This window comes from Urocampus carinirostris, chromosome 2 (genome assembly GCF_059441175.1).
Source record: "Urocampus carinirostris isolate Australia breed hairy pipefish chromosome 2, RoL_Ucar_1.0, whole genome shotgun sequence".
In the NCBI taxonomy this organism is placed as follows: domain Eukaryota; kingdom Metazoa; phylum Chordata; class Actinopteri; order Syngnathiformes; family Syngnathidae; genus Urocampus; species Urocampus carinirostris.
Genome location: NC_142350.1, coordinates 5,445,365 through 5,589,543, shown reverse-complemented (window position 1 = coordinate 5,589,543; position 144,179 = coordinate 5,445,365). Strand labels below are relative to the sequence as shown.

Below are 144,179 nucleotides of genomic sequence, written 5' to 3'. Positions count from 1 at the left end.
GTTATTTTTATATCAAAATCCACCGCTCGAGCTGTAATATTTTTGGCGATTACATATTTACATTTGGCAGGATACGCCGTTACGAGTTATGATTGGCTGAAGTAAGAAAAGAACTGCAATACAATTGGCTGTTTTATGTAGTTGACCTCTAAACCGGAAAAAAATATGCTGTACTGTAGTCTTTTTGTCCATAGCGGATACAATTGGAAAAAATATATACATTTTGAAATTGTTGACGTCATATTTTATGAAATCAACCCTGAGTTTTATAAATAAAACACATTCATTTGGTGTGCTTAATATTATTGTGTTGTAAAAACCTGTTGAAACAATAGTGTATGGATATTCAATATAGTTTACAAGTCGGTCATTAAAAACAAACAAACAAATAATTATACACATTGCAAGAATCTTAACTTCCTGTACTTTATCAAAACCCCTCCTCTTACGACTCGACCGATCATGGGGTTGGTTTACTTCCGGGCCACCACAAAGACACTTTACGGTGGCGCCGGACATTCGGTGGGGATAAAAGAGTTAAAGTCTGCGTATATTCACGTTTTTTCTCTTCTTGTCCTCTTTTTAGCGACCTTGGGCTCGTTCAACCTTGGGCATCAAATCTGGAACCGATGGGCGATTTTTTTTTATGTCAAGATAATGCCATCGTTAGCTTTCCTTGTGATTTATAACCACAGTTCTGCAGATTTATGCTAACCATTAATGTTATACCGACGTTAAAGTGAAGTGTTTGTCCATCAAAACATTTGGCTATGGAGACTGTTGGGAACTACTCACTTTGTGGAAAACCAGCTGTAATTGAAGCTAATTTGAGTAAGTCCAAAGACCTTTACGCACACGAAAATTACATTTAAATTGATATTATAACTTATAATGCATATGTTTTATAGAAGATGATTATTACTGGAAGCTTGTGGCAGATTTTGTTGGGCCTCAGACGGGAGAAGGCTTGCACCTGGACAGAGAACTCTGCAAAAACAGACTTCTGATCCAAAGTGGACTCATGAGGGAGGAGAACCACTTTGCTTGGATCGCTTTAGTCGATTGGCTGAAAAGGGTTTTCCCGGCATACCACTCGGCTGATTTTCGCTGCTTGATCGAAAGAGGCATTGCCACCACTTTGAGTTTAACTGGCGAGGCGCGACAGTCATTTCTTGACTCTTACGTGAACTTTAATTTTGTGGGCCCTATATGTGACAGCATTGGCGTGGAACGAGACCACCTTTTAAAAATGAAAGACTTCTCGCAGCAGGCACAGTCCATCGAGGTCACCAACGGGTTGATCATTGAGCTCAACAGATTTGTGGCCAGGGAGAGAGTTTCCCCCATCAATTTGGTCACCTGGTTAAGGAACTTCAGCCCGGATTATTGCCAGGATGGAAAAATCCAAAAAGCTTACAAAGATTTGAAGGTTAAGATCAAGAAGTTGAAGATGTGCTATCACAATTCTCAAACTCGAAGTCACAGGCGGAATTTTATGATGGAGAATTGGCTTCAAAGTCCATTTGAGCTCCTAGACCACAACAAAAGGCTTGTCAAGAAGCACTTGCAGCCGTCTCCACAGGAAAAAGTGTTGTTCAAGGACGAAAATGACGATTGTGAAATCTCGCCCGAGAACCATTCTTTGCTGGTCTACAGTGGGGCCAAAAATGAAGCGTCCAGTGAAGCCATTGACTCCATAGATGAAATAATGCCTTCCCTCATAGAAGTGGCCATGTTGTCTGTTCGGAAGCTGTCGAGCATCCACCGTGGCCAAACCAGTAAGTGCAAGAAGATCTCTTGGGATCTGTTTCAAAATCAGTACACTCTCACGTGTAAAAAACACCCCTCTTTGGTTGACTTTGAGACAATGATCAACTCTGTCAGCGAGGAGGTCTCATTAGCCCCACCGTTGGTTTTCCTACACCACAACGCAACATTTTTAGTGGATGTTCATGACAAGATCGAGCAGCAGATAGTACAGTTTGAGAACGAGATTATTCAATCGCGAGGGGAAAAGCTGGGCCGGGACGGGAATCCCCTTTTTAAGAACGTAGTCAACCTTAGGGAAAGCGCCACCTCCCGATTTATCCACATGACCAGGGATATGCTGACCCCAGACCAGGGAGCGCTTCTGAATTACAAGAGGCACTGGTTGGCCTTCTGCAAAGAGAAGAACAACCCCTCCCAGCTCATTAGGAAGTCGCCAAGACTGTTTGACAGCTACTTTGAGACGGCCACCGGCCTCATGCACCATCACAATGAGGTAGCGCTTTTTTTCTCTGACATGCTGGCCCTCACTAATGACAAGTGCCCCAACATCCTCCTGGAGAGTGTGGTGGCAGACTCGAGCGACTCTGTCATCCAGAGCATCATGTGTGTGCTAGCCCTCATCTATTGCAAAATCGTGGGGCCCTATTGGCAGCTTTTGAAGAGTGGGGGCGAGTACTCGCTCTTCAGTCAGTACCTGCTTTGCCTTTATCAGAAGTTGCTGGAATGGGCAAAGGACCCATCCTCGATGATGGTGGCCGAAAAGGTCAACAATGTCTTCTTGCAACTGGCAACGCATGATAAAACCTACGCTGGTGTGTATGACTATTGCGATGACTTGCACACCAACAGGGACCTTATCAGGGTGTGCCTAAGGAGGATGACCCGGGTGATTGTCGGCATCGCTGAGGAGCACCTGGTAGATTTTCTACCTGGTGGAAATTTTTCAAAGGTACCATCACCTGTATTGAACTTGAAGCTGCTGAAGTGCAAGTTTGTTTCCTTAATGGTCAATTACCCCTCCGCCCAGCCTCCAGCTCAAAGCAACCAAGAAATTACCACCTCAGATAGCTCAGAAGATTCCACGTCGTCCGACTCTGAAGTCAGTGCCGGTGCAGTTTGGGTAAAAAGCCACGGGAAGGAAAGGGAAAAGGAGAAGCCAAAGCGTCCGATCATCAAAGCTGCTTATTCTGAGTGCAACGACGTTGATTACGTCAAGGCCACCGTGGAGAAAAACGGGGGGCCTTGCCGCACCCAGCCGGATGTGGACAAGATGCTGCTTCGCCTGGCAGACGAAGACCGGCAGACGCGGCATGAGGCCGTCCGCTGCGAGATTCTCTACCAGAAAATGGTGCTGCACAACTCAGACCCCATTCTTAATGCTGCCTTCCGCAGCACCACCGACATGTCTATGAAGCTCAAACTGGCGCTGCCTCGCCTCAAGCCGGGATACTCTATTGTTTTAGCCCCTAGGAAGACCGTGGCTAAGCACATGCGGCCCAATACGGAGGACACTTTGAGTAGCCAAACCAGACTAGGAGGAAACCAACAAGTGTAATATCACCTAAAGAACTTTTTTTTTTACAAAGAATATAGGATCGATGATGCCTCTCTTTTTATTTACTTGAATATGTATTTCCAACGCAATTTTTTTTCTCCTTTTGAGAATGTATTCTTAGCACAAGTGACAAATAAACTGATCAAGACTGTTAGAGCAGAAAACAATAAACATCTGTTGGATATTGCATAATCATTTGGAGTAGAGGCTGTTTTTTGGGGCTTATTGACTCATTTGAGGGTCACATTAATCTCTTGCTGTGTCATGGTTTACTTATTGCGGTTTCAATATATTGAGGGTTTTTTATCGTGCATTTGTTCTGCAGCAGACAACACACAGCAAATGCTATCACGGGCGGTGCATGTGTGTTGGGTGGCCGTGACTGGGTGTATGCTGTCAATCAAACTGCCGGGGTGTCCACCCACCAAAACAATCTTCAAAGCACAGATACAGCTAGTGTTTTGGCAGCGTTTTTAATTGAAAATTGATAAATGAAATCAATCTCTGAGCAAAGAAATTCCAATCACCAGCAGGTTCTCCGTGGATTGTTGTTGGGTCCAGGAAGAGGCTAAGGCCTGTGTTGGGAGAGGAAAAAATAGCTGTGATGCAGCTTCGGCATACTGCTATGGTTAGGCTACGTAACAAGGCACGCCTACCAAGTCTGTGTCTCAACAATGCCATATCCATTACCCAATGATGATCTGGAGTAACAACTTGTGGGAAACTGCTACATTCGTGACTTATTTTAATCATCACGGCGACCTGGCTCAACTAATAATCTCTGATGCTAGCATTCAGCTAGCTGGCCGCTCTATACATCGCTTTCTTACTCTAAAAGGAAAAGCCCTCAAATTTTGTTTTACTATTGTATGATGACCATAAATATGATTAATTCATTCATCTGCAATTCTGTGTCCCAAGTTTTTATATATATATATATATATATATATATATATATAAAATAAAGGGCAGCACGGCGGCGCAGTGGTTGGCGCGTGTGCGACACAGTTTTAAGGTCTTGGGAACCTCCTGTGTGTGTTCAAATCCAGCAACCGGACTTCCTGTGCGGAGTTTGTATGTTCTCCCTGTGCTTGCGTGGGTTTCCTCCGGGCACTCCAGTTTCCTCCCACATTCCAAAGACATGCATTTCAAGTGGATTGGCCGGTCCAAATTGTCCCTAGGTGTGAATGAGCGAGCGAGTTGTCTGTCCCTGTTTGCCCTGCGATTGGCTGGCAACCAGGGTGTCCCATGCCCACTGCCTGATGATTGCTGGGATGGGCTCCAGCACCTTTGCGACCCTACTGAGGATAAGTGGTGCAGCTAATGAGATATATATATATATATATATATATATATATATGTTGTTATTTTGTTAGGTGTAGACATATATACATGTATAATATGTATAATCACTGATATCTATGAAGTAAGTAAGTGTTTCTTCTTGGCGGGTTTTGACCATCGCTTTACTTTTTTGGAACGTTATACCTGCGAAAAACAAGGGCTTACGGCATTTTCTTAAGAAGCTGTTTTTCGAAATCATGTTATCTGTATTATTAGAATTTTATTAATATCCCTCAACCAAAAAGTGATGTCCACTCATGTTTATTTGGGACCCTGGATGTGTCATTTGATCGAGATTAAAGATGAAAAGGGAACAAAACGAGTTGTCAGGGTAAAAAGACGAACGCACCGTATCCACGGGTGAGACCAATTGTGATGATAATAATAATAATAATAATAATAATAATTTCCTTGTATTGTCATTCTGAGTAACAATGTACACAGAACGAAATGTCGATTGCACCTGACCCGTTGTAGCGAGCCGATGCAGCCGCAGCCAACATGCATTCATGCTCTCAATACGTTGGATACAATTTGTTTAAAGTAAAAAGTTGAGGAAACAATGACTACTTTATATTTTTTCAGTCATTTTTTACTGTCATCTTGTAGTTTTTTTTTTTTTACTGAAACGATTTACCGTGTATATTAAGTGGAGTTACAAACGCGTCGTCTCAGGAAAAAAAAATTACGAAGAGCACTCAAACGCGTCTCAGGAGGCGGGACCACCCCCTTGGCAAGCATCCACCATTGCTTCATTTCGGAACCGGCGTGGGGACCGCACACCAACGGACAACAACTCGAACCTGTCGCCGATTTCTCTTTGGGTTCCTCTACCGGAGTCTGTGGCATCATGTCTGCGAGCTGCTGGAGCAGCAATGCGGCGACACACGGCCTGATAGCGCTCTTCGCTATGGGCTCGTGGATTTCCGTCAACAGTTTGTGGGTCGAACTCCCAGTCGTCGTCAGCGTTCTGCCCGAAGGTCAGTGGCCGGTTCTTGGCCTTCGGTCCTCGGCCAGGCTCGAGACTGCTCCGCTGTGTTATTTTTTATGGATAAGTCAGCAATACAACCTATTTAGCTAGATACTAATTAGCTAGCTACCTTACGGCACGAACGCATTTGTATTGGAATTACACAAAAATACTGCATAAAGTATTAAATATTTTAAATAATACTCACTGATACCATAATTTCAATTTTGACTTGCATACCAAATAAAACTTTTCTAGTATATCTTAAATGCAATCAACGTACAGCTGTGTAACATAATGGATTGGATCATGTGCCGTGGCGTCACAGCTAGGTTTTATCGAATGTTACGTGATTTACTCATATTCATACTGTATTTATATTGCCGCTTAATATCAGTTTTTAGCCTGGTAAATACACACACACACACACACATATATATACTTTACATGAATTAGTTGGTGTTTGAAATAAACTTATTTTACTGACGCGAAAATATTACCTTAAATATGTGGTAACTATCAACCGAAAGACGTGTGTTTTTATTGCACGCCCCAAATCAAACAAATTCTAGTTTTTTTATACACTGTGTTCAATTTACCGTCAACTGTGTAATCATGTGCTGTGACGTCACAGCTAACAGTAGTCTGAATTGATTGCATGTTACGTGACATTTATGTAAAGATGTTAACTGCCTCATTACAATTTTTCGGCTGATCAAATGTAGATGTTTGGTGCATTAATCCCCTTTCATTCATATTTTACACGAATTTGCAGATTTCGAAAGCCGTTTTATCAAAATGTAAAACTATTGGCTAAAATGTCATTAAAATATTTGATTTAATTGTTTCTATCAAGGATGTTTACTTAACATCACGTTTGGACATCTCAGAGAAATATGTTTAAATCCACAGCAATGAAACCTTATAAACTTAATATTTAAGAAACCGAAATATAATTATATTCCCGTCATTGTCATTGATTATGACATAGTGAAAACAAAAGCTACAAAAATAATACAAGGGACTCAAAGTGACCAAACTGCATAATTTTTCTTATTTTTTGCCTAGCCTTTTTCAAAGAAAAAAAAATATAGTGAAAATAAATAAACAAAATTAATAAAAGGAAGGAAAAAGGGGTAAAAAGAAAAACTAGAAACAAAAGGAAAGTAAGTCACCATAAAACAGTGTAATGTAAAAATAGTTCAATGACATTTAGTCATCAACACAGCCCAGAAGATTATTGGCTGCCCTCTCCCCTGTCATTGCAGTCTGAATGACATCAGCAGCAAGATTGTACAAAAATTATAATAAAGAAATAAAATATGAACATCAATGTTTCTATACATTGGCAAAATATTTTCCAGTTTTATGTGCTTGTTTAGCTTGCTAGTTTTTAAGTGTTTATTTTAAGGGACCTGTCGTGTCTGGCAGAGGGCAGAAAGCCGTAGTGATGGTGTCTGGGATGAGAGGAGTCTGCAATTGTTTTGTAAGCAATGTCCTCTAGACTGGGAAGAAAGCAGCGAGTGATTTTTTTTTCTTTGTCTGTGTCGATGACTCTGGAAGGTAGTGCTTGTAGATTGACCCAAGTTGTATATACCCCAGAATACAATGCAATGAAACTAATTAAATGACAATAATGACATTTCCTTCAGACCATGATTTTCTGGACTGTGTTGGTGACTCAGTTGATTCTGTTAGTCTAGTCATATTTATTTGAATAGCCCTTAATCATAATAAGTCTCCAAGGTCTGTACAGGCTACAGACTACCATTACACCATCACCCTGATCTGAAACCTACATAAGGACAAATAAAAACTCAGAAATCTCAGTATGAGGAAAATGAAGAAAGCTTGAGAATGAGCCCCACATAAGGTAATCCCCCTTTCAGGATGACTGCTGCAATTGATGTTGCAAGGGCATCAACAGACAATACAGACATCAAAATGAAATCTGGGTATTTACAGAATGTCCTGCTGACCGCTTCCCGTTCCAAAATCTTGATCAATGTAGCAGGCGTACGTCAGGTCCGAGTGCTCGTACAATGACTCATAATGCATGCACCTTGCACCAACCAGGCTCATCCTTCTCCCTCAGGGACAAGAATGCTGTCATAGTTTTAAAAGCTTTCGCTCAAGTTAAGTCCTTGTTATTTTAGGTTCTTCCTGAGTGCCATTATTGTAATTATTATTTTCATAGGACGCTAAAAAGCCTTTTTGTGTCATCCCTCCAGGTTGGAATTTGCCAGCTTACCTCTCAGTCCTCATTGCGTTCGGCAACATCGGCGCAGTGGCCGTGACTGTCACCCACCATAGCGCACCAGGCTGCCTCAATGAGCGCGTGGTCATCCACTTGATCCAGGCGCTGGCTGTGCTAGCGTCGGCGCTGCTAGCAGTTTTCTGGGCGCACACCTCTGTGGTGGCGGGGAGGCTGCACTCGCTTCCCTTCTTGCTCCTTACTTTCGTGATGTCGCTTGTTTGCTGCACTTCAAACGTCACCTTCCTGCCCTTCATGTTCCGCTACCCGCCGCAATACATACGCACTTTCTTTGTGGGGCAGGGCCTGAGTGCCTTGTTCCCGTGCGTGGTGGCGCTCGGGCAAGGCGTGGGGCAGCTAGAGTGCCCAGTCGTCAACGGGACGGTCCAACCACATTACCTAAAGGAGAACTTCCCGGCGCAGAATTTTTTCTGGTTCTTGTTTGTCATGTTGTCGGTTTCCGCGCTGAGCTTTTTTGCTTTGACGCACCGTCCCACGGCATCCAAAGAAACGGCCCTGCCACATCCTGATGACTTACGGGGTTCATATGAAAGTATTAAAAGTATGAAACTATTGATATTTAACTGATATATTTACTGGAGACCCATGAGATACAAACTGAATCCTTCCGAGGTGCGGAATTAAATGTAAAATTGCATGGAAACCTATGGTAATACATTCTGCACCTCAGATAAAAAAAAACAAAATAAAAAAACGGTATATGATAAGTACTAATTTGTAATATGAGTGTAATAACATTATAACTGAATATACATGTAAAGGAAAAGTTAAATGTTATTGACCTTTGGTATGACACGAGCTGGTGCAGAGTTAGCGGGTGGATGCAGAGAGGGGATGAGACTGATTAAAATTGAAATTGATCCTAAAACTTCCACATGGGAGGATTGTCATGCCCTTAGATTATTTCCTTGTTTCAATCGCCCCCTTAATCATAATAGTCCCAAATTTCGATCAGCAATGGTAATGCAACTTTGCTAGGGTAGCAATTTGTGTGCTTTCTTCGTATTTAGCGTCACTACAAGCCTTATAGCGTATAAATACTCTACAAAAAAATCCATTATTGTATCGCACTAACTCTAAAAAGTCTTTAATAAGCACATGAATGGAATAGAATTGTCTTTATTGTCAAATATCAACATTGTTAAACATTTTATGCAACAAAATTAGTCATGGCACTCTCGGGTATAACGTAATAAATACTTAAAAGAGCAAAAAGATAAGATTATAAGAATAAATGGGCAAAACAAAATTCACAACGTTATTAGAAAATTGGCCTAGATTATTATATGCAATGAAAAATAAAATAAATATTCAATGTTTACGTTTTTGGGGCGATCATAATCTTTGTTTCATGGTTGTGACGTTTTTGCTTCTCTTCACATTACTTCAGCTTGTATCCCATGGTTTTACTGTACAGTACTCTGTATTTTTCCGGAAATCTTTTTGCGCTTAAAATGTTTTCTCGACTTTGTTGGATCCCCAGACGCATCAAATGAGAATGGCGAACAAACGCACGCGCTTCCAAATGGCAGATCCCCGTCGTCCCAGGAGGAAGTCTGCCTGGAGGAGGCATCGCCACCTACTGGGACGTTTTGGACACCGCACAACATCTACCTCCTTGCACTGCTCGCTGTTTCAAACGCGCTTACCAACGGCGTGCTGCCGTCCGTCCAGAGCTTCACCTGCTTGCCGTACAGCAACATGGCCTTCCACCTGTCCGTGGTGCTCGGCAACATCGCCAATCCCTTGGCCTGCTTCCTCGCCATGTTTGTCATCCTGAGGTCAGACGTGCTATTAAGATGGTTTTAAAATGAACACATATGCAAAAATTCTAGGATGAGATTAATTTATTGGATGCTTAATAATATGTAATATTTTTCCCCAATCTTGGCACTAAGCTAACTTTTACCTGTCATCTTGCAGGTCTCCTGTGCGTCTTGGTGTCTTGTCCCTTGCAGGTGGAGTCTTTGCGGCTTATCTCTTGGCTCTTGCTGCACGCAGTCCTTGTCCCCCTCTGCAGGGAAAAACTGCCGGTGTGGTTTTAGTGGTGAGAGCCTGCCCTGTGTTAAATCCTCCTGAGTTACTTCACATACTGTTAGAAAAATACAGACTTTAGTAATTAATTCTAAAATCCGTATCAAGGACAATACTTATTGTTTTTACTTTGAGCAAACTTTTTTTTTTTTAAGTATCTGATACTACATGGCAGCACTGTGACGTGATTTAAAGTAAACCAACTTCTGTTACCTTTTAATGGTTTTACTTAAAAACCTTAAGAATTTAACTTATTTTATAGTTGGAGTGAGCCATTGTTATAACATGATTCACTATTCATGGTCTCGCTACTTCATCAGTGGATTTTGAACTTGCAAGAACAACTTCAGAGAAAAAAAATCAAACCTGCTTTTAAAAGTCCTCCCCTGAAGTTTTTATTTTTATTAAATCCCTTAGGTTACAAAAGCAGATCCACGCTCAAGGGTGTGAATATCAAATAACTGCAACATGATTGGCCGATAGTGACAATTATGTTAAAGATACAGACAAAGCAAAACAATTAACAAAATGCGAAGTACAATAGTCAAAATGGTGATCTGGCATCCTATGCAATCTGTTTTGCAGGGTTTTTTTCCTCTGGTGACAATGTACAGTAGAGTATTTAATTGTAAAAAAAAAAAAAAAAACTTCACTGATTTTGTAACCACATGATAAACAAGGGCTCACTGTTCTTCAGTGTTTAATTTTCTCATTCCCTTGTCAAACAGCGTCCTCTAGTGTTCAAACTTTGATACTACTCAACTAAAAGGCCTTTGAAGGTTTAAGTCCTACAAGATTGTATTACCAGTAGGAACCAGTCATCTTTAGTGTATTTCCTGTACTATAAGGCGGGCCCCCAATAATAGTCTTATGCCATTTAATTTTTAAATATATGGAACACTGGACTATGAGACCCATGAAATTGAAAGTTGAGAGCTACCGAATTTATTTGTGTATAACTGGTGTGCATTATACACTCTTGCGGTATATAAGGTGCCCCCTGAATATTTAACGTGGTAGTAACGTAGTAAACGCATGGTAAAAACATAGTTATAACATGATATGGTGTTATCTTCTAAATAAAACTGAAGGAGAAATAAGAATGAAATTATCATAGGCAGATTGTTGGCCACAGGTACCAGTATCATCTGAATAATCTAAAAGGGGATTATTCTCCTAAATCATGGTAAGCAATGGTAGAGATGAACATGCATCCCCTCCAAGGGGTGGATGAGGTGTCAAATGCAAGCCTATATACAAAGAGTGAGTGCAAACTAGTCAGTGAGGATGAGGCGTGATCAATTGGTTCCCCCCGTCTGATTGAGGGCAGGGCGCCATAATTGTGTCATAATGATATAACATCTAATGCCTTTTTGTAGGTCTAATAGTAAGATGTCAGGGCTCACCGCTGCGACCAAGGTTGGATTCCAGTCACATATAATTCTTGAAGATTATGGTCAGCAATGTTCTTCGATTGATCAATTAATGGACAGATAAACACACGTGTATAAATACTGCATATATTCCAATCATATCCACTATATCTTGCAGTATAGTTGCACCGGGTTTTAAGGGGCCGTTTCAAATTTCTGTCTAATTTGGGGTTTTTGGGTGCGCCTTATAATCTGGATAATACGGCATTTGCTTAATAAATATATGGAGGTGTAAAATTCAGTTTTGACAATGTTCCTGTGCCCCCCTGGCTTGCAGGTAGCCTCCTGGATCATGTTCACAGGCCTCCTCTCCTATTTGAAAGTGGTGATCGGCACTCTCCTGCACGAGGCGGGCCACGCCGGCCTGCTGTGGTGTGGCATCGCCATCCAAGCTGGTTCGTTAGTGGGCGCCCTAGCCATGTTCCCGCTGGTCAATGTCTACAACGTCTTTCAGAGGGGGCTGGACTGCACTGACCAGTGCCTTTGAAACCAGATAAGAACTTTTTAAATCTATTTTTTATAACGGTACAAACTGCTCTCACAGAAGAGTTCTAAACTAGTTGATGACAGTGGGCGCTTTGTTTTGCCATTCGCTGGCCGAAGGGATGTGCCCGAAAAATACAAGAAGCGGACCTCACGCGTGTTTACAGCTGGGCCATGTGAGGGTTTTTTTCCCCCTCAGGGACACAATCTCACAACTCGTCAACTGCTTCATAATCCTCTTTAAGGAATTCTTGTTTTACAAAAATAGTCTGCTTCGTTTTGCTGCCTTAATGTTTTTCAAGGAATTTCATCTTTTTAAATTGATTATCTTTGATTGTAATAATTGTTTGTGGACTAAACAGCAGCTAGTTAGCTCAAAATGATTTTTTTTTAACACAATAACCAACCCCGGGGAGCAAAAGTCTCAAATCAATGAGATACTTGTTTGCCGATGTCAACACAAATAGCAAATCTAACCTCCTGTGATTGATGCATTTTTTTGTTGTTGCCTTTCTCGTCAATCGGACGCTTGTTTGCTTTCAAATGTGCCTATATGTTTTGGTCTTTTGCGTTCACATATTATTGAAAAAAAAATCTACACATCCCTATTTAAATGACACATTCTGTCCTCATTGTAAGCTCTGAGTGAAAATTGGCTTACATTTTAGGATGTCAAAGAAAAAAGTCAAATTCTTCTCGTAGGGTTGTCCAATTATTGGGTACGAGTAGGATTTGGTCAACCGATGGTAATATGTTTGGTCGAAAATCAACTAGTCTCATAGAGTTAGCTCATAAATGTGGCATTGAAACAGGGGTGTGCAGAATTTTTATGTCCTGGAAAAGTGGAATGTTCCTAATTTTAGTTGTTTTATTACGATATACATTTTTGCATATTGATGAATATTAAGATTAAAGACCTAGTTTCAAGGTCACAGGATTTAAAAACAGTTTTCATTGTGGATGAAAATTTGGATTACTGTAATTCCTTGTTTATTGTGGTTAATGGGGACCAGAACCCCCTGCGATATGAAAAAATCCGTAGAGTATCCCCCTGATTTTGAAGGTGCATTTTGCTTGCCCCTGCTTGAAAAAAATAGTTGACTAGGGAAAATGGATTGCGACCAAATGGGTGCTATTCTCTTTAAACGGAAAGAATTTGTAAAAAAACAGCTGCCACACATAACAAAAATTTACTTTCTTGGCCCTCGCTCTTTTTGCATAATGTGTGTGTGTGTGTGTGTAGGTCATTGGTATATTCCACTTTTTTTGTGATACAATGAATTTTGAAGACAGTCTGTCTTTGTCTTACTGAGCTCTGACGCCACGTGAAGCACCCAAGCAAGCCAGCCCCGTATTAGTTTACATATTAACTACCGTAAATTCCGGACTATAAGCCGCTACTTTTTTTCCTAACTTTAAACCCTGCGGCTTATTCAGTGATGCGGCCAATTTATGTAATTTTTCTAACGGCCGCCAGCGGCGCTCGAGTGTTGCTACCATTAACTGCCCTGTCACAGGCACCGTTTGGGATGAAAGCTATATTCAGATTCAGATTTACTTTATTGTCATTCGTGTACACGTGTATACAGAACGAAATGTCGATACATCTGACCCGCACAGTTTCTTTGAACGTCAGCCGGGATAGATAAGATTAACCATGTCTTCGTCAGAATTTTAGCGCAGCAGTTCGTCATCTCACGGTTCGATGCCACTTACAGTTGTTAAATGGTCCAGTTTATTGTCCAGAGAGCGAACGTTGGAGAGGAAAATGGATGGGAGAGACGTTTTGCAGGGTTTAGCCTAGCTGCTAGCCCGGCCCGACAACCTCGCTTCCTCGTCCGGCGGTCACGCCGCTGTCTTGCCACTCTATTATTATTATCTTTCTTTGTAAATATGTGTAACCCATGTATAATATGTATTTGCAACTATATATTTTTGTAATGTATTTATTTGTATTTATTTTAGACACTTATTGTGATATGTTTTGCACGGGTGAATGAAAAATGAGGGGCGGAACAAACGCGGGGTGCCGAGTTTAAGTGGGGACCGCTAAAGGTAAGGGACAGACAAGGAAAGAAGAGGGGGTAAAAAGTTGGTTAAAGAAAAAGGAGTTGCGTGAGTAAATGTGTTCATCTGATATATTTTTCCCACCCTTACCTTTGGAAATATACACTTTTTTCCTTGGATTACTTTTAACGGGACCTGGACTCTGCAGGTCTGCATCAAACCTTAAGAACCGGTATCATTTTCCGTTCATTTTGCCCGCTGTGATTTTTGGACTGTGGACTTTAATGAAGGACTTGTAGTTTCAATCGCGGGACTTGAAGTCGGGTTTGGGTTAATTTTGTGTTTGTGTTACATGTTTAAATGTGGGCGCATGCGGCTTGTATACAGGTGCGGCTTGTGTACAAAATCGGTTTTCTCCTTATAATGTGGTGGGTGCGGCTTATAATCAGGTGCGCTCTATAGTCCGGAATTTACGGTAGTCAACAAGGTTTTAAGTGTTTTAAGCCAAGTTCTGTCGCTGATGGGTATGGCAATGGTACAACAGATGGCGAGCAGCGAAGATGGGGCTAACTGGTAAAAATAACACACAAATAACTAACCAGCCGGGACACGCCAGGCTAGCCGGGACCGATCGGCGGAAAAACGAAAGGTTGGCTGGACAAAAACATGCAGTTAGCAGCCAGGATAACCGCATACCAACAGCAAAAAACTACCATGGCATCAAACACGAACCCAACTGAAAGAAAAAAAAAACAATGAGCATGGCAGGCAAGCCAGCTAGCCGACTGCTAACAGGGCTAAACCCCCAAATAAATGCACTCTGCCTGTCCTTGCTCTCAGAAATGGTTAACTGGGAATAATGAATTTTGTGTTAATTTTAGGCGGGCCAGAACAGCACGCGCTACACACTTAAGTGCTATCCGTAGCAATATGGAATTAAGGATTACAGTATTAGACATTTAATATGACTAAAAGTGTAAATAAACACATGTACTCCAAACAACGCTGTTATTTGAGAGCAGTCAAAAAAATCCAATCTTGTTGCGGTAATCTGTTTTTGTTTTAAGAAATCTCAAATGTAACGACCCCGGAGCACTATCTTCTCGTACGACCTCGTCGTCTCGTGCAGATAACCAAGTGTCTCCCTCCAAACCCGAGGTCGACGAGCTCAATGAGGCCAGTCAAAAAGCTAGCGCTCGTAGGCAAAAAAAACATGTGATTCGCGGATGTGCATTTTTTCCTTCAAACAATGCATACAGCAAAAGGGAAGGATAAAACGGCACGTGTCACGGCTGGATGAGCTCGAACACATACGAGCACGCCCACTCTCCGACGGGGGTTTTAATCCTGAACTTTGGGCTCCAGTCAGTCGCTGCCCTCACTCCATCCCAACAACTGGTGAGTACGACTCTTAGTTCTATATGAAGAAAAGTGTAGCTAGTGCTGAGAAGGTTAGTGTGGCTCATTTTTGTGTTGTTCACCCCCTATTGTTCATAGTTGTGTATATGAAATCAAGTATCTTTTTAATTTTTTAAATTGCTGCCTCACTAATTGTGCTAACTGTACTATAGTTAATCATGTTTTTAAAAGCAAATTGTGTGTTCGCAAGAGCACCTGTCCCTCGATAGGGGTAAAAAAAATAAAACGGGGGGGAGGCAAGAATGTTCTGAGTTCTGATCGGCTCTGTTTTGTAATGCCTTAATCATAATAAGCAACGAGTTCAGTCTTTGTTTTGACGTCCCCCTAACTGCCCAGGAACGTGCACGCCTGTGTTTTTTCTTGTAATGATCTCCGGATAAAAACTGTTACCGTTTCATTGCAGGATCAGGCAAAGGAGTAAAGATTAACCAATACGACGCTTGTCTGCTGCAGGTGTGACGTATTAAATCATGTTTTTTGTTTTTAAGTGACTCGTAAGCAGTAGTGTGCTGAAATTGTAGCGAACTAGATGACCCATGTCTTAAGGTCTCGTATACAAATTTGGTGCAATTAATTTGGTATACTGAGATTTCCTAGTTCCTCGAACAGGGGTTACCAACTTGGGGCCCGTGAGCACCAGGTAGCTCCCTAGGAACATCTGAGTAGCTCATGGATCATTTCTGAAAATACCTCACCATTGATGCCATATGAAAACAATTTAAGATAATAGTAGTCTCGAACTAGTCAGACCAGGTGAATTAAAATTAGATATTCCACAAGTAAGCAGAAATTTACTCTTAGCTGAACCCGTGCCACAATTTAGACCTGATTAGATCACCTCCAAAGTTTAGTCAAGTGTTCACCAACATGCTGCCTGCAGGGCCCCCTGAGAACACTTGAATAGCCCTTGGACCTAAAACAAGCTCACCGGTGATGGGTCATTGTGATTTTCTAGGAAATGGAAACCATTGACAATGATCAGTGTCTTTAAATACATGATCAATTCTTAAAGAAAACAAACTAGATTTATATATGTAAATCACTCTGTGCCCTTTAGTGGTTGACTTAGCCTATTTTAACCCGACTTCTAATAATTACCGTATTTTTCTGAATTTGAGACGCACCCAAAAACTTCCAGAAATTAAAAAGTGTGCCTTAGTCAGTAGTGTGCACCTTATTGGAAAAAAATAAGGTATCTAAAATTGGATACTCATCATGACAAGGACATGCTACTACATATGACAAACAATTATGAATGAATTAGTTTCAGTGATTTTTTTTTATTGAGTAACCTGGTAATATGCAGTAATAACATGGTAACAACACAAGTTATTTTATGAATTCATTTTGATGGTGGCCCTCCGTGCTAATCGGAAACAGAAAAGTAGCTCTTGGCTTTGAAAAAGTTGGTGATCCCTGTCCTACAAATTTAAATATTAACAACTGGGTTGGAGAACACTGTTCCTGTGCTACTGAATACTATGAATCTTATGTATTTACTCGGCGGGTTTAAGACAGATTACTAAATATGCATTTCCTATGAAAGTACACACTTGAAATAACATAGTAGCAACATGTTAACGACGCACTAATGATGCAGTGGCCATGTATTAACAACACAGTGATAATAACGTAGCAAAGTCGTAGTATTAGTATTGTAGTGGCAACTAGTAGTGTAGTAATAAAGCAATGGGAATAATGTAGTAGTGGAAAATGTTGAAGCCGCAACGTAGTAGTATTAGAAAGAGCATTGTAGCAGCAGTAACGTAATAACACAATAAGTTATATTAAAATGTATTTCAAACTGTTAGCCCTTTTTGCTATTTTGTAGCAAAAAAAGTGGCCCTCTGCTTACAAAAGGTTGGTGACCAAAGTCCTAGACATACTGGACTGTCTCAGAAAATTAGAATATTGTGATAAAGTTCTTTATTTTCTGTAATGCAATTAAAAAAACAAAAATGTCATACATTCTGGATTCATTACACATCAACTGAACTATTTCAAGCCTTTTATTATTTGAATATTGCTGATTTTGGCTTACAGCTGAAAAAAACTCAAAAATCCTATTTCAAAATATTAGAATACTTCCTCAGACCAAGTAAAAAAAAATAATTTTATAACAGCAAAACTAAATCAAACATTTGAAAATGTCCATTGATGCACTCAGTACTTGGTTGGGAATCCTTTTGCACGGATTACTGCATCAATCCGGCGTGGAATGGAGGCAATCAGCCTGTGGCATTGCTGAGGTGTTATTGATGCCCAGGATGCTTCGATAGCGGCCTTCAGCTCATTTGCATTTGTAGGTCTGGTGTCTCATCTTCTTCTTAACTATACCCCACAAATTCTCGATGGGGTTCAGGTCAGGAGAATTAGCAGGCCAATCAAGGACAGTGATGCCATGGTCAGTGCACCAGTTACTGGTGGTTTTGGCACTGTGGGCAGGTGCCAGATCATGCTGGGAAATGAAATACTCATCTCCATAGAGCTTTTCAGCAGACGGAAGCATGTAGTGCTCTAAAATCTCTTGGTACACAGTTGCATTTACTCTGGACTTGATGAAACACAGTGGACCAACACCAGCAGCTGACATGGCTCCCCAAACAATTGCTGACTGTGGGAACCTTACACTGGATTTCAAGCAACTTGGATTTTGCTCTTCTCCAGCCTTTCTCCAGACTCTGGCGCCTTGACTTCCAAATGAAATGCAAAACTTGCTTTCGTCTGAAAAGAGGACTTTGGACCACTCTGCAACTGTCCAGTGCTTCTTCTCCATAGCCCAAGTCAGACGCTTCTTCCGTTGTCTTGAGTTCAGAAGTGGCTTGACCATGGGAATACGGCTATTGTAGCCCATTTCCCGGACACGTCTGTGAACTGTGGCTTTTGATACCTGGACTCCAGCTTCAGCGCACTGTCTTTGAAGCTCCCTCAAATTCTGGAAGCGGCTCTTCTTCACAATTTTGTTAAGGCTGCGGTCATCTCTCTTGGTTGTGAAGCGTTTCCGGCCACATTTTTCCCTTCCAACAGACTTTTTGTGGATATGCTTTGAAACTGCACTCTGTGAACAGCCTGCTCTTTGAGAAATTTCTTTTTGTGTCTTACCCTCCTGATGGAGGGTATCAATGATGGTCCTCTGGACAGCAGTCAGATCAGCAGTGATTTAGTTTACTGAACCAAGCTGAGTGTTTTTAAGGCTCAGGAAACCCTCGCAAGGTGTTTCGAGTTAATTAGATGATTCAGGTGATTAGTTGAATAGCCTACTTGTATACTTTTTCATGATATTCTAATATTTTGAGATGGGATTTTTGAGTTTTCTTAAGCTGTAAGCCAAATTCAGCAATATTCAAATAATAAAAGGCTTGAAATAGTTCAGTTGATGTGTAATGAATCCAGAATGTTTTTTTAATTGCATTACAGAAAATAAAGAACTTTATCACAATATTCTAATTTTCTGAGACAGTCCAGTATAAGTATTACCAGCTGGGGTGAAGAACCCTGTTCCTTGATGTTTTCCCTCATATGACATGGCTGTAGATTATTACCAAGCTCTCTAGACATCCGACGGGGGCTCTCGTGGACCAGGGTTTCCCCCATGATTTTAAATCCTGCCTAACCCTGACCTTACCTTCTAGGAAACGCTCTCCGCAATGTCTGCTCTCACTCACCTGCTGGCGTGCCTCTTCGGCACGGGATCCTGGGTGTCCATAAATGGTTTGTGGGTGGAGCTCCCCTTGCTGGTCCCCCAGATCCCCGAGGGCTGGTTCCTGCCATCCTACCTATCTGTTCTCATCCAGATGGCCAACGTGGGCCCCCTCTTTGTCACCCTCATGCACCGCTTCCACCCCGGCGCCCTCAGTGAGACCACGATGGTCTACGTCATTGTGGCGCTGGGGACCTTAGCCAGTTTTCTGTTGGGGTTTTTTTGGAAGGAGACGGCGGTGGTGGCGGGTGCACCGCGCAGCGTGGCGCTCCTCGCGCTTACTTTTTTCCTGGCAGTGGTGGACTGTACCTCCTCCGTGACGTTCCTTCCTTTTATGATGCACCTCAAACCTCAGTACCTCACAACCTATTACATTGGGGAAGGTTTGAGTGGTTTGGTGCCCGCTGTGGTGGCGCTGGTGCAGGGGGTAGGGGTGGCCCACTGTGTGAATGCTACCCAGGACCCAAACGCCACCCACCCCACCTTTAAAGCTGTTTACCAACCAGCCAACTTCTCACCTGAGGCCTTTTTCTTCTTTCTGAGCGCCATGATGTTAGTCTGTCTGGTAGCTTTTGTCCTGCTCAACCATCACCCGGGCGTCGCCAGGGAGAAAACCAAACGCACCTACGCTAATAAGGAAACCAATTGGGTGGAGAAGAGCCCCATGATGGAGCCGTGGAAAGCCGACCAACAGAAGAGCAGTTTTGGGGTGGGGACTTACACCTGGCCACAGGTGGTTTATATCTTCGGCATTCTGGCTTGGACCAACGCTCTGACAAACGTGGTGCTTCCATCAGTGCAGTCGTACTCGTGCATGCCGTACGGGAACCGTGCTTACCATCTGTCGGCCACCATGTCGTCACTGGCCAACCCTTTGGCGTGCTTCGTCGCCATGTTTTTCCCCATCAGGTATGTGGCACCACATTTGCAGAAGGCAATTGATGCTTTTTGGGCCCAGAAAGATCACATTTCTTCTCAGTCACCAAAAGGGCCTTAACTATGTTTTGAAGGGTTAAATTAATGATTTCATTATTGTTAAAGCTCCACTCACATATGGTGAGGAATGTACAAAATCTAGCACATAACAGGCCACACTCCCTCTCAACAATATAACGCGTGTACAATGCAGCCAAGAGCTATTGTCAGACTAACGTTGGAGATTTTAGCGTTCAAAATAACTTGACATTTCTCTCCAGCAAAGTGACAATATGTTGCCTCAAATACTATCTTACCTAAGAACAGATATAGACATCCTTTTTAACTTTATCCATGTTGAGTTGGTGCAGTGGACGACCACAAAGCTTTCTCTAAAGGAGCCACTTGCCTTAATTTAAAAGTGACTTTGGATAGGATTAAAAAATGCACACATAACCCAGCTTCTCAGGATACCTCGTATCATATATTTGCATGTACCCCATGCACACTGAACATTTTAAAGCTCAGAATGTTAAAAAAAAAACTACAATGCATTTCTGTGGTCAAAGGAACTCATTGTGTATTGGGTTTGCTACGCGCCCAGTGATTGGCTCATCATGTATGAGGGCAGGGGTTAGCCATAGATTAGATTTTATGGAATTAGCCGTTTGCTGTTACGGAATTACCTGTTGCCATTTTGGAATTTTCTGTCAGCTATTACAGAACTGTCAGCTAGTGTGGAGCTAGCTATTCACTATCAGCTAATATGGAATTAGCTGACTGCTAATATGAAATTAAAACCCTTTATTGGCCATTATGGAATTAGCTGTTAACTAGTATGAAAGTAACCTATTTGCTATTGGCCATTAGGGATTTAGCTGTTAGCTATTATGCAATTAACTATTATGTATTATGTAATTGGTTCTATTTTGTTTGCTATTATTGAAATAGCTGTCACGTAAAATTGTATTGGCTTTTAGCTAGTATGGAATTAGCTATTGGGTGGTGTGGGATTATCTATTTGCTGTCGGATGGTATGGAATTAACTAATTCAATATTATGGAATTGGCTTTTAGCTAGTATGGAATTAGCTGTCTGCTAATATGGAATAAGCTGTACTCTATTAGCTACTATGGAATTGGCTGTCATCTTGTATGGATTTTGTTTAACTGGTATGGAATTCACTGTCAGTTAGTATGGAATTTGTTATTTGCTATTAACTGCCAGCTACTTGTAGTATAAAATTAGCTATTCGCAATTAGCTACTATGGAAACGGCTATTTGCTGTTAGCTATTATCGATTGAGCTTTTAGCTAGTAATGAATTAGCTTTTTGCTGCATTCCCATTTAAATAAACTTCACCTTATTAAGAAATATAATTCATATTAAAGTAGCATTTTAACTTCTATTTTTTATGTAAATATTTTTTGTGGTCTTGGAGTTTTTTTTTTTTAATTCCTGTTTTTCTATCTTTAGTTTTTATGTGCGCAAAACCAAGAGTAATGGAAATGCCCTCGTTGTGAAATTCCCTAAATATTTTGTGTGTTCAAGTGACTGTTTACAGATTTTTTGGAATACATTTGTGAACATATTCTTTTTTTCCCAGGTCCTTGTGGCTCATGGGGACCCTCACAGTTTTGGGAAGTGGCACAGGGGCGTTCATTATGAGCATGGCCGCTCTCAGCCCTTGTCCGCTATTGGTCAACAACGTCTGGGGTGGTGTGGTCATGGTGATTCCATTAAAATAAGTTCCTTAATTCATTATAATTAAAAATAACTCAATTATTCCCACTCCACAGGTGGTATCTTGGATCGTCTTTGTCCTCACTCTCTCCTACGTCAAGGTGATCATTGGCGTGATCCTGCGCGACGAGGGCCACAGCGCCCTCGTGTGGTGTGGGGCGGTAGTGCAGTCAGGCTCCCTGTTAGGGGCCGTGACCATGTTCCCAATGGTGAGCGTGTACAACATTTTTGTGTCGGGGGACCCTTGCAACACGAGGTGCCCCTGAAGGTTTGTTTTGTTGCATTTGTATTTGTTTACATGCAAATCGATTTTAGAACGAGAAAACATGTAAATTACCTTATTTTGCGGACTTTAAAGCGCACCTAAAATCCCCAATTTGGCCTGAAATTTGAAACGCGCCTTATAACTCTGTGCACCTCTATATACGGCAGGATACAGAGGATGGGATTGGAATTGTATAATTATCGGTACGCGTTACGATATTCTACCATGATGATGCAATTATTGATCAATCAATACATGTAAATATTGTTTGAAATTGAAATCGAACCTGAATAGTGGTGGTAGGAGCACCGACATTTTACCACTAGACCACACTGATACAGATGATATTTGACCTTGTGTCATTATCACTATTTTTACTCACGGTTACAGAAACACTGATTTGCATTGGTTAAACAGTCCCCCAACTTCTTCCCCAACAAATGTCAAAGAATGGAGAAAACAGAAGGTCTTTCAACATAATACAGTTTCTTTTACGTATGTATAAATTTAAACTTAATATTTTACTGTGCTTTTTCCTTCTTCTTTTAACATACAAACAACACGAATAAAAAAAAATAAAAAATAAAGGAAAAAACCCCATAAATAAAACATTTTGGTGTTGTGCAACATCTTCCATGCCCGAGTCATTATTCAAAGTCCAGTCTTCATAGTTCAATAGTGATGTCCCAATTTCTCCTGCAATCTATCCATTTTCCCCATTTGTCCATGAATTGGGTCTCCTGTGTTCTTATTTGAAATGTTATCCTTTCCACAGTGCACACCCACTGCTCTACGGTTGAGGGCTCTTGTTTATACCATAATCTTGTTATTACTTTTTTCTAGCTGTTAGAAGAAATATTACAGAAAAAAGATGAATACCTGGTAAAAATCATTTTAACATAGTCTACATTTTAAACTGACGCACAGGTGAAGAAGTGGAGTGTGTGTTTAACCTTTCAGACTGCACTATGCCAATCAGTGTTTCTGGTACCATGAGTAAAAATAGTCCGATAACGAGATAACCTCAATTGTCGTTTCTTACGTCATCTTTACAATGGTAGGCTAGTGGTAAAGTGTTGGTGCTTTCACCATCACTACTCTGTTTGGATTCTTGTTGCATATCATGTTTTGCCACATTGGTCAGCAACACTTATCAACTGATCTATAAAGAGCTCAAGAGTTTTGCACAAATACTTACATTAGCTCTTACTGTAGTCTTAATTTCATGCGCCTTAATAGTTGGTTTATGAAAACGTATGACAAAGGACTGATTTTTAGGGGTGCGCCTTTATAGTGCGCAGCAAAGTACGGTCTTTTTTCTTTTTTTTAATGACTCATTTACATGTCAGAATTAGTGAGAACGAGGAGGACTGTTTAGTATTTTTCCGTAAACATTTTAGTATTTTGTTTTCTAATGTAAATAGTTCTACATATTTTACAGTGAATGCTTTGTTTGTGAAGACTGCCAAATAATGACAAAATATTTTAATAAAATTTGACAATAAAAGTATTGTGAATTACGTTCGTCTTTATTGTCATTAATAACAACAAAGTGTACATTGTTTACAACCAGTTTAGGGATAAAGATGCCAATATAAGATAAAAAGGACTAAGGGAGGAAATGCAAGTACAGTATATTTTCTTTTTTTAATTTATAACAATTGAATGAAATATGTCCATCACACCAACATTTTTCTATAAGTGCTCCTCTTTCTTACCAAGTTGTTGTCGTCAGACTTTTTGAGTGAACATAAACTTGGAGGACTCAAACTATTTGGGAGGTCGCTGGTTCGCGCTTCGGCTGAGTCATACCTAAGACTTATAACATTGGTAAAAATGGCGGCGCCCTCTGTTGGCTGCGGCTGCATCGGCTCGCTACAACGGGTCAGGTGTATCGACATTTCGTTCTGTGTACATTGTTACAAAGAATGACAATACAAAGGAAATTATTATTATTATTATTATTTGACCATATAGAGTAAACTCAACATTTTTAAAAGCATGTTTGAAGAAGATGTCTGTTATACTTTTTTTTTGTTTTGAATTTTTTTTTAATATACAATGGATTATTTTGGCTAATTGAACCGAAAGCATTTAATTATATAAACACGTGACAATAAACTTCCATAAACGACTATACATATTTTCTATTGGTCTAAAATAAGTCGAAATAAATGACTCGATTTAGACGTCGAAATGACAATGCAACCATTTGTTGGTACCATTGTATACGTGCAGGTGTATTTTGTTCTGTGGGGTTCCATTGGTGCCAAAATGTCACATTATGACGCTTAATTTGTTGATTTCATGCTGGTTATTAGTGTTGTATGTGGTTGCTGTGCATATGTCAAGTGTCAACGCTCGTGTTGAAATCATCTGCCATGGTATATGTTCACAAATATGAGGTTCCATTAATGGCCAAATCTGCTAATGTGTGTCGTTGGTGTTCGTGTCGTTGCTGTGTGCATATGTCAAGTCTCACTCCCCGTAGTCACTAATAGAACCTCATACTTGTGTAGGTTACATTTGCACATATCCGACAGCTGACATAAACGCAAGCAACAACACTTGACATACACACAGCAACGACATGCCACACTGAAGGATTCCGCATGACATTGTCAAAACTACATATCCACAGAATTTGGACACTAATGGAAGTTGTTAATCGTGCACACATACAACGGCAACTGACATTGACATGAACAATGACACGTTGATGCACGCATCAATTCCTGTCACATGCAACGGCGACATGTCATTGGGCGCATATAGTATTTAGGCTGTTATGTAACCCCATAGTACACATGCACAATTACAACGGCAGCTGACCTCGACATGGACGACAACACATAACCCGCACGCTGCAGAAACAGTAAGAAACTGCATGACTACACATTGGCAAAATTTGGGCACTGATAGAACCCCAAACTCGTGGAAGTTACATTTGTATAACGACAGCTGACAAAAGCACAAGTAATGACACTTGACATAGCACACAAGAAGTTACATCACATGCGCAGATGACATGTCATTGGGCAACAATTTTGTCATTAATAAATTGATACCATATCCACATGTCATGTCACAGGCAAAGATAACATGTCTTTGGATGCATAGAATGAACTTTGGCTTTAATTGAACCTCATATTGCATGTAGAGTATAAATATACAACGGCAGCAGGCATTGACACGAGCAATGACACGCGGCATGTCTTGTTACATGTGCAAATGACCTGTCATTGATCATATGCCACAATATTGGCACTAATGGAACCCCATACTACGTGTTGCCGAAGCACGTAAACGACGGCAGCTAACATTGACACTTATCAGGCATAAATGATATGTCATAGTGCACGTAGACAGAATTTCGGCACAAATTTTCAATAAATGAGAGCACCAATTCAGCCGAGCGTGACTCGAAGCGCTCAATGATGCGTGTACAGGTAAAGCGCCGGGTGCACCAAACTAGCAATAGACAAAAGGGTGATACAAAGCGGCGTCATGACGCATTTGCTGAATCGCGGCGTCATCTTGACGTGCATCATGCAAGCCACAGGGATGTAGCACAGCAATGTCACGCAGCTCGTTGTGGCCACCGTAAAAAAGCCCGCCTCTTCGCTGCGTTAGGCCCTGCCCCTCCTGGCCCCGCCCTTCTGAGGGCGTTCGCTACAGCGCTGCTGCAACGCCACAGCAGCAACATCATTAGCAACATAAAAAAAAATGGGGCGTTTTTCCGGGCGTCCTTCACCAATTTGTCCGTGGCGTCCTCGCTCACGACCGAAAGGATGGCAGAGGGCACCGATATCAACCACACGGCGCTGGCGCCAAACTCGCGGAAACGGTAGCGCGCTAGGTCACCGTAGGCGGTAGGGCGAACCACGGCTACGTAGCGCTCCACGCAGATGAGGCACAGGCTCATGGGGCCTCCCGTTTGGGCGTAGACCAGGAGGAACATGAGAAGGTTTTCGGGCACCGGGGTCAGGGTCAGAAGGTAGACAAGGTGGGCGGCGGACATGGTGTACTGAAGGGCGTGGAAGAGCGCCAGATTGACGTTGAGGACGTCCAGGCGGCTACGTTGGGTCTTGAAAGTGTGCCAAATGAGAAGGACCGCCAAAGGGGGGCCAACCAAAACCGTTATGGCGTCGTTCAGGTACATGAAGACCTTTTGGACCGGGAGGAGTTTGCAGGTTGCGTTGGGGGACTCCATGGAAACGCCCACTCCGCAAGATTTTGTTAACTGCATCGGACCAAAAGGTAGTTTCTTTTATTTTGACCGCTCGTTTCGTGACTTCCTCTTTGAGCCTGAAGTTTTATTTCGAAGGAATACCATTCATCCATTTCGTCATGTGCATTTTTTCCAACAATTTGAAATAGTTTGCTAACAAAGCTCACGTGAACAACCATGAAAAATGAGTTCAATTTTGACTGCTCTTTTTTTGACTTCCTTTTTGGGACTGGTATTTCTTCAAATTAAAACTTCCGTCATGGACAATTATCCAACAGGTCGCAGATTTTGCTGACAAAGTTCATGCTAAGAAAAAATGTCTTTCATTTTGACAACTCATTTTGTGACTTCCTGTTTGAGCTAGGTTTTTTTTTAAAGTAATGAGGGAAAGATAGACTGAGGGTGAAAACAGAAAAGTGAAATGAGATGCTGAGACTATAGATACAGTTAAAATGATTCTGTTTTAATTAAGTTCCCGATTCAACAATGTTTTATTTGGAAGGAATTTCGAAAGCAAAAACCCGAGGTAAGATCAAAATATTGTAACAGGATGTCAAAACTGTAGATATAGTTAAAAAAACATTACATTTCTTTCATTTCTGACTGCTCTTGTTGTTACTTCCTCTCTGAGGCAAAACTTTTAATTTAAAATAGTACAGAAATTAAGAACGAAACCGTGAAACAAAAGGTCCAGACTTCAGACAAAGTAAACCAAGTTCTCGACTTCTCGTTTGCTAATTGACAGCCCATTTTGTGACTTCGAAAAAAATAAAACGTTGCTGGAACTGAAAAGAACCCAAGCTAAATTAAATATTGTAACAAGGTGCCAAAACTGTAGATATTGTAAAACATATTACATTTCTTTAATATTGACGGCTCTTATAACTTCCTCTCTGAGGCATACCCTTTATTTTGAAGTCATACGGAAATGAAGAACCTAACGTAAGACGGAAAACCTAAACGAAATATCCAGACCGAAGATAAACAAAAATCCTCAGCTACTTCTTTGCTAAATGACAGCTTATTTTGTGACTTCTTGTTTGAGCCCGACTTTTTATTTTAAGAAATACAATTCATTTCCTTTTGTGCATTTATTCAACGAGTTGCAAGAGCTCGTAAACAACCGTGAAATGTTAGTTTTGACTGTTCTTTTTGTGACTTTCTGTTTCAGGCAAAACGTTTTATTTGTAAGGAATACGGAAATGAAGAACGCATTGTAAAAAGGAATACATGAAACGAGATGCCAAGAGGTAAGATACAGAAGATGTCTTCTTTAATTTTGTCAGCTCAATTTATCACTGCCTGTTTTAATTTGAAGGAAGACCTTCATCCGTTTCATCATGTGCATTTGGTGATAAACCTAGGCGCTCAGAAATGTGAAAGGTTTGACGGCTCGTTTTTGAGACTATTCTTTGAAATAATTCATCCAACAGGTTACAAGATTTTGATGACAAAGCTCATGCTAACAAACTTAAAACGGATAAAAAGCCATTTTCTTTTTGACGGGACATTTTGTGACCTCTTGTTTGACCCTGTTAGAGGAAATACGGAAATGTAGAACCCAAGGTGAAATTTGAAAAAGCGGAACGAGATGCCTAGGCTTAAGAAAAGGTTGGAAAAAAAAGATTTTCTTTAATTATGACAGCTATTGTAACTTCCGCTTTGACACTTATTTTGAAAGAATATGGAAATGCAAACCAAAGGTAAAATAAAATATTAAAAAAAGCGGAACGTGATGCCCAGGTTAATATAAGGTAAAAAAAAAAGTTTCTTTAATTTTGACAGCTTTTGTAACTTCCGCTTTGACACTATTTTATCTTGAAAGAATAAGAAAATGAAGAACCCAAAGTAAAATTGAAAAAAAAAGTTTAAATGTTTAAAGCTAATGTAACTTCCTCTCTGTTACATTTTATTTTGAAAGAATACGAAAATGCAGAACCCGAGGTAAATACGAGATTTCAGTTACAGTCAAAAACAACAAAAACGCGTAGTCGTCTTTTATTAATTTCTCTATAAGTCATAAACAAAAATGTAAATAGTATTTTTTTCAAGCAAAAAAAAATTTGAGTAAGTAATCCTTTTGGGAAAGTACGAGTATCATGATGAGATATTTGCCTTTTCTCATGTTTAAGCATTATATAGTTAATAAAGTATATATGATAGTTACTTCCTATGAAATTAAAACCCTGCTAGAATTCCTATAAAAAATTTATTCTGTGCCTGAAATTTAAAAATAAAAAGTTTTTAATTCCCATTTTGGGTTATGAATGAAGTGCTGTGCGTTTGCTCTTACCAGGTGCTGTTTGTGGTGGTCCAAATGAACGAATGTGAACGCCTCATTTCCCTAAAGGAGCCAAAACAGGTGCACTGCTAAAATAACACATTTTAATAATATTGTGTGCGCGGGATCCAATAGAGGCACTTTTTATTTTCTGGGTGGGGAGCGGGGCAAAACTGCTATAGAATCTAATAAATATTTTAAGAGTAATCCGGTACGGTTAGAAGTGACCTATTGACAAAGATGAAGTAACCATAATATTGCAGTAATATGACTTGATAACTTTTGGACCACTCAAATACCAAATATTCTAATAAGACAAAATTCACATAAATAAAATGACTATATTTTAATTAAACCAAAAAATGACGCTGTTTTGTTACACGTTCACCATTTTGGGACCCAATGTGAATCGCTTTTTTTCGTCTCATATTTTCGGGAAAAACGAGTAAATGCAGGGATCAGAATGGAGATTTTCATTTTCAGCTGAAATAGCCAGGGTCCAGGAATAAAGCAGGGCGGAAAGCTTGAGCAACAATGCGGCCAATTTTTCTAACGGCCGCCAGGGTGCGCCAGAGCAATAAAGGAAAGAGTGAGACAGTCGGATTTTGAATTTGTTTGCTACGCAAGAGAAAAAGTGAAAAGTCGGAATGCCTTTGGGGTTCAAAAACAGCGGAAATCCGCGGATCCGCGGAAAATTCTCATCTCATCTCATTAGCCGTACCGCTTATCCTCATCAGGGTCGCGGGGGGGCTGGAGCCCATCCCAGTCTTCTCCGGGCAGTGGGCAGGGGATACCCTGAACTGGTTGCCAGCCAATCGCAGGGCACACAGGGACAGACAACTCATTCGCTCATTCACACCTAGGGACAATTTGGCCCGGCCAATTCACCTGAAATGCATGTCTTTGGAATGTGGGAGGAAACCGGAGTGCCCGGAGGAAACCCACGCAAGCACGGGGAGAACATACAAACTCCGCACAGAAAGTCTGGAGCTGGATTTGAACCCACGACAGGTTCCCATGACATGAACTGTGCTGCACAAGCGCTAACCACTGCGCCGCCGTGCTTAGCGGAAAATTCTGATCCCTGTAAATGTTTTACGTTTAGTTCTTATTTATTATAACTCGAGTCATAAATGATTAAAGCTGACTTTTGAAAAAGAAAGATGTATTATCCGTCTGTAAACTGTGGACGTCTAAGCTATTCTTGTAATGTACATAAACCACGAGTGTCGCTGATCTACGGTGCGGAAGCGAATGTGAGTTTTGCGTTTTCGGAAAAAAAAACAAATAAAATAGTTATATTCTCACAAATATAGGTCGGAACTGAGTAAAAACATGTTTTAGAATAAAAAACCTATCGTAAGCATGTGTCAGTAGAGAATCCTATAGTTTTTGTAATGTACACAGATGGCCACACGATGTCCCTGTTGTAACATGTTCTACAAATGCTTCATGAATTTGAGTCGCCTTTTCTTGCGTTTTTTGGAGAAAACGAATTGGACATGTATAAGTTAGAATTATAAAAAAACAATTTTATAACTTAAAACGAGTAAAGTATTTTTTGTAAAATAATAAATCATATCGGCAGCACGGCGGCGCAGTGGTTAGCGCTTGTGCGGCACAGTTCATGTCATGGGAACCTGTTGTGGGTTCAAATCCAGCTCCAGACTTCCTGTGCGGAGTTTGTATGTTCTCCCCGTGCTTGCGTGGGTTTCCTCCGGGCACTCCGGTTTCCTCCCACGTTCCAAAAACATGCATTTCAGGTGAATTGGCCGGTCCAAATTGTCCCTAGGTGTGAATGAGCGAATGAGTTGTCTGTCCCTGTGTGCCCTGCGATTGGCTGGCAACCAGTTCAAGGTGTCCCCTGCCCACTGCCCGGAGATGGCTGGGATGGGCTCCAGCCCCCCCGCGACCCTGATGAGGATAAGCGGTACGGCTGATGAGATGAGATGAGATGAGATAAATCATATCTAATATAACTTAGGCTGTAAACGTCCTGGCTTATTTTTGTAGTTTAAACAAGTAACCCCAGGATGTCACTGTAGTCCCACGTTCTTCGTCTGCAAGGCTTCTACTTGCAGAGTTTTGCATTCTGTGTTTTTTTTAAACATTTTGTTTGCAAATTTTGATCTTTGATCCCTTCCCTTTATATTTACACGAGCTTAATTCGTTCCAGGACTGTGCTCGTAGCTCGAATTGCTTGCGTAACTAACGAATTTCCCGATATGTAATAATGAAAGAAAAAAGTCTGTTCCATCCCACCAAAAACATCTAAGTAAACCCTTAATGGCTGTAAAACACATCACCCAGATCACTAAAAATACGTACAAATAGTAATTAAACATAAAAAAAAAATCCTGTAATATTTTAAATAAAGTGTAAGTGTATTCTAATCATATACCTAGATTTTTCTTCGTATTTAGAGGTGCTCGTATAAAGAGGTACTACTGTACATTTTTATTGGTAGACAAAAAAAATCCTAGCAGTATTGATAAAACAGAAGTTTTCTATAAAAAGTTTTTTATTGCATTGAACAAATTGTTGCCATGTCCACATAAAAAAGACAAAATAGGTCCTCCTCCAATAAAAACATGTATTCTAACAAGAATGTATCTGTAAACTTTAAGACTCATACATAAAAGAAAAAGTATGCTAACACGCTGCGTGATAAACAAGGATACAAAAAGCACATGCAAGCAGAATAAATATTAAAAAACATTACAATGGATTTACTACAACTTTTGCTTCTTTGGTCTTTTTTTGCAGCAATTTTAAGTCAAGCTTTGCTGGATTTGAGATGATTTGTTCTTTGGAGATATTCAGATTGTCTAAATGTATACAAAATATGTTAAAAACTGTACAAGTAAGTGCGTAAAAGCAAAAAAATACCACCGCTCGAATGCTTAGTTAAAAAAACGCTTAAAATGGATATTTAGAAATGTATAACTCATTTACAAATTGGGATATCAAAGATAAATTCCTCCAGGTTGTGAATAATGACTTCAAAAGTATTTACTTGTTTAAGGCACTTCTTCGGCACCGGACACTTGACAAAAGTGCAGCACAGGATTAAGACTGAATGAAGCTTGGTCCTTCTTTGGGTCCAGAATAGACTTTAACGGGGAAGGGACTCCTACGCGTGGCTGTGGACCGAGATGCTGGACAAGTCGTTCCTGATGATTTCGTTAACTGCAAGGTAAAACACAAATGCAGACTCGTATCATTTTTTGCTTCGGTATTCAAACGGAAAGTCAGGACGCGGCAGTCTTTGCTACTCTAGACCGATTGGCTAGCATTTCGAGAGATATCGTCAATCCGACAACACCTCTTGTAATTTATTTCTGATAATGATGAATCTCAAGAACAGGGTTGGGCAATTATTTGTAGGCAGGAATATACATGCTTTATTTGTTTTTAATATGATTGGTATCATCAAGTTGGTTTTAAAACGCTCACAATCAAAGCAAAATAATATTAGGATCCTGTTTTAACCACCAAATTTGATATTTAGTTTTGTAGTCTGATTTTTCCACAGTATTTTTTTCATCAGTCACAAGGTTACAATCAACAGCTTTGATAAACATTTTTTAAAATTAGTAGTACTTTATTTACTATTGTATATATATTGACATTATATTCTCACCATTTTTGTTTGGTGGGATGGATGGAAGAGCGGTAAAAGTTTCTACTACCCAAGTAACCTTTGTCGAAACTGGTTCTAACAAGATTGATACCATATTGCTCAAGGCCTCGACTGGCTACAAAACCTAGTACAACTAAAATAAAGAAATGGTATAATGATGACTAAATAGAAACAGTGCCCCATTTTAAGATATTAGGAACCAGTTAAAAGGAATCCCATTACTTCCAATGGGAAAAAATGTTTCAGTATTTGAGCAATTGAACACCAATCAAAACTACTGCTTTACATGTTAGACAATAGCTTTTCTCCCCTCAAACACATACATTTTTTAAAAGTCCTATTATTTCAAATTCAAACAACAAAAAAGTGACTCAAGACGTAAACAATTGTGCACGGATAAACCCAGGATTCGTACACCTTTTTAATGGCCAAATTAAAGCGCATTTTAATTGACCAATTTCTGCACTACCATTCAAAGAAGAAACAAAACATTATTATTTGGTCGCTATCATTATTATAATTGATCCTGCCAACATAATGCTGTATCTAATGTGGGTGCTAAGATTGTTTATCTTTCTTCATTTAATATGTGGTCTATCAACTGAGACTGCAGAAAAACGTGCCAACAATTTCTAGCATTTACAATCACGTTTCAAACCTTAAAAACACAACATTATAGTTCAAGGATTTCAAGCACCCGTACAAACACTGTAAACCGCTCCAATGATTGCATTGGCTTTCCGTTTTGGTAAGTTTCCCACTTCCGGTTTTAAACAAGCACATGTTTTGCGTTTCAAAGTGGCCTGTGAGATAAAATGTACAGTTTTCTAATGTCAAAATGTTGGCATGTATGGAATGCTGAAGTATCACTCTACATAATTTTAGCGGACTCAATAATATTCTGGCTAATGTAAATTGCAACAACATTTTTATAAAGATGTACATTAGAATTATTCATAAACTTAGAGACTAACCTACATGCTGTTGTCCTAATTTTTTCCCAATATCGAAATTGGAAAGAAAATGGCGCGCTACCAAGCTTGAGGTTTTCCATCAAACCTGGTGTGACAGCTTGTTAAAGTATAAAGCGGCCCTCGCCTCTGCAAAATCGGCCTACCTTTCGAAGGTGATTGCGTCTCAAAAGAACAATCCCAAAGTCCTTTTTGACACTGCAGCATCGCTTACAAGGCAACAGACTATCGCAGATAGTTCGACGCACTCTGCTCATGACTTAATGGTCTTCTTTACTAAGAAGATTCAATGCATACAGGAAGAAATTGCTAAAGACATTAATAATACCACACATATTAAAGGGCTGAAATCTACAGATGCACGACAGGGTGGCTGTCCAGGGAAATTGTCCAGCTTTAATGAACTGTCACTTGATGATCTCAAACAGGTGGTGAATGCGGCCAAACCGACAACTTGCCAGTTCGACCCGCTCCCAGGTTCACATATTAAAAGTCTTTTTGGCCTCCTTAGACCTTCAGTTCTAAATATTATAAACATATCACTCTCCTCAGGTGTAGTTCCAGCAGTTTTTAAGTCCGCCGTTATTAAACCCACACTGAAACGACCCAACCTTGATCCAGAAATGTTAATTATAGACCTGTGTCAAACCTACCTTTCCTTTCTAAAGTACTTGAAAAAGTAGTGGCACAGCAGCTGAATGATTTCATATCCAAGAATAACCTTTTTGAATCTATGCAATCAGGATTCAGGGCTAACCACTCTACTGAGACAGCTCTGATCAAGGTAACAAATGATCTCCTACTGGCAATGGATTCTAGCGCTTCATCACTTTTGCTGCTGCTGGATCTTAGTGCTGCTTTTGACACAGTGCACCACAATTTCCTACTAGAACGGTTGGAAAAATGGATTGGTCTCTCAGGAACCGTCCTCTCATGGTTCAGATCCTACCTCTCAGATAGGACGCACTGTGTTAAATATGGTGAAATGACATCTGAGCCCTTTAATGTTACCTGTGGTGTTCCGCAGGGTTCAGTGCTTGGCCCCCTTCTTTTCAGCATTTACATGCTTCCATCAGGTGATATTATTCGCAAGTACAATATCAGCTTCCACTGCTACGCAGACGACACTCAACTATATCTTCCGTTGGAGGAATCTCCCACACTAAACTGTGGAAATTTGGAGGCCTGCCTCATTGAGATAAAAGAGTGGATGTCACTCAATTTCTTGCGTCCTAACTCTGAAAAGACCGAAATGTTACTCATTGGTCCATCTAAATGCCGTGACTTATTCTCCGAAGCCCACGATCTGAGAGTGCCGGTCTTCTGGTGATCCCAAGAGCAAAGAAGTGTTCTGCTGGTTCGAGAGCGTTCTCTATCAGGGCCCCGGTGCTGTGGAATGCTCTTCCCCCTGAGATCCGATCTGCAACCTCAGTGGAAATGTTTAAATCTAAGCTTAAAACTCACTTCTACTCCATAGCATATGAATAACCTACTCTTCTCGTCGGCTGAAAAATAGTCTGTGTAATATAGTGTAATAATCTGTGAAGCCCTTTGAGACTCTTCGTGATTTAGGGCTACACAAATAAAAATGACTTGACTTGACTTCATTGTAAAGCACTGAGTTTAGAGTGACGCCTGGAGAAAATACTTTGAGAATGTTACTTGTCATTCACAGTGTGGCAAAAACATCGCCTAACGGCAAATAACTTGTTTCTGAAATATATTTTCGCCATGTAAAGCGCAAACCAAGCATTTAAAAGCGTGTTGAATAGAAAGTCGACTACATGTTTACTTCCTAGTGGGAAGACCCCCATTGAGTGACAAAGTTCCTGGCTGAAAAGGAACCCTCTCAATTTCATAGAATGTTTAATGCAAAATACACTCACTTCATTACAAATTTAGCATTTGAAAAGTGAAAATAGCAACTCCAACAACACTTAGATTTTTTTTTTTTTAACGTTTTTTTGAATGCATAGTAGTCTGTTTTGCTGTGAGTAAATAGGTGCCACCTTAAGTTTGTATGGTTTGTCGGCCGCTGTTTTGTTTTTGATTTTTTTTTTAAATAATATCATTTTATTTTTTTCTAGCATAGGAACTCTCAAACAATGATGGAGGGCCTCAATTGCAACCCCCAACTCCCTCTCAAAGTTTACAACTAGAGTCCAGACCGCAAACCGCGAGATGTTCTTGGCCCCCCTGCCCGGTTATTTCGAGACGTTCGCGTGCACTCAGAAAGTTTAAAACGACCAAAGAAGAAAAGTTGGAAGGTAGATGTTATGATTTCCGGTTATTATTAAATACAACACATGTAAGGAAGATTGATAAATACGACCTTTTAAAATAAATACTAAAAGCAGAAGTAAAATTTTAATAAATATTTAAAATACAGGGTGGGGGGAACTCTCCAAAAATACATTCATAATACACTATGTAAAATATCCGGATTGCTAAATAACATTTTAGTTGTTATATTGATACATTCTATTCATAAGAAAACAAAAAGATCAAGAATGAAAAAGCTCTACATTGATAAAAAAAAACCTTTTGTAAACTCTTGCACCATAATACATGAAATGACAAAATAAACTACTGCGGTGCATAATGTAATAAATTTAATTCATAAAAAGCAAAACATATTCTATATTAAAAACAAATAGTTATGTAAAATATGAGTTCATTATTATATCATTAATTTTTCATTTCCTTGATAAACCAAGAAACACTTCAAAAAAATCTTCAAAATCAAAAGCAAACCTTTATGAATTAATAATGTGTTATGTGAAATGAATAACAAATATTTCAGTCATTAAATGATTGTTAAACAGAAAAAAAACATTCGACTAATATTGTGTTAACGTTTTTCATCTAAGAATAAAATGGTACAAAATCTTGCTTTTCAGTTTGTTGATGAGGGGTTAACATCTGTTTTCAACATTAAACGGACGTGCTGTGTGCCCTTTCTCTACGCTATTTTTACCGTAAGAAGCTGTTCGCTCACCCTACGCCAAACACGATTCAGACTTTCCGTAAGTTGACACCCGCGATCGGACAGCGCACAAAGACGGATGGCGGAGGGGAATTGGACGCAAGGCTCAAAAAACGTCCCGCCGCGTCCATCCGTCAAACTCTGTCCGCAACTTTCCGCGCGATTGTTCATCAAACGCTGACACGATCAGACCTTATCGTTTCAGACCAGCGCGAGCTCCCCCTTGTGGTTTATAAAAGTATAACTTAATTTTTGAAACAAGGCCTAAAAAAATACTTCCCTATCCATAATCCTAACTTAATATATAAATAACCCTAACCCCTCACTTAATCTCAACTTCTTTGGCCTACCTCGCCAACTCAAATTTGTTGAACTCTCTCCGTTAAACCTATCTCTTTAACCCAAATTCGCTAACGCCATGCTTTTCACCCCCTATCAGGTGGGTACTATTCAGTTATATACAAGTGTTTCTATACATATATATTTTCAAATAGAAATTAAATATTCAATGCACATATTGATATTCACATGTCTTATTTTGGAAAAGTCATTTATCCTGCAAGCTATTTTGGTACTAAGATTTCTTTTGTGACCAACATCATGCTTCAAAGCCACTCTGCAGTTTTTATAGAGTAGGTTCTCCAACTGTAAAAATGTCACGGTTACAAGACATAGCTAACCCTAAAAGAAAAAAGAAACGATAAGCGAAATAACACCCGTGCGTGCCCGGCATCTGTCTTTCAACTTAACTGTCCCATTCCAGAGGCGAAAGTTTACAGCGGGGCCTGAGGCTTTGGTGACGTGCAGCGGAAGCGATCAATTAGGGTCTCAAACTTGATGTCAAAATTTGACTCACCATCATCTAGGTACATCTGGTCTAGTTCCTGCGGTTCCACCTTGATGCTGACCCCCACCCCCGGGGGGCTGCCGTGGTCTCTCCGCGCTCTGCCCCTTCTCTCCGGCTCCTCTGGGGTTGAGGGCTGGGGATGGAAACGGCCTGGGGTCTCCTGGATGATGGACGCATGGGGAAAAGGCAGAGGAGGCGAGGTCAGGTTGTGCAGTTTGGGGCTGCCGGTTGGGGTGGAGGCAGGGGACGGGGGCAATCTTTGCTGGTTGTACACCGGGTAGAACGACCCTGGGTGCCCCGGCAGGGGGGCTTCGTAGTCGTCCCGGGGCTCGGTCTTGATGGTCTGGACTGGGAGGAGAGACGGAGGTGAGTCAGCAGGTTTGGATTTGAGTGGGCTTGTGGCTAGGAGACCCAAACAAACACTTTATCAACGGGAACTTGTGTCCGATGACTCACGGACTAGCTCCAGAACAGACGTTTATTTTCTTTGGATCCCCCCAACGTCCAGTTTGCACGAGGAACAAAGACCGGATACAACAATTTTTGCTTTGAAACAGCAAAAAACAGTAGACCCCAGGATTCAGCATCCCCCGCCCTTGCAACATTTTCACCTTACGGTATGGAATGATTTTTCTTTACGTCATTTTCCCCACAATACCACATCAAATACAAATGATTTAGCATGGCCAAATTAACACTTGGTGACGCCGCTAAGCTGTCGATCTGCTATTGGGTTTCTTCACATCATGCAAATATGCCACTGGCTGAAGTACTTCCCACAATACCTTTCCCTTAATTCAGTTCAGAATCTTTGCAGGTGAGCTACACAATGCTGTATCTTATTTTACTGTTTTCATTCATAATGAGTGCAAGGGTAGCAGTAATGCCAAAGGTAGAAGCAAATACATGATAAGCATGGAAATGAACCATGCGATTATAAAGAAATACAAAGAAGGCACACAAATAGCTATCCTCCTGAAGTGATGCCAAAGAGAAGCAAGAAGATGATTAATGTTTAATCTCGGCAGGTTTACTGTAGTCAACTGTAAACCTCTGTAAAGGACATTGATATCCAACCATTTGAGCTACATTTGCATAGCCAAACTGTGGCAAGTTTCGACTTGGATTTACCTGTGTCAGGGACGTAAGTGAATCGCTGGCATTGGCTTCGTTTCCGCTTGCCGTTGCAGACGTAGAAGTTGACCTGCGCTGGCGCGGAAAGGCGCTGGTCGCGGTACGGTGGGATTTCAACCAGAAGTGAGTCCTGGAAGACAAAAAACATCACCTATGTCCCTAAAATTGTCTAGGAAATGACACAAATACTTGTCAGTAACACACAAAAAAGTCTCAGACTCAAGCGTGGAATTGGGCCATGGCAAGAAACGGGAGACAATTACAGATGGTCATCAACAACTCCCAAATATCATGAGCTGCTCCTTGCCCAGTTTGGAAGTCAATTCCATGACCCACTAGTTGAACCTCAAGCCCAAAAATGGACACTGACAAATTGAGTTTATCTCAATTATGACTCATCCAGATGTGATGGATGCCATTTTGAAGACCTAAATCAGGACCAATGAGACTGAGGCGGTGAGGTATTTTCTGGTATCCAAGTGCTTTGTATATGAAAGTTTGTGTGTTCAAAAGGCCCGGAACAGGTGCAGCACTTCACACAAAAACAGTCCGTAATACCTCCTCCCCTCCCACATCTCAAAAGCACTCCTACTCTCTCAGCGCACTGCTCCAGTGTCTCCGCTAAACAAGAAAAAGGACTGGCAACAATCTGCTAACTGGATTTTTTACGGTGCGGATGTAAACACAGGAGGGGTTGTGCTCTTGAACGAATCTGAGGAATTTGAAATAAAATGATCAAGTAGGTTACCTGTTTACACTCTAACTGGTTTGTTTACCTAATAATTGGCTGATAACTTGTATGCAGTTTTACACGGTTATATTCAACAGTTAGGGGTATGGTTGGGGATAAGGGGTGGGGGGAAGGGTCCTGGATAAGGGTTAATATTTGGGGGAAAGACCAAGGATTATTGTTTGGGTTTGGGGCTAGGGTTACTGATAAGGTAGGGTTAAGGGTTAAGATTTGGCGGTAGGGTTAGCGGTTGAGTCAAGTGTTAAGTTTGGGGGGTACAGTTAGGGGCAATAGGGTAGGGCAAAAGTTACGCGTAATGTTTTAGGGTAAAGAGAGTTAGGGCTAGGAATATGGCTAGGGTCTGGAGAAATGGTTAGTTAGGGGTGTGGCCAAGGTTAACGCTACGGTTTGGGGTTAATAAGGGTAAGGTTAGTGTTAAAGGTAAGATTAGGGTTGGGTGCGAAGGGTAGGATTAAGGGTTTGAGGATTTGGGATTTACATATCCTAGATTGCACACTAGTAGAATAACAAAATCTGAGGCAGGAAGCAAGCCAGACAAATGACTCATTTTCTAAATTTACTCATAAATCTGGCATCATCTGGACAACTAAAACCAAACTAGGGTACATGTGTATTCCAAGCCGCTGATGACGTGTCCGAGGTCAGCACAATCAGGTCAGGAGCAGGGAAGCCCGCCCACGTAAAGCCCATTGACTTACATGCTTGGAGGCGTCCCTGTCCACTTTGGCCTCCGTCTCCCAGACGTGATGCCCGTCTGCAATATAGAGACAAAATACGCATGAGAAAAACACAAGCAGGCCAGCGTCATCCGTTACATCACTGATGGGGAAAGCAGCCGCCGACGTCACACAGTCTCTCATCCCTGAGGACAGGGAAATCTGATGCTCCCCCACATCAAAAAAAAGCCCAGAGTCATTCCAAGGAGATGAGCGACATGTCGTGCGTGGAATCCCGACAGCATATGGAGAACTCGTTGGCTTGCCGCGTCTGGAAAGTCGGCTGCAGCTGCACCTAACTCTTTTAACAGTTTTTCAAAGTCTGCTTTGAAGGGTATGTCCTGTTCATTATCCTAGACTTTTAGTTGTGTGTTTATGTTAGATCCATAATGTAGCATTATGCTAACTTCAGAACATTTAGTGGTTGGATCGAGACATACGAGGGAGTCAAAGGTGCTACTTGAAGACGTTAGGAAAGCCGAGCGCATTCCCGGCAAGTTCCGACCACAAAGTGGACTTCCAGCTGCCTGTGACCTCACTCATTAAGCATCTACTTCTCAGACCCCCCCGGACGCCAACTGGCGGATGGTCTCTATGTCAGAACGCCTCTTCGTCTCGTTTTTGTTCCCTCGCAGGGAAGCCAACTGTGGACTGATGCCAACAGATCAATTTACTGTCAAGGAAGTTGGTATAGGTTAGATCATGGACTGGATGCGGACTATTTATCTGTAGTCTGGACGAGCTTCTACTGAATTCTATTTCTTGCAACTCTCAGACTCTCACTCAGAAATAAATCACGAGTTAGTTCTGATTTTAAAGTCAAAGCCAACACTCTGAATGTTTTCGATAAGCATCCCTTCTTATCCCAGTTTATCCTGCGATTAGAGTCCTTAATAATGTCGTTGTCCTTCAGACGAGGCAAAGACCAGCTCATAATTTCCTGGGTTGTGTTAATGACACTCTGTAAGGTATTCTCCACTGTGGTTCTCTAGAAGGACACCAAAAGCTTCTCTCCCAGGTGTTTTTTCCTGAGAATTCTCAGGAAATTGGGCCACAAAAACCTCAAATCTAATCTACATAAACCTCCCTTTATTTCCCAGTTGATCCTATGATTCCAAACCCCGACCTAACTACAACAAAAAACAGGCCGGGTTGATGGGCTGATCCGCACTGGTACTTTTTAAGTCCTGATCCCTCAAAAGTCTTTCCAAAAGTGCCCTTCAGAGTTATTATACATAACAAAATCCTCCTACAAAATCAAATAAACCTACCAAAAAGCAAAACTCTGATCCTCACTTGTACCTTTAAGCCCTGACCCCTGCACCAAACGTCTTCTACAAAGTATTTTTAGCATTTTAAGATTCCACGAGAACAAAATCCTACGACACAAAAAAAATAAAAATCCCACTCAAGGCTATCACAAAACTGGAGATGGTGGACTCAGCACAAGTCTCAATGTTGACCCGGGTCTTACCTTTGGACCATGAGGAAATTTCTTGTATGTTCCTTAACCGCATAAACATTGTCGAAACGATCCTTGGAGGAGGTAATGAAAGACGGCGCCATTGGAAGAGAGCTTGTGTATATATTTGTCTGCATTACAGTTGGATTGATGATGAGCAGGTACCGAACGTGACGGGAGGAAAGCACTTGAACTTCTGTGCATGTTTCCTTTGGACCTTACCCCATTGTGGTCTTAAAACCAAAAGACATACAACTGTGTGCTTCCTTTGTTCTGGGTTCAAAGTTAAATCCTTGACAATACAATAATCACATTTCAGGAAACCTCACTAGGGACAAAGTCCGGTAAGTTTTGTTTCGCTGGGACTGTCCAATAAATCAAAGGACACGTTTAATAACCGCAGACCTGAGTCAGTTACCACAAAATCTTCCGGAGCAAGGGGACAACATCTGCTGGGTCTGTCCCCCCCTTCTTTTCACCAGAGCACAATGTGGTTCTTAGCTTCCGCCGGCCCACCGTGTTGGCTTCCCTCCAACATTATCCCAAGTTTTCCCCAAATAAACCCGCTGCACTGCTACGAGTTAAATTTGGATGAAGACCATGCATACAAGTGTCATGATAGCTTAAAAGCACTCGAACTGGTCCTTGTTCTGACTTATCAAGTCTGGGTAGATGTCCATTGTAGACTGTACTCAAGTGGCAGGGCGGTAAGGTGCAGTAAACACAAACACATGAGCTCAAAGGTGAGTCTTGTATTTGCACCACAGGAACAACAGAACAAAATTCCTCAGAAATTCTGGACCCCTCAATCTCTAACCCTGTAAAACCTTTAACAATCCTTACCCAAACCCATTCATCCTTTCTCTTAAGGGGTTGGGTTGCAGGGTTTAAGAGCCTCAAACTGGTAGCCCAGACCTCCCGACCCCCAGCACCTTCGTACAGCTAATCCAAGGAGATCCAGAGGGGTTCCAAGGCCACCCTTGAGATATGGTATTTCCAGTGTGTGTCCTTGGTCAGTCCTGGAGCCTCCTGACAGTAGGACATGCACGGAACAGAGTCCGCAAGGCGTCTTTAACAGATGCCAGGCCACCTCAATTGGCTTTTCACCCTACCTTTAAGGGAGAGCCCAGACACCTTGCAGAGAAAACACATTTCCAGGATCTTGTTCTTTAAGTCAGGACGGACTGTTTGTAACCATACGTAAGGAGTAGGAATGTTGACTGACTGGTAAATGGAGAGCTTTTCTTTTCGGCCCAGCTCCTTCACCCTGATGGGGTCTGATCAAACGTTCGGATCACTCAAACGCTACACCGGAATTTGTATATCTCCTATGAAATGACGCCTTATTTTCCATTTGTAGCTAACGCTAACTCCTTCCCCCCACAAAATCTCTGCCTTCAATTATACAATAGCTTCTCTTCCCAATTCTACCCAGATTCCCAAAGGGTCCATAAGTCTCCACCAGACCCTACGAAGCCTGAACGGCTTCCAACCCAGTTCCACAAGACCTCAACTCCAAAATGATGTTTAAGTGAAGTTTCAGGCGCTAGCAATACCGCTGAACGGACCACCGCGATCGACTCAAACTGCTTTAGCTTGCGGGGCAACAATTTCCGGTCACCTTTGACGGGGTGGCGGCTAAGGATAATAAAACCAGGGCATAAGTTTGAGCCCCTAAAAAGACGAGCAGGGATGTGTTTGCTAACAGCAAGCTAACGTTTGGTGATTAGACAGTTCAATATGACATGTAAACAAATACAGAAACTCAAGCTCATGTTTTGATTAACTCCGAACTACAGACTGTTAAAGTAATCCCCAACAGTTCTTAGCAGCTAGCAATACTTAAAAAACAAGCTTTATATGGTAATCCCATAATCTCCTGTTTTTCTCTTGAATTATTTTTTTTTTTTAAGCGACCTAACAAATCCCGCAACGCCTCCGACGGAACCAGGCACCGTACGAGAAATCCCGAAAAGGGAGCAATTTCCCAAATGGGGCCACTTATCGGGTTTGAAATTGCAAAAAAAAAAAAAAAAACGCCTTGGTGGAGGTCGCTTTTGATTACTAGTCGGAGCTGGGGGATGCTATCGCAGTTATTTGTCAGCGTTAGCAGGTGTGGATGAGCAGGTGCAAGAATAACAGGATTAGCTAGCTAAGATTAGAGACGGGCATGCGGCAACAGTCTTGATTAACGTCACTTTGATACAGAATTATTGTGACTAAATGAATCACCAGGAGTATAATAAAACACTTGCACTAAAGGCTTCAAATACTAGTTGGAAACTAAGTACTCAAATTTGGGGTGAAGGATTCAATCTCGCAGTTTTAGTAAAAGGGTTTGGAATCATGGTTAGGGTTTCAAATTAAGTCTTTGAAAAATGGTTAGGTAATATTTGAGGAACAAAGTAACCCAGGGTTGTCAAACTCATTTTAGCTTGGTGGCCACATGGTAGAAAAAAAACTTACGGGGCGGGGGACTAGTAGATTAAAGAGAGAACGAGTGAGAAAACAAGAGAGGGAATGAGTAAGAAAGAGGAAAAAATTGAGAGAGCGCAGGTGAGAAAGAAAGAAAGAGACATAGAAAAAGAGAGACAGTGATAAGAAAAGAATGAGAGTAAAACAGAGAAAGAAGGCAAAAGAGAAAAAGACAGCGATAGAGTGAGACAAGAAGAGTGAAAAGAGAGAGAGAGCTAAAGAGTCAGAAAACATGAAAAGGAGAGATTAAAAAGAAAAGTAATATAGCTCCAGTTGCTTTAAGAGTGGCGCCTGGCTTTGTCGACATCAAGTGCACACATTCCAAACTGCCGCTGATTTTTCTCTTGTGCTTCTCTGCGTGTGGTCTCACGGGCCAAATTGAAAACCTTGTGCGCCACATGGTTGACAAAAGTGAAGTAACCCAAGTTCAGGTTTTTAATCTTGGTTAAGGTTTTATATTCCTGAAAATAAAATAAGGATTTAGCCGATGCTAGCATCTCAAATTCGTACATGGCTATGAGTTTTTACGATACATTTGTTGTTGCTAAGTTAATACATATATAATAAATACATTATTTTTTAAAAGGGATTAAATTTAGAGATTTATTCCCCATGGGTATACAAACCCTTTTTGGTGCATCCCTAAATTCATTCAGTACCAGACTTTTTTTGTTTTACGATGTTGACATTTTTTTTCGATTGCAAAAACAAACAAAAAAAATCTTACCCCTTTGTCAGAAAATGGCGTTTATTTTAATTTGTTTCCTAGCTAAATTATACCATCATATAATGATTTTACCCCATTGTCAAAAAATGTCAGTTATTTTATTTTCATGTCATTTTTACTTCAATTTATAACAAGATAAATAGGAACATGTTAGTTATTTTCAGTCAGTTAGCTTTAGCATTAACTTAGAATTTGCCATATAGCTATGGGATGCAATGAATGCCATTAATTTCAAAATGAATGTTGACGTTGCTCAATTAATCACACTGAGAATTATTGAGTGGTAATGAAAGTAAGCAATGAATCTTTGATCAAGAGATTTTTGTTTATGGCTATGTAGTTGCTTATCATTTTTGGCAGTTTGCTCAATAAACAGAAATAATACAATTATTAGTATTGTTTTTTATAAATGGGGGAAAAATACATATACATTATAGTTTGTTAAATTAGATGATGAAATCAGTTATTAACTAGTGGGATTAACACCAATGACTTAAGAGCAGTCTTGTTAGCATTAGCCTAACATTTGGTATACGGATGCAACAGAGGTTATTGATATCAAGATTAAATTGTTGTTACTAAAATGAATCATACCTAGAGTTAACAAGTGATTTTTTTAAGACATGGAATGTAATAACTATAAAAATGCCAACCATTTTAGCCATTTTGTTTAATACAAAAAAGTGTTAAAAACATTTTTTTTTAAATGAGGAAAAATACATCTAAAAGTTAGAGTGGATCATGTTTAAATTATAAATTCATTTATTAGCTAGCGGCAATGACGGGGGAACGGTCTCGTCAGCATTAGCTTAATATCTGGTATGCAGTAGAAGTTATTGTTATCACAATTCATTGATGTAAAGCAGCGTAATGAGATGTGATCATTTGAGACGGGAAATGTAATGGCTAAAATGCTAACCGGTTTGTTTTATACACAGAAACATTTTTCAAAAGAAGAAAATAGGTCTGAAAGTTATAGTTAGTACTTATATATTCAATATTTGATATAATTCTACTAACTATTTATTGGAATTTCTGTTGTCACACACTCCCTCACTCACACATTTGTTTATCATCAGAGTGGAAAAGCAGCTGAGATGATTGGAAAAGCAAACAATTGTGAGTTTCTGCGTGTCGGCAGCCCGTCTAGGCGGGGGCAACCCGACCCGAGGGGAAACTGTGAGCGAGCGAGGCACGTGGGAACGTCCGGCGAGGAAAATCCTCGGGCATGATATAACCAGAGAATACGGCGCCGTCACGTGGAGGGGACACGATTTGGACGGCACCGTGGAAGGACGGAAAAGTGGGGAGGCCGGACCGTTTCCGAGGGAAATCCTCGTGGAGGACCGCGAGAGACCAGGTCGGATACAGGTTTGCCTCGTTTTGTAGTCTTCTTAGCGGATTCAAGTTAAGGCTTCTAGAAAAGGTTGGTCAGTGTTTAAGGGGCTGGGATTTTGAGTAACACCAGACATGGAGCCATGATTAAAAATCCTAACAAAGGCTTAAAGCTCTTGTTATAAACTGTGACTTAAAGACAGGCTAAGGTTTCCAATCTCTAGGCTTTCAAATGAAGGTCTCTCTTTAAAGGGTTGGTCAGTGTTTGAAGGGTAGATTGATGAACACTGCTGTTATATCACACCGACATGGATCCAGAATTAAAAACCTGAACCAAATTTGAAACCCATATTGGAAACTATAAACAAAAGACCAGGTTAGGGTTTTGAATTGTAAGTGTTTCAAATTAAGGTTTCTAGAAAGAGTTGGTCAAAACAAGGTTTAAAATCCGGTTAAGGAAGTCAAGTCATCCCAGACATAGGTGCAGAGTTAAAAACCTGAACCATGTTCTAAATCCCTCATTAGAACTGAAACACAGGGTAAGGTTTCAAATAGTTAGGGTTTTAAATTAAGGTTTCCAGAAAACGATTTGAGGGACAATGATTTGTGTGCAAAACCCGAACCAAGGCTCGAAACCCTCATTAGAAGCTTTAACCAAAAGATAGTATAGTAAAGGTTTTGATTGGTTAAAGTGTAAAATGAAAGTTTCTAGAAAGGGTTGATCAGTGGTTGAGGGACAAAGATGTTAAATGATTCCCAACATAAAACACTCGTTAAAAACCATGAACCACGGACAGGGTTACGGCTTTCAAATGAATGTTTCGGCCAGTGTTTGAGGGACTAAGTACGGTTTCAAATCCATCCAACGATGTTAGGTATTTTGAGATACTGACACACCCCCTCAAGACCCTTATCTTTGCTTATTTGAAAAAAAGACCATCTTGAAAATGACAATTAAGACTTCTACGAAATGCCAATTGAGGTATGAGAACCACAATTTCAAACTCAGACTTAAATCCCCAATAAAAGTAAACACCAATATCAACTTTAAACTAAGTTTAAAATGTAATCTGACACCTTTGTGTTTAATTCTTTAGTACAAGATGCTAGTCTTGTCTTCAAAACCACATTTGAAAGTCATAATTCTTTGGATTTCATCAATGATTCAAAACTATTAAAAATGCAATGTTGAAACCCTAACCTTATCTTGATGTTGGTTTCTAATGAGGGGTTTAATTATGATTAATAAATATCTCGGATTACTTAATATCCCTAATCAGGTTTGAAACCCTATCCTGTCACTTACTAAACACTGACCAACCTTTTCTAGATACTTTAATTTGAAAACCTAATCATGATTCAAACAACTTCAAGGTTAAAACCTCAACATTACTTCTGGCTTACAGTTTCTAAAGTTTTAAGCCTTGGTTTTTAATGGATGGATGTATAGGGTAGGGTTTGAAAGGAAGGTTTCAGGACCAGACCATTTCAGAGCAGATATAAACATTCCTGGGTAAGACTTTCAGATAAGGTTTTCAAATCTATGTCATTGTTTTATCATTTCAATTAGGATTTCAAGAAAAAACCTTTCCATACAAGTATAGGGTTTTAAGGCTTTACATAAAAGTTTCGCATAAAAGTTTCAAAATCCATGATAGGGCTCTCAAATAAGTTTCAAGCTGCTATTGGGGTTTCCAATTTACCCTTTGTAACCGAACAGACGTCGGGGCTCTCAAATGAGGGTGTCAAGCTGCTATTAGGGTTCCAAATTTGACCTTTGTAACCGAAACACATCCTGTTATGACATTTTTGACACTAAGGAGCATGGAATGGCAAGAACTGGGGAAGCCCTTTCCTTCCTCGCCCCCGCTGGAACAATGAAAAGGCTTCCCTTGTTTTTGGAAGCACACGTGCCCACCGCAAAGCCCCCTCCCCCCAAACGCCACGTTTCTACCGCCCTGAGACCAATCAAGAAAATTTGCAACCCGAACTCCGCCTCCTCCTCGTCCTCCTCCGAAGCCGCCATGGAAACTCGTGCAAATGTTAAAAATACATTAATGTGCACCACATGTGGCACTCTGGCAAGGAGGAGAAAGAATCTGGAGGGGAGGCAGGGAATCCTGGGGTTTCTCCAAAGGAGACACACGCAAAGTCACTCTCTCATGCACACACACACACACACACACACACGCTCGCTCTCTCATAAACACACACATGCGAGCTCACCTTGAGCCTTCTCCACGAACACCACCTTGGAGTCGGCCTGGAAGTTGTGGCCTTCCAGTTTCATGGTTTGGCCACCGGGGGCAGCGCCACTCTCCAGGCTCTGTTTGTCGACCAGGGGAAGCTCTTGGGCTGACCTTTGCGCTGTATGCGAGAAAGAAGGCTAACACAAGTTGCATACCAAAATGAACTGAAGAGGAAAGGCTGATACCATCTCACTTACGAAAATGATTTATTTTTGCTCTTGTTACACATGTTTACACACTGGTTAAATGCTCTCACAACATTATTAGTTAGATGTTCTGATATTAATGTGACGTTCTTTCTTTTCTTTTTTTGTGTGAGAGCCTTTTAGTGCTGTTGGACTAGTCTTACATTAGTAGTAAGATATTCTCATATTATATCAATGCATAAGAGTGATATTGTTTCAGTTGTGTCTGCAAGCCTTTTAACAGGGTTGCAATATTCTCACACACACTAGTGAAATGCTCTCACACATATCAAGACATCCTCATAGCAGAGTAACGTTTCATTTGTGTTTGTGTGTTAAAGATATGTATCAGTCTTTTAGCACTGTTGGATTATTCTCAGGCACACACTAATGAAATGCTCTCACACATAATTAGTTAGACTTTCGCATATTACAGCAGAGTGAGAATTTTTATCTGGGCTTTTTTTGTTTCAGTTGTGTGTTGAAAGCTTATTAAAAATGTTACATTATTCCCTCACCCACAATAGTGACATTTTCTCATAGTTTGGCAAAACTCTCATAATAATGCAATAAATTGTTTTACATTTAATGAATTGTGTGTGTGAGTTTCATTTGTGTGCAGAACATTTCAGAAGTGCGTCACTATTATAACAAGGACTAATGAAATGCTCTCCCACGTTTTAATAATACGATCATATTACAGTACTGTAATGGATAAGAATGTTGCATGTGAGAACCTTTTTGTAGTCTGAGTGGGCTGTGTGTGAGTTGTATTATTCTGACACAGCAGTGAAATGTACATGAAGACACTCATTACAGCACTGTAATGTATAAAAGTATTGTATGTTTTAGAAGTGTCTCAGTAAATGCTTGAGTAACGTGTGAGTGCTAATTTGAGAGCATTTCAACAGTGTGTAAAAGTGCATCGGCAGGTACGTGAGAGCATTAAGAAGTTTTTCAGTAGTTTGTGTGCGAGTGTTCCATTTGTTGGCACGGGAACATTTGTGTGAGTCTAAAAAGTTTCAAGGTATTTTCAGCTGGGCATTTGAAAGCAGTTTTTGAGTGTTAAAATATGGATGTGGTCCATTTTATCAGCGTAAGAGAGCATGTTAGTAGTTTTGGGAGAGTCTGCTATCACAAGTTCTCCACTGGGCTCCGAAAATCCAGACCAAAGCTTGGCGGCAAACGAATGTTTGCTCCTAAATATTTACTCCAAAAATATTTTCCCTCTGTGTGACTTCAACTCCTCTTTTCTTTATACCTTTTTACTCCCGCACTCTCTCATTTTTTCTCTCTCATGTAATTTCTTGCCTGAAAGAGAGAGTTACCTTCTATAGGACTGGTTTCAAGTTTGGGGTTAGGGCTTCAAGACAGCTTTACGGTTTAAAGAACAGGGCCAAGGTTTTCAAGAGCTGTCTTTAAATCTGTGTTAGATAGATAGATAGATAGATAGATACTTTATTCATCCCCGAAGGGAAATTCACTTTTCCAGCAGCATCCCTGAGCTGAGAACAATCGAAAATAACATGGGAGCTGTTAGTATGAGAGAATAAGGTATCAAAGAATGAGAGAGGGGGTGTCACTCACAGCACTCAATTGGGTTGGACGCAGCTTGCAAGGATACCGTTCTGCCGCCTGGTTGCCCGATGTGGACCCTGAAGACCATTCGGACCCGAGTGTTTTTACGCCCAATGTCTGTCTCGCCCTTGCGAAGCTCGATATCGGAATTGCGAAGCTTCAGGATGCCCGCACAGTCGATCCTAGAAGAATTACGGCATCAAAAATCAGGTTCAAACAAGAATTTGAGTTTTGAGCGTTGGGTAAATGTTCTAATCAAGGGTATCTGTTTTAAATTGGAGTTTTAGCATAAAATGAGGGTCTAAAGAGTATTCCAAGTTTAAAAAAAAACAACCTTATGGATTAGGGTTTCAAGATTTAGTGATGGATTTTAAAATATTAGTTTTAAACTAGGCTTTCTAAATTGAGGTTTCAAGCAAAAGTTGTCACATCGCATAAACTCAAACTTTTCAAAAAGGACAAAATATCTATATTGTGGTTTCAAAACAGCTAATCATTTAATATAGCCTTTTCGGTCAGGTTTTAGGGCCGAGGTGGGGTTTCGAGTTCCTAACTAAAATTTTAAGTAAAAGCATTTATACTTGGATAGGCTCAAATATTTTAAAGAGGATGAAGGATCTCGATAAGGGATTTCATACAGTGGTATAATACAGTATAGCTCTTCTATTAAGGGTTTAAAGGTAGGGTTAGGGTTTTAAGTAGTGCCGTGAACAGTTAAAGGTTTCATATTTGATCATGCTTTAAGAAAGAAATTTAAAAATGCTTTTACTCAAAGTAGGTGAAACTTTAATTTCAACAACAAAGGTTAAGGTTTCAAGTTTCAAAATTAAGGTTTCAAGAAGTTCCGTCAACAGATAAAGGTTTGAAGCTTTAACGACATGCTTTAAGTTAAAAACTGCTTTAACTCAATGTAGGTAAAGCTTTAGTTTTAACGCCAAAAGTTAGGGTTTCTAGAGCGGGAGAGCAGGTTTCATGTTGGACTTTTTCAATTAAGGTTTTAAAGCGGTGTCACACTTTAAGTTAAAAATGTACAACTGTGTTATTTGAAGTAGTTATAGATTTAATTCAGACAGCATAATTTAGGGTTTCAAAAAGGGTTAGATTTCAAATTTTTAAATGTAGGTTTTAGGTAGTGCTGTCAACAGTAAAAGGCCAAGCATTTAGGCAACATGCTTCAAGATAGAGATGTACATCCATGTTGATTTAAATCTGTTAAAGCTTAATTCAGACACAATTGCCTTGGGTTTTAAGACATGGCCAGGGTTTCAAGTACCTTTCGGAACAGGGTTTTTGGTAGTGCCATCAAATTTTATAGCTAGGAAAATTTTCACAATATGTTTGAGTAGAAGAAGTTTTAATTTTAATGACAAAATATAGGGTTTCAACACGGAGTTAAGGTTTCAAGTCACTTTCTAAATAAGGTTAAAGGTAGTACCAATAAAAGTGAAGCATTAAAGCTGGAGTTAAAGATGGGAAACTGATTTAATTCAAAGTAGTTAGAGCTTTAATTTTAGTGACAAAAGGTAGGGTTTAAAGATGATGATTGGATAAACCGCGGTTGAGTTTGTAACCGGAAATTATGGATTCAAATACGATTTTCAAGAGTCTCAATACAGGTTTTAGATTAATTTAGGGCTTCTAATGAAAGTTTTTGACACGCGGTTGATTTTCTGTGGGGATTTGGAATCCATGGTAAGGTTTTTACAGTAGCCGGAGGCAGAGTCGTCATCCGATTGCGCTGAAAGGGCTGACAAAGCGTTGCTGCCTCGAATTTGCTACCCGAGAGCCCATAAAACACAACGGCAGCGTGAGGGCTGCGGGCTACCCCGTGCAGAGTTTTATGACGGAAATGACTGAAAGATATATTTTTTATTATTTAAAGCCGTACTCGACTATACTCATATAATGTAGAGTACATTAAATCACATTAAAGTTGGTATGTCCTGTGATGATTTGTGAGTGACAAGGTAGGGAAGAAAAATATCTATTCAGAATAATATATGTAATAAGAAATAGAATTATTTTTTTTAAGTTATGATACATAAGTAGAAATAGAAAATGTATAAATACTAATAGTTAAAAATAAGCATAAATACACAAAATGTAAAAATGAAAAATCATCATTTAAAATGTTCCTTTATAAATCATTGGTTGTTCGGATCAGCAATTTTAGTTAAATATGTCCAATGGAAGACAAACACAGTGACATCTGAGAAGTGAAATGAAGTTCATAGGATTTACAGAAAAAGTGCAATACTTGCTTCAACAAAAGTAGGCAGGTGCATACATTTGGGCACCCAAACAGAAAAATGACATCAATATTTAGTATATCCTCCTTTTGCAGAAATAACCTCCTCTAAAAACTTCCAATGAGGGTCTGGATTCTGGTTGAAGGTATTTTCAACCATTCTTCTTGACAAAACATCGCCACTTCAGTCAGGTTTGATGGTTTCCGAGCATGGACAGCCCGCTTTAAATGACACCAAAGATTTTCAATAATATTCAGATCTGGGGACTGAGATGGCCATTTCAGAACATTGTACTTGTTCCTCAGCATGAATGCCTTAGTAGAATTTAAGCAGTGTTTGGGGTTGTTGTCTTGTTGAAGTATCCAGGCAGGTCTGTTAATTTACTCTCCCATACAGCATCTTCTCGTGCAAAGTGCGCTGAATAGTTGAACAATGCGCAGTGACACCATCCGCAGCAAGATCATGTTGTAGGTCTTCCGAGCTGGTCTGTGGGTTGAGTTTGACTGTTTTCACCATCCTTCGCCTCTGCTTTTCTGAGATTTTTCTTGGGCTGAAACTCCGGACCTTAACTAGAACTGTGCCTGTGGAATTCCATTTCCCCACTATGTTACTCACAGTGGAAATTGACAGCTGAAATCTCCGAGCTAGCTTTTTGTATCCGTCCCCTAAACCACGATGTTGAACAATCTTTATTTTCAGGTCATTTGACAGTTGTTCTGAGGCTCCCATGTTGCCACTCTTCAGAGAAGATGCAAAGAGGATAACAACTTGCAACTGGCCGCCTTAAATACCCTTTCTCTTGATTGGCTTCACCTGTGTATGTAGGTCAAGGGTCAATGAGCTTACCAAACAAATTTTGTGTTTGAATAATTAGTGCCAAAGGTACTCAAATCCATAAAACAACAAGGGTGCCCCAATTTATGCACCTGCTTACTTTTGTTTAAGTAATTATTGCACACTTTCTTTAAATCCTATGAAATTAATTTCACTTTTCAGATAATACTGTGTTTGTCTGCTATATGATATATTTAACTCTAATTGCTGATCCAAGCAACCAATGATTTATAAAGGAAAATCTTGAAAATGATCAGGGGTGCCCAAACTTTTGCTTATGACTGTAATTATATACGAAGACAAAAGTGGATACCTAAAAATAAAAAGATAAAACTAAATCAGCAGAATTAAAAAGATTGATAAAAACGTAAAAGGGCTATACAAATAAACATTACTCGACTTGACTATTTAAAAAAAATAAAATAACATATAAGAAAATTTCCCTTGATAGGGTCAGTATTGCGTATTATATATATATATATATATATATATATATATATATATATATATATACTGGACTGTCTCAGAAAATTAGAATATTGTGATAAAGTTCTTTATTTTCTATAATGCAATTAAAAAAAAAATGTCATAACTTCTGGATTCATTACACATCAACTGAATTATTTGAATATTGCTGAATTTGGCTTACAGCTTAAGAAAACTCAAAAATCCTATCTCAAAATATTAGAATATCATGAAAAAGTATACAAGTAGGCTATTCAACTAATCACCTGAATCATCTAATTAACTCGAAACACCTTGCGAGGGTTTCCTGAGCCTTAAAAACACTCAGCTTGGTTCAGTAAACTAAATCACAACTATGGGGAAGACTGCTGATCTGTCTGCTGTCCAGAGGACCATCATTGATACCCTCCTGATGGAGGGTAAGACACAAAAAGAAATTTCTCAAAGAGCAGGCTGTTCACAGAGTGCAGTTTCAAAGCATATCCACAAAAAGTCTGTTGGAAGGGAAAAATGTGGCCGGAAACGCTGCACAACCAAGAGAGATGACCGCAGCCTTAACAAAATTGTGAAGAAGAGCCGCTTCCAGAATTTGAGGGAGCTTCAAAGACAGTGGGCTGAAGCTGGAGTCCAGGTATCAAAAGCCACAGTTCACAGACGTGTCCGGGAAATGGGCTACAATAGCCGTATTCCCATGGTCAAGCCACTTCTGAACTCAAGACAACGGAAGAAGCGTCTGACTTGGGCTATGGAGAAGAAGCACTGGACAGTTGCATAGTGGTCCAAAGTCCTCTTTTCAGACGAAAGCAAGTTTTGCATTTCATTTGGAAGTCAAGGCGCAAGAGTCTGGAGAAAGGCTGGAGAGGAGCAAAATCCAAGTTGCTTGAAATCCAGTGTGAAGTTCCCACAGTCAGCAATGGTTTGGGGAGCCATGTCAGCTGCTGGTGTTGGTCCACTGTGTTTCATCAAGTCCAGAGTAAATGCAACTGTGTACCAAGAGATTTTAGAGCACTATATGCTTCCATCTGCTGAAAAGCTCTATGGAGATGAGGATTTCATTTTCCAGCATGATCTGGCACCTGCCCACAGTGCCAAAACCACCAATAACTGGTGCACTGACCACGGCATCACTGTCCTTGATTGGCCTGCTAATTCCCCTGACCTGAACCCCATCGAGAATTTGTGGGGTATAGTTAAGAAGAAGATGAAAGACACCAGACCTACAAATGCAAATGAGCTGAAGGCCGCTATCGAAGCATCCTGGGCAATGCCACAGGCTGATTGCCTCCATGCCCCGCCGGATTGATGCAGTAATCCGTGCAAAAGGATTCCCAACCAAGTACTGAGTGCATCAATGGACATTTTCAAATGTTTGATTTAGTTTTGCTGTTATAAAATTATTTTTTGACTTGGTCTGAGGAAATATTCTAATATTTTGAGATAGGATTTTTGAGTTTTTTTCAGCTGTAAGCCAAAATCTGCAATATTCAAATAATAAAAGGCTTGAAATAGTTCAGTTGATGTGTAATGAATCCAGAATGTATGACATTTTTGTTTTTTTAATTGCATTACAGAAAATAAAGAACTTTATCACAATATTCTAATTTTCTAAGACAGTCCAGTATATATATATATATATATATATATATATATATATATATATATATATATATATATATATATATATACAGTGAAGAAAATTAAGTATTTGAACACCCTGCTATTTTGCTATTTCTCCCACTTAGTAATCATGGAGGGGTCTGAAATTTTCATCGTAGGTGCAAGTTCACTGTGGGAGAGCTAAAGTAAAAACAAAAATCCAGAAATCACAATGCATGATTTTTTTAACGATTTACTTGTGTGATACAGCTGCAAATAAGTATTTGAACACCTGAGAAAATTAATGTTAATATTTGGTACAGTAGCCTTTGTTTGCTATTAAAGAGGTCAAACGTTTCCTGTAGTCTTTCACCAGGTTTGCACACACTGCAGGATGGATCTCGGCCCACTCCTCCACACAGATCTTCTCTAAATTAGTCAGGTTTCTGGGTTGTCACTGACAAACACGGAGTTTGAGCTCCCTTCAAGGATTTTCGATTGGGTTCAGAACTGGAGACTGGCTGGGCCATGCTACAACCTTGATATGCTTCCTACAGAGCTACCCCTTGGTTTTCCTGGCAGTGTGCTTCGGGTCGTTGTCGTGTTGGAGACCCAGCCACGACCCATCTTCAATGGTTTGACTGAGGGAAGGAGGTTGTTCCCCAAAATTTCTCAGTACACGGCCCCGGTCATCCACTTGTCCTGTCCCATGTGCATAAAAACACCCCCAAAGCATGATACTACCACCCCATGATTCACGTTAGGATGGTGTTCTTCGGATTGTACTCTTCATTCTTCTTCCTCCAAACAAGCTTAGTGAAATTATGACCAAAAAGTTCCATTTTGGTCTCATCTGTCCACAAAACTTTCTCCCTCGACTCCTCTGTATCATCCAAATGGTCATATGCAAAATTAAAACGGGCCTTGACATGTGCTGGTTTAGGCAGGGGAACCTTTCGTGCCATAAATGATTTCAAATCATGACGTACTAGTGTATCACTACCTAGATAACCTTGGAAACGGTGGTCCCAGCTCTTTTCAGGTCATTGAAAGACTCCTGTAGTTCCAGGCTGTTTCCTCACCTTTCTTAGAATCATTGAGACCCCACCGGGTTATATCTTGCATGGGGTTCCACTCCGATTGAGATTGACCATCATGTTTAGCTTCTTCCATTTCCTAATGATTGCTCCAACAGTGGACCTTTTTTCACCAAGTTGCTTGGCAACTGCTCTATGGCCCTTTCCAGCCTTGCGGAGGTGTACAATTTTGTCTCTGGTGTCTTTTGACAGCTCTTTGGTCTTTGCCATGTTACAAGTTAAAGTCTTACTGATTGTATGGGGTGGACAGGTGTCTTTATGCGGCTAACAACGTCAAACAAGTGCATCTGACTCAGGATGATACATTGAGTGCAGGTGAACTTCTAATGGACGGACTAACAGGTCTTTCAGGGTCAGAATTCTAGATGATACAAAAGCGTTCAAATACTTATTTGTAGCTGTATCACACAAATAAATTGTTAAAAAATCATGCATTGTGATTTCTAGATTTTTCTTTTTAGTTTATCTTTCTCACAGTGGACATGCAACTACAATGAAAATTTCAGACCCCTCCATGATTTCTAAGAACAAGAGAAATAGCAAAATAGCGAGGTGTTCAAATATTTTCTTAACTGTACACACACTATATATATATAAATAAACAAATATTTTCTTAAAATCACCCCAAAAGAAATTCAACAGAATTAAATATATTGACCAAAAAAAAGTCATAACAAGAAGAAAACAAATAACATACAATGCTATTTCCCTAGCATTGGTACTGACATGGCCCTCATGTTGTTGTCAGGCAAGAGGGGGATCTCCAGCACTTTGGTGTTGTTGTTGCAGACGGCCTCGTGACTTGGCGTGGAAACCGTCTTGCCCGTGATGCGATGCACTTGGTAGAAGGCGTGAGGGCGCAAAAGACGCTCATCAGCCGTGCCGATGAAAAGCTGCAGCGTCAGGGGGTCCTTCGACGCGTAGCCGTGCAGCTGAGGATAGAACAAAACATGAGGGAAATACTCTCACACATCATTAGGAAGACCTTCTCGGTTAATCGCAGAGTGACTATTTCATTTGCACTTCTGCATTTCATTTGTCTGTTGCAGCCTTTTAGAAAAGTTGCAATATACTCACACACTAGTGAAATGATCTCACACAGGATATTGGCAGAGGTTAGAGGACTGGGTAGGCATCTCTGGTCCTGCCCTGAAATGGTTCCAGTCCTACATCGAGGACAGGAAGTATTTTGTTCAGATCGAAGACTATGTGTCAGACCAATTGCCAGTGACCTGTGGGGTCCCCCAGGGGTTCATACTGGGACACCTCTTGTTCAATCTTTACACGCTGCCCGTGGGCCAGTTAATACGCAGTAATAACGTGTCTTACCATAACTATGCAGATGATACTCAGATTTACATCTCGCTGACAGCAGGTGAACATGGGCCCGTGAACTCACTCTGTCACTGCCTCCAACAGATCACTGTGTGGATTCAAAACAACTCTCTCCAACTAAACTCAGACAAGACTGAAGTCATTGTCTCTGGCCCACAAAAACCCAGAGAAAGTGTCATCAGTCATCCAGAATCTCTTCGTTTAAAAGCTAAAAATCAGGTTAGAAGTCTCGGGGTAATAATTGACTCAGACCTAAACTTTAACAGCCACATTAAATCCATAACATCATCAGCCTTTTACCATCTCAAAACATTACCAGAATCAAAGGTTTACTGTATAAACCAGACTTAGAGAAACTTATTCATGCTTTTACCTCTAGCAGGTTAGACTACTGTACCGGCCTTCTGACTGGACTTTCTAAACGAGCTGTAAGACAGCTGCAGAACATCCAGAACGCTGCAGAACCAGGAAGTACGACCATATTAGTCCTGTGCTCAGGTCTCTGCACTGACTTCCTGTTGCTCAGAGAATATACTTTAAAACAGCTCTGCTGGTGTATAAGTCTCTTCATGGTCTAGCACCAAAGTACATTTGTGACATGTTGGTCCCATATGAACCATCTCGGACCCTGAGAACCTCAGGGACAGACCTTCTGCTGGTGCCCAGAGCCAGGACTAAACAGGGTGAAGCTGCGTTTCAGTTCCATGCAGCTAAACTCTGGAATAGTCTTCCTGATGACGTCAGACAGGCGTCTACTCTGACAGTGTTTAAGTCCAGGCTGAAAACAGCTCTGTTCAACTGTGCATTCAACTGAAAGGGTTCTATTTGCACTCTTCAACAGGATGGCGGCGCGCTCGAGTGCAGCGGCTTCACGTGAAAAATAATGGCAGGAATCCAGCACCACTCATCATAAAAGGAGACTGAGTAGAGAGAGTCCACTCCTTCAAATTTCTGGGTGTGCACATCTCTGACAACCTCTCCTGGTCTGCAAACACCAGAGCGGTGGTAGGGAAGGCCCAGCAGCGACTGCATTTCCTGAGAGTGTTTAGGAACAATCATCTGAAACAGCAGCTGCAGGTGTCCTTTTACAAAGCCACAGTGGAGAGCATTCTAACGTACTGCATTACGGTGTGGTATGCTGGGTGCACAGCAGCAGACAGGAAAACGCTCCAGAGGGTCATCAAAACAGCCCAGAAAATCGTCCGTTGCTCTCTGCCCAGTCTGGAGGACATTGCCTGCTCTCGCTACCTCAGCCGAGCAGAAAACATCATCAAGGACTTTTCTCACCCCGGCCACCACCTCTTCGACCTGCTGCCTTCCGGCAAGCGCTGCAGGTCACACAAAACAAAAACAAACAGACTCGAAAACAGTTTCTTCCCCAGAGCCGTTACCACCCTTAACACACACCACACAAAAAAACTGAAACTCTTGCAAAATCACTACCTCATACGAACGTAAAATGGTACTCATGTCTATGTTTCTTGCACAATGTTGACTGCACTATGTTTACTGCTCACCTTGCACAATGTTGACTATTTTTTTGCACTATGATGACTATTTTTGCACCAAACGTATATTGCACAAACCCTTACGATACCAAACTGTATTTAACATCCTACATGCCGACATTTCTTGTGTAAATAGTGTGTAAATTATAACTATAACCTTATCTTCTCTGTTCCTTTATCTTCTTGTTTTTTTTACCTTACTGTGAATGTGTGAAACTGGAGTGTCATGCCCAATTTTGTTGTCACAATATGTTAACCCATTTTGTAACAATGACAATAAAGGTATATTCTATTCTATTCTATTCACTTTTACTTTATTTTAATTCATTGATTTTATTATGTTTTATCTGTGGTTTTAATGCATTTTAAAAAACACATTTTGCATTTTCAATGTCTTTTCTTCTATGTTTTAACTGTAATTGTGTGTTTTTAACCTCTCTTTGCCATTTCTGTAAAGCACTTTGAATTGCCTTGTGTATGAATTGTGCTATACAAATAAACTTGCCATGCCTATTGCACACTTTGCAATACAGCACTGTCATGTAGAAGAGTGTTGTGTGTGAGAGTCACTTAGATTACACCTTCTCATGTGTGAGTTCTATGCATAAGACGTATCAGCAGTGTGAGAGACTTTAAACAGTGTGTAAAAGTGATTGTAAAGTGTGAGTCAGAACTTTTGAGAAGTGTGTCATTATACTCGCACACACTAGTGAAATGCTCTCACACGTTATTAGTAAGATCTTCTCGTATTATAGCAGTGACATAGTTTCAGTTGAGCTTGTGTGTTTCAGTTGTGAGTGTGTGAGCCTTTTTAAGAGTGTTGCATTATTCACACACACACACACACACACACTACTGAAATACTCTCACATACTATTAGTAAGACTATCTCATTTTCTAGCAGAACAGGGGCCCCCTAACATTGTCGCATCTCAGATATTTATCGCAGAAAAGCAACATGTTGCTGCTACTGCTCGACTAAAACACTTCCAGACCTTAATCCATCCCCTAAACCGCAAGAACCCCCCTCTCGCAGAGACCACCTAAAACTCACACACACGACAGGCACAGAGCCTGAACCAACAACGTCTCTGGCCAGGAAATTATACAAAGATATTCTATTGCATATTCTTTTTATTATTGATTTATTTATTTAACTATTATGGTAGCAAATGATTGTAAATTTTTGCCCACATATTTTACATTCAGGGATTTAGTTCCGTTTAGTTTGCAATTTTTGCAGCATTGCTATCTGTAGACAAATGTACATTAGCTAGCTGTAAGAATTAATGCTAGCTAAATGCTTGCTATATTTCTCAAAATGCTTGCTAGCTGTACCATCAGGGGAGTCTGTTTGATTTGCAATTTTATAGCCATCGAAATAAAAACATGTAGTCAATAGTTGTAAAACTGAATGCTAGCTTAATGCTGGCTAGCTCTTAACTAGCTTTAAGTGAAATGCTTACTAGCTGTACAATCAGGCTATTTAGTTCTGTTTAGTATGCAATTGTATATCCTTGCTAGCTTAAAAAAATACTCGTTAAAAGCTTGCTGGCTTTCAGAGTTTCGGAATAAATGCTTGTTAGCTGTACATTCAAGGGATTTAGTTCTGTTTAGCTTACAATGTGTTAGCATTGCTAGCTGTGATAATATATAAAATTGCAGGCTAAATTCTTGCTAGCTTTTAGCAAGATTTTTGCCAGCTGTACAAAAAAAATCCATGTGGTTTTATCATGTTTTGTTTACTTTTCCTTTATAGTAATTACATTTATATGTAATAATTTTAATTGACCAATGTGTCTTGACTGATATGAAAAAGCTATTTTTTCATTGGCTCTTAGCTACTTGTTAAAAAAACATTTTTTTCCTTCTGGTTGATTTGTCATTTTATTTATTTTTTTACCTTTATGGATGACAACAAAAATTTTATTCTGTAATTTTGTTTTTCAATTTTCCATTTCTTACTTGACACAAAAGTAGTATTTTATTGGGTGTAACTGTCATTTTTGTTATGTTTTCATTATATTTTCCTCCTTTTTGAATAACAAAGATAATTACGGTATATGAAATCTGTTTTAATTGGTCAATATTTCTTGACATTTTTGAAGACGAGAGCATTTTTTGCCAAAAGTAAAAATCCTTTTTTTCGAACGATTTTGTCCTTTTTGCGTTTTATTTTGCTCTTTTATGAATAAGATCAACATTATATATATATATATATATATATATATATATATATATATATATATATATATAAAATTAAAACCATTAATGAAAAAATGCATCAGCAGCTTTCAGCTCTTTAGACGCTAAAATCCGGGAGCGGCTATTAAAGCCGAAAAAAAAAAAACGATCCGAAAAAATGCAGGGTCTAATTACAAGGCAGCAACCGCCGGGACGGACTTTTCACTTAGCAACATGTGATTAGCTGCAATCTCTAGCGTGTTTGTGTAAGGAAACGGGCCGCTGCCTAGCAATGCTTTTTATTTTAGCGCCGTGTCAAGTCAGGTCTCGGGCCTGAGACGTTGTTCATATTCACATGACACACAAGGTTTTTATTAGTTTCAATACATTACTTTTGTAGAACTGTTGTTTATGTCGTAGTTTAGTTTTATGTGTGACATAATTAAAAATAATTGGATAATCAAAAGGCATTTTTGAGTTTGTATCCACTGTTTCCTTCTCTTGCCACTCATGTCGGTCACTCAGCTGCAGGGTACAGTTCAAACTCGCTGCAGTTGTCACCTGCTCCTGCTTCCTTCTTCGAGTTCCATGAGTCAGGCATTTTTTTCTGTTTTCCTTCTTGAGGCCACTCACGTTATAACCACTTGGCTGCAGGCTAATGTTCATCGCCATCTACTATTGTTAGCTGCTCTGTGTAAATAAAGCTTGTTTCTTACTTTAATGTCAATCGCCTTTCACAGCATAGTCCTTTGATTCAGACATCATTTGACTTTTTACACCTGTTTCTTTCTCTAGCCACTGATGGTAGCCACTTGGCTGCAGGCTATGGCTCTCCTCTAGCCGCTATATTTATTGTTAGCTGCTAATGCTTTGTCATTCCAATCTTTATCAGTTGGTAATGCAAGCTAACATCGCTGAGTTCAGTGATTCAGATGTCTTTAACTCCTTTTTTTCCCCCCACTATTTCCTTTTCTAGCCACTCATGGGAGCCACTTGACTGCAGGGTATGGCTTACAGCTGATTCTGCTTCGTGTCTCTTGCCTGCCACGGTCATGCAAGTGAATGTCACAGAGTTCCACGATCCAGGCATATTTTCCACAGTTTCCCTCTTTAACCACTCATTTTAGACACTTGACTGCACGCTATGGCTCGCCATTAGCAGCTATTGTTATTTTTAGCCGCTCCTCCTTTGTTCTTCTGAGTCACTCGCCTTCCAGAGTTGGTCATGGAAACAAATGTCGCCGAGTTCCATGATTCTGGCATTTTCCTCTGTTTCTTTCTCTAACCACCCATGTTAACTATTTGGCTGTAAACTTTGGCTCGCCGCTAGCGGCTCTTGTAAGCTGCTCCGTGTAAATTAATCTTTGCCCTTCAGTGTCACTAGCTTTCCAGAGCAGAGTCCCGTGATTCAGGCTTCTATCACCTTTTTTCCCTACCGTTTCCTTTTCTAGCCACTCAGGTGCAGGCTACGGCACTAGCTGCTACTGTTATAGTTATCCTTGTAAATACACAACAACCAAACGTTTACCACTTCTGTTTCTTTTCTAATACAATTTGTTTGGAAAAAATAACACATTTCCAACTTGCTTCGCAAACAAAAACTCAAAGCTAACACACACAAGCACAAGTGCTCCATCCATCAGACAACATTCGGCCAAGGCAATTAAAGGTCGGTTGGAAGCTCGGGGCCCTTCCCATCGGGGCCCCTCCCGACTTGACTCGTATTATCGCCCACTGGAGGAATGCCGAGACTTTGGCAGCTCCAGGCACTGAGGAGGCTGTTATTAGTCACACTTTGCAGTATAGCATCACTGCTAGCATTAAATAATGTGTAGAAGACTACTACAAAAAAACACTTGCAAAAAATGCATTATTTCCAAGTCTGATCTGGGAAATGTAAGGATATTGATCGAAGGCATGATGTGTTTTTTTCTTTTAAAAAAAAAAAAAGTTTCAGATATTTTGAAAATCACCACCATAACCTCGACATATGTTTTGCTGTTTACATGTTTTGCTGTTTACATAAATTGAGAGTATGCCAACAGTTCTATTTGATCTTTACCTAAAATGTAAAATAGGTTAAAAGAAATAAAAGAAAATGTTAAATTAGTTTGACGTATAATATAACACAAAATAACCACAGGTCAAATTATTCAAAAGCTGTGACGTCCTTGACTGTTAGCATCACTGCTAGCATAAAAATGTTTTTTAAATATTTCTACTAGAAGAAAAATCCAGATTTTCAAAGGCCTGACATGTATATATATATATATATATATATATATATATATATATATATATATATGTGTTATATATGAAGTTATGTGTGTGTGGAATATTTTTTTTCAAGCCAAACTGACATCCAATCTTGCTTGAACTATGCTATCATTTTCCTTGTCTTTGATGTTCACCAAAACTTCACAACAAGTTAAAAAATTGGATACGGATTTCTAAAAAAATAACGTATCCTGTTATTACTATTTTATTACTGTTTTACTACTTTGTTAAATATTGGAAGAAGGGTTAAATAGACTCAGACCACCAAGAAAACATTTTTACTAGAAAATCACAATGACCCAGAACTGATGAGCTATTTTAGGAAAAGGTCAGTGACCACCTAAGCTGCCCTCAGGGGGCGCCCTGGTGCCAGCAGGCACTACGTTAGAGACCCCTGATCTAGACCCTCTACATTAAAAGAAAAACATCTGCTGCCACCTACTAATATGGATGAATGTTAGCTATTTATAGATACTAATGACGCATAATAATAATAATAATAGATTTACAATCATCTTATGGACCAAACTTATAGAATAAGTATACTGCTTTTTATTTTCCAAATATGATGTTGAACTGCTATTTTGCCTTGGTTTTGGGTGAGATTCCATCTTATTGTTGCTTGGAAAATTGTTGAAAACTCAATAGAAAAAAGAAGCATAGTAAGCCATCGTAATCTTTGCATCTGTGGATTTCTACAGTCTGTAGCTCATTTTGCCCAGCATATTCTTTAATTAAAAACTTTGAAGAAATTGCTCATCTCTCAGGCCTGTATTTTGACCAACTAACTCAATCTAAATGAAGACGTAGTGGTAGGAAAGAGCTTCTTCTTCACTATCTAAGTATTAAAGACGGTGCCAAACCTGTACTATGGGGTGTCCACCACCCAGTGCTTTCACCGCCCCTCTGCTGCCTTCAGCCTCATAGCGCCCTGGTGCCAGCAGGCAATACATTAGAGACCCCTGATCTAGACCCTCAACATTTTGGTCATTTGAAAGAAAAGATTCTTTTATAATTAATTGACTATACATTTACATATACGATTTTTTAATTTTTTTTTGCAAAGCTGAACTGCTTCCCAATTTTGCTTAACCTAAGCATGTCTGTTTACCAAAAATTAAAATATTTTGGAAGCTAGTTAACCGTATTTATTATAACCACGAGTCAGATTAATCAAAATTGTTATTAAAACTCAGTAGTATTAGCATCGCTGCGAGCATAAAACTAATTGTTAGCTGATTGCTACTAAAAGACCGAGGTACATTCATAAACATTGCATTGTTAATGTAATCCTGATGTCTACTTTTACAAAACGAAAGTGTCTTTGATATCTGGTTAGGTGCAGCACGCAGTTAGCAGACGGTTAGCAGACGGCATAAAAAAATAACAAGTACAAAAATACAGTCAACGCTAACCGCTAGCATGCTGGAAAAGGGAGTCTCAGTAGAAGCTTCCAGAATAAACTAACTGAGATGGAAGCTGCCTGTCTACTGTGCAATGAAAAAAAGGGGGGACTTGGGGGGGCACCTAGTGGGACTTTGCCAGAAACGTGTGTGGTTTTGGCCGCGATGATGTCAGCCGCCGCGCAAAAAAACTTTCCTAAACAAAGACGAGTCTGTGCAGCGGCGGAAAAGGAGGAGAACAGGGACCACGTTTGTTTTTTTATGTTTTTTTCTTTAAAGCGAGAACACTCTCCCTTTCACTGCCTTCTGTCTTTAAATCATTTGCACCTACGCTTCTTTAAAGGTACAGGGTGTATTATTTAGCGATCCTCAAAGTAAGGGCGAGAGAGGATTTCTACTTACATGAAAGAAATAATTGAGAAGCTTTGTGCTAATGCAATGATTTCATAACATTAATAAAAAATAAGACAATGCAACAAAGTGGAAAAAACAAAATGAACAATAAGCTAATGTAATGATGTATCAAAAATAAGATGATTCAATGTAATAAATGTAATGAAAAACAAAAAATACATACAAAATAAGCACTATAATGATGTCATTAAAAATAATTAAATATATGACTAACAGGAAGCTAATGTAATGAGATAATAAAAAACTAAACAAATCAAACGATAAGCTCATGCAATGTGAATTTTTTTCAGCTCATGCGATGTGTCGTTAAAAATAATTTTTAAAAGTCTAATGCAATGATGTAAATAATTACGAATAGGGTAATGCAATGATGTAATGAAAATGATAAAAAAATTCAATGCAATGATGTAATAAAATAGATAACATTATTTTAAAAAAGCTAATGCAATGATGTAAAAAAAATAAAATAAGTGAATGCTAATATGCATTAAAATAAATAAATACTAAGAAATGCATGTAATCTTATGTAATTAAAAGTTTGAAAATAAGCTAATACAAAGGTGTAATTAAAATCCAATGTCATTAGAAATAATCAAAAAAATATTAATCAAATGCAATGTCGTTATTAAAAAATAAGCTGTTTTTAAAATAATGTTTAAAAAAAATTGATGTAAAAAATTACAAATAAAAATGCAATAATTTATTAAAAATAAAAAAATAATCAAGACAATGCAGTGATGTAAGGTAATAAGAATTTAAAAAGTTTAAGAATAAGCTAATTCAATGATGTAATACAAAAAAAGCTAATTTAATGATGTGACTAAAAAAGTAAGTTAACAAAAGGTCATTAAAATATAATAATAAATCTTAAAATAAGCGAATAAAAATAATACATTGATGCAATGACATAATAAAAAAAGAAATAGAATTTAGATTAAAAAAAACAAATGAATCCTCCGTATAGGAAAACAGGTTTCGGTACCTGAACAATCCAGTGGTTGAACACTGATCCTGATTATGGTCCAGTACCAAGGTCTTCCCGCAAATATATAAATAAAACGCTTAAACATCAGTACGAAACTTTCAATCCACTCTCCTTACGTCAAATTTTCAAGCTATCCCATTTGGTTTTGTGGCTTCTCTCACTCCATTATTACCCGGAGTAAGAAAATTTAAAAAAAATCCTCTTTGGCTGCAAGTCCGAGGTCAGCAAAAATACCTCCTCACTCTCTTTCTTAATGTGACTAATCTGCCGCCGGTCTCCGAACCCGGTCCACGTCAAAATCGGCGACGCAATGGAAAAACCGACTGGTCGGGCCCGTCTGGACAGGAAGCCACTGGCAGGCCTAATAACGTATCCCGTTCACAAATGTGACAACTTGAAATAGATTGCTACTGCATTCTGACATAGCGGCGATGAAATGAGGTGGGTCGCTACGGGAACGAGTTTTTATCATATAATCAGGTTTTTGGGAATAAGGATTTCTTAAGGAACCAGAACGGCTAAATTAAGGCAACGCTGTACAAGATCTTCTTTCCAGCCTAGTAATTTATATTTTCAAAGTATGTGGTCTTAAAATATGGTTATAGTTTGTATCCAGACCTGTATGACAGGATGGCCTCCACAGAGCTCTTTTCCTTAACAGGAACTCCAGCAGTTCTTAGTACTTGACTTCCCCAAGGACATCAAATATACCCTTGAAAAGTAATTCAGACTAAAGAGTCCTTCAAGAGTACTGAACTACTTTGTAAACAGGATCTACCGCAAATCCAGAAACTACCATGAAGCAGAAAGATGTCTTTGGTCTACAACTGTCTCAACATAAATAGTTTTGATCTTCCAAAATGAAGCTCCATCCCGCGGATCCAAACTGTTTTCTAGTGGCAGAATATTGAAATACAGTACTGCTTATATTCAACCACATTTGTATACCGTATTTTCCGCACTATAGGGCGCACCGGGTTATAGGGCGCACCCCCAAAAAATAGTTTTTGGTCCTATATCTTCCATAGATAAGGCGCACGGGATTATAAGGCGCTACAATGGGAACGTCGACAAAACAGTCAGATAGTTCAGTCAAACTTATTACCCCCTCAACATTCCCAAAGCTTGCAAAGAAGCAAATACGTGTCTCAGACACGTGCGGATGCAGTGTCCGTACGATGTCACTCAAATGCATCGTTTCAAATATCATTCGAAAGGTTAAAGTCTTGGGATTCAAGAAATGCTAACCATTCCTTAGTTTCTGTTTTCTTTTTCGCTCGCAACTTTACTGTGCATATGACAATAAACACTTGGAATTGAGTTTAATTCACTCAACTCATCACAGCAACATCAAGATCGTTCTAAAACAAGATACTGGGAAAATATAAAGCCGCATAGTTCACCTAAGTTCTCACGTTCAATAATGATACGCAACCATGGTCTTCTTACAACCGTGAGTGAAGTAAATCCAGGAGAGTAAAATATTTACAAATACAGACTAATGAAACATGTTTCTTTATGGCGTACTTTAGCAAGCTTGCTATTCACAGTAATCTTTTTCGGCCAATTGCAGGGTTTGTTTTGGCCCTCTAGCCAATCCGAGGCTCCGAATAACTTCAGCCAATAGCAATCGATTCAAATGATGATTGACACATTGGTTAGCCAATGAAACGCCGGTATATAAATCCCAGCATACACCGCGGACTACTCCACGTTCTTGCGACTTAATATTGAGCCATATATAAGGCGCACTGTATTATAAGGCGCATGGTCAGCTTTTGAAAAAAATTAAGACTTTTAGGTGCGCCTTCTAGTGCGGAAAATACGGTAATTTATTCATATCTTCAATTATTGAGTCATAATTATGTAACTTCAGTTATGTTTTGCAGCCAAAAGTGGCCTTGAGGACCGTTTTTAGGTCTCTAACCTTACTTCTTTGAGTACATAATGGAATGAAACGGTGGTAGAAGATCACAGTAAGCAAACTCCAAGTCTGATCCAGTTTCACTCAGTACAGGCAATGCACTCAGGCAAAGATTGAGCAGCTTGAGCAAGACTTCTCCCAAAAGTGTGATGAGGCAATCGTCATTAGGTTAATTATTTTGCTGTAATTTGTGATTTTAACCCTTTTTCAAGTTTAAATGTTGTCAGTTTTTTCTGTATAATAAAAAATAAAAACAGCAAAAATAATGGTTTTACTCTTTCTGCTCTATTTGATATTTTTTTCAGTTTTATTTTAGAATAGTCTAGAAAAAATGCAAAAATGATACTTAAAATGAGCAGAAAATAGTTCACATTGTTCTTTTTTTCAGTTAAATAGGAAAATCTGTAAAATAACGTGTATAATATATACTTCACAGTATTTAATCCATCACACAAACTAAGCTATTAAATATGTTGTTATAGATATTTCCCTCTAATACCTCATGAGCAAATTAGTACATTAAAAGAAAAACATCTGCTGCCACCTACTAATATGGATGAATGTTAGCTATTTATAGATACTAATGACGGATAATAATAATAATAATAATAGATTTACGATCATCTTATGGAGCAAATTTATAGAATAAGTATACTGCTTTTTATTTTCCAAATATGATGTTGAACTGCTGTTTTGCCTTGGTTTTGGGTGAGATTCCATCTAATTGTTGCTTGGAAAATTGTTGAAAACTCAATAGAAAAAAGAAGCATAGTAAGCCATCGTAATCTTTGCATCTGTGGATTTCTACAGTCTGTAGCTCATTTTGCCCAGCATATTCTTTAACTAAAAACTTTGAAGAAATTGCTCATCTCTCAGGCCTGTATTTTGACCAACTAACTCAATCTAAATGAAGACGTAGTGGTAGGAAAGAGCTTTCTTCTTCACTATCTAAGTATTAAAGACGGTGCCAAACCTGTACTATGGGGTGTCCACCACCCAGTGCTTTCACCGCCCCTCTGCTGCCTTCAGTCTCATAGTGGGCCCGATGGTGAGACTTAGGTTGGACTTCGATCTGCAGGCTGTAAGGTCCCGAACTGGACGGCAATTGCCAGTCCAGCGCAGGCAGGGTAGGACTGAAAAGGAAAAGAAATGAGTCGGGTTTTTCAACGGATTTGACAGGGGTGGTTCCAGACCTGATAAACTGCTTCGGCTTGGACCAGGAGTACTGGTGCTGAGGCACGTCAAGGAAACCCCCGCAGTAGGTCTCCTTTTTCAGGGGGAGCCGGTTGGAGGTGGGTTCATCCCGACAGAGATCATCGGGGATCAATTCTTCACCTCCAGGTTCGAGTTTAAGGTTGATGACAGGACCGTGGTCCAGACTGGTCCTCCTGGCTTTGGTGGGGATACCTTCGCCAAGGTCGGCAACTCCGTCCGTGCTAAGTGCGTTGATAGCTGCCAAAATTGCAGAGTTGGTGTACTGGTTTGTGTTGGGGAGCCAGGACTCTTCAGTAACGCTGAGACGAGGCGAGGATTGGGGAGATGGTCCTGGTGAGTGGTTGGGCGTCAACTGGTAGTGTTTGTGTGCCACCCCGCCTCCATTAAAGCTGTACTTCCGCTTGGCGCCACAAGGGGAGGTGGGTCTTGAGCCAGGGCGACCGATGAAGGGGTCGTCGGTCACGCCGGTGTAGGGGGAAGTGGAAGGGGAGTGATGTGGGGAGCTGCCGGGTATTGCCGGGGTAGAGCCCTTAGGGGACACTGAAGGAGACTGCCAGGGGGAGTTTTGCGGCGATTGGTCGTAGTTGTACGAAAAACTGGACTCGTAAGAAGAAGCTTCTGACTGGCAGCTGCGAGAAGAGATGCTGCTGGCCGGGCTAAGGCAACTTGGGTCCCGGTAGCCGTCGACGCTAGGGAGGGTCAAAGTGACCACCGAGTTGACCCGTTTCGCCACCGGCAGGTTGTCCTGCTCAGCTGCGTCCTCTGAGAGCTGACCATAGGCGGTGATCTCGATTCGGGGGCTCTCCAGGGCGGGGGCCCCGTTAGGACGAGTTGAGAAAAAGCCAGCACCGCTCAGATCATCCTGTCGGTCAAACACATGGGCCTCTGAGACAGAGATGATCGGGCTGGTCTGGAGGCTCAGGTACTGCGGGGTGAGGCAAGGGTTGCCCAGGGTGAGGCTGACGTTGGGCGTGTAGCCGTACGCATCTGGAAGACGATAAAGCGGACTTTAGATCAACAAAACATACTGCAATTCCTAGGACCAGAGCCTCTTTGCGATATGCACAAATCTGCAAAGTAGAGCCTCCCTTTTGTTTTGCTTGACATGTGCTATGCCAGCCCTCGCACACAGCTATGGTCAGCCATGGATAATGGATCGTGGCCGCACTGCAGATGTTTATCTTAGGTGGAAAGAACAGGGAAAAAAGGTGCCAAAATTGACAAAAGAAATCCATTTTCTGCCCCCACTCTCAGCAGTAGTTGAGTAGGGATAACGGATAATGGCCACAACCGTGCATTTAATTTTAGGGCGGGCCAGAACGAAACACTTCTTGAAAAGAGTGTACTGCTGGAGGCCACCTGCACTAATATAGGATTGGGGATAATGGATCCTGGTGCAGCTAATTTTTGGCACAAATACAGTACTTTGTGAAATAAAGGGAAAAAAGGATCCATCAGGCCCCAAAAAAGTTTGCTCTGATCACAGCAATAGACGACCATGAATGATGGGTCAAGGCCGCACAGGTACAGAGAAAAAGTGGTCTCGGGCCTTTCTCTCAGCAATAGTCGACTGCGCAAAATGGATCGCTGCCAGTTAATTTTAGGAAAGCCACAATGACATGCTTCAGTGGCAGGAACCGGGGAAAATAAGCGCTCTGTGGGACTGTGCTCTTGGGAATAGTCGACTAGGGAAAATAGATCACAGTAACAACTGTGCTTTACTTTTTAGGTGAAAAGATCAGTGGAATAAAAAGAACTGCCGTGTGTGACATAAATCCACTCTCTCGGTCACAACTCTGGTCAACGACCGGGGATAATGGATAGCAGCCAAAACTGAGTGAACACATTGGCACACTTCGGCAGCTTGAAGGGGGTGGGGGAGGGCTGTGGAATGAGCTTTGCCAGCCCCTGCTCTCGGCAATAATCGACCGGGGATAATGTAGCGTGGCCACAGCCCAGCAATTCATTTTAGGCAGGTCAGAAGGGCACACTTCCTGACAAAAGTGCCTTGTGTTGGTCTTCGCTTGCAATAATATGGGATTGGGGATACTGGATAAGTAAACAGAAGAACTTTAGATGTACAGGGTTGGGAGTAGCCAGTTATATGGTGACACAAGGATGACAAATTATATCATCAGAAGCGAAACAAACACAAGTTTATTTTATGTTTACATTCACTCCGTTCTCCCCTTTAACCGCAGGGCCGTGACCAGTCACGCTGGGCTTTGGCTTGGACACAGACTGAGAACCACGTCACTGAACTTTTCAAATGGGGACCAGGTGGGACTTACTGTATAAAACTATAAATAAACTCCATCTGGCCCATTAGAACCACATTTCTTTTACGCTACAAACTGCGAAACTAAAGAAACAGTGTGTGTTTTTGTTTGGGGGGGTGAAGGGTCCATAAGAACCCGGGAGTCAGACGTCACCTAAGCAGGCTCCCGTCTGCTGTAAATTCGCATGACATCAGCGGCACCCGAGTGAGCTCAAACCACAATGAGGCTCTCTTTTATTTATTTTTTCATCCGCGGTTCAATGGCTAAATTTAAGACGCCGAAATGTCCCGCCAGGTAGTAAAGAGATGCTCGGCCACATCCGGGCTAGAAAAAAAAAAAAAACAGAAAATGATGAATTCAACCTTAACCGTTAAAATTGTGCTGGTTGAAAATGCATTAGAGCCCACTTTAGAATGCCTCGTTTTTGGCTGCAAGTGCATGCGCAGGCAAAGGAATGAGTGAGTTATGAGTACATTTAAAACACTCCCACGTAATTCAATGCACTATTTTTTACATTTAACATCTTATTTAATTCTTTTATGCACCACCAGAGAAAGACTTGCATTTTTTTTTTTTTTTAAAAGGACGTTTGTCAAATCAAAATGAGTTTTAAATAAAAATACGACGGCAAGTCCCTAAATCTAAATAGAGGAAACATGAAAGGAAGACGACGTGGGATATAGTTTCAACCGAACAATATATGAGAGAAGCATCATACTCGCGCTACTACATAATGTTCCAACACAAACCAGCTCTAACTGAACAAAATATGAAAGGAAGAACACACTGGATATGTTGCTATGATAACTAGCTAACTGAACAAAATGTAAAAGAAGACGACACAGGCCTTATTGGAACTCTAACATAACATAAAACAAAGGGGGAGAAAATGTGTAATATGTTGGACACTAACTAAATCTAACAAGACAAAACTTGAAAAGGAGACAACACTGTGTAGGTTGCAATGATAACTAGCTCACTGAACAAAATGTAAAAGACAAAACATGAAAGATAGACAATGTAGAACATGTTGTATGCAAACTATATCTAACTGAACAAGACTTGAACGACAATTCAGAATATGTTGCGACGCCAACTACCTCTAACCGAAAAATGGGGGGGGGACAACACAGGATAAGATGGTACTCTAACTGAATAAAACATGACGGATGGAAATCGCAGAATATGTTGGGAGTTTCTAGCTCTAACTGAACAAAACTTGAAAACAAAATGACACAGGATGCATTGGAACACAATTTCAACAAAACATGAAAGACAAAATTGGATATGTTTGGACACCAAGAGGCTCTAACTAAAAGGAACAAAAAGGAAATACTACACAGGACATGTTGGAACACTAACTGAACACAAAGTGAAAGACGATGCCAAAGGACACACAATAGAACATTCACTAACTGAACAAAACGACACTGAATATGTTGTGTCGCTAAATGCCTCTAAGCGTAAAAGAGGGACAACATAGAACATTTATTGGAACACAATTCTAACTAAATAAAACCTGAAAGTTGGCAATGCAGTATATGTTGTGATGCCCATTAGCTCTAACTGAACAAAACGTAAAAGGAAGAAGACACAGGACATATACTGGAACACTAATGAAAACATCATAAAAAAAACGCAGGACATATTGGGACAAAGTCTAACTGAACAAAACACAACAATAAAAACCACATGATATGTCAGGACAACAATTCTAAATGAGAAAAACATTAGAGTAAGACAACACGGGACATATTGGAACACAAACTGGACAAAACATGAAAGATGATGCAAAAAAAATGGGACAATAGTTCTAACTCAAACACATGAAAGTAAGACAATGTAATACACGCAGGGAATTCTAACTGACTAGTCTAGCTAAATGAACAAAATGTGAAAAGATTAAAATATGTTGAGATTCTAATTAACCCTTCACAAAACATGAAAATAGGATGACGCAATGTACGTTGAGACCCTTGCTGGCTCTAACTGAACAAAAAGTGAAAAAAGTCGCTGCAGAATGTCAGGACACTAAGAGATGCAGGATGTGCACATTGTATTTTGATTTCTCAAAAAATGTTAGTAATGTTGAGAGAGTAGAAATAGTCCAGTGGCCAACATATTTTGTAAGTAGAACAGTAATGGAAAAAAGAACTTTTTTTCCCAAAAGTACCACAAAAAGAAAAAATGGCTTATTTTACACTGAAGAGCAAAGAAAAACAGTGAAAATAGATCAATGAAGAACTCACCTTCTTCTGCCGATTTCATCATCTCCTTTATGTAGTATCAAAAAGAACAATGACGTCACAGAGTTACTCGGTTCGGTTCAAGATCCATAAAAGCACAACTGTTAGTCCTCGTTTCTAAAACCTGGGTACAAAAAAGGCCAAAACCATTTAAGTTGTGGTAGGAGAGAGGGGCGGGGGTTCTATTGTGAGAGGGCTGCAGGGGGAGATCCTGGTTCCGTTCAGTCGCCCTCTCCCGTGACGCAGCGCGCGCTCCTCGACGGGTGCGCCTTTTAAAGCGGGGGAACACCTCCCTCGGTCTCGCCCACCCCATCTGCATGACGTCAGTCGTGCGTGCGCGCCACCGGCGGAGATCCTGGTGGCGCGGGAGCGCGCAAGCGCGAGACTGGCAGGGAAACCCGGAGTTGCGAAAATGTAACGAGTGATGTGAACTCGAATAGGACTCCAAATGGGTGGGAAGAAATCCCACTTGAGAAGACAGAGCTGTGCCCCTGCACAATAGTATTTCCCTTTACATATTGGTTAACTGCTTTTAAAAGTGTCGATAAAAATTGTTCAAACCTCATATTGTTAGAATATGATATAATGAAATTGTGAATGTGTTTATTTGCTGTTAAAAGTGTCAATAAAATTGTTCAAATTGAAAAATGGACGGCGAAGAAAAGGGGAGTACAGTATGCGCAGACGTATTCAGTCATGTCGCTTATAAACAGCAGGGGGCGCTTTGGAGACTTTGTATTGAATTGACTTTATTGTCGATATCACCGTTGTACGCGAGATTAGACATGGCATTCGTGTAGGTGTTATCACCCCAGTACTTTTTCATTCATTTGCCATTTTTTCCTTGTATGTTTCTATTTGTTCGTGTAAAAAAATTACTCTTTAATAAATAAAATAATGTAAAGTAAAAATGTATTACAATAAAAATCTTCCTCCGACATAAGTCAAATCAAATTATATAAAAAAAAAATAACTTGAAAACAAAAACTTTAATGCTTAATTAAAACATATTTTTTTAAATTCAAAAACATTATTTAATAAAAAGTAATTTGTTAAATATGGTTGGTTTCAACATTTGAAAAGTAATAACATTTTAGATAAATAATCAAAATTAAAAAAAAGTAATTAAAAAAAATAATATAATTGAAAAAAAAAATCATTACATATTTTACAAACATGTTTTGCACGTCCTTTCACCCGGCAAAGCATGACCAACTTGGGTGCCGAGGTGCTTAACTTGTTTGGGCATTTGGTTTGGCCATGGTCAAATTTTTTGCTCCTTTTTCCTTTTTTTTGTTTTTGTGTATGTGTTTGTCCTGCTGCCGGTCACCCGTCTTGAAGGAAATGACCAGGTAATAATATGGTTAGGTTAAAAAACAAAATGAAAAAGAACCTTTAAAAAAATAACTCAAATTTAAAACAATTTATCTGAATGCAAATATATAATCATATAAATAATAATTTGAAATAATTCTTTCAAAACATTTAAAAATATTACATTAAAAAGCAAGTAAAAAGGAAAATATTTTTAAAACATCAAATTTAAATTTATTAAAAATATAACTATTAAAATAATTAAGGACTTCATTTAAAATGTAAAAAATGGCAAATTAAAAAAAGGAAAACATAAAAAAATACAATTCTAAACAATTTTACCCCCCCAAAAAATATATATAATCACAATTAAAAAACTATTTAAATTATTTAAAATAAATAAAAAGTTTGAGTTTAAAAAAAATAAAAAAGGTTAACATACAATAACTGTATAATGGTTATATCATTTTAATATTGAGGTTATGAATTCAAATATGTACTTCATAAATGTAATTAAAATGATCAATTGTACACATTTGAGTTTAAGTTTGTATATTATACATGGAGGAAATAAATAAGATTTATTGTTTTAATAAAGTTTTTAATATACATTATAGAAGTAAATGATGTAAATAAATGATGGAATTTATTAAAAAATAGCCAACATGTGAAAATAGTTTAAAAATATTTTTTTCAAATCTAAATATTGCACAAATATGACATTTCTTATAGTATTTTTGGGAGAAAATTAACCTATAGGCTAACAAATACATATAACCTGTAACAAATGTGGAATATACAGTGGCTGGCGAAACTATTTGGCCCCCTTGAACTTTCTGACCTTTTGCCACATTTCAGACTTCAAACATCAAGATATAAAACTGTCATTTCTTGTGAAGCATCAACAATAAGTTGGACAAAATCATGAAGTTGAACACACTTTTTTGGATATTTTAAATTTTTTAACAAATTAAAAACGAAAAAGTGGTTGTGCAAAATTATTCAGCCCCATTGAGTTAATACTTTGAAGCGCCACCTTTTGCTGCGATTACAGCTGCAAGCCGCTGGAGTATGTCTCGATCAGTTTTGCACATTGAGAAACTGATATTTTTGCACATTCCTCCTTGCAAAACAGCTCAAGCTCAGTGAGGTGGGATGGAAAGCGTTTGTGAACAGCAGTTTTCAGTTCTTTCCACAGATTCTTAATTGAATTGAGGTCTGGACTTTGATTTGGCCATTCTAACACCTTGATATGTTTTTTGGTGAACCATTCCATTGTAGCTTTTGCTTTATGTTTTGGATCATTGTCTTGTTGGAAGACAAATCTCCGTTCCAGTCTCAGGTCTTTAGCGGACTTCGTCGGGGTTTCTTCTAGAATGGTCTTGTATTTTGCTCCATCCATCTTCCCATCAATTTTAACCACCTTCCCTGTCCCTGCTGAAGAAAAGCAGGCCCAAACCATGATGCTGCCACCACCATGTTTGACTGTGGGGATGGTGTGTGGAGAGTGATGAGCTGTGCTGCTTTTACGCCAAACATAACGTCTTGCATTGTTGCCAAAAAGTTCGATTTTGGTCTCATCTGACCAGGGCACTTTCTTCCAAATGTTTGGTGTGTTTCCCAGGTGGCTTGTGGCAAACCCTAAACGACACTTTCTATGGATATCTTTAAGAAATGGCTTCCTTCTCGCTACTTTTCCATAAAGGCCAGATTTGTGCAGTACAAGGCTGATTGTTGTCCTCTGGAGAGATTCTCCCACCTCAGCTGTAGACCTCTGCAGTTTATCAAGGGTGATCATGGGCCTCTTGGCTCCATCTCTCATCAGTTTTCTCCTTGTATGAGCTGAACGTTTAGGGGGACGGCCCGATCTTGGTAGATTTGCGGAGCTCTGATTCTCCTTCCATTTTAATATTATTGCTAGCACAGTGCTCCATGGGATGTGTAAAGCTTGGGAAATCTTTTTGTATCCAAATCCAGCTTTAAACTTCTTCACAACAGTATCTCGGACCTGCCTGGTGTGTTCCTCGTTCTTCATGATGCTCTCTGCGCTTTAAACAGACCTCTGAGACTGTCACAGTGCAGGTGCATTTATACAGAGACTTGATTACACACAGGTGGATTCCATTTATCATCGTTAGTCATTTAGATCATAATTGAATCATTCAGAGATCCTCACTTAACTTCTGGACAGAGTTTGCTGCACTGAAAGTAAAGGGGCTGAATGATTTTGCACACCCACTTTTTTGTTTTTTATTTGTTAAAAAAGTTTAAAATATCCAATAAAGTGTGTTCCACTTCATGATTGTGCGAGGCTATTAACTAGGACAAAAAAGTCCGATCACATCACGCCGATTTTGGCCAACCTGCATTGGCTCCCTGTTAGCCTTAGATGTGATTTCAAGGTTATCTTGTATTATACAAAATCATACATGGACTTGCTCCCTCATATCTTTCAGATTTGATTTCCCCCTATGTTCCGGTCCGAAGCCTTCGTTCTGAGAGCGCCGGTCTTCTGGTGATCCCAAGAGCCAAGAAGTGTTCCGCTGGCTCGAGAGCGTTCTCCATCCAGGCACCGGTGCTGTGGAATGCTCTTCCACCCGAGATCCATTCTGCAACCTCAGTGGAAATGTTTAAATCAAAGCTTAAAACACACTTCTACTCTATAGCATATGAATATCCTATACTTTTCTTGGACAATATCTCTATTATTTGTGATTGCCACATCCTTTGCTGTCTGGTAATCCTGAAAGGGGGATGCCACATTTGCAGTCCCTTCTCAAGGTTTCTTCATTTTCCATATATTGAGGTTTTTGAGTTTTTCGTTGCCCTCATGTTGGTTCCAGATCAGGGGATGGTGTAATAATAGTCTGAAAAAATAGTCTGTGGAATAACCTGTGAAGCCCTTTGAGACTCTTTGTGATTAAGGGCTATACAAATAAAAAAGACTTGAAATGAAATGATCTGCATTTATATAGCGCTTTTCAAGTCAAGACTTCCCAAAGCGCTTTACAGTGTGCTTCACATTTACCAATAACGGCCATGCAGCCATCTAAGGTGCTAACCTGCTTATTGGGGGTATTAGGGGTTCAGTGTCACTTAGACATGTAACACGGAGGAGCCGGGATTCGAACTGCGATCTCTTGATCCCAAGACGAGCGCTCTACCTCCTGAGCCACTTGACTTGACTATAGACCAGGGGTCTCAAACTCAATTAACCTGAGGGCCGCCCGAGCAAGGGTCTGGCTGAAGTTGGACCAAATCATGTTTTCCACCAAAAGTTCGGATGGAAACATTAACCTGTTTTCGAATATCATTTTTTTCCTATTCCTCATACAAAATAAGATCTTAAGATAAAGTCAGTAATAAATTAATCTAAAATACACTAGGGCTGCCCTTAAAGGGACAATTTGTATAATTCAGTGGCTCCCAAGGGTAAAAATGACACTTATTAAAATAATAATAATAAAAAAAAATTAGCAAAACAACAATCATAGAGATGTTCATTTTTTTAAATACTGTTTAGTTGAGATATTGGCATTCATTTTATGCAACATGTGCCTCACCTCTAAGAAGCTGACATAATTGTCCGCCATAATGGTGCACAAAAAATACAAATCTGGCAAAAAAGTAAAAAAGTTGTTGTCGTAAAGTCACTCTTACTTGTGATTCATAACACTCTCTTTAGGTTGCACAACAGAATAATACAACAAGTGGTGGTCAAATAATTCACACTGTCCCTTTAACTTTCTCATTAAGGCGGGGGCCTACTATTATCCTGAGGGCCGCAAATGGCCCCCAGGCCACGAATTTGAAACCCCTGCCACGGACACGTTCTTGAATCATCGGACAGAAAAGTTTTGTTCACACCATGAATTAAATATTCATAAAGCAGAAAGCTCTTAGAAGTACCTGTCCCAAAATAAATGCGAGAAAATCTAAGTAATTTTTTTCTAGTGAATCTGAAATCTATTGCCCCCTATAGGCCGATCCCCTCAAGTGGATCTTCTTTGCAACCTATTCTACGTTGTTTCTAATGTTGAAATGTCAAGTCCATTAAAGCAACTGCAGACCCTTCAAACGTTTTATTAGTCGGTAACAAATCTCAAAAGTTTCTTTTTCCCGAATGAGTCACGGCCAGTAAACGTCTGCTAACCATTAGCTTGCGGTGCCGCCGCCGCGACATTCGATCGCCGTGTCGGGTTTGGATCCTAGACTCTGAAAAAAGGGGGGAAAAAAATCTCCTCCTGTTACCCAGCAGCAGCCTTCAAAACAGGAAACGCGGAATTCCGTCATAGCGGCCCGAGAAAAAAGGACAACATTGATGGGCGACAGGAAATCTGAGGGCAGGACAGGCTAAAGGGAGGGACGTTTAGCTAGATACTAAATAAAATTAGAAAAAATAAAAACACCAAAACTTGACCTCTTCTCAAGGCTTGGCTGCACACCTTTAACATAAATCCCTTTTTTGGACCTGAATATATGTTTTTCAAAAAGAGCTAAATATAGTTTTCTTGTATCCAATCGGCAGACATTGGCCACTAGAGGCAATATTGTAGAGCCTTACTAGTTGTTCTTTGCAGAGGATAAAGAAGGTATGTTTGCCAGTATTGCGTACCACAATGATGTAATTCAGTGTACCATTATTGCTGTATTTATGATATAAACTACGTGAGCCTTCGAGTTTTTTTTTTTTTTAAAGGACGTTATGCAGTTATTATTCATTAAAGCCCCAGTGTGTACAGCTCACTTCGATTGTTACCGTTAGCTGCTTTGTTCTAGAGTCTTACTTGCCTTGTATAGCTAGTTGTGCAAGTGAACATAACCATGTTCCGTGATAATGGCATCTGATGCTTTCTTTCCCATGTTTTCCTTCTTTAACCACTCATATTAGCCCCTCGGTTGCAGGCTATGGCTTGCTGCTATTGTTATTGTTAGTTGCTCCTGCTTCGTCTCAGTGTTACTCGCCTTCCACAGATAGTTATGCAAGCGAATATAACAGTGAGTTCTGTGATTATGACATCTGACGCTTGTTCCCCTACTATTTCCTTCTCTAGCACTTATGTTAGTCACCTAGCCGCAGGGCGTGGTTTCCTCCTCTAGCCACTCATGTTGGCCACTTTGCTGCAGGATATGGCTCCCCACTAGCCGCCATTGTATTTGTTTTCCGCTCCTGGTCCTACAGTGTCACCACCTTTCCACAAATGAGTTGCGCAATTGATGCATCCGCCACTTTTTCCACCGTTTCCCACATTAACCATTTAGCTGCAGTCTATGCTTGGCCGCTATCCGCTTTTGTTATTAACTGCTCCATGTAAACAAATGTTGCTTCGTTCTTTAGGGTCACTTGTGGTCCACAGATGAGTTCCGTGATTCAGGGTCATGGTGACAGTTGCCATGCTGACCAAATGCCCCCTGCGATAAAATTTTTCCATGAAGTAAAAAAAATTACAAACATCCTTTGAGGCGGTTTATGTAAGAGGAGATGCGCTAAATTGCTACATAAAGGCGAGGTTAATCCTTTCGCCGTTAGCGTAATGATCTTGAGTTGCGTGTCCATGGCAGGAAAAACACTGACCTTCCCCAAGGCGCGTTGAGGATCGAGACGTGTAAAACCACTCCAGTCCTCTAGGGAAAGCGCTGGTGAAAAGGGGAGTATGAATTTATTTGTTTATTTGCCATCCTCCTGAAAAAAAAGTAATTGTTCAAATGACAACGGGGAAAAAAATTCTTGCTAAGTAATAGGCAGGGGACCCAAAACAAAAAAAAAATATTCTGCTAATCTCCCCCTTGATAGAATAAAGTCTTTTTAAAGCTACAAGACCCCCACCCCCCACCTCCGTCCTTTTCAGAGAATAGATTAGCAGTAACTTTTTCATCGTCTTCTTGGAATTCAGAATTGCTCGAGACGGACGCCGATGTAGGCTTTTCGGTCGCTCGGCTGCTGCTTAGTAACTAGATAGCATAATTGTAGCTCTCCCTTTTGAGGATAACTTTTTAAAAAGTGCTGAAAGGGGGAGGATGAGGAGAGGGAAAAAAAATCAACAGATGTTTCATGCATCTGCACATCTGCTGTGTCAGTGAATTTTTACATACCAACTGTGGGTTAAGCTAGCGCCAACGAGCTAATGCTTTAGCGCAAAGAAAACCCCTAAAATCAAAGCGGTTTCTAACCACCCCAGGTCCCAAACGTCAAGCTTTTAAACCCATCGGACCATCACGGGGCCCGCTTCCATCCGCAAACGACTTCCTGGTCCTTCACTTTCTCAAATTGAGAACACGTTTGCTCCAGGGCTGCTTCAGATTAAGTGCCACATTCTGTAATTAGCTAGCTTAACGTAAAGATGTTTTTTTTTTGTTTACATCCAAAAGAGGGAAGCTGGTTGCCTTACAGCCAAGTCTGGAAATGTTTGTGTCATTTCTGGGAACTCGGGTAGCTAGCAAGTATGTGCTATGAACTAGCGGATGTAAAGTTAGGCAACTGCACCTCCGCAAAATTCGACTTAATGCTTTGTGATGTTTTCAGTTGAAAGTTAGGAAAACATGAGTTATATCATTACTAGCCAGACCCGATTTAGATGAAGGTGTGAAATAGGGATTTTTCCACTACCTCTCAAGTTTTGTGCACTTGTGAATCAAACAGCTTGACCTCATTTGTATCCAGAATATTCTGGAATAAAAACATCACCGGAACTACTCAGCTCCAGCGCTTTACTCGTTTTACAATAAATGCGTTAAACAGGTGGAGATTCATTTGTGATAATAAGACTAACTGTTCTCATTGTCAGCTTGAGTTAAAAATGCTCCCAAAACTTCAATTTTTAAAATCAAGACCTTCATTTAAATAAATGTAGCCAATGTATACAGTTCAGGCCACAAGAAGAGCTATAATGTATTAAATATTTTCTCCTTGATCATCCTTTTTTTTTTACTTTTTATTTCTTACACCAATTTTGACAGAGGTTTGATTCCACCATCTTACATCAACACAAAATATATACACTTGACACACTCATAAATAACAGAAGGAACAATAAAGAAGAAAAAATACTATTAATAGAAAAGAAGAATAAATGTTCATACAATACATCCATACAAAAAGAAATATATAAAAAAATAATAAATAAAAATATACACCCCAAAAAAAAAAAAAAAAAAAAAACATAATAAATAGGGGGAGGTGATTAGACATCAAGTACAATTTGTGTGATAGGCTTCCATCTTTTCTCGAATTGGTCAAGTTTCAGTTGAAGTCTTGCAGTGATTTTTTCCATAATGTACATTTGCTTTAATTTGTCTCTCCATTGTTTTATGTCAGGAGGTTGTGGTTTCAGCCAGGACACTGTGATCATTTTCTTTGCTACCAGAAGCATTACCCTTAGTATATATTTCTGTTGACCAGATAGTAATTCTTCTGGCAAAATTCCTATTATGTAAGCCTTTGGGTCCAACCGCAACTCCCAGCCAGTAATTAATTTTATTTCTCTCTGGATACTTCTCCAAAAATTTAATATTACAGGGCAATTCCAGAAAATATGCGTAAAGTCTCCGACCCCCCCACAGTTACGCCAACAGAGATTTGAGGTATTTTTATATTTTGCAGTGATAGAGGGTGTATAGAAGAATCGCATTTTTACTTTCCATTCAAACTCCCTCCATGTCGGGCTGTTGGTTATTTTGTGTCCCTCTTTCAATGTTTTTTTCCCATTCGTTGTCTTTTATCGCTACATTAGTTTCTTGTTCCCATTTTTCCTTAACTGCCATGTCCTCATTACTGAGATCCATTCTCAGGGCTTTATATAGTTTTGATATAACCCCCTTTATTGATTGTCCTTTTGTATATGATATTAATAATTCCTCTACCTTAGTTGGCTCCTTACATATTTTCCCCCATTCCTCGTGTTTCTGGAGGTAATGCCTTAGTTGCAAATATTTGTAAAAATCATTTCTGGGTAGGTCAAATTCTTGTTGGAGTTGTTCGAATGATTTCATTGCCTGTGCTTCCAATACTTGGGTAATCAACATCAGTCCTTTTTGGGCCCATTTTTGAAACCCTACCTCCATAACCCCAGGTTTAAAGTCTGGGTTTTTCGCTATTTTGGTAGCCCTATTCACAGATCTTGATATTTTTATTTTTTTTTGTATTGTTGACCAAGTTTTAATAGTTCCTTTAATCCATTCATTCTGGATTTTGTTTCTTCCACCTCGTGACTGATATGTATGGTAACGATTCCACAGGCATATTTGGACAAGATCGCTGCTCCATGTCCACCCATATCGTATCTTTGTCTGTAGTAATCCACAAGATGAGTGCTTTAATTTGAGCTGCCCAATAGTAATATTTAATATTGGGTAGGTCTAGGCCCCCTTTTTCTTTAGGAGCTAACAGGGTTTTGTATTTTATTCTAGGTTTCTTGTTTTGCCAAAGGAATTTTGTTATCAATTTTTTTAACATTTTAAATGTGGATGCCGGAATCAGAATTGGAAGGGATTGAAACAGAAATAATAGTCTTGGTAATATGTTCATTCTAATTGTTTCTATCCTTCCGAAAAGACTTAAGGGCAAAATTTCCCATTTTTCCAAATCTTTCCTTATTTCTTTTATCAACATTCCATAATTTGCATCAAACAGCTGTGTGGAATGTGGTGTAATGGTCACCCCCAAATATTTAAACCCTTTATTTGTCCATTTAAAATCAAATCTTTCAATCACCTCTGTTGGACATTTTCCTGATATCATCAATGCTATTGATTTGCTCTCATTATTTGAATACCCTGCTACTTCTCCATATATTTTAAGGCTCTCCAACAGTGGTGGTATTGATAACGAAGGTTCCTTCAGCATTACCAACAGGTCGTCTGCAAACAATCATCCTTAATGTATAAAAATACACTAACTTTGAGATACAGCAAATAAAAATGCTTTTCAAACTAAAATTACTTCATGGCGGACTTTGAAGTGCATTTTTTTTCGTGTAGGGGAATTTTTAATTCAGAGGATAAATGCTTTATTTGTGTATATCGGGTACTTAATTGGTATTGTGGTTTTTTTTTTAGATTTACAAAGGCAGACCAACTTCATAGGCTTTAAACGCATTCTCTAAATTTTAGTTTTATAAATCTTGTATGAAAAATACAAATATTGTCAAAAATTTATCATTTAATATAAATATTAGAGTACATTATTCTGTCAACAATAATCTTAATTTTAAAAAGATGAAAGTGTAAGAATGAATGATCTTACCTGTGAAAGAGTTGGTGTTTGTCTTCCCCAGGTGGCCTTACGGCAACACTGCAGCTCGGACTTCAAAATCCATATATTCAATCATTTATTTATTTTCATTCAAGGAAAAACAGCAGCTTCAGCAGCAACACAGTTTGAACTCGGAGTGCGAGACGAAAACAAAGACATTCACCAACATTGCGACTCAACACAGGAATGAAATACTGGAAAAGTTTCAAGAATTAACACAACTTTTTCTTTTCTCTTTATATTTCCAGGAATGTCTTTCTTTTAACACTTGAAAAATAATATGTTCTTCCAAATGGAATGATAAAACTCATTCCGGGCAACTCTGATTGCACTTGTGACTTAAAAAAAACAAAAAAAAAAACACTTAAACATTGTATATAAAAGTATAAAAGCGATAGTATAATCAATTTTTGTGCTGATGTTTTTCAAGTAATACAAAAAAAGCTCCAGTTGATCACTAACCTCCATATCCAACGGAGATTGAAAAAAAAAAAAAGGTCTGGTCTGGGGGTGGTCTCAGGAGGCCAGTTTGGAGTAGCTGGATGGGGAGAATTTGCGCTTGAGGTACTTGATGATGTAAAGCGGCAGGCAGCTGATGAGAGTGATGGAAGAAACCTTCCACAGGAAAGGCCAGGTGGCGATAAAGGCCAAGTCTGAAAACCCCCCCACAAAATATAGTGAAAAACAGATAGGATTACGGGAATTTCAGACAATTGTAAGGTTCTACTGCTACCTTATGGACAAGATTAGTTCAAACCCCATATTCTTAAAATATGATATAATGAAATTGTGAATGTGTTTAATTGCTGTTAAAAATGTCAACAAAAATTGTTCAAACCTCATATTGTTAGAAAATGATACAATGAAATTGTGAATATGTTTAATTGCTGTTAAAAGTGTCAATAAAATGTTTCAAACTAAAAATGGACAAGATTAGTACAGCACCAACTAAACTGAATTGGAATGGTTATTAGTGGCCAAGAAAATCTTTACTATGTAATGTTTGATTACAATAAAATATAGCTGGTTAATTAGGCAGAATAAATCAATAGTGTAACTGAATACAAATATACAAGAAAATATAAAGATATAACATAAATGGGTTCACTGCAATCTGCCCATTTAAAATACAATTCAAATAAAAAAAAATATGTAAAAAAAAAACAACAATATTTCAAATATAATGTATAATAATTGTTAAATATAGCTGGTTAATTAGGCTGAATAAATTAAGTGGTTCAGTGGATGTTTAAATAAGCAACAACAAAAACTAAAAACATACAAATATAATATATAAAATTAAAGCAGTCTGTTGGTTCAAAATAAAGTTAAAATTATTGTCTTAAATATATTAAAAGTAAGTCTCAAATTAAATGTGTGACTCAGACAACAGTTGGTTTTTATTATAGTATCTAACAAATAAAATGTGTTCATCTTTAATTATAATTATGTATTACTGTTGTAAAATGGTATTGATTCTTAAAGGGATGGTGAGTTAATAAATGAATACATGAGTAAATAAATAACAGATTAAAGAAACGGAGAGGAAAATATATGCATGGAGGATAACTGCAACAATGACAGCTAGCGGTGAGCCATAGCCTGCAGACAAGTGGCTAACATGAGAGGCTAGAAAAAGAAACAGCAGGGGAAAACCACCCGATGCAGGAATCACAGCACACTGCGACAATCGCATGCATATAGATTTGCTTGGATTTTCTTTTCTCATTTATTTAAACGAATTAAGTATTTTATAGCACTAGGGGTCAGTATAACACACAGGGGGCTTTGAAGTAGTGTGCCATTTCAAGGACAATGATATCAAACAGTTAAAAAATCCATTACCATCCTAAACTCCCATCTACAGCGCTCGGGAGATACCTGGCCTGGACTATGGTTCTGAATTTGTGTACTGCAGGCCGGCTGTGAGTATCGGACTGTGCCGATATGTTAACGGTGCATACGGTGCATTCGCAATGATCGCAACAAGGCTTTAGGACTAGGATCTTAGCTTGGCCTTTTGGCTGAAAGTAAGAGTCCCGGCTCCTTGGCTTTGTAGCATATTATGAATTGACCGATAACGGATAATGGATAATGAATAACGAAGATAGAACAATAACCCTTAAAAACCCCAAAACCCCCTACAGCGCTCGTGAGCACAATGTATAGTACAACTGCCACTGTGAATATATAAATATTTATCATATATGATTAATATATTGTTTTATATGTTTTTATTGTTTCACAAGTTTTATCGTTTTAAGTCCAGGCATAAAAATGGGTGAGGGGTAAACAAGGTGAAATGGGGTCTAGAGGAAATACCATATTATTTAATTGTGTATAACATGCACGTGTCTATAACTTGAACCCATAATTCTTGATCAAAACATCGGTATAACATTTTGTTTCACTTTCTCGGCTCAAAACGATTTTCGGGGTTGGAATTCGTCTTACTTTGCACTAAAAGGAGAAGCGCTCCATTTTTGTTGTATTTATTGTATATAAAGGCTATTCATTTCTTCAAATCCAATAACAGGATAACAGGTAAACCCAAAAGGGATGTCAAATAATTCAAATCATAGACCTGCATGCTATTGTTACAAATTCCTAACTCAGAAAAAACGAACAGCTTGAGACCACCTACCAACAAACGCTCCAAACGGCAGCCTGCCTATACCTGAGTCAGAAGAACATCAAAGTTAGCACAAAGACACAAACAAAACATTCATGTTTTTATGGCGTATCTCACCAAAATACTCATTGAGGAAGGCAAGCGATGCCAAGTAGCAGGCCAGGCTGAAGAACTCGGCCACCACCATCAGCCAGTGCCAAGTGCACACCGTTAGCGCCACCATCAGCAGCTCGGTCAGGATTAACGCCGTGAAGGAGATGGCCACAACGTGTACAAAGTCAGACTCGAACAGAAGAAGCCCACCGTACATCAGGATGCCGCCTGGTGGCCGGAAAGTGTACAACATTTGAGGAAAACATTGCAGAAACAATGATTTAGATAGATAGATACTTTATTCATCCCCGTAGGGAAATTCACACTTCCAGCAGTCTACCCTGTTGTTTATTAACAGATGAACATGATGCCCTAGGGGTGCTTGTAGCGAAGTGGATGACGTCACGTCAGTCCAAAATTTCGACATCCCTGCGGCAGATGGAAAACTTTTCTTTGTGAAAATTCAGGGATACACCACCTCGTGTTAGCAAGTCCGCCTCCTCTCCGATTCTCCCCGGTTTTCGTGTCTCTGTTTAGCGGCGTTGAAGCCGGATTGCTCCGGGTAGCTCCGGGTGGCTACACGTTAGCGTCCGGAATGCTAAACGTGAGCCACGTTTCTGCAAAACACAGCAACTGCGCTCCATGTCCGCTTCAATGTTTTCCACCAGCACTCGATGATCTTATTTGGTCGTGAGTTCGCATTTACCATGATTACGGATGGTACCGAAGACTTATAACGCCGCTAGCCGCTTCGCTAGCTCCGGCTTTTCCTCCACCATAGGCCCCTTCATCACGCCAGGACGAGAAATCTTAAGGGCAAGGAGTTGAAATTCCTTGAATAAACGCATTTCTTGTGCGTTAAAACCCATGTCCATAGGATAGAAGTAATCCATGGTGTAGTTGTCAAAACGGGAAGAAAAAAACACCGAAGATAGGAGCAGACAATAAAACAACAGGGCAGCTGCTGGAAAAGGCAGCCGCTCGTGGCAGCGCGGCTTTGACTTTTTTCATTCCACTGTTCACCCCTAAATACTGTTAGAATGAATTAACTTTTATACACAAAATAACTTGATACAAAATAATTAAATATTAATAAAAAGACCACATAAAAAAACAAAACTAACTAGATTTATATCAACAAAACAAAAAAAGAAGACGCGGTATATGTTGCGAAACAAAATAGCTCACAGTGAACAAAACAAGAAAGTTTGTCTTGGAATATGTCAAACAAATGTTATCCAAACGCAGGGGCGGGTCAAAAAACAAATTCCACGACAAAACACATGACAAAATGAATACCGAAATAGACGGCATTATTAGTGGCAAAGGGACTGCAGTTGATTGGTTCACTCATCAATTAACCAATAGCCGAAACGCTAAGCCACGTTTACCCCGCCCCCGCTTCACATTAGAAATAAATATCTCCCTAACTTCACATTTCAGATTCCGCGGTTACATAACGACATTCTATCAGGTAAAAATTACCTAAGCACTTTTCTTCCTCAGTCACTAGGCCTTTAATTAAATTGTCAGGGAGTCACGCCTGAGCAGAAGCGCAGACCTTTCCTGATGGCTGCCAGGCTTAGCCATTACCTAACTATCCTTTTACAGGTATTGCATCGGCGGACGGCGACAGGAAACTTAAGACACTGAGAAACGGACCCTCGGAAGCGGAGGGGGCACATCCTGGGCCCAGACATGAAAAAAACAATCACTATACCTTGATAGACGCTGACAAAAACCCATATGAGGAAGGTCTTGAAGGAAAGAGAGCGACCCTTGGTTAGATCCTTGTAGAGCTCAGGGTAGAGGAGTGCCATTTCCGGCTTCACGTCCTGATCCAGGACCAGTGAGAAGACTGGGAACATGGTGTAAATGGTGGCATAGCTGCACACAGAAAGTTCAAAGTCAAAAAGGTAGAGAGGGAAAGTTCCCTGAAATAAGTTTTAGTTTTAGACTGTAATGCACAAAATCAGGGACTTAAGTTGTCAATTAGCCTTTGCTAATCTTTACATGACCTTGATCAGCTGCAAACATAATGGAAATGCTAAAATACCTAATTTCACACATGCCTTGGCTAAGAAAAATATATCACTCATTCTTATTAAGTTGTGTACATATTAATAGCTATCCTAAATAAACATAAATATACAAATGCTACAGATGGCAAATGTAATGTTAATCCAATTATGAAAATGGAGTTCCCGTCAGAGAATCAATGGCAGCTATAACTTGCTAAATGAGTACAAAACAAATATTTTAACTGCACTACAGATTGAGTCATGATTAAGATACTCGTTTGAGGACTTGATCAGATGACTGTCAATCTTTATCAACAAGTGGCAACCCTAATTAAATTGGCCAAAAAAAAGGAAAAACTTCGATTCAACAACAAAACTCAAAAGTACTCCCAAACGTTCAAAAGCCTGTACAATCACAACAGCCAGTGCCATGTGACTGATTATGGTCGAGCTGTCCATCGCCTCCTGCACATTAAGAAGAGGTGTAGAGGAGAATCGACCAAGTTGTATAGAAAATCAATATATATTATATATAAATGAGGAACATACAGGCTAAGAAGAGGGTTCGCCTAGGATTTTCCGTTCAAGTTTAAGACTTAAAGACCTTTTCAAGACCACATCCAATGAAATTCAAGACTAATCTTGCACCTAATTCTGGCATACAGACGCTGGAGTGGGCGCCAAGTTGTGATGGACTCCGGCGCTCGACGCCAGCAGAGTGAACCTTCCCACTTATTCCCTGGTACAGCCAGAGCAGAGTTATACTTTAAATCACTCAAACTCAATGGGTTAAACCTACACTTTTCCATTGCAAAGTTACTCCGACAACGACCGCGGGTTAGAAACTAACTGTACGTAGAGCTCTAAAGTAATGCTGATATTTCCAAAAACGCGGAAATCTAGACTTACCAACCAGGAAATTGCATTTACTGGTCAGAGATCCATAGAAAATGAAAAATGATTTTCCAAAACAACGTTGTATACTTTTATTAGTTCACTTATTATACAATTATTGGCTCCATTACGCAGATAAGACAGGAACAATTTAAGACATCTGAGAGTCAAATTTAGGACATGTACAAAAAATTCAAGACCTTTTCAAATCCTAAATTTGCGGTTATCAAATGTAAGATGTTTCCATGATTTTAAGATCTTGGGGAAACCCTGTAGAATCTTTGAAGCAGTGTGGGCTAATTGAATATTATAACGTGGCGTCAAGTGACTCGCCTTTTTTCTATCGAGCTGATAAATGTGATGTCATCTTTGGCAGCTATCGGTTTTATATACACCCATGCTGCAAACCCTTCATCTGGAAAAAAAAATGCCGCGGTGCCTTGACTGGGTATATATTAATTTAAGAGATAACAATACATACCCAACCATGAGGAATCCTTGATACAAGGGAACGGAAGCAAAGTAGAAAATTGACGAGAAGACAGCCTGTTGGAGGGGGGAAAAATGTCAAAATGACATTGTCTTAAATCGACTGAGTGTAGTAATTCCCCACTAGAGGTCGTTGTAGCTTAGAACGGAACTGAAATGTGTGCATTTGAAGAGGACATTACAGAAGGATACCACGTGGCAAAATTTTGAATCTTAAGTCCATATTTTCTTACATGAGAAAGGATGAATTCCATCCAGTGACAGGACATGAAAGCAGGTTTTAAACCACACTAACAACAAAAAAAGAATGGAAACACCCAGAACAGCCAATAGCTGGAGTTAGTCAGAGCTGGTTTAGGTGAATAACTTATACAACTAACAGAAGAAGCTACACCACTAAGGGTCGGGATTTAATACACAGTGGATCAGAACTACAACTTGAAGAGGCTAAAGGTACCTGCATTGCAGAGATGATCATCCCGCGATGCATGACAAATTGTCCGAGGGCCGCTGAGCGCTTGTAGCTGTTCCTGCCGTGCACCATGAGAAGGCGGCCGATGTGCTTAAACTGTGTGATGGAAAAGTCGGCCGCCAGTGATGCTTGCTTTCCTTCCTGTCAGAGTCACAAAAAAATGGGCTACACGTGGCCGTCAAAACCTTTTAAACCAGCCAGCCAAACAGAAATGTTAAAAATGATTGTACAAATACAATGGTAGATAAAGTTCACAAATCATGGTCACGTCAAGCCCCAACAACTTGTCAAAAAATGTTGTTTTGTCCCTTTGTGCGTTTTCTTTTACCTGCTTCTTGTTTATCATGTATTTATATTATTCATCAAGATATTTATCAAATTTCATGTAATAACACTTTTGAGCTAGCCCTATTGCAGTTTTTAATGTACAGTATTAAATATAGTGCTTAGAAAGGGGAATATATTACATATTACTTTGTTTTAATTCTGAGCTGGATACAATGGTCTATTTGTTGACATTTTTAAAAAATGCATATGTAAATGTCTGTGTGTATTTCCATAAATGTATGTTGTCAATGCTATTCAACATTGTCATTTTTGTTATTTTTTGCATGCAGGTTTACAAGGAGAAAAATTGCAAAAAAGTGGAGGTATGTCATTTTGAAATAGCAGCAACGATATTAGGGAGAATGGATAAGCCTGCAGCAGTGGTCTCGAACTAGCGGCCCTGGAGCCAATTGCAGCCAACTTGATTATAGTTTGAGGCCCTTTGCCTTAATGTGAAAGTTTAAAGGGGCGGACTGTGTGAATTATTTAAGGCCTGTTGGTTGTAAAAAAAAAAAAAAATCTATCAGAAATTAATTTTGATTCAAAAAATAAGTAAATTGAGTTTGAAATTCCTGGCAATGGCATATCAGATTTGAGACTTTTGGCAGATTCTAAGATTAAATCGATCATATTTCTTTCCTCCTGGCCTTGTTTTAAACTTATTCAATGCCAGACATTTCTATCAAAAGAGAAGATCCAGTGCCAGCCAATCTTTGACATTCATATTCATTTCTTAAGGCCTACAAAATTTCTTAAAAATAAAAATAATAATAATACAAATTTAAAAAATTGAAAAATAAATAACTGTATTTATCCATACATTCGTTTATCTCACACACTGATTCACTACCTACTCGCCATATGGAGCCGTCTACTAGGGCCGCACAATTTAGGAAGAAAACCTAATTGCAATTTTTCAGACCAGTATTGCGTTTTTGATGCGATTTTGTTTTTTGTTTCATGTGCTAGTTGTTTTTTTTTTGTAAGTACTCAATCATATTGACATGCTTAACCTTGAGAAAACAGCGTTCTCTTCTGGGGAGCTTTTTTAGGGTTGGTGTCTGTTGACAGTTTTTTACTTAATGATTCATCAATCGGTGTAGGTACAGTACCTATCTACCTGTGAATTGTAATAGATAGCGCTTCATGCTCATTAAAATAATGGTCCAGTCTACACAATTTTCAAAATGAATACATCTCACAAAATATCATTTAAATTATTTACTTGGACATTTCTTTTTAACCAAACAAAGTCAACCTCTAACATAAATAACATTTGAAAAAAGGAAATAATGAACTCATTAAAAAAAAAAATCAAGAACATTTGCACACTATAAAAGATAAACTTTGCACGCTTAAAATAACCCACACCAAACAAAGTAAACCTGTATCATTAATAAACTTTGAAAAAAGGAAATAATGAAACTAGGGTTGCACGATTTTGGAAAAAAACCCAATTGCGATTTTTTTTCAGACCTAAATTGCAGTTTCGATCCAATTTTCAATTTAGTAGAAAAGTGCATTTTCTGTGCTAGGTTTTTTTTCTGGGAAAACAAACATAGTGACATGCAAACATAACTTGAGACAACGTACTTAGAGAAAGAGTTACAAAATATCAACTATAGATGTACAAATAAAACAGAATTGCAGTTGAATAAATGGTCTTTATTGTCCTTTTACAAAAGGACAACAAAATTGGAGGGTTATTGCTTTCAGTGTAAATAAACAATTAAGGTACTGGCAAGATACACGCTAGAGTCGGGTCCCCGCGACTTCTGCAATGTCTCTGATGATTAAAATGCAAAAGTCACAAAAGTATCGGTTTTCCACGAGTGGTAGCTCAAAGTTGTCTGCTTTCCTGGTAATGGCGTTTGTGACTAGCCACGTTCGGCAGTGGTGGCTTAAGAGTTGTTAGCCTAGCTGTTAGCTTAGCCATCTGATGCCGCCTCAGTCAATTCCCGGTCGTAAAAATCCAGGCGGCACCCGCTTTTCTTTGCGCTTTTCTGACTTTCCTCAGAATCAGATTGAATAAATGAATTTATTTTTAATGTAACGAGCCACTAAAACTACGAGCTGTGGCGTTTGTTTTGGTGGCCATTTGTGTAAGTGCTATTAGGCTGACTGGCAAAGGCGTGCACTCACATCTTGCAAAAATTTGCCTCGCCTTTATTGGTTGGTGCCATTAAAACCTGCTTTTGATTGGCTGGCGGTGTTAAACCCCGATATGTAACAGCTCTTGTTGGCCAAACACTCAATCAATCAATTAACAAAGTGGAACTACGAATCCTTGAAAATAAACGCAGTAGTTTGTGGTTACACTATCGCACTACGTCACATCGCGATATCGGTTTGATTTCGGTTAATCGTGCATCCCTACCGTCTACACACTTTAATTGCTGGATACAGAAAGCAAGACTAGCAAGTGGGGTGGTCCTCGAAGTGTGGACAAGGATCTGATCAAAGCCACTGCTGCCACCTATCAGTGATTTTTCTTACTAAAACCATTCCCAAAGGCTAAATAAAACCCAAAAAACATATTTTTACGTTATGGCACTCGTGGACAATACTTCTAAAAATATATGGGACTGAACTGCTCTCTTAACTGCTCTCAGGTGAAGGGTTAATTACCTTTCCTTCAATTCCGATACCACAGTCGGCAGCCTGAATCATGCTTACATCGTTCCCGCCGTCACCTAAGAGAAAAAAAAAACACTTATCAACACAGAACTTCTTAATTGAGAAATAATCCGTCATGTCTGACCAATGGCACAGGTCCTATTGGCCGTGTGCAGCTGGAGCAAAGTGACGATCTGCGCCTTCTGAGTGGGCGAACATCGGCAGCACACAACGGCCGGGCACTGGCACGCCAGCTCCACAAACTCGTGCTCGTAGTAACGCAAGCACACCGATAGAGAATCGCCGGAGATCACAAGGGCGCAGTCGTGCTTCCTGCGAAAGGCGTTTAGCTCCAGGTGGGCTTCGCCTCTGGTGGACACCTGATGGGCATTATTCTTTTAAAAACCAAATACTCTTTACATTTATCACAAATCTTAAAGAATTTTTTTTTGCAACTAATGAGCATATTTGAATCAAAATGTATCTCCCCAAAATCTGACATTTTGGGAACTATATCTAAAATATATGTTATTTACTTTCTGAGCAGGGTTTCATTTGGTGTTACCTGTGGTGTTCTGAAGGGTTCAGTACTCGGCCCCCTTCTTTTCAGCATTTACATGCTTCCATTAGGTTATATTATTCGCAAGTATAATATCATTTTCCATTGCTATGCAGATGGAGGAATCTGCCACACTAAACTGTGGAAATTTGGAGGCCTGGCTCACTGAGATAAAAGAATGGATGTCACTCAACTTCTTGCGCCTTAACTCTGAAAAGACCGAAATGTGAGTTATTGGTTTATATAAATGCCATGACTTGTTCTCAAAAACTGCTCTGAACATTGACAAATGTAATATCACCCAGTGTGACTCAGTCAAAAATGTAAGTGTCATATTTGACCCCGATCTATCCCTTCAAACACACGTGAAGAATATTACTAGAACAGCTTTCTTCCATCTTTGCAACATTGCTAAAATTCGTCCTATGCTGTCTCAGTCAGATGCGGAGATTTGTTACTTCCCGTCTCGATTACTGTAATGCACTACTCTCCGGTCTCCCGAAGTCCAAAATCAAGAGCCTTCAGCTGGTCCAAAATGCTGCAGCAAGGCTTTTAACTAAAACAAGAAAGTTTGATTACATTACCCCGATTTTAGCTAACCTGCATTGGCTCCCTGTTAGCTTAAAATGTGATTTTAAGGTTCTGTTGGTATTATACAAAATCATGCATGGGCTTGCTCCCTCATATCTTTCAGATGTAATTTCCCCCTATGTTCTGGTCCGGAGCCTTCGCTCTGACAACGCTGGTCTACTAGTGATCCCAAGGGCCAAGAAGAGATCCGCAGGTTCTACAGCAGGGGTCGGGAACCTTTTTGACTCAAAGAGCCATAAAAGCAAAAAATATTAATTTTATTTTGGGAAAGAGCCACACCATATATTATGAGACAAAAGCTTAGTCTTCAGCACATTTATTTTTGATGATTTGATACAAATTATGAAAAGAGAATAATGCCAGAGCCCCTGTCCCAAAATCAACAAACATACCACTTTAAACTTGTCTCTTTCTTGCAATGACTCAAGATCGGTTAAACTCCTTTTGACCCTTTTTTATCATACATATTGGTTTCAAAACCAGATGCAAGCATTTATTTTGTAAAAAACGTCACAACATTCTGAGAATAGGGAGCCTTATGTGCTTAACTTTGGCGAGAGATGGGAAGGAGTGCTTGTACTTTTTGCATAGCTCCACCCATCCCTCCCACTCACCCAATCAAATGACTAAGTTCTCTTCCAGTGTTTTGGCGTATTTACAGTTCTGTGGATTCATCATAAGGTATCTGAACACTGAACACAGATTACATAGTGAACTTTTATATAAAAGGATTCTTTAGCGTTGTACAGCTAAAACGAGTTTTTTTTTCCCCCATTTTTTTGTGTGACACCTTGACTGTAAATTGTAGTGAAAAACGTGCCATATATATACTGCGAAGTAATCGTTTGTCAGTAAGTTTCGGTTTAGCATTACGCGTAACTTAATAGGATAGACGAAAACAACTTTTGGACAAGATGGAGAAATTTTGCATGCAATCAAATCTGTCTCTGAGCCACAGATACTCGTAGAAAGAGCCATATATGGCTTGCGAGCCATAGGTTCCCGACCCCTGTTCTACAGTGTTCTCTATCCGGGCCCCGGTGCTGTGGAATGCTCCTCCCCCTGAGATTCGATCTGCAACCTCAGTGGAAATGTTTAAATCTAAGCTTAAAACACACTTCTACTCTATAGCATACGAATAACCTATATTTTATGTTGATAATATGTGTTTTATTTGCCCTCGTGTAGGTTTTAGATGAGGGGATGGTGTCATAATAGTCTGTAGTTTGCAAGAGTCTTTAATCTGTGCAGCCCTTTGAGACTCTTTGTTATTAAAGGCTATACAAATAAACATGACTTGACATACTTAAGGTCAAATGTGCCTTGAAAAATGCATCAGTCCTATCAAATGGCATTATCTTTGGTATTGTTTTTTCATCAAACAAAATCAGTTGGAATTTATCAAAGTTCTTAAAAAATGTTTTTGCGACAAACTAGCACATTTTTGATTAAATACCTCCCCAAAAATCAGACATTTAGAAACTATATCTACCACCTACATCTGCTATCTACTTTCTAAACAAAGTTTAATACTAAAGGTTACACATACCATTGTCATTTTTAACAAATTGTGTTACATTTGGCATTATGTGTTTTTTTTTTCAATTATCTTGAATTTGTCAGAACTCGAAACTAGGATTTTTTTGTGACCAATTAGCACATTTCTGACCATCAGCCCAAATTTCTGACCATTAGCTAGATGCTTCAAAAAGGTAAGGGATAGTGATGCTAGCTGCTAAAGTGAAGCCAGCCACCAAAGCAATGCTATTTTTTCACCTCTCCTCTAACTCAAGAAAAAGGGTCCTACCGGTCGGAAAACGTGAATGTCTTGATTCCTGGAAACCAAATGAGAGCTTTTGGCAATGCAGGTGGCTGTTTCTAGTTTGTCTCCGGTCAGCATCCAGATCTAAAAAAATAAATAAATAAATAAATTAATTTTAAAAAAAGTTACTGTTTACATTACATTTTTGTTCTTATCGACTCACCTTGATGCCGGCGTTCCTGAGCAACTCAAGCGTGGGCCTGACGTCAATCTGCAGCTGGTCCTCCACGCCGGTCAGGCAGAGAAGCTCCATCTCCCTCTCCAGACTCTCCACCACCGCTGCCACTTTGAGGGTGCGGTCGTGGATGCTTAGCTTGGCCTGGTTGTAGCGGCTCTGCGGCAAAAGTCGGCTGGATTTAACCTATAATGGGTTAGAGACGACGGTGGCTTCGTACCTCAAAGTCCTGGTACTGCTCCTCGGATAATGACTTTTTGGCCACCACCAACGTTCGGAGTCCTTCCCTGGCCATATTGCCGCACTGGTGGCAAATAATGAGGGACAATTAAGTGTTCCAATACAACTGTCTGACAGAAAGTCACAAAATATTGTGTTTGAGATAGCGTACATTTACATTCCGCCAATGATCTCATTGGAAATGGAAAATTTGGCAGTATTCTGATTCTCATTTTTCAATTACTCGTGCACATTTACACATTAGTGTAATCTGATTGCTTGTGGTTTCCCTCACTTTGGATATTTCTATGGCCCAAAACACAGAAAGATTTGTACTACAGAAAAGAATGATTGATAGACTTCAGCAGTTTACTCTCTAAAAAGCCTCATGTGTATTTGTGGATTTCTCTGGGACATTTCGGTATAAATGACTGCCCCCACGGCGTACACCCCATGTATAGTGGATGTCACAGTTGTATTCACCCATATATAGTGTAAGTCTACGCTTCTGGCAAGCCATGTAGGAACACACCTGGTGATCAGACAGGACACAGCAATGAAGCACACTTTTGGAGCAAAGATGCGCAGTACTTTCTTGAATTTAGCGAGTGATATAAATGAAATAATCTTTGTTTGATGTTAAATGCGGGAACGACGTCTATTAGTGCAATGACGTCGCCATTGTAATCGGAATGCTCGCTATATATGTATAAGGAGTTATTCGTTTCGCCTTAGCATCTAAACAGTTCATTCGGACGCTCTAGACCAGGGGTCGGGAACCTATGGCTCGCGAGCCATATATGGCTCTTTCTATGAGTATCTGTGGCTCAGAGACCAATTTGATTGCATGCAAAATTTCTCCATCTTGTTCAAAACCGGAGTTGTCAATCCTATTCAGGTACACGCAAAGCCAAACCAAAGCTAAATATGAAAGTAACACTTTGCAGTATATATAGGGCATGTTTTTCACTACAATTTACAGTCAAGGTGTCACACAAAAAAAAGGGGGAAAAAAAAACTCGTTTTGGCTGTACAACGCTAAAGAATCCTTTATTTAAAAGTTCACTATATAATCTGTGTTCAGTGTTCAGATACTTTATGATGAATCCACAGAACTGTAAATACGCCAAAACACCAGAAGAGAACTTAGTCATTTGATTGGGTGAGTGGGAGGGATGGGTGGAGCTATGCAAAAAGTACAAGCATTCCCTCCCATCTCTTGCCAAAGGTAAGCACATAAGGCTCCCTATTCTCAGAATTTTGTGACGTTTTTACAAAATAAATGCTTGCATCTGGTTTTGAAACCAATATGTATGAAAAAAAGGGTCAAAAGGAGTTTAACCGATCTTGAGTAATTGCAAGAAAGAGACAAGTTTAAAGTGGTATGTTTGTTGAATTTCGGACAGGGGCTCTGGCATTATTCTCTTTTCATAATTTTTATCAAATCATCAAAAATAAATGTGCTGAAGACTAAGCTTTTGTCTGGGGCGCCGGTTTAGCAATTTAGTAAATTTGTCTCATAATATATGGTGTGGCTCTTTCCCAAAATAAAATTAATATTTTTTGCTTTTATGGCTCTTTGAGTCAAAAAGGTTCCCGACCCCTGCTCTAGACATTCAATATTCCCGTTCCAATCGTATTATTGCATGTAAACGTAGTCAATGAGGATGCAATAAAACAAACTTTTTTTTATACTTATGAGAGCTAAATTGGTTATTGACGAAAATGCCCGTTGGGTTCATTGTTAGCAACGGACGTTTGTGAAAATGAAACTAATTACTCCCTATCTGGGTCACTAATTAAATCAAAAGCCGCCCCCGGTGGTAAAGGACTCAATAATGTCAATATGATTATTATGAACTTCAACCGGGCGCAGACGCAGTGCGTTGATCTTTGGACAGATGTCCTTTTTAGTAGGGCGAAATGACATCGAGGTGGAAATAAACGGCTCTTAAAATGTATACTAGATTTTTATGCGGACTTGGTGTTTGAAAATATGATTTCATGGTTACCTCCTCTTCCAGCCAGTCGTTGTATTGAACAATGCTCGCCATGGCAACGTCGGCGCCTTTCATGTAAAATGTGATGTCTCCTGTCGACTCCTCCTGAATGTCACCCCCAGAAAAACAACTATGTGTTTATTATTAACAGAATTGTCATCTCAAATTAAAGTGTAAGTTTTTATGAAACAGGAAATTAAATGTTTTTACACTGGGTATTTTTGTCGTTATAAATGGAAAGCTACCAAGCTTGGTAGCCAGTCAGACCTGAAAGTGACAGTGTGAACTAGTTCAGCACTAGAGGTTGTTGTAGCTTAGAATGGAACTTGAGTGAAGAGAGCCCCTACGGATACCAGTTAGCAAAATTCCATATTTTCTTGCATGAACAAGGATGAATTTCAGCCAGCAATAGGACATAATAGACCCTGTTAAGTCCCGCCAGTGACTGCAAAAAGACTGAGCAACCTAGTTGCACCAGGATCAGCTGAAAAGAGCCAATAGCTTGAATTGGTCAGAGCTACTTAAGGTGGCCAACTTCAGCAGCTCGCAGGAGAATCTACTAAAAAGTCGGGTAAGAGATTGCGAGAGTAAAGCAAAATTTGTGAATCACCAGACCCTGAATGTAGCCAAATAGCTAATATCAGTGGCTAGAGAAGGAAACAGTGGGTAAGAAGTCAGACGCCTGAATCACGGGACTTAGCAACCTTTGCTTGCATAACCAGCAGTGGAAGGCAGTTACCAGGACAATAGCAGCCAACAGCAAGCCATAGCCTGCCTCTAATTTTCGAATACAAGTGGCTAGAGAAAGAAACAGTGGGGAAAAAGTTAAACATGCCGGAATCGCGGCATAGAACCAATTACACGTTAAGATCATGTTTATGACCCAGTGCATTTTTTTTATACTTCTTAATTGAATTGCCTAACTGTCAGCGGGAGAAGCTACTAAAACGCTTGACCGGCTGTGGAAGGAAGGCGAGTGACACTGATGGACATAGCAAACTTGATTTACACTGAGCAACAAGCAATAGCAACAAGCAATAGCGCCTAGCGACGACCCATGGCCTGCAGCCAAGTGTCTAACATGAGTGTCTAGAGAAGGAAACAGTGGAAGAAAAATAAGTCCCAGATACCGTAACCAACGGACTAGGATACATTATTTCTGTGGCGTCTTACCCTGACAATGATTCCCATGCGTTTGCTCTCAGAGGTGAAGGGGAAGATCTGCAAGATGTCGTAGGACAGGATGTGCCCGGCAGGCGTCTTGAGCTGCAGGGAGGCCAAGTCACGATTCACCAGGGTGAGGCCTACGCTCTCCGTCCATTGCACAAGCGCCACCTGAGGCCACAAACTCGCTCGTTGGCTTACTGGCACTTTTTGGAGACTTTAGGATGAGAAAGTTCAGTGGGTAGAAAAGGGAATAGTGGGGGAAAATATGGACGAGGCCTGATAAATGTGTTTTCACATAGTATTTGTCTGTTATTTAAATGAATTAAGTATTTTATTTTCAAGGGGTCAGTTTATAATACATACGTGGGCTTTACCAATCACAAAAACAATAATATAAGTAATAGTTCCATTTTACCAATGTTGAGCACGCCAATATAATGTAGTGGACCACTGATGTATCATTATGAACTGTAGACGACCACACAAAACAACAGAAGGACAAAAGACAACAGAAGAAGGGAAAGGGGCCCTCATGTCACCTCATCGGGTAAATTAAATATTGATCAATCCGAGGAAGTCGATTGATTTGGGGGTGCAGTGGCGGTGGTTGAGAGGGTGTAAATGATTGTATACATCAGTTCCTGACAGGGGAAAATGGGGAGAGATTTAGCTCTACTCTCAACTGTTTCCTGTTTGGCTATCTTTGCAATTGTGTGGTGATATCTAGATATTTTCAAAACAAACTGTGGCTTCTTTTAATATGATGTAATGATGTAATCTTGGGTTTTTATTGCACATTATTGAAAGTATAACAAAAAGAAAAGAGACCACATCACAAGAGCGCCCAAATACAATAAATAAAAGTGTCCTTTGGTAAACAAACAAATAGGCAATTATGACATTATAAAGAGATATATACTTACTGTCATTAAAGTATACAAATTCAAAACTAGATATTTTTTTACATACAAGAACTTACATTTTTCCTAGTAATGTATTTTAATTTCAATTATTTGGTTTTATTTCAAGGAGAAAGCTTTTTTTAATTTGAAAAGGTCATTCCTGGAATGTTTTTTTCCCAGAAAGTGGTTTTCCAGAAGAATGACACCTGCTGTCAATCAAAATTAGTAGGTTGGGCCTGTGCATGATCTTTAAGTTTAATTCGTTGTCCTGTTATGTAGCCCCGCCTCGTGCGGTTTGATTGTCATCAGGAGACATTCTTTGGGTACTTTGAATTAAAAAGCCAAATGCGGGAAACTACTCTACTACTACTCAACTATTACATTGAAATACATCATCATGAAAACCATAGTGTTGTAATTTACATTTTTTTTTAAATTTAAAATACTATCCCCCGCGATAATGCAGTTTACTTTTCAGGGTTGGGCTACTTCACAGATTTGCATCGTTCATTCTTTTCTGCATTATGATTGGCTTAAAAAGTATCCCTCTCCATTTATTTGACAGTATAGTAGTAATTTGTAAAAACATAAAAATGTTTATACAGTACTTTTATTTGTATAACAAATGCTTGAGCCTGTAAAAAGGTTTGTTCTCCGGAGTATTCAAATATTTAATTGTTAAAAAAAAAAAAAAAAAAAGTTTGTACTTCATGGATGTTGCCCATCTCGGGTTCTTTTGGGAGGGAAACGCCTGTGAAAACCAGTGATTACTGCAATAATAAGTACATAGAAAAGGCGTATAAAGTAATAGCCTGCTATTTAGCAAAATGTATTATTTCATTGCATTTTGGCAGTCTCCAGCTTCTAAACATCAATAATGCCTTCAGGGACAGTTTTCCGTTCCATTCGGTTTCAAGCCAGTCATTTTCTAAAGGGCCCGCTCAGACTTTTAAATAGCTTCACCTCCTTTGGGAGCCCACAACCTCTGACCGATCGCTCGTAAACGGACACACGAGATGGTTATTTAGATCATTGGTTATACATTAACAACCGTTTCAGGGGTGGGGGTCACCTCGTCAGGGCTGGAGGCCTGGTAGGTGCGGTTGTCGTCGATGAAGTCCTGGTCGGCCTCTGCCGTTTCAGTCTCGGCGCTGGCTTCATAAACCGGTGTGACGTTGTGGCACAGGGCGATGGCCTTCACCGCTTCGTGGCTGCGACTACTGACACTCTTGCGGACTTTGGGGCCCGACGTCTGCGATTTAGAGTCGCCGGCAATGCCGCTAGTGGATCCCTAAATTGAAATCATTCTTTTTTCATTAAAAAAAAATATAAAATCAATTAAATACAATGATTTTTTTAGGTAAAACAATCAAACCTGAGCATAAGACTGAAGGATATGACTTTGGATCTCATCCATGGTGTCGGGACCGTAGGAAACAGTTCCCAGATGCAAGCGCTTGAAGATCATCTCGTTTTGTGTCAAAGTGCCTGCAGGCAACATGGATGACTCAATAAATAATAATGAATGAACAAATTAAACAATAAAATTTCTAAAGCACCACAGTGGAGAGTATTCTGGCATACAACTTAACGGTGAGATATGCTGCAAGCACGACAGCAGAACCTTACAGAAAGTCATTAACACAGGTCAGAAAATAATGGCTTCTTCCCATTCTGTGCAAAAACAAAAGATGGCAATATCCTCCAATATTGCTGCTAATGTCATTGCACTATATTCAAAGGTACATACAACTTAAACACGTCTACAATAACTGCCCTTCAGAAAATCATTAGCACAGCCTAGAAAATCATAGGATGCTCTCTGCCCAGTCTAGAGGACATTGTTGGTTTGTATTTTTGCACAACGTTGCTCCCAATGTCATTGTACTATTAAAATTGCAATATTTTCCGAGGTAAACAACTTAGGGTAGTCTACAAGCACTACCTTACAGTGTTTCGCCAAAACAGCCCATAAACGCATAGGCTGCTCTCTACCCTTTCATTACAGAGAATGTTATTGTAGACTGATTGTGAGAGGGCCACTGGATTTTATCACACTGTTGATTGAATTTTGCAGTCTTGCTGCTAATGTCATTGCACTACACACGCTTCCCTACTTACGACCATCAGACTTGCGTATAACAGTAGAAACGAACATTTTTTTCGGAATGTCGAAAATATCCGGACATTGCTGTAAGATAGATTCTGTATTGTGCGCGTCTTTTTCCCCCCGAGTACAGGACATAACTGTAGTGCTTCTTTCCACTGCTACCAGCCTGTGGTGGCGCTGTGAGAGGTAACCAAGCCTCCACCCCAAAGAACAAATCTGGCTTCTACTTCCTAGTTTGTGTGTAAACATACAGTACTACGTGTACTGTATCTCTAGTGCGCTAAGAACTTTGACTTTTTTATTGTTTAATATCTCGTGCATGCATTAAATATGGTTGGTGCAAAGTGTAAAGAAGAGGCAAACCGTTTCTTTGGAAATGAAAGTGTAATAAGAAAGCTTGATGCTGTTGAGAAAATGGTTGGATCGCTTTTTTTTTCGGACAGTCTCTAACAAGGAGGAGGACCTTTTGAAGCCCATCTTTCAAAAGTAAGTTAAACCTCAATTTATTTATTTTTATAGAGCATATAATTTCATAAAATGTTTATCTTTAAGTACAAAACAATACAGGTTACTTATACAAGCCTTAAACATACTTATATAAACATATAAAATATAGCACTGAAGCAACTTAAGGACAAATTCAACTCACGAACGATAGCTTACCCATTGCACTATAGTTATTTCACCCTTTTCTCAGGTATATACAACTTAGGCCAATGTACAAGTACCACCCTACAGAGAGTCATCAACAAGCCCAGAAAATGATGGGCTGTTCTCCGCCCAGTCTGGAGGACATTGGAGAGAACATTATTGTGGACTGTTCTCACCCCGCACACACTTTTTTGAACAGATGTCCTCTGGAAGATGCTATGGGTCCCTTAAAACGAAGACTAACAGGCTCAGAGAAAATAAGTTCCTCATGGCCATCACAACCCTAAACAAGCACAAAAAACATTAGAAATATATCTTGCCTATGCATTGAAAAAGGTTTATTTATATCATATTATCTATTCTTATTTGTGCACACAGTTGATGTTCATGTCATTGAGCCGGAAAATGCATCTAGAACAGGGAGAGGGCATGTGACTATTTCTTGGGCTGTGTTGATGACTACATGTCTGTGCAGTATTTTCAATGCAAAATATTCAGCTTTTTTTCTTCAAACCTTCAATGACATGTTTAACCTGAAGTGCCATGACTAACCTTTTTGTAAAAAAAATGTACACAACTTTGTTATTAATGACAATTGAAAAAATAAAAATTCTAAACTCAACATACATTTGATCAAAAGTTAGTCATGGGGTTAGTCAGATATAGTACTCACAATACATCACATGACCCACATCCAGCACTAATCTCATTGCCAATACAGACGGTGTGTCCTCTCTAATTAGCGGACATCACCCAAGCCGACTGAGTAAATGTAGCTATGCCCTAAACCGGGACGATGTTGTCGTTTTAATGGATGCGGCTGATTTAACCACTTCCTGCTGATTGATCGCTCCTCGTTCTATGAACCATCGACCTAGATAAATAGCTACTAAAGCCAAATCCAATCCCACCTTGATCAGCAAGTTGAGACGAAAGGGCTGCAGGAATTTATCACCATGGTGATACAAAACAACGTGGTGTACGTTTCGGGCTTGCCTGTTTTGTCCGTCAGCAGGTAGACGAGCCGGCCTAGTTCTTCTGGGATGGTGCTGGTCCTTACCACTGTGCCGGGGATGTTCTCGTCCTTCATTATCATCCAGCCGTAGGCTGCTTTGCCCATGTCCAAATTTACTCGCAGGCTGTGGACAGGAGGTCAAAAACGTGTAAATGGTTTTAAGGAGTATGATAAAGAAAAATTCATTATAGTTGACCCTGGGATACGGAAACCCTGCCTCACAACGTTTTTACTTTGCAGTGTGCAATAAGATGTTTTTGGCCCCTCTTTACGGAATTTCCCTCTCTATACGACTTCAAATACAAAACATTTTCCCTCCCCAAAAACTTACAAAATTCATACTTTGTTGGAGGGTTATGTCTTTAAGATATGACAGGCAATATAACATGCTGGTCTGCTATTGGTTTGAGTCATGGGAATGCTGATATCCTATTGGCTGAACTACCTTCCACAATGCCTTTCATTGAGTTCAGATTATTTGCAAATCGGCTAAAAAAACAAACTATATTTTTCATTCCTTATTCATTTGCTATAGGTACCAAGCGATGCTAAAGAGAAGCAAAAAAAAGGATAACCATAGAAACTAAGCTTACGATGATCAAGAAATATGAGGAAAGCACACGGATCACTTGCTAAGGTGCTTGGCCGTAACCAATCGAGAAAATCTTCTAAAAGCATGACAATCATCGCAGGTAGACATTTGGATATCAATTTCATCTGAAATCTGATGCCACGCCTCCACCATCTACCCACAAATTCCACCGTACCAGCTTAAAACACACTGAAAGCAAATTTAATTTTTACATTACATCTTTGATTTCACTTTACGATCCTCGATTGAGAATGGATTTATATCTTAATCCCAGGACTGTACTGCACCTGATCGGGATGATGTAGGAGAAGAGCACAACAAAGCGGAACAGGTTGCGGAACCACAAGCCAACAAAGCCGTGAAGGGCTTCCATGACAACAGCCATGAGCATTTGGGCCAAAAACAGGGCCTTAGTGAGCCTGTTCAGTTCCAGGTCCAGTAGGCCCACCTGCGAAAAAAGGGGGGAAAAATAACTGGAATGTGAAATTTTTGGATCTTATAGCATGTATTATTTATTGACTTAGAAAAAGTGTTTTTTCTTAATATAATGATTTATGCAACAAAAAACAAGTTTTCTTATAAAAAGACAACCAAATAAAATAATTTCTTACCTGCTGTTTTGTCATGTAAATTGTGTGTACGACATAAACGACATTATCGGTGGCTTTTTTTTTATATTATCCCCCCTGAATACCCTCAGGGTCAAAGAAGTTCCCATATTGAGAAGGCTCTGGGTTAGAAAAGGGACAAAAAAGGGAGGACGTGGAGCAGCGGTGTCAAAGTTGTCTTTTATTTTTCGAGTATGTCTCGCAGCCAATGGAGCATGTGGGAAAAAGATGTCAAATAAAGAAGCCGTCCTGGCCCATTTTTGGCAGTGTACACAGAATGCTTTCATGTGACGCAAACAAAAAAATATATACACCAACATTTGCACTCAAGGGGCTGCTATGAATAGGCAGGGAGGGAGGGAAAATTCCTCCACTGCTACTGGACCCCCACAAAGCGACACCCCATCCCCAGAGGACCGGCCCCGGCCCTAGAGAGTAGAGTGACTGATTTATCAGTGAATGTTAAAATTCGAGGTGGGCGGGAGCGACAAAGTTCAGGCTTGAGCTATTGGGGAAAATAGAAAAAAAGGGGGGGGCGGGAGAGAAAGGTTGGGGGGTGCGGGTGGATTAAAATGAGAAAAAAATTAAGACTGCGCACAGCTGAAAAGAAAAAAAAGGATCCCCTTTAAGCAGAACAATGGCTGTCCTACGTTCCCCGGGCCTAGCCGGGATCGGATGAAGTCATTATATAGCCGGTTGAGGCTCAATTACCTCGGCCTTAAAGATGTGTTGGGCGAATGAAAGAACATATTTCACTTCAGCCATCTTGGCGACGTTAAAAAAGAAAGGATTTGTTGGGGGTGTTCATGTGAAATCCAGGTTCATAAAGTTCTTGTCGTTTATTTTTTGGTCTTTTGTAATGGAGAGAATTACTTAACACTTTAAATAATACTTCTTTTAATTGTAGATCATAAATCTCAACACTGGCATTTGTATTTTTATTTTTTTATGAAAGTTGTTTACAGTGGACCCACAGGGTACAGCGTCCCCACCTTACAATGTTTTGACTACAGTTTGGAATAAGATTTTTTTCAGACCCTCTTTAAGGCATTTCCCCATTATAAGTCATCAGCAAAAAAAACATTTCATGTGCTCAAAAACATGTTAAGTTTTGCGGTGATCGTGTGCATATAAAGTTCAATCTCTAAAACGTTTGTATGCTATTGGTCAAACCCATAAAATACTGGTCTGCTATTGGTTTGCTTCAAAGCATCATGAAAATGCCGATATACTATTGGCAGAACTACCTTCCACAATGTTTCTCATCATTAAATCCATAAACTTTGTGGGTCGGTGATACAATACTGTATTTTTTTAACTGAATTAATTCTCTATAGGTACAAGGCTCGCTGTATTACTAAGGGGATAAGTAAAAACATGATCATTATAGAAACAAAGCTTGTGATTATCAATAAATACGAAGTCAGCACACAAATTACTAAGTTTCGCAGCCGAACATGTTTAGGGCAATAAAGAATAATAAGGCGATTAAAGCAAAGACATCTTCTAATACTTGCAAATGTAAGTTAGAAAATCAGTTTTCAAAAACTTTTCCATAACAGTATCTCGGACCTGCCTGGTGTGTTCCTCGGTCTTCATGATGCTCTGCGCCTTAAACAGACCTCTGAGACAATCACAGTGCAGGTGCATTTATGCAGAGACTTGATTACACACAGGTGGATTTCATTTATTATCGTTAGTCATTTCACTGAACTTCTGTGGACAGAGTTTGCTGCACTGAAATGTAAAGGGTCAGAATAATTTTGCACACCCACTTTTTCGTTTTTTATTTGTTAAAAAAAGTTTAAAATATCCAATAAAGTGTGTTCCAATTAATGATTGTGTCTCACTTATTGTTGATGTTTCGCAAGAAATTACAGTTTTATATATTGATGTTTGAAGTCTGAAATGTGGCAAAAGGTCACAAAATTCAAGGGGGCCAAATATTTTCGCAAGCCACAGTATTTCTGCCGCTACCGGCGTGTGGCGCTGTGAGGTCACCCAGCCTCCACCCCTAAGAAGAAATCCGGCTTCTTCTTCTTTTTTTTTTTTTTTTTTTTTTTTTTAAATCAAAGTGTAATAAGAAAGCTTGATGCGGTTGAGAAAATGGTTGGATTGCTTTTTTTTTGGCCACTCTCTAACACACAGGAGGACCTCCTGAAGCCCATCTTCCAAAAGTAAGTTAAACCTCAATCTACATAGAACATATTTTATAAAATGTTTATGTTTTAGTACAAAACGATACAGGTTACTTATAGAAGCCTTAGATATACAAAATAGAGCACTGAAGCAACTTACGAACAAATTCAACTCATGAACGATAGCTTACCCATTGCACTATAATCATTTCACCATTTTCTCAGGTATATACAACTTAGGCCAATGTACAAGTACCACCCTACAGAGAGTCATCAACAAGCCCAGAAAATGATGGGCTGTTCTCCGCCCAGTCTGGAGGACATTGCAGAGAACATTATTGTGGACTGTTCTCACCCCGCACACACTTATTTGAACAGATGTCCTCTGGAAGATGCTACGGGTCCCTTAAAACAAAGACTAACAGGCTCAGAGAAAATTTGGTCAACATGGCCATCACAACCCTAAACAAGCACACAAAATATTAGAAATATATGTTGCTTATGTATTGAAAAAGGTTTATTTATATCATATTATCTATTCTTATTTGTGCACACTGTTGATGCTCATGTCATTGACCCGGAAAATGCATCTAGAACGGGTAGAGGGCATGTGACTATTTCTTGGGCTAACTTTCAAAAGGCAGTGAAACTTAACTTTATTTATCTTCATAAAGCATATTATTTTATTAAATGTTTATTTTTTAGAACAAAATAATACAGGTTACTTATACAAGCCTTTAACATACTTATATAAACCTCAAACATACAAAATATAGCACTGAAGCAACTTACAACCAAATGCAACTTACAAACGATCGTCCGGAACGTCTCGTTCGTAAGCAGGGCAGGGTTTGTATATTATTTTAAATTTATATAACCCTATACTGATGTTTTGGTCTGGAGTTCTAGGGATTTGGAAGGCATTAGCTAATTAAAATAAGTTTCGATCCCCTGCTTGACGGCAATTTCACGTTGCGATCCCCTTCCTCGGAACTGATTCATGTCGTATCCCAGGGGTCCAAAGTATTAAATACGAATGATACAATATACACTATATTGTACTTAACTGTCATTAAAAAAAACAAAAACATTTTTGCCTTTCACACTAATTTGTCTTTTTTTTTGCCTCTGTAAGTTATTTTTACCTTCAGAGTTGGTACTGGATTTGAGCTGTTTGTTTGGGATTGAGCCAGATTAATTTCTCTCCCCCCCAAAAGAGTCATTTAAATCCCCCCTTAGTTAATTTCCCTCTTGGGTAATTAGCCATTGACCTTCTCCCAACTGAATAGAGAAGTCAGGGTTACAAAAAAACAAATATACCATGTACAAAGGAATTAAATTATTCTGAGATTCTTGCCAAAAAACAGAAAAACCTTCGATAGGTTTCATTGGCTACTAAATAGAATATCCAGTCCATATAAAATTGTGTCAATGTTTCACCTTGTTTTTGGCATCGGATGTGTTGAGCACACTGCGTGTCTCCTTTCCGGTGTAGATCACAACCCCAGTCACGGTGCCTGCCAAATAAAACAAACGAGTGATGCTCCTCATTAGCTCACTGTCCTTGCACACCTTAGCGAGATGAATTGCGTGGCGAGAAACACAATAAGCCTGCGTTGTCACTCAACTCAGGCGTTTAATACATTAGGAGCTCATAAAAGAACAGTCGATAAGGCGACATCTTTGCTGGTTTATTACTCTGGCCTTATATCAGAGGATTAAAGAGGCATCAATAATAAATGAGCCAAGCAAAAGTTCAAAGTGACCGTGTGTAACAGTTCACCACAAGAGATTGTTGTATCTTAGAATGGTGCTAAAGCGTCTGCAATCAAAGAAGACACTTGGCAAAAATCGGATGCCTACTTCCATATTTTCTAACATTAGCAACACATTAAGATTGCTGTTAATCCCTACCCGGCAAGAACATAAGACTAAAGAAGTTGGAAGGAAAAAAAGCAAATAACAGGAGTTGGTTAGAGTTGGTGTGTGCGGCTAACTTTAGAAGCTAATGAAATAAGCTACTAAAAAGGCCAGTAAGAGATTGCAAGACCAAGCTTTTTATATGGCTCAAGCGGTAGCCGGCAGCCAAGAGGCTAATATGAGTGGCCGGAAAAAGAAACAGTTGAGATAAAGTAAAAGATTCCAGAATCAGAGGGCTCAGCTACATAAGCTACTAAGATGCAAAACCAGCTGTGGTATGTGAATCACACTGAAGAACTAAACAGGAGCAGCTAAGAAAGAAAATAGTGGCTAGAGGCGAGCCATAGCCTACATTCATGTGGCTAATATGAGTGTCAAGAAAAAGAAAGAGTAAAACAAAAATGTCAAAAATGCCTGAATCTTAGAAGTCATTTTTTCAGGTGACCACCTGTGGAAGGCGATTGACACAAGAACGAAGCAAGAGCAGTTAACAGTAACAATAGAAGCTAGTGACGAGCCCTAGACTGCAGCCAAGTGGCTAAAGAATTAAACAGTAGGGGGAAAAAAGTTAAAAATGTGCCCGGATCATGGGACTCGACAACAATCAGATGCGTGCATTTAAATTGATCAAATGTTTTTCCATCACCAAGGGATGCTACATTATACAGGCAGCGGCTTTAATAGAGGAAGTGAAAAAATCCAAAGTAAGAATATTAAGAAGTGACAAATTGCTCCAAAAATTGTTTCTAAAGCAAGAAAAAAATTAGCATATTTTCGCAACAAGAGAATTGTCGTAAGAGCTTAGCTCAGTAAGTTAAGGCCAAGTATTTGTTCTGCCGGTCAAGGTCAGGGCATTGCAGACTGGGGGGTGTCGGTGCGGTTAGGTTGGAAAGGGGGGCAGTCACCACAAATCAATGGAGTCAACTCACTCACCCGAGGCAACAACCGTGCTGGCCCACAGCGTGTTTTCGATACTCAGGCTCTCGTGGACTTGAGGGTCTGCATCCTCCTAAAATAATAATAATAATAAAATAAAAAAATAAAAAAATTGATTTGCCTTTATTGTCATCGATAACAAGTATCCATTGGTTACTACAACATTAGACGTGGGACTGCAGGACAGACATGTAATAAAATACTCAAAAAGGAAAAACATTCAAGACAGACGGACTAGGAAAAACTGGGCACAGAGCAGCCCAGGTTTTTGAGGGCTGTGCTGATGACCCACTGTACGGTTCTCCTTCTTGCTGCCACCAGCTGGCATATTACACTGTGATGCTGTATGCCAGTAAAATCAGAGACAAGTAAAAAAATTACCGTATTGTTGTCAAGTATGGAAAAGTCGGGGACTATAAATGCTTTTTTTTTTTTCGTCGAAAATCAAAGGCTCATAAATTATGAACATTTTAGAAAGATAAAATAATGAAAGCACATGAAAGCAAAAAAATTAGTTGCGTCAATGAAATTGTACATGTAGATGTTTTAATTCAATGTCCCCATACCATAATTATGATACTAAAGCAGCCACATCCAGTCAAACATCAATTGAAAAAGTGGCTAGAGAAGGAGACAATGGAAAAAGTGGCGGACAAGATCATTTGACCACTTTGACATTGCCTGGATGCGTCTCCATACGCTCCAACATGGATGAGCAAGCTTTTATAAATACAGTGGAACCTCGGTTCTCGACCATAATCCGTTCCAGAACCCTGTTCGAAAACCGATTTGTTCTATCACCGAAATCGTTTTTTCCCATTAAAAGTAATGTAAAATCATTTTAATCCGTTCCAACACCCCGAATGTTTACCATGAACGTAAACATGAAGCTAACCCAGGCTAATCGTACGTTCGCGTTAGCGTAATCTTCCGTACGAAAGATTACGCTAACATGAACGTGTAAAAATAAAAAAATCAGGTCGTTTACACATCATTTAGCACCCGGGTCGCCACAAAAAGTGGTGAGCGGTTAAAGGATAAAGAAAAGAATTATGAATAGGATTTCTTACCTTTGTGGTGGTCTGCAGAAGCCATGCCCTATTCCCTCGAAAGAAGGGAAACTCGCACACCTTCTTCATTTTGCTATTATTTCTTTCTTAAATGCAATAGTTGTACGCACTACTCTTCTCATTTCACCTGTAGCAACTTTGCTGCTTGCACAGACCTTCTTCGGAGGCATAATTAGGGGCTAAAACACTCCGTTCACCGATATTAAAAGCGAAAGCGAAAAGAAGTGCGCACGCACGTCATAACAGTTCTTCACGAGGGGTGGGGGCAATCTACACGATCTACACCCGTAGGCCGCTCAGCATCGCACCCTAGCGTACCGGCGTTCGAACCCCGATTTTTTGAACGAAAAGCGAAGCAAGAATTTCTCAAAATTTTTGGTCGAGAACCGATTTGTTCGAACTGAGAGGCGTTCGAAAACCGAGGTTCCACTGTTGGTAACTTAATTTTATGTTAGTCTGTGGGAACTCAATCCCCCCACTCCTGACACCCTCCTCCATCCTTCCTCCCAACTCAAAGCACACGATCTGCAAAGGAAGGCTATAGCGGATGAATGAATGGAGGAAGTGCTCGCTCAACTAAGCCTAGTGTGTGGCCAAGAGTGAAGACGGACCACAAAGACGCTCTTTGTAGTGTGTCTCTGCTCTCTGTGGGAGCTGTGCTAATCTTCCATTAATAATAAAATTTAAAAAAACAGCAGGCAAGACAAGCTGGATGAACGTTTGCTAGCTAGGGGCTAGGAAAAATGAAATGTTAATTGCCTTTGGCTTAATGTGAATAACTGGTACACTAGGGTTCGCGGATGGATGCAGAAGGAGGAGAAGGTGACAGTGTATTGCAGGGGTCGGGAACCTATGGCTCGCGAGCCATATATGGCTCTTTCTATGAGTAGCTGTGGCTCAGAAACAAATTTGATTGCATGCAAATTTTCTCCATCTCGTCCAAAACATGAGTTACTAATCCTGTTCAGATACACGCAGAGCCAAACCAAATTTAACAGTATGGCAGTACTTTGCAGTATATATAGGGCACGTTTTTCACTACAATTTACAGTCAAGGTGTCACAAAAAAAAAAAAAAACTTGTTCTGGCTGTACAACGCTAAATAATCCGTTATATAAAACATCACTATATTATCTGTCTTCAGTGTTCAAATACCTTATGATGAATCCACAGAACAAACTGTAAATCCGCCAAAACACCAGAAGAGTTTTTTGATTGGGTGAGTGGGAGGGATGGGTGGAGCTATGCAAAAAGTGCAAGCACTCCCTCCCATCTCTCGCCCTACGCCGTCTGCGCCATAGATAAGAACATCAGGCTCCCTGTTTGCAGAATGTTGTGCCGTTTTTACAAAATAACTGCTTACATCTGGTTTTGAAACCAATATGTATGAAAAAAAGGGTCAAAATGAGTTTAACCGATCTTGAGTAATTGCAAGAAAGAGACAAGTTTAAAGTGGTATGTTTGTTGATTTTGGGACACGGGCTCTGGCATTATTCTCTTTTCATAATTTTTATCAAATCATCAAAAATAAATGTGCTGAAGACTAAGCTTTTGTCTGGGGCGCGGGTTTAGCAATTTAGTAAATTTGTCTCATAATATATGGTGTGGCTCTTTCCCAAAATAAAATTGATATATTTTGCTTTTATGGCTCTTTGAGTCAAAAAGGTTCCCGACCCCTGGTGTAATGCGATAAATAGTGGCCAAAAAGAACATCTTGCCCCAAGCAGTAAAGTGAAAACTTCATGAGGCAGGTACGACGTATCCGGAGGTCTACTGTATTTTGTTAGAGAGAAAAAGAAACAACAAACGCACCCGTGTGAAGTTGCCCTCGAAACTGTGGATGTCCAGCTGAGGCGTCTGGGCGTAGACGTATGCATTGATGGAAAAGAGGTCCTGAAGACGGAAATCAACATCATACAAGCAAAAACTATGAAGATAATGCTGGTTGTGTTATTAGCAGGTACCCCCACTGCTGGGAGCCGCTGCGTGCACCCCACAGTTACTTTCAGCTTCCAGTCCGTTTCGCCATCCAATTGGTCGGTCCTGATAAAGCACGACCCTGGATCACATCATAAAAAACTTACATCAAATATTAGTTTTTTTCTCAGAAATTTTTACTTCAAATGGGCATTGGGCTGCTTCTGGCCACCGGGTGGTAGTGTACGTAAAAATGAAATATGTATGGAGACATACAATGCAGTCAAATTAGTCATTAAAGAATACAGTGGGACCTTGCTACTTCGCGGTTCCACGTTCGCAGGTTCAGAGCTTCGCAAGTCTAAAAAATAATACTAACAAAATAAAATAATAAATATATATATATATATTTTTTTTTTTTTGTTTGTTTTGTTTGCTTTTGTTTTAAGCATTTTTGAAGGGGCGTTGCTACTTCGCAGATTTTCACTTTTCGCGGGTGGATTTGGTCCCTGTTAACCGGGTCTAAAAAAAATAATAATAATAAAATAAAATAATTATTCTTATTGAGGTTCACTGTCTTTTGTGTATTGTTACCCAATGCTGGTCATCCTGGAAGGGGATTACCAATTGTGAGGACATTCTTAAGGTTTCTTATTTTCCTCATGTTGAGGTTTTGAGTTTTTGCTTGCCCGCATGTTGGTTTCAAATCAGGGGATGGTGTGATAGTAACCTGTTGAGTCCTTTGAGACATTTTGTAATTAAGTGCTATAAAAATAAATGTGGCTTCACTTAAATTATGTTTATGAAATAGTACATGTGCTTTGCTCATTATGTGAACATATTTTGTTTTTTTATATGGTTGAAGTATTTTTACACCACTAGGTCACCATATACAGTGTTCTCGTTTGCCTGCGTCCCTGCGTCCTAGACGCATCATTTTTGCTGGGGACGCATTGTGTCAAATCAACGTGCGTCCCCGGGACGCAACTTTTTTGAGACCAAATTACCCGATTACTTTTTTTCTTTTAACAGATTTACTCCAAACTTCAGGCAGTTCCGCCATTTTTGTTTTGGTCTCGCGCCGATCTCGGCAAACGAAATCTCGTTGCTTCAAGATGACGTCATTGTTTTGGTGGTTGTCGAGTGAAAACAGTTGGTATTAGGTGCAAATCAACAAAAAATTGGTAATTTCTTCAGTGTCGGTAATAAGTCAAAACATAATACAGAAAGTGGTAACAACGGCAATAATTCCGGCACGAAAACACGGCGGATAAATTCTTCAGACGACCGCGAAGGCAAGGAAAACACGTGTTTTGAAGCGAACGATTCGACGAAAGATAAACAAAAGAATACTCCTAGCAAGAAAAGGAGTTTTCTGCCAAAATGGACTAAATTATATTTCTGGTTACGGTATGAGGAGGATGATAATGGAGGCTACATGTTCTGTGATACGTGCACCCAGCGTGACAAAAAAACTGGATTGCATAAATCATTTCGCAATATAAACTTTCAGAAAAGCACATTGGATCGGCACAACGACAATGAAAACCACAAATTAGCTTTGGAAATTCCGTTGCTGCAATTGGACCTTGAGAAGGCATTACAACTGTGGCGGGACAGCAAACCACGAAGAATATATGAACTGAAAAATGTGAAGTGATTAAAACTGCATGAATATACAGGAATGTCTCAGAAAATTAGAATATTGTGATAAAGTTGTTTATTTTCTGTAATGCAATTAAAAAAACAAAAATGTCATACATTCTGGATTCATTACAAATCAACTGAACTATTTCAAGCCTTTTATTATTTGAATATTGCTGATTTTGGCTTACAGCTGAAAAAAACTCAAAAATCCTATCTCAAAATATTAGAATACTTCCTCAGACCAAGTAAAAAAATAATTTTATAACAGCAAAACTAAATCAAACATTTGAAAATGTCCATTGATGCACTCAGTACTTGGTTGGGAATCCTTTTGCACAGATTACTGCATCAATCCGGCGTGGCATGGAGGCAATCAGCCTGTGGCATTGCTGAGGTGTTATTGATGCCCAGGATGCTTCGATAGCGGCCTTCAGCTCATTTGCATTTGTAGGTCTGGTGTCTTTCATCTTCTTCTTAACTATACCCCACAAATTCTCGATGGGGTTCAGGTCAGGGGAATTAGCAGGCCAATCAAGGACAGTGATGCCATGGTCAGTGCACCAGTTACTGGTGGTTTTGGCACTGTGGGCAGGGGCCAGATCATGCTGGAAAATGAAATCCTCATCTCCATAGAGCTTTTCAGCAGATGGAAGCATGTAGTGCTCTAAAATCTCTTGGTACACAGTTGCATTTACTCTGGACTTGATGAAACACAGTGGACCAACACCAGCAGCTGACATGGCTCCCCAAACCATTGCTGACTGTGGGAACTTCACACTGGATTTCAAGCAACTTGGATTTTGCTCCTCTCCAGCCTTTCTGGCGCCTTGACTTCCAAATGAAATGCAAAACTTGCTTTCGTCTGAAAAGAGGACTTTGGACCACTATGCAACTGTCCAGTGCTTCTTCTCCATAGCCCAAGTCAGACGCTTCTTCCGTTGTCTTGAGTTCAGAAGTGGCTTGACCATGGGAATACGGCTATTGTAGCCCATTTCCCGGACACGTCTGTGAACTGTGGCTTTTGATACCTGGACTCCAGCTTCAGCCCACTGTCTTTGAAGCTCCCCCAAATTCTGGAAGCGGCTCTTCTTCACAATTTTGTTAAGGCTGCGGTCATCTCTCTTGGTTGTGCAGCGTTTCCGGCCACATTTTTCCCTTCCAACAGACTTTTTGTGGATATGCTTTGAAACTGCACTCTGTGAACAGCCTGCTCTTTGAGAAATTTCTTTTTGTGTCTTACCCTCCTGATGGAGGGTATCAATGATGGTCCTCTGGACAGCAGTCAGATCAGCAGTCTTCCCCATACTTGTGATTTAGTTTACTGAACCAAGCTGAGTGTTTTTAAGGCTCAGGAAACCCTCGCAAGGTGTTTCGAGTTTATTAGATGATTCAGGTGATTAGTTGAATAGCCTACTTGTATACTTTTTCATAATATTCTAATATTTTGAGATAGGATTTTTGAGTTTTCTTAAGCTGTAAGCCAAATTCAGCAATATTAAAATAATAAAAGGCTTGAAATAGTTCAGTTGATGTGTAATGAATCCAGAATGTATGACATTTTTGTTTTTTTAATTGCATTACAGAAAATAAAGAACTTTATCACAATATTCTAATTTTCTGAGACAGTCCTGTATAGACTAATATTTCAGCAAATTGATTTTGTATAATGTACAATATTTTTGTGAACTGAAAAATCTGAAGCTATAACTGCTTTGTATTACCAAATAAGTGAGATGATTAAAACTGAATAAATATATAGATTTATATATTTATTCATATATTTGTCGCCGATTTACAATTTCAACCTCGATAACACTAAATTTTGGGGACCCATAGATCTCTGTTGGGACCTATAGATTTTTGAGCATGCGAGTCTCCGGGACCCATTACTTTTCAGAGGTAAAATTAACACTGCATATAATACACAATGGGGCTTTGATATAAACAAAATACTGTTAGCAAATAGCTAATAATACTTAAGAAAAAAATGACATTAAGTTAAATACACGTAACTATTTTGAAATGTTTTACCAGATATATTTTAACCAGGGGTAGGGTGAAACATTTTTTTCTCATTTTGTTTTACAATCTGCCAATTTGTTTTGTTTTGAGCCACTAAACAGTATGTCGTTGCTGCAGCCCCCCCTCTGTGCAAGCCAACGTGGCTTAAGACGTTGACCTGCATTGGTTTTGGGTAATATTACGCATGAAAGTGACGGATGCGGGCCGCTATCTGACAGGCAGGCTAGAGCCGTAAAATGTCCCTCAGAGACAGCACAGATGATTCATGTTTCTTGCAGTTCGCTGTGCCAAAGACAAATATGTGCTCATATGCCGCGCTTGTTAAGAACAAAGATGTCAACGCTTCCCAGCCTAAGCGTTCTATGTTACATAAATTGACGTGGACAGCGTCTTCACAAATATTTCCCCTCGGATTTCCTTCTCATGTCCGAGATCAGACGCGGCTCACCGATTCGCTTGGTTTATCCATCACTCTAACAATGTGATGTAGATCATAAAAAAAAAATCACAAGCCGGGCTTATCCAATCGCTTCAACAGGCAAGGAAAATATGGCAAGCACATTTTGAAACCCAACACTTTGTGTAAAGGAAAGTGTGTAACAATGCACCACTAGAGGTCGCTGTAGCTTAAAATGTAACTGAAATGTGTGCATTGGAAGATGATACACTACAAAAGCCTGATTACAATTGCCTGAATCAGAGAATTCAACAATGTTAGGCGCATGACACTATAGGACAAATTTACACAATAGGAGCTGATGCCGAGCCATAGCCTGCAGTCAGATGCCTAACATAAGTGGCTAGAAAGGGAAACAGTGAAAAAAGTGCTAAATGCTTTCATGGAACTTGGCCACGTTTGCTTGTATGACCAGATGTTGAAGGCATGTGACACTGAAGGACGAAGCAGAATAATAATAGTGGCTATCGGCGAGCCGTAGCCTGCAGTCAAGTGGCTAACACGATTGTCTAGAGAAGGAAACAGGAGAAAAAAGTATGGGATGCCAGTCTGACTGCTCACCATTTTTCTCTGACGTCCTCAGAAAAATCATGTCTGCAGGAATTCTTTGGTTCTAGAAAAACAGTTGAAGGTGGAAAGTTAACAAATATGATCGCTGTTGATGAATAATTTAACAAAGACAGAGGGAAAGGAACTTTTAGATATAAATGTATTCACGCAAAATTAATAAAGTGCATGACAAAGTTTTTAATGGGCAAAAAAAAATACATATGTATATATGTAACTATTTAATTCATTGACTTGTGATATATATTGTATAATAACTGTAATCTCATCTCATCTCATTGGCTGTACCGCTTATCCTTATTAGGGTCGCGGGGGGGCTGGAGCCCATCCCAGCCATCTCCGGGCAGTGGGCAGGGGAGACCCTGAACTGGTTGCCAGCCAATCGCAGGGCACACGGGGACATACAACTCACTCGCTCATTCACACATAGGGACAATTTGGACCGGGCAATTCACTTGAAATGCATGTCATGGGAGGAAACCGGAGTGCTCGGAGGAAACCCACGCAAGCACGGGGAGAACATACAAACGCCGCACAGTAAAGCCGGTAGCTGGATTTGAACCCACGCAGGAGGTTCCCACGACCTCAGAACTGTGCCGCACACGCGCTAACCACTGCTCCGCCGTGCTGCCCAATAACTGTAATCTTATATACTAGATAAATAAAAACTTCAAAATGGCTCTATAAAAAATAGAATAGTTCTTGCAATGAATTGCGGTAGTACATATACACTACGAATACGCATGGAAGTAAAGATATTTAAAAAATCAAAGTGTATCACATAAACAAATAGTACAAAGGCTTCCTCAAGTGGTAACTTAAGATATTACCAAAATTCACCTTTTCAACAATAATCAGGTCTCCCACTTGAATGTCAGAGCTCTTCACTTGTACTTTACCTGCAGAGGTAGGGAAATAAATACAAACATATACAAATACATTGTATAAATATATACAGTGGAGCCCTGGGATACGGCATCTCCGCCTTATGACGTTTTCAGTTTACATTGTGGAATGAGACGTTTTTTCTGCAGCATATTCTCCACTATACCACGTCAACAACAAATTATTTTATTTCTGATACCTGTCTGCTATTGGTCGATGTCAATTAAAATGCTGGTCAGCCATTGGATTGCGTCAAGGCATCATGAAAATGCCAATATGCTATTGGCTGAACTCCCTTCCCACAATGCCTTTTATTTCATTCAGTTCAGGAAACTCGCAATTCAATATTGTATTTTTGTACTGTATTTATACGCTATGGGTTCCAAAGCTTGCAGTGATGCTAAAGTGAGAAGCAAAAACATGATAACCATGGAAATTTAGCTTGGGATTGTCAAAAAAGATAAAGAAGCCACACAAATGGGTAGCGTTGCATGGCTGTAACTTGTCGACAATCTGGACTATTCTTAAAAATAAGGAGGTGATTCAAGCAAGGAAATGTTCTACGAAGTCTTTGTTTTAACCAGCTGTCTCCTGCCCTGCATTCACCCGCTACTCACACAAAAGGTTAATGAAATTTCATTTTTTCTTTACATATAGATTTGTTTAATAGTGTTAATCGTAAGCGTGTATAGAACACAAAGGTAGCACTTACTATGAACAATTTTGTTATCTTAATAAGTTGATGGGAGGTATCGGGGTTTGGAACACATTAGCTAATTTGCACAGGTTTCCATCCCACCCGCTATCCGGAAATTTCACTTTGCAATCCCACCTCAGAACGGATCCCTGATGTATACCAGGCGTCTACTGCACGGTATATATATATATATATATATATTAGTATATATATATACTTATTATATGCCGAATTTCTTTTGTTTTCACCTTACGAGATTGATTCTCACGCTGACTTCCGATTCTGGCGGCCGATAACTCTTATATTTAGTCTCACTTTGGTGTGACGCAAACAGAGCAAAGATATTACACCAGGGGATTCTAGGCCAGACGGTATTTAGAGGCATTTAAAAAAAAAATCGATGAGAATATGGCGAGAAGGAGGATTTGTGTTACGTAGGAGGCGATAGCGTAAAGTATCAGGTGTTGTGGTGTCAGCAAAGAGTGGCGGACGGCCAGACGACTTACCCCGCAGCGTCAGCTTAGTGTAAAGCTGAGAGTTCATCTCCTTGTCCCGACGGTGGCGCCGCACCTCATCTACCGCCTCACGTGCCATGGTGACGGCCAGCACGAAGCCCTGCCAAAGAATAAAGGGAAATAGAACCGTATTTTCGCACTGCAAGCGCACAGGATTAAAAGGCGCAATCCCAATAATTTGTCTTTTGTCACATTTTTTAAATATAAAGGTGCACTGGACTAAAAAGCGCATGGGATCTGAACTACAGTAAGAGTTACCGTATGCATTTGTGTATAGACATTGCACTGAAATAGTTTGCAACAGAAATTGAACCCAGGTTGCGGCAGTGAGAGCGCGGCTACCTCACCACTAGAGATAAGGATGACATATGAAAAGGCATTAGATCTCATCTCCAGTGTTCGTACACATTTTTCATGGACAAACTAAGGCACTGTTTAAAAACTTTCAAAGCCAATTTTCTAATCTATCCAGTACCATTTAAAAACAAATGCGATGTGAATCGGGTATTTTAAAATTAAAATTAAAAAACAATGGCAATTGATGAAAGAAAAATGTCGAATGAATCTATGACTTTCAATGTGTATGGCTTTAAAGGGAGGAGGCAGTTTTGAGGTCATGATTTCAAATCCAGCTTCCAGCCTTCCTGGGCTGAGTTTACATGTTCTTCCCGTGCTTACGTGGGTTTCCCACAGGCACTCCAGTTTCCTCCCACGTTCCAAAAACATGCATGTCATGTTAATTGGCTGGTCCAAATTGTCTCTGTGAATGAGCGAGTACAGATTATGGATGGATGTATTTTCATTGGACTTTTTTCTTAAGTTACTCAGCAGTTACTTATTTCTATGGGGGAGAATGTTTTATTTATTTAGATATAATGTACTTACTTTAATACTCTTTATACATTTATGTGTTTTAGTAAGGAAGTGAAACATTTAAGACAATTTTTGAAAAATACACCGTTAGTCCTGTGCAACAGCCATTACATTTTTTATGCCAAAGGAGGCCCCAAAAATGTTCCCTATAAATATAAATTTAACTCTGATTGAAGTTCCTTTTTCCTCTAACATAGGGTGCAGTTGTTAAAGATTTGACCCAAAAAATCTTGAATTATAGCCTTCTTTTGCTCAGTAGCATGAAAACAAACAAGCATTATTTACCAAGGGCGCCCAGTACGTGTATAAGTATCCGATCTTGAGCGAGGGCACAAACTGTGAACAGGCCAACACCAGGAAGTAGAGATTGAGAAAGAACTTGAACTGGTGGTAGAGAACCTGAGGAGCGAGACAAAAAAATATCACACAAACAAGCTCAAGCTTTGAATAATGTTGTTAATAATGAGAGCACAGGATCGAAAGGCAACTAATGAACCCCTTGACCTTTAGGGGCGGCAGGGGGGAGAGCAGGCTAAACTCAATTTGCTGGCGTTTAATAATTCAGAAGGCTGGGAGACGGGATTTTTTTGGGATAACGACAACTCTGATGGACAGGGGATATTTTATGGCCAGGAAAGTAAGCAGGCCTCTTAATTAGGGAACTTTTTGCTTTTTCATAAGTGAAGCTCCCCTGGCATAGGCACTCAATGAGAAAACACGTCAATTGAGAATATTACACAAGCCCTCCAGTTCTAAAGGTTACACATGCCTTGGCGAAATGTTTATTTTTTTCTGTTACATTGACATTTTTGTTTTAAAGAAAATTAAACTTTTTCTAAAAAAAATAAAAATAAAAAAATAAAAAAATTAAAAAAAATAAAAACATAAAAAAATATTTAACATCTTAAACACCAACTTTTTGCATAATCATGCTCCTTAGGGGCGGAGCAACACAAAAAGAAACTGGCCAAAACTAGAAGCCCTTTCAAAATAAAACCTTACCCCTGGCACAAAGGTGAAGATGTTGTACTTCTGGTTGTGGATGGAGTTTTTAGGGAACTTCTCCTCGCATTTCTCCGGGTGGCCGAGCCACACGGTGCGAGCCTTCAGCTCCTCCTTGCGCCGGCACATTCGGACCAGAAAATTACAACAGCTGCACGACAACGAAGCAAAACTTTATACAAAACCATGCAAAGACAACCGCAGCGGCTGGACTTTATTCATCATAGGCTGCTAAAGAAAGCAAAAAAATTCTACTAATACTATTTAAAAATAGTGCATGTTGCAGTAAGATACAGAAATTATCCCTCCTTAAACTGGGTAAACACCAAATAATTGGCTGTAGTTTATTATACTTTTTTCCCCCGGCTGTGCTGCATTGGACACATTCTTGAGGCGCTCCGTTTGCGGCCCTACTCCAGGTTTAAATGAGCAAGTTGTGTTAAAATAATGATAAAAATGGATCTCTGGCATAGATCTTATATCATTATCATACATTTACTAATTTATGAGTTATCATGTTTTATCTCATGTTTTGTAATCTTTCGTTCATTGCTGTTAGTGATCACCAGAACCCCCAGCAATATCTGTGAAAAAATATTTTTAACATGGGCTCTGCCGGCTCTCGGTCGCAACAATAGTCAACCGGGGATAAAGGATCGCAGCTGCACGAGTGCTGTTCATTTTAGGCTGAAAGAACAGAAGAAACACACAAGTTGCTCTTTTGACACCTCCTTTAAGCAATAGTACTGTGAATAATGTATCACGGCCAAAACAGTGAAGTTCATTTAAGGCGGGCCACATATGGCACATTTCATCTGAATGGACCAAAAATGAAACCCACCCTGGCAGCCCCTGAGATAATGGAACACGGACGGCCACAACTATGCATCTCATTTCAGGCACTTTAGAATGGCACACTGACAAAGTAACGTCTGCGGGTCCCCGCTTACAGATACATGGGATTGGAGATAATGGTTCGGAGCCACAGAAGTACATTTAGTTTTAGGTGGAAATAGCAGCGGCAGAAAAAAAAGTGCGACAAAAGTGCGCTCTGCTAGCCCCCAGTCACAGCAATATGAAATCAGGGATACAGTAATCCCTCGATTATCGCGGTAATGGGGACCAAAACCACCCGCGAAAAGTGAAAATCCGCGAAGTAGCGGCGCCCCTTCCAAAATGCTTAAAAAAATAAAATAAAAAAAATAATAATTTAAAAATATATATATATTTTATTTTTATTTATTTTTTTTAGACCCGCAAAGCTCTGAACCCGCGAATGTCGAACCGCCAAGTAGCGAGGTCCCACTGTAACTGATCGTGGGATATGTTTCAACCCGCAATGCATTGAAACCGCAAAGGAGCTGGGGATTAAAGCACTTTTTTGGACTGGGAGGTTGGACATGTGTTGAGCATGAAAATGGGATGTAAATATGTAATATTTGAGAGTGCAGCAGATTGCAAAGTGAGCATAAAGGCGTGTTGCAGATCCTCCCACGTAAATCAAGTTTGACTATCAATTGTCTTTGTTGTCCTGGATTGAAAAAGGCCCAAAGACAACGGACAGTCATGCTATCTTTCTCTGCATTGTTCGGATACAAAAGTTTTTTCTCAGGGTTGAGGGGAAGATAATATGCAATAGTGGTATTGATATTTGGTAGCATCATCACCATTGAAAAGTTGAGTTGTAGAATAACTCAAGGCAACCATTATTAAATAGAAATGAAAACAAAAGTGTATTTTCACACTTTAAGTACAACTCTGAGTCCTGCCATGTGCAAAAGTTTGCCGACGACACTGCGATCGTGGGATGTATCAGAAACGGGCAGGAGGAGGAGTACAGGAAATTGATTCAGGACTTTGTCTGATGGAGCAACGCAAACCACCTGCACCTAAACACCACCAAGACCAGAGAGATGGTGGTGGACTTCAGGAGAACCAGAACTCACCCGGTTCCTGTAACCATCAAGGGAGAATGTGTAGAATTTGTCCAGACCTACAAATACCTGGGTGTGCAGCTGGACAACAAACTGGACTGGACTGCCAACACAGAAGCTCTATGTAGGAAAGGGCAAAGCCGACTTTACTTCCTCAGAAGGCTGGCCTCCTTCAACATCTGCAAAAAGCTCCTGAAAATATTCTATGAGACAGTAGTGGCAAGCGCCCTCTTCTATGCGGCAGCGTGTTGGGGAGGCAGCGTCAAGAAGAAGGATGCCTCTCGTCTCAATAAACTGGCTAGGAAAGCGAGCTCTGTTGTGGGCAAAGAGCTGGACAGCCTAACAACAGTAGCTGAGAGACGAGCACTGAAAAAGCTGAGGTCAATCATGGACAATCCATCGCATCCACTACACAGCATTATCTCCAGACAGAAGAGCAGTTTCAGCGACAGACTGCTGTCACTGTCTTGTACTACGGACAGACTGAAGAGATCTTTTCTTCCTCATGCCATGAGGCTCTTTAACTCCACCCGGCAGAGTAAAGGCCCACATTAAACCACACCACCTACATTGGATATAACCCAATCTTACTGCAATATGTATTTTGTGTAGCACTATTTAGTTACTCTATATAACACGCTACAGTGGGCATTTGCACGTCACACTGGGTATTTGTATATTGTATTCTTTTGGCTTTATTATTGTACTGTTCTCAGCTCAGGGATGCTGCTGGAAATGTGAATTTCCCTTCGGGGATGAATAAAGTATCTATCTATCTATCTATCTATTTAAAAAGTTGTATTTCCTCGTACAACTTTTATTACAGAAGAATAAGAATGATAAAGAATATATGAGGCACCCTTGTACCCTAAAGGTTTTTATATTGACGTGTCAGTGTGACCTCATGGTCATGGTAATGGAGTTGGCTTTTCCACCTTTTGAGCTTAAAAAAAACTGAAATCAACTGTGGCGGTAACAACTTTTGGTAGTGTTTGCGTAGCCGCCTGGGTGGGCAGATTCATATGACCGATTATTTGAGCAAATGAATGCTATTTAAATAACGCCGCAATTTGAACAGCGGCGGCTTAGTCGCCTCGTGAATTATTTGTCTTTTATAATCCCGCACCGTGCACACACACAATTACTGGAAAGCATCAAACTGGTCAGCTGTGAATAATCCAATTTGTTTATTAGTGAAGGGAGGGGGGGGTTACGATCGATTCAGCTGGAGACACACCATTGGCGACAAAGCAGCGTTTGAGCGGTCTTTCGAACTTCCTTGCATGGGTTTGAAATCCTACAAATTGAAGGCCGGGCAGCGAAACGGTGACCTGGATTGTAACTTCATGCTCAGCTAGCGCTACATGGAAAATCCAAACTGGCATTCTTGTGTACACAGACGCAAATTTGATGCCAGCTTCAAAGTTACCAAAAACGACACAGCCCAACCAAAAAGATTAAAGACCCAGTGTGTATTACAAGCCGACCTCTAGTGGTGTAAAATAGGTAAATTTCAATACAGCACTTAATTTAAACAATAAGCAAAAAACACATGTATCATTTTTTTCTCTTCTCTGGCTGTTACTGTTAGCTGCTCTGTGTAAATAAAGATTGCTCTTGCAATCTTTTACATGCATTTCTAGTAGCATTTCCTGCTAGCAACTACAATTAGCCGCTTGTATTTTACACATGTTTTTAAGGGGAGGTTCAGGCCTTTCCAAAAGTGGCTATTTGGAGACAACCAGTTTACAACAAAAAAACCTTTGCAAATGTGTATTTTACTTTGGCCAATTTTTTAGACTCCGTGAAAGAGTTGTAAATATTTGACTTCTCTTTCCAGAACTCAAATTAATGATTATGCACCTTTGCGCGTAATAATGGTGTGTAAAAATGAACCACAGATGTACTTGTGCACGTGTTTTTGAGCTCTGAATAGAATACACCTCCAGAAAATGGCATTAAATCATGTTTGGAATTTCATTGGCTAACAAATGTTCAAATCATCATTCGGGATTCGGGTTGAGAACTGGGCTATTTGCAGGCCATGACATTGACTGGATGAGTATTTTTCCAAGGAAGGCTTTCACAGTTTTTGGTCTTTGACATGATGCATTGCCATCTTGGAAAATGAGTACATCATCCCCAAACATTTATTTCAATTGAAAGAATAAGAAAGCTGTCCAAAATGTCAATTTCAACTTGTGCATTTATTGCAGATTTGACCACAGCCATCTCCCCAGTGCCTTTGCCTGACATGCAGCCCTATATCGTTGAGGACTGAGGAAATTTGTATGTTATCTTTAGGCAGTCTTCTTTGTAAATCTCACCAGAACGGCACCAAACAAAAGTTCTAGCATCATTACCTTGTCCAATGCAGATTCCTGACTCATCACTAAAGATAACCTCCATCCAGTCATCCACAGTCATTGATTGCCTTTCCTTGCGCTTCCGACTGGGGTAGTGTGAGGAGGGTGACGAGGACAGCAGAGAAAATCATCGGGACGTCTCTACCCTCCATTCAGGACATTGGCCAGAAGCGCTGCCTATCCCAAGCTAAGAACATTATCAGGGACCCCTCTCACCCCCATCATGGACTGTTCACTCTGCTAGCCTCTGGGAAGAGGTACTGCAGTGTGCGGTGCAGGACCACCAGGTTCCACAATAGTCTTGTCCCCCTGGCCATTAGACTGTTAAATGGTCAATCAAACACATAGTAAATCTAACTGCTGCTAATCTGTAAATCTGTTGGTTTTGTTTGACTTTTTGCACTACTGGCAGTTTTTTATAGCTAGCCACTCCTTGCACATCTGTTTCTCTGCACTATTGTACTTACAGCGTTATTGTTACAGTGTTATTGTTACTGTTTACCTGACTTGTTTACCTGACTGCCCTTTTTGCACATCTGGTTAGCTGCTCCTCTTGCACTATTTGCGCTACTGTAAAATACTATACATAGCCATAATTATTTAGTATATTATTAGTACTCAATACTCCAACTCAATACAACATTTTATTTATATCTGTACATTCAAGGAAACTGTGCGGGTCAGATGTATCGACATTTCGTTCTGTATACACGTGTACTAGAATGACAATAAAGTAGATCTGAATCTGAATCTTAGTCAATTGCAGTGTTGTTCTTTAATGTTTAAGTGTCAACAATGGGTTCCTTTTAGCTTTCCTATATAAAAAAACAATCTTCCTCAGCGGACTTTGCACAGTTCTGCCACATAAATTGACTCCACCTTCCTCCCATTTTCTCTTCATTTGTCTTGTAGTGCATTTTCTGAAGACATATGGCCTTTAGTTGTTTGTCTTGACGCCTACATCTCTTCTTTGGCCTCCCAGTACACTTGACTTTAACAACCTTCCCATGCTACTAGTATGTGGTCCAAATCTTCGATACAGCTGACTGTGAACAGCCTACATCTTTGGCAACCATACGAGTAGTAACCCTCTTCAAGAAGTTTGGCGATCCTGTCTTTGGTTTTAAGAGACATCCTTCTTGTTGGAGCTATGATTCTTGCCAATCCACTTAGTCCAGGAGCCCTCCAAGGTGTGATAACTGCACTATTTTTAACTGCTGACTAACGAACAGACTTAATCTAAGCCAGGTGCCCAATTAAGGAAAGGAAATTGACTGGGTGTTTCCTTATTTTCTACTCAAAATGTACTGTTTCTTTATTTTTTCTTCAGAATTTAGCGATTCCATATTTTTTTCCCAGCACTTGCTATATAACTGTAACATTTACTGACCGTTGCAATGTTTTTTTTAATTTCTTACAGTGTTTCTGAATGCCAATATAATACTTTGGAATGACCCTATGGTTGGTTCATGTTTGTGATCTGAGTTTTTTCTAGAGAATAAAATATCTGAGTGAGGGCTTGCCCAGGACTGGTGATTCAATTCTTTTTGCTAAGGGTTTTATTTCGATTGATATCAATTATTTCTAATACATATCTATAATACATATATCTATGATATATCTATGATAAATCTAATATATATATGTTAAAAAAATACATATTTTAAAATAATAATTATGAACTAAAAAAGTAGCAAAATTTGGAGGACAAATACAAAACTTTTTTTGGAATAATTAGAAAACGACACAAAAATTCAATGAAAAGCATAAAAGGCAGACATCGACTTACCTCCCACACATGGTTCTCCAGCCACCAAAAAGGAACCAAGAAAGTCCTCGTCGTTTGTGGTTGACCCTGGCCCGAGTCAAAGTTTGATAGTCGCTTTCGTCGTTTTCAAAGGCCTCATCGGACATCATGAGGGGCATCTCATCCAAGCTGGATGGCTCATCGTCCACGGAGAACCTGCGAAGATTGCAAAAGACAGAGCTCACTTTTCAGTGTTTGCTTTGTGACATGAGTAAACGTGTACTTAGGAAACCTGTTATGCCAATGACGGGAACATGCAGCTTAATGGAAGGAGGAACGCTAGTCTTTTGTTGTAATGGACTACTATTGATGTTTTGTCTTTTAGTAGATCCTATATTGGAGTGAGAGGGGCACTCAGTCTTATATTATTTCCCCATTAGATATATCTTGTACCATACTCCGATGACATTATGGTTTACTAATATAATATTTAACCTATGGATTACTTCTGGATTTTGAATTCCTCAAATGCCGTCTTCTTTGTGTGAACTTCAAGCTGTAACGTTTGCGCAGTAAACCATTTGGTAGACTAGTGGGCCTATACCAGGGGTCGGCAACCTATGACACGCGTGCCAGCAGTGGCACGCGAGCGCGCAATAAAATAATAATTATTATACTTTGAAAATGCGCATTTTTATCTGAAATTTAGACATTTTCAGTTGTGTGCAGGTTATTTAGAGGCTTTACATTAGGCCTTACGTGGGTTTTCTGTAAGTGTGTGTTTGCGCGATACCTGGCAAAGGAGAGATCCGTGTTTTAACCCAGCCAACGAAACACATGCGCGCGATAAATGAAGGAATCATGACGGCTCCTCGAGCGAAAACATCGCATTCTTTCCAGCCAGTGTGGACAGATGACTGGGGCTTTGTGCAACAATGACCGTGCTGTTTTGTGCATTATGCCCCGAGAGCGTTGTACCTCGCGCATCAAGTGTTAAACGTCATTACGAGATGAAACATGAACATGAATTCAAGGCAGAGACATTAAAACGCGCTGTGTCCAGGTACGGCAAACAAACACAGACCCTGAAAACCTTTGTCACTGCGAAAAACACCACCACTGAAGCAAGCTATCACATTGCTCACTGCATAGCAAAGCACAGAAAACCGTCTACTGATGGCGAATATTTTAAAGAAGCGTGTGTGTGCGTGTGTGCTTTGCTGCTGTTATTTCAAGTTTTGATATTTTCTGCAAGAAGATATCATTGATGAATGGTATGGTAGCTGTCCATAGCACTTGTTTTTGATTGGAGTTCATTGTTGATGAAAAATGGTTGATTGTGGTTAATTCTTGTGGCAAAAAGTTGAAGTCATGGATGGCTATAGGCCTTTCCACTTGTTATTCACATTCCGAGTTTTTAAAGAGAATTAACCATTTTACAACTTCTTCGCAAAAAAAGTGTGTTGACCTTGAAAGAAAAAGATTAAAAAGACGCGTTCATGTGGTTGAAAATACGTCTTTTGAAGACATTAAAACCATTTTTAAAGATGTATAGCCTAAACATAAAACATTTAAGACTTTATTTTTGGACTAAATCACATCTAAATAGTCTGCAAATGTTCCGTCCAAAAGATGCCTTTAATTGGTTGAAAACATATTTATGAAGACGTTGAAAAGAAATAATTTGCATGTCAATGGGCTGGACAGAAGACAATTTTAGACGTCTATTTTTGGACTAAATTGTGTCTAAAACGGGCGCAAATTTTCGGTCCAAAAGACGTCTTTTGGTAGAATTTTTTTTCAAATATGTTAAATAGATAACTTTTTGGGGAGAAGGACAAGCTGGACAAATTTTAGACATTCATTTTGGGCTAGATGAAGTCTAAAAAGTACGCAAAAGTTCCATCCAAAAGACGCTAATATTTGGTTGAAAAAACATTTTTGAAGACATTTAAAAGTGAACTTTTATCTAGATTGACAGGCTGGTCACAAGATAATTTTAGACGTCCTTTTTGGGAATAAATCGCATCTAAAATTGACGCAAACGTTAGAATTAGAGTTGTTTTTATTGTTGATATAATCGTTGTGAATATTGTATGCAATGAGATTAGACATGGCACTCCAGTGTAAACATGTAATAAAGACTTTAAAGATTTAAAAAAATATATTAAAGACCGTCAGAATAGGCAAAATATATTTACAATGTAGTGTTTAGAGACTGGCCTAAGTTATAATAATAACGCACTGAAGAATAGTACATTATAAAAATAGTAAGATGAATAAGTGCAGCAGCAATTAAAAAAAAACAACAGGTTATATATAAAAGACGCCTTTAGTTGGTTGGAAAAAATTTTTTTTGAAGACATCAAAAAAACAATTTTTTGTTTAGTTTGGTGGTCGGCAAATCCTTGGCTCGGGAGCCGCATGCGGCTCTTTAGCGCAAGCAAATGGGTCCCTGTTGCGATTCCAAAAATGTTTACAAACTAAAAGAGATTGGTGAAGGGAAATATATTTTTTATTTAATATGTTTTCTGTAGGAGGACAAACATAAAACAAACACTTTTAATGTTTTCCAATGCTGTAAAAATGAGAAGAATATTACATTTCAACTCGAGTTATAACAATAAGCTTGTAATAGAGCAATTCTTCTTCTCTTGTTTTCCTTTCCTGTGACCCCGTTAAGAGCTGATCCAAGCCCCGCCCCTTTAAAAGAGGCCACCATCTGTGTGTGATCAGTCATGGACTCCAAAAGGTAAAAAGAGAAAAGTAACTTTACAGAAATCAAACTTAATTTCTATGAATGTGTTTTTTTTTTAGTTCACCTTTTCAAAAGGTTGCCATTTTATTTTTATAAATGCATGCTGCTTTTTTATTACACTCTTTTTGTTGCCCAGAAAGGGTCACACTGTGCACCTATGATTTGTTTTTGTTTTTTAATCCTCAAAAAACAAACCCTATCAAAAATTGCATTTCTTTATTTGTATCAAAACAATTAAACATAATTCAATAATACAGTAACAAAGTTAAACTTGAGGTGGTATCCTATAACAGAGTAGGTATGTGGTGCATCATTATCCACACGATGTGCTGCATCCAACTTTTATTTTTATAGTAGGCTAATGGACACATCCAGCATGTACTGCGTTCATTATAAGGCTTATATAAGGCTTTTAATCTTTTGCGACTTCTGACCAACTTGTTTTTTTGGTCCAATATGGGTCTTTCAACATTTTGGGTTGCTGGCCCCTGGTTTAAAAGGACAAGCTGGACAAAGACAAATTTAGACGTTTATTTTTGGACTAAATCATTACTAAAACGGACGCAAATTATTCGTCCAAAAGATGTCTTTATTAGTTTGTTTGTTTTATAAAAACGTATTATGGAGTATGTTGAAAAGAAAAACTTAAGATGGATGGGCTTGACAAAAGACAGTTTAAGATATCTATTTTGAACTAAAGTCTAAAACGAAGGAAAAAAGACGTTTTAATGAAATTCAACAAAATCTTTTTGAAAACGTTGAAAAGAAAAGGTTTGAAACAAGGTCATTTTAGATGTCTATTTGGGGACTAAATCAGGTCCAAAATTTGACCCACAATCAACACAATAAGGACATCAGGTGCTGGAAGGGGCGGGGTGCCCAAATCACCTGTCACGTGACTTACGTATGAGACACATAATAGCTCTAATAACATTAAAAAGTAGCAAAGCCGGGGCAAATAAGAATTTTCGGAACGCACACGATAACATTCCAAACGTTTATAAATTATACTCACCACTTACTCACACATCCCCCTTCAGCCAAAAAGAAACAAAATTAAACGGAATTCTCAGAGAGCAGCTATGCTAAGCTAGCCTCGCAAGCTATCTAACCCCGTCACAGTAAACAAACGCATCAACACACGCAGAACGAAAGCGACAACCCCAAATTCCTAACACGTCATTTCATCACGAAACCGGGGAGACGTCAGGCCAAAAAAAATGAAGCCAAATACCTGGATTGTCTGACAGAATAATAGTTGTAGTTGTTTCTCCTCAAGCTTTTCCGCATCGAATCTAACGGGATGTTGACAGCCATCTTGGCCGGGAAGTCCACCCCGTGACGTCACCGCACTGGAGACCCGGGAATTACGTGGCGTTCGAGATATCATGTGAAATTCGCTTCAAATTAAATCATTTTCTTTTTAGGGAGCATCAAAGATATTTATACTTTGATACTCCCTAAAAAGAAACAAATTAATTGAGGTAAGGGAAAATGGGAGTTTCTAAACTCAACACATCGTACCGTAATGTATAGCGTTATTACCGTAAATATTTGTATTATTACGCGTAAATATAACCTTTTTTTTATTTTACTCGTTTTTCTAACCATGTCTGAAATGTGAATCTGTGCTGACATAACTACACGTACCGTCAATACCATTTTAACGAGTTTTGATTGTATTCCTCAAGGCAAATTTTCTAACGCCAAAGAAAGACTAAAAAATGTGTTGTGGAAAACCGAAAACTTTTTGTAGCAACAAACATGTTAACAAATTAACAAATAAAACCTTTTTATCTTCAGTGTTACTTAACATAGAGGTTAATATGTGCTGCAGTGCTGAGCATTTGTTCTCTATTTTATTGTGCTTTATCTCATCTCATTAGCTGCACCGCTTATCCTCAGTAGCGCCACGGGTTGCTGGAGCCCATCCCAGCAATCATCGGGCAGTGGGCAGGGGACACCCTGAACTGGTTGCCAGCCAATCGCAGGGCACACAGGGACAGACAACTGGCTCGCTCATTTACACCTAGGGACAATTTGGACCGGCCAATCCACCTGACATGCATGTCTTTGGAATGTGGGAGGAAACCGGAGTGCCCGGAGGAAACCCACGCAAGCACGGGGAGAACATACAAACTCCGCACAGGAAGTCCGGTAGCTGGATTTGAACCCACACAGGAGGTTCCCAAGACCTTAGAACTGTGCCGCACACGCGCTAACCACTGTGCTGCCATTGTGCTTTGTAGTTTTAGCAAAAAAAAAACAATAACAAAAAATAATCATTCAGTTTTATTTTAAAGGGGAAATGTGAATTATTTGACCAATAGATTTCGCTGTGCTGTGTCATGCAACTGAAAAGGAGTGCTAAAAAGCACAAGTAAGAATACAAACCACGAGGACTCATAGTGACCAAACGGCACCATTTTGTTTTCTCTTTTTTTTTCCGTCTAAATCAGACCTGGGCACTCCGGTCCTGGAGGGCCATACGTCCTGCCAGATTTTGAAGTTTGCTCTTCTTTAACTCAGGTGATACAAATTATAACCTCGTTAGCAAGCTAGCAAGTGCTCGTTAACGATACTGGTGATTGGAATCACCTGTATTGGATCAGAGAAACCTCAAAAATCATGCAGAAACTACGGCCCTCCAGGACCGGAGTGCCCAGGTCTGGTCTAAATGGTTTTGGTTTTCTAAGTACTCAGAGCAGCAAGATGGCCAAAAATTATGTCAGCTCATGTTATGTAAAATAGATAAAAACAATTCTCAACCCCAACTTTTTTTAAATGAGCATTCTTATAGTAATGTATAATTGGTTGTTATTTAAACCAACTGTTTTAATGAATTACGTTTTTTTTACAACTAGGATGCGCTAAATAATACACACTGCCCCTTTAAATGAGTTGAGGTTATTGGTGAGCATGTGTTGTGCTAGCTTGCAGCATTGGCCTCAGTCCAGGAGCGAAGAACTTGATGCATTATATATCAGAACATTCAGTTTGTTCCCTTTTTTCTCTAGCAGCTCAGAGGATAAATATGTTTTATTTACTGTAATCCCTTTGTACTTAACAGCCTCAGTGCATTGTGGGTTAAAAAGTTTCCTTGAACATATCCCCAATCACATATTGTTGCAAATTGGGGCGGGCAGAGCGTATTTATGTTGGGCTGGGAAGCTCTTATTTGCCATTCTGGCCACCAAAAAGCGAACTGCACTCGTGTGACTGCGATCAATTATCTCCTATCGCATATTGCTGCGAGTGGAGATGGAAAAGCCCATTTTTGTCAGGCTTGGCAGCTCTTTTTTGTTATTAGTTCCACCTACAATGAACTGTGCTAGTGTAGTTACGATCCATTATCCCCAATCCTATATTCGCCAGAAGGCCCGTTTGTTGGGAGGCGTGCCGTTCTGGTTGGCGTCAAAATAAATAAACAATTGTGGCTGTGATGCGTTAGCAGTGTGATTTTTTTTTTTCAGTTTGAGCTTCTGGAGTGTGCCATTGTGGCCCGCCTAAAATAAACTCCACTGTTTTGACCACGACCTGTTATCCCCGGGCGACGATTGCTGACAGCAGAGGCAGAAAGAGCAAATTTGTGCGTGGTGGCTCTTTGTATATTTTTTTCACCTTAAATAAACTGAACATGTGCAGCTGCATTCTATTGTCACCATTCAACTATTGCTGAGAGCAGGGGCCAAGAGAGCAAATTTATGTCATGCATAATGGCCCTTTTTTCAGTTTTTTTCTGCTTAAAATCAACAGCACCTGTTTTGGCCGTAATCCATTATATCCGGTCAACTATTGCTGAGAGCGGGGGCTAAGAGGACAAATTTATGTCATGTGTGCCAGCTTTTTTTTCCTGTTCACTCTGCCTAAAATGAACAGCACCTGTGCAGCCTTGATGCATTATTCCCTGTCGATTGTTGCTGACATATTGGGGACCGAGAGAGCAAATTCATGTCATTTGTGGTGGCTCTTTTTTTCTATCCTTTCAACATAAAAAGAACATTACCTGTTTTGGCTGCAGTGCGTTACCTCGAGTCAATTATTGCAGACGGCAGGGGCTGAGAGAGCAAATTTATGTCTGGCTTGGTGGCTCTTTTCTTTATGTCCTTTCCACCTAAAATGAACCACACCTGTTTTTGCCGCAGGCTATTATCCCCAGTTGATAATTGCTCACCATGTGGCTGAAACAGCAAATTAATGTTATGCTTGGCGTCTTTTTTTCTGTTCTTTCTGCCTGAAATGAACAGCACCTGTTTTGGCCGTGATCAATTATCTGCTGTCGACTCTTGCTAAGAGCAAGGGCTGAGGGAGCAAATTCGAGTCATGCGCGGTGGCTCTTTTTCCTGTTCTTTCCGCCTAGAGCGAGCAGGATCCATGCTTCTCCGATCCATTATACCAAGTCAACTATTTCTGAGAGCAGGAGTTGAGAGAAAACATTTTTATCATGCAAGGCGGCTTTTTTCTGTTCTCCCTGCAACTGTTTTAACTGCAATCCATTATCCCCAGACGACTATTGCTGCAAGCAGGAGCCCACAGAGCACATGTTGAATACAGGGGGGTAACTTTGCAGATTTTTGCATGTTGCAGGGGTTCATTAACCGCGATAAACGAGGGATAACAGTATTGAGATTTTTGGTAGCAAATTGATGATCTTTTTAAGACTCTCACTCAGTTTGTATAATTCTTTTAGCAAATGACAAAGCAACAGATTGATGCGTGCAGTTCTGGCCTCTATATTGGAGGATAGAGTGAGCGAAAAGGGGGTATTATGAATATTTATATACAGTAATTTACTGTCAATACAAACCAGCGTTCTCACAAATACTTTAATGTCCATTGCATTAGTTGATTCCAATTTCTTTACTGTTGTCAATCAACATAGAAAAATGTCTGCGGTTCCTGACGGGCGGCACAGGGGGCAACGGCGCCACAGTTCGGTCCTGGATCACGGAGATTTCGTTGTTCTTCAGGCTACTGGTGATAGCGCTAGCGTAGCGGCTCCAGAAGCCGGCGTTCATTCGGACAGCCCGGGCCCCCAGGTCCAAAGTGACGACTTCGGGACCCAGAAGGGCCACAGGGTTGTCCACCGAAAGACGCCGCCCCCTACTGGCTGGTGCGTTGTTCCACATGTGCGTTCCCATGTGAACCTAAAAACAGGTAAAAAAAAACTTAAGACTGTGGACCCGCAGGATACGGCATCCCTGTCTGGTGATGTTTTCAAGTTACGTAAGGAATAAGATGTTTTTTGGGCCCCTCGTTAAGGTGTCTCAGCACCCCCCCCCACCCCCCCACACACACACACACGACATCAACAACTATTTCACATATCAGAATGCTGCTCTGCTATTAGTTTGAATAACGGTATCATAAAAACGCCGATATGCTATTTTCTGAACTACCTACCACAATGCCTTTCTTTAAGGTGCTTATAAAAGACTGCTAGTCGACCTTACCATACTGTGTTTTTTTTTACTTTAGTTACTATGAGTTCAAGGCTTGCATTGATGCTAAATGGAGAAGTAGAATTATTCTCACTATGCAGACATTTTATTGATCGTATTGGCTGAATTAACTCCCACAACGCCTTTTTTTTTATTCAGTTCAGAATCTTGTGTCCTGCAGTAATTATTCGCTCTTGGCCAAGGCATGCAATAATGCTAAAAGGAGAAGCAAAATCATGATAACCATGGAAACAAAGCTTGCAATGATAAAGAAAAACGAAAAAGGCACATGATAGGCTACCCTTCCCAGGTTTCAAGGTTAGAACCAATCGATGATTGCTTACTTTAATCGCCAACTCATTTTTATTAATAATCCCCGATCCCGATCGTCGATTGGTTACAGCCAGGCAACCATTCATGTTCCTTCTTCGTATTTGTTGATCATAACAAATTGTTTCCATGGTTTTCATGTTTTCCTTCTCCTTTTAGTATCACAGCAGGCATTCAGACCCATATTGAATAAAAAAAAAATACAGTAGTTCATTGAAACGCACACAATTCTAAACTGAATAAAGAAAAAGGCATTGTCGGATGTAGTTCAGCCATTCGCAGACAATTCTTTGATATGATGATAACCAATACCAAATAACCATCTTAAGCGAGAGCGTCTACTGTACCTTAAGATTCCCCTTGGTGGTGAAGGCCCGCCCGCAGACGGTGCAAACAAAGGGTTTCTCTCCAGTGTGGGTGCGTTCATGGATCTGAAGTGCGCTGGCCGAAGAAAAGTTTTTGCCGCAGGCGCCGCAATTGTGCTGTTTGGCCGTCCGACGAGGGGGGGGCGGCGCCAACAGGGCGGCTATTCCCGGGCTGGCTAATAAGTTGACACCGAACGTCGGGTACGGTTCAGTGTAACCGTTTTGTGATCTTGGCAGAGTTTGGGATGGTGTTACAGAATTGGGTCGTTCTTTCTCCACAAAACGTTCAGAGGAATCGGGAGAAAATGGGGGCGTGGCAGGGGGGCTGGTGGTACCGAAGTTTTTAATTGCATTTTCGGTTAACGAGCATCGGATCTGAATCTGGTCGTCAAAACCATCAGATGATGTGCTGAGGTTAATGGTAGAGTCCATGAAAGGGTTTTCTGGTGAAGATTTCGGAGGACTAATGATGTTTTCCGCCTCTAGGATTTCCGATTTGTCATCATCATCCATTGAGACATCGTCAGTGAGGTCATTACTTGAAGGACTGGACAAGTTCTTCTCCAGGTCTCCCTCCCGACTATAGTCCTGGATCTGCCCTAGCATGTGGGCCCGTATATGCTGCTGTAGCACCACAGCGTTAGTGAACCTCTTTTGGCAGATGGGGCACGAGTGCTGCACCTGAACCGGCGGGTTTTCCCTGTGAACAGCCACGTGGGTTTTCAGGTTTCCCCTGGTAGTGAAAACCCGGCCGCACACCTTGCACCTGAAAGGCCTCTCGCCCGTGTGGATGCGGTAGTGCATTTTGAGGGCACTGGGGCAGCTGAGGATGCGCTTGCATAAGGTACACTGGTTATTGTTGTTTGTTTTTTTGTCAATATTCTCCACTAGCTGCTGCAACTTTGAGGTTTCCGAAGGGGAGTCCAGGGTGTTGCCGTGGAGCGGGTCTTTGAGGTTGCAGGGGAGTGACGAGGGGGAGATGCACAGTGAAGGTCCTTGGGGGCTTACTTCAGATGTGATGCTAGTTTCCTGTACTCTCATGTAGCTTTGTGGCAGGTGTACGTCCTCCATGTTTATATTACCGGATCCCTCTTGTATGGGTTGTGGAGTGTCTTCAACTGGAGACAATCGAGTAGGATTGTGCAACGATTGGACAGATGGCGTAATACAGTCCCCCATCACAGTTGTTGGAAGACCCACATTGGCCGGTAAGCTCGTCAACACTGGCTTGCTATCTAGCCACGAAGAAACTGCTTTTTCCGGTGGTAAAGTCATTCCATAGGGAATGCCAGATCTGGTCGGCAAGTTGTCCAGATACTCTGGCACGGGATAAGGGTTCATCTGGACCTGAGGGTACTTGTCTTGGTGCCTCTGGAAGTGCACCTTCAAGTTGCCCTTGGTGGAAAAGCGGTTGCCACAGATGTTGCACTTGAAGGGCCTCTCTCCAGTGTGGGAGCGTAAGTGGATCTGGAGGGCGCTGTCACTGCCAAACACTTTGCCGCAGAACCGGCACTTGTGCTTAAAGAAGGGCTCATCGGGGACGGAATTCGTTTCCAACGACAGCGGCTTCCCTTTCTGGTGCCTCATCATGGCTGCCAAGGGGTCCAGCACGTTGGCTGTGGCAGCAATGCAGGCCAATGGGTTAGGGAAAATTACGCTACTGGGGGGGCTGTGAGGAAGTAAGGACGTGCCACCCATGGGGCTGCTGCCTGGATGCGAGCCTTGCATTAATGCAGAAATGCTGTCAGAACTGGAGAGGGTTGAATTGGACTTTTCTGTAGAAAATGTTGAAGAACACGCCACCTCTGAAGCAACCAGCTGCTTGGATACAGTTTCCGAAGAGATATTTTGTGACTTTTCAGAAACAATATTAATGGGGGGTGTGTTCCCTGGCAGAACAGGAGGCTGATACGGGTTGGCAACAAGGCACAAGGCTCTGGAAAGCGGCTCCAAGACCTCCTTTTTCTGCTGCTTGTCCATGGTAGCCACTTGGCTGCGGATGCTCTCGATCAGGTGCAGCTGGTGGACCTGCTGCTGCTGCAAAGCCAGCAAATTGTCCAGGATGAACGGAATGGCGGCCGAGGCTACCCGCCCCGCAGTACCCATCCCTTGGGAAAACTGGGCCACGGCCACCTTGGTACTGTGCAGAATTTCCAGAGTCACGTTGGTGCTGGGTAAGGTCTCGGCAGGATCTGACAAAGGAGGGTTGCAGGTGTACTGATCCTGAGGATAGAGTTCCACTTCCATCGCCTCATCCGGGTTGTCGGAGTCGGCCAGTGGTGACTCCCTTGGCGATGGTTCGCCTGACTCTGCACTTGAAGTTCCTGTTGGCAACTCGGTGGCCCCGGTCAATGCTGAGCGACCCTGAAGGCAGGATTTCCGATGTAAACTGAGCTCTTCCCAAGAGGAGAACTCTTGGCAAACCCTCTCCGTGTCCTCGACAAAGTCTGGAAGGTGGAAAATATCACATGATTAGTTATCAGTCACATCGTGTTGCCTGGATGACTGGAATTGACCTAGCAAACAAAGTGCACCATAGACATGGAGGGATGGACATGGCAATGACCCTTAGAAGAAGTTACATTATTGTATGTAACATAACGGACAGCATGGAGGCTAATAAGAAAAAAGTAATTATGTCATTATGTCTGCGCTTATCATCCTCCAAAATGGGCTTATGGGAAATACTGCATATTTTAAAAAAAAATTAGTATTGTATTTATTCACCGCTCCGGGTTTCCTGACTTCTTGAGTCTGCTGGAATTGAAACTACTCATGAATTTACCTTATTGATAAAAATAGACTACTGTGATAAAGTCCTTCATTTTGGGCCCTGCAAGTAGATGAACTAAAATGTACATTTCAGAGTCATTATAAAACAACTGAAAGACTGCGGGCCTTTTGTTATTTTAGTATTGCTGATTATGGCACAGAGCTTCCTTGTAATTTAATAATGATATCTTTAATATTTTGAGATGGGGTATTTGAATTTCCGCCATATTGATATTGTCACTTTTTGAGAAAGTCCTGTATGGTTACTACTTCTCAGAAATTAATATATTAACTGCAAAAACACGGGAACACTTATATTTACTTTGTAAACATACAAAAGGGAAAAAAACACAAACAAAGAGACACTTTTTTTACATCTTTAAACTACTACTCCGTCGTGAAGATAAAATTAAAAAAATCTAAACTTAAACAATTTATTCATGTTTTTTGCACCTTTTTGCCCTTTTCAGGACATTGATGGGGATAGAATATTGTAGTATCACTTTTATACATTTGTCATTCACTTCTAGTTTTTTGACGACTTGAGTCTGCTGGCAGTGGAAATTACTCGTGGATAGCAAATGTTCTATAAAGAAATGTACTGAAGGTCACAAGTGCACACAGAAAAAATGTTAATAAAAATTGTGCCATAATACTATGATCACGAATAAAAAACAATGAGCTCTTAATGGATAAAAATAAGTTTCTGCTTTGATGATCAAGCAATAAGTTGAGTTAAAATTACCCAGGTTTGGCTTAAAATTGTCCAATTAAACCAAATGGGGGGTTCTTGTCAACCAAAAAAGTTTGTTTTGGCCGAATTCTTTTGTACAATACAGGACAACATTTTTGTGGGGGTTGTTTCTGCAAAATGCAAGACGTAGGGTCAAATAAACCCAAGATTTGGGTTTTTGCAATGAGTCTTGCAAAAACTTTGTTAGCATAGACCTTCAGAATAAAATGAAATAAACAGGTATCGTCTTTTTTAAGCCCGACAATACTCGTTTGCTATTAGCGGCGATGGTAGGCACTTTATTCCCTGTCAGAAGTACACAATCGGCAGTTCACCGGGTGGGTGGTCCGGCCCAAAACAAAAGAACATCTTTAGGCTTGCTACTTGCAGAGAAAATAAAAGCAAGGCGATCCTTTGAATAATTCTCTCAAATAAAATACAAAAGGTATCTAGTCCATTTTCATTTCCCAGGACTTTCTTCTTGCCTTCTAACCTATTTCAACTCTGATGAACTAAAGTATATTATGACATCTTAATAACTAAACAACCCATCTTAATGTCCCAGCAGAACAGAGAACCCGATCATATTTCTCTACAGTATAGCGATTAAAAATCATTTACATTCGTTTTTTTTTATAATTCAATCCTGCCAGTGTGAAAAGAATCAAATGGCATCTGCTCACCAAATAAATAGAATTATACGGTAATTAAGAAAAATAACACGGGAAGGAGATGGTGTACAATAACACAGGTGGGTAGATCTGCTTTACAAATATTATTATAATAAGTATGTGTGGTAATTACCCAAGATAAAGGGACAGTGTTTGAAGATAATTGTCGAGAAAATATCTTGGTTTATGCCTTCACAAACAGGCAATAATACCAATAAGAACTATAAGTGACGAAAAAGTATAAAAATATGAGTGAAAAGTGGAATAAAATGAAAAAAAGGTTTTAGAAACTTCAAAATATGTACAAAACGTGAAAATAAAGGGGCAGTGTTTGAAGTTAATCAAGGAGAAATATCTTAAATCTATGCTATAATAATAAAGGCAATGAGACTAATTAGAACTATAACTGATAATAATGTATAGAACTATATGCATGTAAAGTAAATTGAAATTAAAAAGTATATTAGCAACCTCAAAATATGTCAAAAGTTGATAATTGAGAAAATAAAAAGGCAGTGTTTGAAAATAATTGTTGAAAAATATCTTGATTGATGCCAGAATAGGCAGGAATACTAGTTAGAACAGTAAATATAACTATACTGGAATGAATAGAACCAGAAAAGTGGATTAAAATTGAAATAGTATATAATTTAGCAAACTCAAAATATGTTACAAATTGATCAATTGGGAGTGTTGGAAGATAGTTTTTAAGATAATATCTCAATTAATACCTGAATAAACAGGCAAACAAATTAAAAACTAAAAATAAATAGAAAAACTACAAATAACAGAGTGAAATGAATTATGGAAATATGTGAGATGACATAGTAGTTACACAATTTTTAGTGCTGGAATGTATTTTCTAATTAACTATATATACTTTAAAACAGACTAGAATGTAGAAAATAAGAAAATTAAAATGAAAGTAAAAAAATACTTTAGCAATCTCAAACATGTCAAACTGATCAATTAGAAAATAAACAGCCAGTGTTTGAAGAAACAAAAAACATCTTGATTTATGCCAAAACAAACGGGCAAGAATAATAATTTCCTTAGAACTATAACTAGAACGTATAAACCAGAAATGTGAATCAACATAAAATAACCCTAGTAACCTAAAAATATGTTACAAAAGGTTAAATCCGGAAATAAAGAGGCAGTGCTTGAAGATTATCAGTAAGAAAAATCTCATTTAATGTGAGAATAAACGTGCAAAAAAAAATTGAAAGCATTCCAAATAAAAAGGGAAAAAACACAAATAAGCAAAGTATAGTAAATTGTAATGAGAATGTAATGATATTGTAACTACACAATTATTGGCACTGAAAAGTAGTTTATCTTTCAAAAAAACACGTATTAGAACTATGATTATACCTGCTGGAATGTATACAGCTATACAAGTGAATTAAAACAAAAATAAGTACTTTACATATTTTGATTTATGTTGGAATAAACATACAAAAAGTGTTCATAAAAAGCTAAGTATACTACATTGTAATAACAATGTAAGAACATATCAATTACACAATTCTTGGCGCTATAAAGTGTTTTTCCGCAAAATACTAATTAGAACTATGATGATAACCGACGAGAGTGTATACAACGATAAAAGTGAATTCAAACGAAAATAAGTACTTAACACATAGTAGTTAAGTTGGGGGTTTTTTTGTTTTGTTTTTTTGACGTACCGTAATGGGGTGGTCTGGGGATTCCGGCGGGGTTTTGTTCACGCAGATGCTGCGGCTTGGCTTGCTTGCGCCGGGACATTTCTGCGGGTTAGTGTGCACGCGGAGACTGCACGGTGGAAGCCCCCCTGGTAGTCAATACGCATGGCAGAAGAGTGGTAGAGACGGAAGAAGGGGGAGGAGCTTCCTGCTTTGAGAACCAATTGAATACAAGGCAACTCCCCTTGAAGGCAGAGACTGCTTTTAGGCGAGACTTTAACCGCGGACGTCTTACGGCAGTAATATCAAACATGCGGCTCGGGGGTCGCATCCGCGCCCGCTGTGAGTACATCTGGCTCGGAGATTAAATTTAACACATGCAAATCTTCTCTGTGGGTTCCAAATAGAAGTTGTAAGGTGTCAACTTTTTTCAAGTTTAGTCATTTTTATTTGTATTGCCCTTGATCCCAAGAAGTCCCACATAATCAACATCAAATATAGGTAATAACAGAATGTCAACATCATTCATAAGCTATTGAATATAAGTGTGCCTAGATTTAAACACGTTCATATTCATTTTATCTAATTCCCATTCAAAAAACGATTCTGCAATGTTATTTTGATGTTATTATCATTAATAAAATGTTATTATTTAATAATGTTTCAGATACTAAAAAAGATAAAGTTGTTACAATAGTTGTTTATTAATAAGCTCCTTGACGATTACAAAGTTGAATA

At 39.7% G+C, this 144,179-nt stretch overlaps 7 protein-coding genes and 2 long non-coding RNA genes across 15 annotated transcripts in view; 4 read left to right on the top strand and 5 right to left on the bottom strand.

Moving 5' to 3' along the window:
• fbxl6 (F-box and leucine-rich repeat protein 6) overlaps window positions 1-87 on the bottom strand; it is a 9,521-nt gene extending 9,434 nt beyond the window's left edge. For all 3 annotated transcript variants that reach the window (XM_088328540.1, XM_088328541.1, XM_088328542.1), the window contains exon 1: window positions 1-87. This exon is cut by the window's left edge and continues 211 nt beyond it. The gene's annotated coding sequence lies outside the window, so the exon portion shown is untranslated.
• A 384-nt stretch (window positions 88-471) lies between these two features.
• LOC148370777 (uncharacterized) lies at window positions 472-3,517 on the top strand. Of its 2 annotated transcripts, XM_088328535.1 has the most exons (3): window positions 472-831; window positions 909-2,719; window positions 2,798-3,517. In XM_088328535.1, exons 1-3 carry the CDS (start codon window positions 771-773, stop codon window positions 3,323-3,325), a joined length of 2,400 nt encoding a protein of 799 aa, XP_088184661.1. In that variant the 5' UTR covers window positions 472-770; the 3' UTR covers window positions 3,326-3,517. The 2 variants fall into 2 exon arrangements, with proteins under 2 accessions (XP_088184661.1, XP_088184660.1); XM_088328534.1 differs by having other exon boundaries at window positions 909-3,517.
• Window positions 3,518-5,354: 1,837 nt separating this feature from the next.
• On the top strand, window positions 5,355-12,831 carry slc52a2 (solute carrier family 52 member 2). The gene is made up of 5 exons (XM_088328533.1): window positions 5,355-5,649; window positions 7,871-8,455; window positions 9,398-9,695; window positions 9,838-9,961; window positions 11,659-12,831. The coding sequence occupies exons 1-5, from the start codon at window positions 5,520-5,522 to the stop codon at window positions 11,866-11,868; spliced, it is 1,347 nt and encodes a 448-aa protein (XP_088184659.1). The 5' UTR covers window positions 5,355-5,519; the 3' UTR covers window positions 11,869-12,831.
• Window positions 5,425-5,935, bottom strand: LOC148370776 (uncharacterized). The gene is made up of 2 exons (XR_015849731.1): window positions 5,848-5,935; window positions 5,425-5,702 (listed from the first exon to the last, which is right to left on the bottom strand). It is a non-coding gene; the product is annotated as an uncharacterized LOC148370776 (long non-coding RNA).
• Window positions 12,832-15,094: 2,263 nt separating the features above from the next.
• slc52a3-2a (solute carrier family 52 member 3-2a) lies at window positions 15,095-23,433 on the top strand. Of its 2 annotated transcripts, XM_088328531.1 has the most exons (5): window positions 15,237-15,269; window positions 15,694-15,743; window positions 18,923-19,899; window positions 21,512-21,635; window positions 21,705-23,433. In XM_088328531.1, exons 3-5 carry the CDS (start codon window positions 18,938-18,940, stop codon window positions 21,912-21,914), a joined length of 1,296 nt encoding a protein of 431 aa, XP_088184657.1. In that variant the 5' UTR covers window positions 15,237-15,269; window positions 15,694-15,743; window positions 18,923-18,937; the 3' UTR covers window positions 21,915-23,433. The 2 variants fall into 2 exon arrangements, with proteins under 2 accessions (XP_088184658.1, XP_088184657.1); XM_088328532.1 differs by lacking the exon at window positions 15,694-15,743 and having other exon boundaries at window positions 15,095-15,269.
• Window positions 23,434-26,494: 3,061 nt separating this feature from the next.
• Window positions 26,495-48,495, top strand: LOC148370773 (uncharacterized). Of its 2 annotated transcripts, XR_015849730.1 has the most exons (6): window positions 26,495-26,670; window positions 27,316-27,394; window positions 27,463-27,527; window positions 28,441-28,506; window positions 31,451-31,621; window positions 45,217-48,495. It is a non-coding gene; the product is annotated as an uncharacterized LOC148370773 (long non-coding RNA). The 2 variants fall into 2 exon arrangements; XR_015849729.1 differs by lacking the exon at window positions 27,463-27,527 and having other exon boundaries at window positions 26,506-26,670.
• nfatc1 (nuclear factor of activated T cells 1) lies at window positions 30,943-73,747 on the bottom strand. Of its 2 annotated transcripts, none has more exons than XM_088328529.1 (10): window positions 73,499-73,747; window positions 68,949-69,957; window positions 68,729-68,888; window positions 56,452-56,657; window positions 49,494-49,666; window positions 47,699-47,839; window positions 39,456-39,511; window positions 38,004-38,136; window positions 36,882-37,220; window positions 30,943-31,614 (listed from the first exon to the last, which is right to left on the bottom strand). In XM_088328529.1, the coding sequence occupies exons 1-10, from the start codon at window positions 73,518-73,520 to the stop codon at window positions 31,559-31,561; spliced, it is 2,295 nt and encodes a 764-aa protein (XP_088184655.1). In that variant the 5' UTR covers window positions 73,521-73,747; the 3' UTR covers window positions 30,943-31,558. The 2 variants fall into 2 exon arrangements, with proteins under 2 accessions (XP_088184655.1, XP_088184656.1); XM_088328530.1 differs by having other exon boundaries at window positions 36,882-37,032.
• Window positions 73,748-84,118: 10,371 nt separating this feature from the next.
• Window positions 84,119-132,845, bottom strand: atp9b (ATPase phospholipid transporting 9B). The gene is made up of 28 exons (XM_088328527.1): window positions 132,700-132,845; window positions 128,750-128,923; window positions 122,661-122,811; window positions 121,944-122,057; window positions 120,777-120,885; window positions 119,529-119,587; window positions 118,683-118,734; window positions 114,043-114,137; window positions 113,891-113,971; window positions 111,006-111,081; window positions 109,593-109,669; window positions 105,694-105,854; window positions 104,796-104,938; window positions 102,414-102,526; window positions 102,111-102,329; window positions 100,143-100,304; window positions 98,982-99,074; window positions 96,971-97,054; window positions 96,739-96,909; window positions 96,561-96,659; window positions 93,749-93,983; window positions 93,616-93,680; window positions 90,646-90,801; window positions 90,181-90,245; window positions 88,505-88,671; window positions 86,809-87,012; window positions 86,704-86,736; window positions 84,119-84,712 (listed from the first exon to the last, which is right to left on the bottom strand). The coding sequence occupies exons 1-28, from the start codon at window positions 132,780-132,782 to the stop codon at window positions 84,576-84,578; spliced, it is 3,378 nt and encodes a 1,125-aa protein (XP_088184653.1). The 5' UTR covers window positions 132,783-132,845; the 3' UTR covers window positions 84,119-84,575.
• Window positions 132,846-136,277: 3,432 nt separating this feature from the next.
• sall3b (spalt-like transcription factor 3b) lies at window positions 136,278-143,601 on the bottom strand. Its single transcript, XM_088327763.1, has 3 exons — window positions 143,466-143,601; window positions 137,584-140,048; window positions 136,278-136,612 (listed from the first exon to the last, which is right to left on the bottom strand). The coding sequence occupies exons 1-3, from the start codon at window positions 143,542-143,544 to the stop codon at window positions 136,307-136,309; spliced, it is 2,850 nt and encodes a 949-aa protein (XP_088183889.1). The 5' UTR covers window positions 143,545-143,601; the 3' UTR covers window positions 136,278-136,306.
• Window positions 143,602-144,179: the final 578 nt, after the last annotated feature.

Bases quoted from the DNA above. Each gene is read 5' to 3' on its own strand.
- atp9b (XM_088328527.1), bottom strand. From the start codon at position 132,782: ATGGCTGTCAACATCCCGTTAGATTCGATGCGGAAAAGCTTGAGGAGA. The intron at 128,924-132,699 runs GTATTTGGCTTC...CAATCTTCGCAG, and splicing joins TATTCTGTCAGACAATCCAG to GTTCTCCGTGGACGATGAGC. The intron at 88,672-90,180 runs GTATGTATTGTT...TTCTGTGTGCAG, and splicing joins CAAGGATTCCTCATGGTTGG to CTATGCCACCATTTACACCA.
- slc52a2 (XM_088328533.1), top strand. From the start codon at position 5,520: ATGTCTGCGAGCTGCTGGAGCAGCAATGCGGCGACACACGGCCTGATA. The intron at 8,456-9,397 runs GTATGAAACTAT...TTGGATCCCCAG, and splicing joins TTCATATGAAAGTATTAAAA to ACGCATCAAATGAGAATGGC. The intron at 9,696-9,837 runs GTCAGACGTGCT...GTCATCTTGCAG, and splicing joins GCCATGTTTGTCATCCTGAG to GTCTCCTGTGCGTCTTGGTG.
- nfatc1 (XM_088328529.1), bottom strand. From the start codon at position 73,520: ATGATGAAATCGGCAGAAGAAG. The intron at 56,658-68,728 runs GTTTGGCACCGT...TTCTATCCTCAG, and splicing joins GTGGACACCCCATAGTACAG to CTGCACGGCTACGCGTCGAA. The intron at 49,667-56,451 runs GTCAGTACCAAT...TAATTCTTCTAG, and splicing joins GACAACAACATGAGGGCCAT to GATCGACTGTGCGGGCATCC.
- LOC148370777 (XM_088328534.1), top strand. From the start codon at position 771: ATGGAGACTGTTGGGAACTACTCACTTTGTGGAAAACCAGCTGTAATT. The intron at 832-908 runs GTAAGTCCAAAG...TATGTTTTATAG, and splicing joins TGTAATTGAAGCTAATTTGA to AAGATGATTATTACTGGAAG.
- sall3b (XM_088327763.1), bottom strand. From the start codon at position 143,544: ATGTCCCGGCGCAAGCAAGCCAAGCCGCAGCATCTGCGTGAACAAAAC. The intron at 140,049-143,465 runs GTACGTCAAAAA...TCCACCTTCCAG, and splicing joins CCCCAGACCACCCCATTACG to ACTTTGTCGAGGACACGGAG. The intron at 136,613-137,583 runs GTACAGTAGACG...ACCTGTTTTTAG, and splicing joins CCACCAAGGGGAATCTTAAG to GTTCACATGGGAACGCACAT.
- slc52a3-2a (XM_088328532.1), top strand. From the start codon at position 15,168: ATGAGCTCGAACACATACGAGCACGCCCACTCTCCGACGGGGGTTTTA. The intron at 15,270-18,922 runs GTGAGTACGACT...CTTACCTTCTAG, and splicing joins TCACTCCATCCCAACAACTG to GAAACGCTCTCCGCAATGTC. The intron at 21,636-21,704 runs GTGATTCCATTA...CCCACTCCACAG, and splicing joins TCTGGGGTGGTGTGGTCATG to GTGGTATCTTGGATCGTCTT.